The following is a 144,179-nucleotide window of genomic DNA, read 5'->3' as shown; positions in this document are numbered from 1 at the left end:
TGATCTCTGCATGGAGTGGGCTGGTTCTGAGTGGCAGGAACGACCAGTCCTGCAGACAGAGCCACGTGGGTGAAGGCTTAGAAGCAGCAGGAGAATCCTCTGTGCACAGAGGCTGCCTGACCCCCCGCACACCTCCCGGCCCTGAGCTGATAGAACAGTGCATCCGTCATTTCTCCTGCCCTGGGACGGGTGCTTTATGATTCCCTTTTCTTCCCCTTTGCTGGATTCAGGACAAACCCATTGCAATACTGGGTTCATCATTTCTCCCTCAGTCAGAGAGAAAATAACCACCAGGGAGGAGCATCCACCCTCTCCACGGGGGCAGCCGCCTCGTGAGGAAAAGCAGCCTTCACGAGTCAGAGCACCTGCTGCCATAGTCTTGAGGAGAATTCCAGTCCTTCCTCTCAGATGCAGAATCATATGTCATCATCATTGTTGAGACTGGGTCTTGCTGCGTTGCCCAGGCTGGAGGGCAGTGGTGTGATCTTGGCTCACTGCACTCTCCACCTCCTGGGTTCAAGCAGTTCTCCCATCTCAGCCCCCCAAATAGTTAGGACCACAAGTGTACACCACCTGATCTGGCTAATTTTTCTATTTTTTATTTTTTGAGACAGTGTCTCATATCACTCTGTCGCCCAGGCTGGAGTGCAGTGCCAGTGGTGCAATCTCAGCTCACTGCAGCCTCTGCCTCCCAGGTTCAAGTGATTCTCCTGCCTCAGCCTCCCGAGTAGCTGGGACTACAGGCATGTGCCACCACGCCCAGCTAATTTTTGTATTTTTAGTAGAGACGGGGTTTCACTATGTCGTCCAGGCTGGTCTCAAACTCCTGACCACAGCTGATCCACCTTAGCCTCCCAAAGTGCTGGGATTATAGGTGTGAGCCACCACACCCAGCCCATGTTTTAAAATTTTTAAAAACTTTACATTTTTTTAAATTTTAAAAGACTATAACTTTTTTAATTTTAAAAAGCTTATTTTTTTTTAAAAAAAGCTTAAGCATTTTTAAAATTTAAGGAACTTTTAAAAAAACAAAAATTAATTTTAAAAAACTTAAAAATTTTTAATTTTAAAAAAACTTTTAATTTTTTTAAGTTTTAAAAAAAAAAAGCTTTGTAGAGATGGGGTCTAGCTGTGTTACCCAGGCTGGTTTCAAGCTGCCAGCTTCAAGTGAAACTCCTGCCTCAGCCTCTTGAGTAGCTGGGACTACAGGTGTGTACCACAATGCTCAGTTAATTTTATTTATTTTATTTGTGTAGACATGGGAGTCTTGCTATGTCGCCCAGGCTGGTCTCGAACTCCTGGGTTCAAGTGAGCGTTAGCCTCCCAAAATGCTGGGATTACAGGCATGAGCCACCACACCCAGCCCAGAACCATATTTTCTACTGCCTCCTGAACAGTTCCATCAACCCTTCCAACTCAACCTGTCCCAAGCTCAATCTGTTATTTCTAACCCAAGCCTCCCCGCTCTTTCTGGGAATGGAGCTGGCCCAGTGACGAAATCAGAAAGATTCATTCCAGATTAATTCTCTTTCCTGCACCCTCTAATGCAACTGGGCACCACAGATGCACCTGCACCTTGGAAGTTCTGATCTCTTTCTCCCGAGTCCTGTTTTCTCTTTCCTTTCTGAGAAAGAGTCTTGTTCTGTCGCCCAGGCTGGAGTGCAGTGGCGCGATCTCGGCTCACTGCAACCTCCGCCTCCCTGGTTCAAGCAATTCTCCTGCCTTAGCTTTCCGAGTAGCTGGGATTACAGACATGTGCCACCACACCTGGCTAATTTTTGTATTTTCAGTAGAGAAAAGGTCTCACCCTGTTGGCCTGGCTGGTCTCGAACTCCTGACCTCAAGTGATCCTCCCGCCTTGACCTCCCAAAGTGAGCCACCAGGCCTGGCCCTGTTTTCTCTTTCCTAACAGATCCTCCCTGATCTTCCAGTCACAGCCAACTTCTGAATCACTTTTCCATGCCACCAATTAGAATGGCCCTTCTGATCCACAGGTATCAATTCTTTGCTAAACCATCCCTTTCGACCATCAGGGTCGAATCCACACTCCTTAGCATGGCACTCGTGTTTTTTTTTTTTTTTTTTTTTTTTTTTGGAGATGGAGTTTCGCTCTTGTGGCCCAGGCTGGAGTGCAATGGCATGATCTCAGCTCACTGCAACCTCCGCCTCCTGGGTTCAAGCGATTCTCCTGCCTCAGCCTCCCAAGTAGCTGGGATTACAGGTGCCCACCAGAATGCCTGGCCAATTTTTTGTGTTTTTAGTAGAGATACGGTTTCGCTATATTGGGCAGGCTGGTCTTGAACCCCTGACCTCAGGTGATCCACCCACCTCGGCTGCCCAAAGGCACTTGGGGTCTTTCACAAGGTCATGCCCCACATCATCTTTTGTTCCCTTCTCCTGTGCAACACGTACCCCGGTTGGAGTGAGGGACTCACGTTCTGAAGGCACCGTGACTTTGCTCAAGCTGTTCTCGTTTCCTGGATCTACCCACCTGGGAAAGTTCTAGTCATCCTCCAAGGCTGCATGCATACGCCACGTCCTGGGTGATGACTCTTGTTCCCCAGGCAGGCTCAGTGCCACCCTCTAATCCCACCATCATTTAGCCAACTCCACTAAACTCAGTTTCCTGCAATCAGAGATTTGAATTGTGTTTATCTGTGTTGTTTGCTGAATTATCAAAAGTGAAGGAATGGCCGGGCGTGCTGGCTTACACCTGTAATCCCAGCACTTTGAGAGGCCGAGGTGGGCAGACCACAAGGTCAGGAGTTGGAGACCAGCTTGGCCAACATGGTGAAACCCTGTCTGTACTAAAAATACAAAAATTAGCCAGGCGTGGTGGCGCATGCCTGTAATCCCAACTACTCGGGAGGCTGAGGCAGGAGAAACACTTGAACCCAGGAGGCGGAGATTTCAGTGAGCCGAGATCGCGCCACTGTGCTCCACCATGGGCGATAGAGTGAGACTCCGTCTCAAAATAAGTGAAGGAATTAGTTATGCTGTCCTTATTTCTCCCTAATGTGTGCCTCCTCTCAGTGTCCCCCTGACTTGGGGTTCTGGCCCTGGAACCTCAGAGAGCCAGAGGCTCCAGCCTTGTGCAGCAGTCAATTGCTTCAAATACTGTTGGATCCTCCCCTAAAAATGCCCCTTGGCATTTGCCATCAGTTACCATCAATCTCAGATGAGGTACCTTCAATAAATCAGCTTCAAATTACTAGAATCACATCCATCTGCACACCCAGCCAAAGGTCAGCCATCCAGCCTTCCTCTGGACTCATTCAACTGAGGCACATCCTTCTCCTCCTCCTCTTTTTCTTCCTATACCCCAATCCTTAAGACTTTGTACTCCTTTAAAGATGCCTTAAAGAACTAAAAGTAGATCTACCATTGGATCCAGCAACCCTACTCCTGAGTATCTACCCAGAGGAAAATACATCATTATATGAAAAAGACACGCATATTTATAGCAGCACAATTTGAAACTGCAAAACTGTGGAACCAGCCCAAATGCCCAACAATCAATGAATAAAGAAAATGTGGTATGTATATATATATCACAGACTACTACTTGGCCATAAAAAGGAATGAAATAATGACATTCGCAGCAACCTGGATGGAGTTGGAGACCATTCTTCTAAGTGAAGTAACTCAGGAATAGAAAACCGAACATCATATGTTCTCACTTATAAGTGGGAGCTAAGCTATGAAGATGCAAAGGCATAAGAATGATATAATGGGCTGGGCACGGTGGCTCATGCCTGTAATCCCAGCACTTTGGAAGGCTGAGGTGGGCGGATCACAAGGTCAAGAGATCGAGACCATCCTGGCCAACATGGTGAAACCCGGTCTCTACTAAAAATACAAAAATTAGCTGGGCATGGTGGCGCATGCCTGTAATCCTAACCACTCAGGAGGCTGAGGCAGGAGAATCACTTGAACCCTGGAGGTGGAGGTTGCACTGAGCTGAGGTCGCGCCAGTGCACTCCAGCCTGGCGACAGAGCGAGACTCTGTCTCAAAAAAAAAAAAAAAAAAAAAGATACAATGGACTTTGGGGACTCGGAGAGAAAGTTGGGATCGGGGTGGATAAAATACTACACATTGGGTACAGTGTACACTGCTTGGGTGACAGGTGCACGAAAATCTCAGAAATCGCCACTAAAGAGCTTATCCATGGAACCAACCACCACCTGTTCCCCAAATACCTATTGAAATAATTTTAAAAAGCTTTACTCCTTTGAAACTGAACACAAACTCGCCTTCCCTAAGAAGCCTTACCTGGCTAGGTTGACGCACTGCTTCAAGACACTTACACACCCACCAGGGCGGATGTCCACCAATGCCCATCAAACTACCGGATCAGGCTGATACTGACATTTCATCATCAGAGCCGTTCCTTGATATTTAACTAATGGTTCCTCTCCTCACAGGAGGCTGGTAGTATGCTGAGGTTGTTTTTGTAGAGCTTAGACCAACAGCCACTGCATTGAGAAGCATGAAATCCGTCTTTGAACATCTACCGTGTAAGGGTGAGCTGATCAGTGTATGAGCTCGTTTCCGCACGTGAAAATAAGAGTTGGACCAGACGATTTTTTTTTTTTTTTGAGACGGAGTCTTGCTCTGTCACCCAGGCTGGAGTGAAATGGCGCGATCTCGGCTCACTGCACGCTCCGCTTCCCGGGTTCAAGCGATTCTCCTGCCTCAGCCTCCCGAGTAGCTGGGACTAACAGGCGACCGCCACTACCCCTGGCTAATTTTTTGTAAATTTTTAAAAAATTTTGTATTTTTGTAGAGACAGGGTTTCACCATGTTGGCCAGGATGGTCTCGATCTTCTGACCTCGTGATCCGCCCACCTTAGCCTCCCAAAGTGCTGGGATTACAGGCGTGAGCCACCGCGCCTGGCTTATTTATTTATTTTTGCGATGGAGTTTCTCTCTTGTCAGCCAGGCTGGAGTGCAGTGGCATGATCTCGGCTTATTGCAACCTCTGCCTCCAGGTTCAAGCGATTCTCCTGCCTCAGCCTCCTGAGTAGCTGGGATTACAGGCGTGTACCACCACACCTGGCTAAATTTTTTAAATTTTTTTTGTATTTTTAGTAGAGACTAGGTGTCACCATGTTGGCCAGGCTGCTCTTGAACTCCTGACTTCAGGTGATCCACCTGCCTTGGCCTCCCAAAGTGCTGGGATTACAGGTGTGAGCCACTGTGCCCGGCCTGATTTAGTGCTTAATTTAAATGATGTATAGAAAACATCTCCTGCAGTGGTTCCTGTATTTAGGAAGTCTTATTTTTTGTAGGGACAAGGTCTCACTCTGTCACCCAGGCTGGAGTGTGGTGGCATGATCACAGCTCACTGCAGCCTCAACTTCCCAGGCTCAAGTGATTCTCCCACCTAAGCCTCCTGAGCAGCCAGGACCACAGGTGCACACCACCATGCCCAGCTAATTTTTTAAATTATCTGTAGAGACAGGGGTCTCGCTATGTTGCTCAGGCTGGCCTCGAACTCCTGGCCTCAAGGAATCCTCCCACCTCAGCCTTCCAATGTGCTGGGATTATAGGCATGAGCCACTATGCCCGGCCCAGGAAGTGTTAAAGAATAAAAATTACCCAAATCGCAAGATGTCCTTAGTCCTTTTACTTTGCTTCTGCTCATCACATGCTTGTTACAATCTACACTGGTTGAAAATCTCAGGATGGAAGACATATCTGGAGAGATTAAATAACCAGTGGGGGAGAGAAGAAAATGCAGGCATCTGGGTGGCAGAGGCATGCGATAGTCAAGCATCACCTCCTACTGCTCCGATTCCAAGACCCTGGATGCCTTTACGTTTCCAGCCCGTCTCTTTCCCCTTTCCCAGTCCCCAGATCTCCAACCCCAGCTCTTCCTCCATGCTTTCCTGGACAATGGCCCAGAGACGCTGACACTGTCTCCAACTTTCCCTTCCTCGGCAATATCCCCATATTCCCTCTAAATACTGATGGAAGTGAGAGAACAGAAGACAACGCCTACTGCTGTTATTATTACTGCTATTTGTTGAGAAGTTACAATGGGCAAGTGATGTGCTAAGTGCACCATAAGCACACTATATTTATTTATTTACTTATTTTTTGACATGGAGTCTTGATCTGTCACCCAGGCTGGAGTACAGTGGTGAGATCTCAGCTTACTGCAACCTCCACCTCCTGGGTTCAAGCGATTCTCCTGCCTCAGCCTCCTGAGTAGCTGGGATTACAGGCGCCCACCATCACGCCCAGCTAATTTTTTGTATTTTTAGTAGAGATGGGGTTTCACCATGTTGGCCAGGATGGTCTCTAACTCCTGATCTCAAGTGATCCACCCGCCTCAGCCTCCCAAAGTGCTTGGATTACAGGTGTGAGCCACTGCGCCCGGCCAAGCATGATATTATTTAATCTTTGCAAGACTACTGTGTGGTAGTAGGCATTATTATTATTAATTTGCAGAGGAGAGGCCGGATGTGGTGGTGCAGGCCTGTAGTCTCACCTGCTTGGGAGGCTGAGGCAGGAGGATCGCTTGAGCCTGAGAGTTTGAGGCTGCAGTGAGCTATGATTATACCACTGCACTCCAGCCTGGATGACAGAGCAATACTCTGGTCTCTTAAAAAATAAAGTAATTGATGATGGAGGAAGCTGAGCCTTAGAGAGACTGACTTGGTAAAGGAGTCACATAGCTTCTCTCTGAGCTGGGACCTGTCCCCAGGACTGACTGATTTCAAAGTCTGTTCTCGTATGTAGGGGGATCCTGCCGTTCTGTCTCTCTTATCAGTCTGTATCTTCCCACCCAAATGCGGAGAAAATGAAAAGGGACTGAAAGAAAGAGAAAGACTCAGAGGCACACAGAGAAAAAGAAGTGCAGAACCAGAATGAGGCACATGACCAGAGGTTGTATGTAGCAGGGAAATTAAAAGTGAAGACATTGGATGGAGTGCCCCCTGCTCAGGTAGCTCACCAGGCTCTGGGCTACAAAAGAGAAAGGAGGGATTAAGAGAGAGAGATTTGGAATCTTCCATGTCCCACCAGCCTTCTGTACCCAAGACTCCCTTTTTATAGGGTTTTCTCTTTACTTTAAACATGGGTTTCAGTTGGGTGAATTCTTTCATATATATATTTTTCCCCAAGAGTCTCACTCTGTTATCCAAGGCTGGGGTGCAATGGCACGATCTCAGCTCATTGCAACTTCCGCCTCCCAGGTTCAAGCGATTCTCCTGCCTCAGCCTCCCAAATAGCTGGGATTACAAGCATGTGCCACCATGCTTGGCTAATTTTTGTATTTTTAGTAGAGATGGGGTTTCACCATGTTGGCCAGGCTGGTCTCAAACTCCTGACCCCAAGTGATCCACCCACCTCAGCCTCCCAAAGTGCTGGGATTACAGGCATGAGCCACCATGCCCAGCCATTGGTGAATCTTTTTTTAATTTCTAAAGAACAGAAGTTTATTTAACTCATGGTTCTGGAGACTGGGATGTTGATGAATTCTTTTTTTATTTTGAGACTGAGTTTCACTCTTGTCACCCAGGCTGGAGTGCAACGGCACGACCTCAGCTCACTGCAACCTTTGCCTCCTGGGTTCAAGCGATTCTTGTGCTTCAGCCTCGTGAGTAAACTGGGATTACAGGTGCCTGCCACCGTGCCTGGCTAATTATTGTATGTTTAGTAGAGACGGGGTTTTACCATGTTGGCCAGGCTGGTCTTGAACTCCTGACCTCAGGCGATCCACCTGCCTCAGCTTCCCAAAGTGTTAGGATTACAGACGTGAGCCACCACGCCCAACCTCAGTTGGTGAATTCTATCAAGAGCTTTGAACTCAGTCCCCAGCACCCACACCCCAAAAGGAACCATCCCTGGAGGAAGAAGACTGGAGTATGTAACGTTCATTTAAAAGAGACATCTGGCCACTTTTTAATGAATGTCTGTAATCCCAGCACTTTGGGAAGCTGAGGCGGGCGGATCAGGAGGTCAGGAATTCAAGACCAGCCTGGCCAACATGGTGAAACTCTTGTCTATACTAAAAATACAAAAATTAGCTGGGGATGGTGGCAGGTGCCTGTAATCCCAGCTACTTGGGAGACTGAGGCAGGAGAATCACTTGAACCTGGGAGGCGGAGGTTGCAGTGAGCTGAGATCATGCCATTGCACTCCAGCCTGGGCATCATGGCGAGACTCTGTCTCAAAAAAAATAAATAAAATAAAATAAGACATCAGGCCAGGCGTGGTGGCTCACACCTGTAATCCCAACACTTTGAGAGGCCAAGCTGGGAAGAGAGCTTGAGGCCAGGAATTCGAGACCAGTCTGGGAAACATAGAAAGATCTCATCTTTATTAATTTTTTTTTTTTAATTAGCCTGGTGTGCTGGAGTGCACCTGTAGTCCTGGAGTCCCAGCTAGTTGGGAGGCTGAGGCGAGAGGATCACTTGAAACCAGGAATTCAAGGCTACACTGAGACGCGATCACACCATTGCACTCTAGTGTGGACGACGGAGCGAGACCCTGTCTCTAAAAATTTCATCTCACATACCAGCGTGAGACCCCCTAGCAGAGTGATTAGAGTGTGGGTTTAAGCCAGACTGCCTGGGTAAAAGCTCTCCCACTAACTAGAGACAAGTGACTTAACCCTCTGCCTCTGTTTCCTCAACTGCAAAATGAGGATCCCAGTGGAATTGATTTTTGTAGAAGGATGAAGACCGAATTAGTTAATGGATGTCAAGTGTTAGAACATAGGAAGTACTAGGTAAGCGTTGTTAAAGCATTGCTAATTGTGTTATTGACTCTACTTAGCTGGGAGGCTAAAAAACAAGCAAATAACAGACATGTCCAGACTCAAGACCGTCATACCTGAGTTCCAGCCCTCTCTAACTCTCCACTCTTTAGCTGGCCAGGCTCAACTGGTCACCTTCCTATCCTGGAAGGAATACAAGTTTAAGTATTAAGTTTAAGTTTGAGTTTAAGTTTAAGTTGAGGAGAAGATGACTTGGGTTCTGGATGAAAGAAGTCCAGGTTCCAACAGTCACAATATGGACCCAGCGTAGCTTTGTGGTCTCAGCCTCCACCATCTTGTACCTCACTCCTTACTAGCTACACAACCTGAATGTGCCCCAATCACTCATTTCTCCCAGATCTTTTTGTTTTTGTTTTTTGGATTTTTTTTTTTTTTTTTTTTTGGAGGTGGAGTTCCACTCTTGTTGCCCAGGCTGGAGTGCAATGGCACGCTCTCGGCACACTGCAACCTCCGCCTCCCGGGTTCAAGTGATTCTCTTGCCTCAGACTCCCAAGTATCTGTGATTACAGGCATGTGCCACTACGCCTGGCTAATTTTGTATTTTTAGTAGAGACGGGGTTTCACCATGGTTTTGAACTCCCTAACCTCAGGTGATCCACCTGCCTCGGCCTCCCAAAGTGCTGAGATTACAGGCATGAGCCACCATGCCGGATCATTTTCCCCGATCTTATACATACCTCTCCAATATCACAATGACCTTTTCCCACCTGGAAATTTACTCATTCTTCAGGCCCAGATGAAACATCAGCTCCTCTGTAAACAAAAGTAATACCGAGCAGAGTCAACTGTAGAAGGATTTTGTAGGAAATGGGAGGAGACAGACTCTACCACACCTTTCTCCCTCATCTCTGTCAATCTTTCAACTTCTATTCCCAGTAAGAAGGGAATACTTACACTCTTAATAAGAAAATAGTTACTTAATAGGTTTCCCAGGGCCCACTTAAGGGTCTGGCTTGATCAAAGCCCCAGGGCCTCATTACTGATCTTCTCCCCCAACACCTTGGTGCCTAAGGGGCAGGATGGTCTCTGAAGGATGAGGGCTGGAGGGATGAGAGGGAGTGGAAGACTTGGGAATTCAAAACTGCTGAATCCTGGGGGAATCTGAAACTTCTGGGCTGAGGGGTTAGGAGGCCACCTCCCTGCAGTGATGAAGAGACTGTAGTAAGTCTTTTTTTTTTTTTTTTTGGGACAGCGTCTCACTCTGTTGCCCTGGCTAGAGTACAGTGGTGCAATCTCGGCTCACTGCAACCTCCGCCTCCCAGGTTTAAGCGATTTTCCTGCTTCAGCCTCCTGAGTAGCTGGGACTACAGGCACGTGCCACCACGCCCGGCTAATTTTTGTATTTATAGTAGAGATGGGGTTTCACCATATTGGCCAGGCTGGTCTCGAACTCCCGACCTCGTGATCCGCCCACCTCAGCCTCCCAAAGGGCTGGGATTACAGGCGTGAGCCACTGCGCCCAGCTAGCAAGTCTTCGGATAAACTTGAACCTAGGGAAATGAATAGCCAAAATACCTATCTCCAGAGAGGTAGGCAGCTCTCTGGAGAGAGGAGAGGAAAGTTACAGCTCTGTCCACATTTTCTTAAAACGTAAACCAAAGGGGGGCCGGAAGACGGATGATCTCAGAGTGGACTGATTCTGGGTGTAATGTGAGCAAGATGGTGGACTAGGAGGTCCTAGCCGTTGTACTCTCACAAAAACAATGATTTAACAACTATCCACAGACTAAAATAGCTCTGGGAGAACTCCCAGAGTCCACTTAAGAAGACGCAGCCACTGAGTAGAGCACAAAAGCCAAGAACAACTGCATAGAAAAGAAACACGACACCACCAAAGGAACACAACACATTTCAAATGACCAAACCCAAAGAAAAGGAGATCTATGAATTAACTGAAAAAGAATTCAAAATAACTGTTTCAAAGAAGCTCAGCATGTTACAAGAGAACAGATACAACTCGTCAAAATCAGATAAACAATATATGAACAAAATGTAAAGTTCAACAGAGATACAGAAATCACAAAAAAAGAATCAAATTCTAGAGCTGAAATAAACAGGGACTAAAATGAAAAAATGCCATATAGAACTTCAACAGCAGTGGCTTATGCTTGTAATCTTAGAACTTTGGAAGGCTGAAGCAGGCAGACTGCTTGAGGGTAGGAGTTCAGGACCAGCATAAGCAACATGGGAAAACCATCTTTAAAAAAAATTTTTTTAAATTATGTTGGTATGGTGGTATACACCTGTAATCCCAGCTACCCAGGAGGCTGAGGTGGGAAGATCACCTGAGCCCAGGAAGTCAAGGCTGCATGCAGTGAGACATGATTACACCACTGCACTCTAGCCTGGGTGACAAAGTGAGATCCTGTCTCAAAACAAAACAAAACAAAATCAGTGAACATGAAGATGAAGATAGGTCATTTAAAATTATTTAGTTAGAGAAGAAAAAGAGGCTACAGTGAGCTGTGATCATGCTACTGCACTCCAGTGGGCAACAAAATGAAGGAGGGAGTGATGAGAAATTGGTTAACAAGTACACAAATACAGTTAGATAGAAGGAATAAATTCTAGTGTTTCATAGCACAGTTGGGTGACTATAGTTAGCAATAATTTATTGTATATTTCAAAATCGCTAGAAGAAAATATTTAAAATGTTTCCAACACAAAGAAATGACAAATAGTTGAGGTGATGGATATCCTAATTACCCTGATTTGATCAATACACATTGTATGCATGTATTATACCTTGAGGCCAGGGTTTTGAGACCAGCCTAGGCAACAAAGCAAGACCCTGTTCCTGTGGAAAAAAATTAAACAATTAACCAGGCATGATAGTATGCACCTGTGGTCTCAGCTACTTAGGAGGCTGAGGCAGAAGGATCACTTGAGCCCAGGAGTTCGCCACTGCAGTGAGGCACGATCACACCACTATACTCCAGCCTGGCTGACACAGCAAGACTTTGTCTAAAAAAAAAAAAGTCGGGCTAGGTGCGGTGGCTCACACCTGTAATCCCAGCACTTTGGGAGGCTGAGGTAGGCGAATCACAAGGTTAGGGGTTCGAGACCAGCCTGGCCAACGTGGTAAAACCCTGTCTCTACTAAAAATACAAACAATTAGCTGGGCATGGTAGCAAGTGCCTGTAATCCCACCTACTTGGGAGCCTGAGGGAGGAGAATCGCTTGAACCCAGGAGGTGGAGGTTGCAGTGAGCCGAGATCGCGCCCCTGCACTCCAGTCCGGGCAACAGTGGGAGACTCTGTCTAAAAAAAAAAAAAAAAAGTCAGCCGGGCCTGGTGGCTCACACCGGTAATCCCAGCACTTTGGGAGGCCGAAGCAGGCAGATCACCTGAGGTCAGTAGCTTGAGACCAGCCTGGCCAATGTGGTAAAACCCCGTCTTTACTAAAAATACAAAATTAGCTAGGCCTGGTGGCATGTGCCTGTAATCTGAGCTACTCGGGAGGCTGAGGCAAGAGAATCACTTGAACCTGGGAGGTGGAGGTTGCAGTAAGCCAAGATCGTGCCAATGCACTCCAGCCTGGGCAAAAAGAGCGAAACTCCATCTCAAAAAAAAGTCTCATCAAAGAAGAACCACAGATTCACTGCTGAATTCTACCAAACATTTAAAGTACCAATGCCAATTTTTCTCAAACTTTTCCAAAAATCGAGGGGAAGGAATTCTTCCAAAATCATTCTACAAGGCCAATATTACTCTAAGACGAAAACCAGACAAGAACACAACAAGAAAAGAAAACTACAGGCCAATATCCCTGATGAACACAGATGCAAAGATCCTTAACGAATTACTAGCAAACCAAATCCAGCAGCACATTATAAAGATCCTTCACAGCCAGGCACAGTGGCTCATGCCTGTAATCCCAGCACTTGGATTGGGAGGCCAAGGCAGGCAGATCACGAGGTCTGCAGTTCGAGACTAGCCTGGCCAACATGGTGAAACCCCATCTCTACTAAAAATACAAAAAATAGCTGGGCGTGGTGGCACGCACCTGTAATCCCAGCTACTGGGGAGGCTGAGGCAGGGGAATCACTTGAACTCAGGAGGTAGAGGTTGCAGTTAGCCAAAATCGCGCCATTGCATACCAGCCTGGACAACAAGAGTAAGACTCTGTCTCTCAAAAAAAAAAAAAAAAAGCCAGGTACAGTGGCTCATGACTCTAATCCCAGCACTTTGGGAGGCTGAGGCAGGAGGAACACCTGAGGTCAGGAGCTCGAGACCAGCCTGGCCAACATGATGAAACCCTGTCCCTACCAAAAATACAAAAATTAGGTGGGTGTGGTGGTGGGTGCCTGTAATCCTAGCTACTCGGGAGGCTGAGGCAGGAGAATTGCTTGAACCGGGGAGTCAGAGGTTGCAGTGAGTGGAGATCATGCCACTGCACTCCAGCCTGGGCGAAAAGAGTGAAACTCCATCTCAAAAAAAAAAAAAAAAAAAAAAAAAAAAAAAAAAAAAAGCTATTATCAAATGACAAAAATAACAAATGCTGGTGAGGAGATGGAGAAATGGGAACTCTTATACACTGTTGATAGACTGTAAATTAGTACCATCATTGTAGAAAAGAGTATGGAAGTTCCTCAAAAAACTAAAAAATAGAACAACCATACGATCCAGCAATCCCCATCTTGCATATATAGCCAAAGAAAAGGAAGTCTCTGTGTTGAAGAGACACCCACACTCCCATGTTGATTGCAGCACTCTTCACAATAGCCAAGATTTGCAATCAACCTGAGTGTTCATCAACAGATGAATGAATAAGTGTTATAGATACACAATGAAATACTATTCAGCCATAAAAAGAATAAAATCCTGTTATTTGGGGCCACATGGATGAGCCTAGAGGATATTAGATTAAGTGAAATAAGCCAGGCACAGGAAGATAAATACCACAAGTTCTCACTTGTATGTGAAAGCTAAAAGTGTTGATGTCGTGGAAGTGGAATAATGAGGTGGGAGGATCACCCGAGGTCGGGAGTTCGAGACCAGCCTTACCAACATGTAGAAACACATCTCTACTAAACACACACACACACACACACACACACACACACACACACAAATATCTGGGCATGCTGGCTCATGCCTGTAGTCCCAGCTACTGGGGAGGCTGAGGCAGGAGAATCGCGTGAACCCAGGAGGCAGAGGTTGTGGTGAACAGAGATCACGCCATTGCACTCCAGCCTGGGCAACAAAAGTGAAACTCCATCTCAAAAAACCAAAAAAACAAACAACAACAACAACAACAAAAAAAAAACAAAAGAAAGTAGAATAATGGTTACTAGAGGCTGAGAAGGATGGGAGAGGATAGAGAGTGGTTGGTTAACAGATACAAAATTACAGATCAGGTGCAGTGGCTCATACCTGTAATCCCAGCACTTTAGGAAGCAGAGGCAGGCAGTTCACCTTGGCTCAAGAGTTCAAGACCAGCCTGGCCAACACAGTGAAACCCCGTCTCTACTAAAAATACAAAAATTAGCTGAGCATGGTGGTGCATGCCTATAGTCCCAGCTACTCAGGAGGCTAAGGCACAAGAATCACTTCAACCTGGGAGGTGGAGGTTGCAGTGAGCCGAGATGGCACCACTGCACTCCAGACTGGGTGACAGAGCTAGATTCTGTCTCAAAAAAAAAAAAAAAAAAATTACAGCTAGATAAGCAGAATTTTAATGTTCTATAGCACCATAGGGTGACTATAATTGACAATAATTTATGGTATATTTTCAAATAGAGCAGATTTTGTGTGTTTTTCAGTACAAAGAAATGATAAATGTTTGAGGTGATGAATGTGACAATTTTAGTGATTTGATCACTACACATCGTCTACCTGTATTCAAGTATCACACCGTGCCCATAAATATGTACAATGATTATTTGTCAATAAAATAAAAAAACCCACTTCACCAATATAACTGCATTTTCTTCCCCTTTTTGTGCTATTGTCATATAAATTATACCTTCTGAGATTATCAACACAGTTTTTATCATTGTTTCTTTTTTCATTGTAGTTATTTTTAGAGACAGGGTCTTGCTGTGTTACCAAGGCTGGAGTGTGGTGGCTATACACAGATGCAGTCAGAACACACCACAGTCTCAAACTCTTGGGCTCAAATGATCCTCCTCCTGCCTCAGCCTCCCAAGTAGCTGGGTCTACAAGCACGTGCCACCATGCCTAGCTTATGCAGTTGTCTTACAAGAAAGAAATGAGTTACAAAAAAAAATACGTTTATACTATTTTTTTTTTTTAATTCTTTTTGAGATGGAGTCTCGCTCTGTCACCTAGGCTAGAGGGCAGTGGTGTGGTCCTGGCTCACTGCAAGCTCCGCCTCCTGGGTTCACGCCATTCTCCTGCCTCAGCCTCCTGAGTAGCTGGGACTACAGGCACCTGCCACCATGCCTGGCTAATTTTTTGTGTTTTTAGTAGAGATGGGGTTTCACCTTGTTAGCCGGGATGGTCTGGATCTTTTGACCTCGTGATCCACCCACCTCAGCCTCCCAAAGTGCTGGGATTACAGGCATGAGCCACCATGCCTGGCCTCATTTATACTATTTCTTACATTCACCTAAGTGGTTGCCTTTATTGATGGCTATATTTTTTCATGTGGATTTGAGTTACTGCCTAGTGTCCTTATATTTCAGTCTGAGACTCCCTTTAGTATTTTTTTTTTTTTTTTTGAGATGGAGTCTCACTCTGTCACCCAGGCTAGAGTGCAGTGGCACGATCTCGGCTTACTGCAACCTCTGCCTCCCAGGTTCAAGCAATTCTCCTGCCTCAACCTCCCTGAGTAGCTGGGACTACAGGTGCCTGTGCCACCACACCTGGCTAATTTTTGTATTTTTAGTAGAGACGGGGTTTCACCATGTTAGCCAGGATGGTCTCAAACTCCTGACCTCGTGATCCACCTGCCTCCGTCTCCCAAAGTGTTGGAATTACAGGCATGAGCCACTGCAAGTGGCCCCTTTAGTATTTCTCATAGGACAGGCATCCAAGTGATGAATTCTATCAGCTTTTCTTTATCTGGGAATGTCTTGATTTCTCCTTCATTTTTGAAGGATAATTTCACTGGTATAGAGTTCTTGGTTGACAGTCTTTTTCCTTCAGCACTTGTAATATTCATTCCATTGCTTCTGGTCTCCATGGTTTCTGATGAGAAGTCAGCTATTAATCTTATAAAGGTGTCCTTGTATATTATTTTTTCTCTTACTGCTTTCAAGGTTTTTCTGTCTGTAGCTTTCCACAGTTTTTTGTTTTATTTTTTTAAGATGGAGCCTCACTCTGTCACCCAGGCTGGAGTGCAGTGGCACGATTTTGGCTCACTGCAACCTCCGCCTCCTGGGTTCAAGCAATTCTCCCTGCCTTAGCCTCTTGAGTAGCTAGGATTACAGGCACCCACCACCATTCCATAAGGAGGGAACCTGGGAGGTGGAGGTTACAGTGAGCCAAGATCGTGCCGCTGCACTCCAGCCTGGCGACAGAGAGACACTTTGTCTCAGAAAAAAAAAAATTAGCCCGGCTAATTTTTGTGTATTTAGTAGAGATGGGATTTTGCCATGTTGGCTAGGAGGTCTCCAACTCCTGACCTCAGGTGATCCTCCAGCCTTGGCCTGCCAAAGTGCTGGGATTATAGGCGTGAGCCGCACCTGGCTGTTTTCCACAGTTTGACTATGATATAGTTAGGTGTGGATCTCTGAGTTTATCCTACTTGGAGTATATCAATCTTCTTGGCTATGTAGATGAATATTTTTCATCAAATTTATGGAGTTCTGGCCACTATTTCTTCAAATACTTTTTGTTCCCCTTTCTCTCTCCCCACTCCTTATGGAATTCCAATTATGCATATGTTGCTATGCTTGATGGTATAACACAGGTCTCATAAGCCTTTCTCCCCTCTTTCTGCTCCTCATACTGGTTAATTTCAATTTACCTATCCTCAAGTTTGATGATTCTTTCTGCTGCCAGTTCACATCTGCTGCTGAGCCCCTAAAGTTCTGACTCAAAATTTCTATTTAGTGTTTTTTGCTGTTACTGGATTTCTGTTTTTGATTTTTTGAGACAGGGTCTTACTCTGTCACCCAGCCTACAGTGCAGTGACATGATCATAGCTCACTGTAGCTTCAGTCTCCTGGGCTCAAGTGCTTCCTGAGTAGTTGGGACTACAGGAATGTGCCACCATGCCCAACTAATTTTTAAAACTTTTGTAGACATGGGGGTCTATGTTGCTGAGGCTAGTCCCGAAGTCCTGAGCTTAAGAAATCCTCCCACCTCAGCCTCCCAAAGTGTTGGGATTATAGGTGTGAGCCACTGCACCCAGCCTCTAATAGAGATACCTAATTTTGATATCTATTGATATTCTCTATTTGGTGGAACATTATTCTTCTGCTTTAACTGTTTAGACAACATTTCCTTTAGTTATTTGTACATATTTATAACAGCTTCAAGTCTTCATCTAGCAAGCCCAACCCTGGAACTCCTCAGGGCCAGTTTGTATTGACTACATTTTATACATTTTGTGTATGAGCCACACATTTCTGTTTCTTTGCACGTATCACTTTTTCCACATAAAAAGACTGGGCATGGTGGCTCACGCCTGTAATCCCAGCACTCTGGGAGACCGAGGTGGGTGGATCACGAGGTCAGGAGTTCGAGGCCAGCCAGGCCAAGATGGTGAAACCCCGTCTCTACTAAAAATACAAAAATTAGCCGGGCACAGTGGCGGGTGCCTGTAATCCCAGCTACTCAGGATGCTGAGGCAGCAGAATCACTTGAACCAGGGAGACGGAGGTTGCAGTGAGCTGAGAATGTGCCACTGCACTCCAGCCTGGGCGACAGAGCAAGTATCCGTCTCAAAAAAAAAAAAGAAAGAAAAAAGAAAAAACTGGAGATTTAAAATACTGTATTATGGTAACTCTGGTAATCAGATTTCCTTTCCCCTTTTCAGATTTTCTTGCTCTTGGTTCTCATCTCTGCTCAGTTTAGTGTTTAGCTACCAACTGTACAGCTTTCCTTAAATGCTTTAAGCGAATAAGTCTTCCAGTTTTTGCCAAGGGTCCTCTGTGTGTTGGGGCCCATCTTCAACACCCCAGCAGCTGACAACTGTGCGCTTAGCTTTCACTTCTTGCTAGTTCAGTGTCTCAAGGACAGCAGATGTGAGACACTGGAGGTGTCCATGGTACTTCACAGGCATCTGCATGACCTTATACATTGTATGTCCTTCTAGATCACTGGAATATGTTAGACCTTTTCAAAACCCTGTATAGACCTCTCATGCTCGAAATGATCATTTTATGCTTTTTGGCCAGCCTCTTGTGTGTCTTAGCTGGTACTGTCACTCCAGGGAGCTGCAATGTTATCCAATTGCTACTGATTGTTTTTGAAAAATGTCCTGGGAATGGGGCTTTAACCTTCTAAGGGAGTTGTTACTGCAATTGAATAAAAGTCCTCTGAGGCCGGGTGTGGTGGCTCGCACCTATAATCGCTGCACTTTGGGAGGCCAAGGAGGGTGGATCATGAGGTCAAGAGATCCAGACCATCCTGGCCAACATGGTGAAACCCTGTTTCTACTAAAAATACAAAAATTAGCTGGACATGGTGGCACGTGCCTGTAGTCCCAGCTACTTGAGAGGCTGGGGCAGGAGAATCGCTTGAACCCAGGAGGTGGAGGTTGCAGTGAACCGAGATCGTGCCACTGCACTCCAGCCTGGCAACAGAGCAAGACTTTGTCTCAAAGGAAAAAAAATAAAGTCATTTGAGTCGGGCTTTTCTAGGCAGTTGCCTTATAGGTGAAGTACTGACAATTCTCTGAAGATAGGGCTTTTTGGCGAGTTTCAAACCCATTTTCTCTCAAATAGTTGCTCAATTTTTTTTTTTTTTGAGACAGAGTCTCACATTGTCACCCAGGCTGGAGTACAGTGGTGCGATCTCGGCTCACTGCAAGCTCTGCCTCCTGGGTTCACGCCATTCTCCTGCCTCAGCCTCCCAAGTAGCTGGCACTACAGGCGCCCACCACCACGCCCAGCAAATTTTTTGTATTTTTAGTAGAGATGGGGTTTCACCATGTTAGCCAGGATGGTCTCAATCTCCTGACCTCAAGATCTGCATGCCTCGGCTTCTCAAAGTGCTGGGATTACAGGTGTGAGCCACCGCGCCTGGCCCAAATTGCTGGTTTTTACAGCTACTGTGAGCAAAGGTTGTTGGGTTTTTTTTTCCGAGATGGAAGGGTCTCACCCCCATTGCTCAGATTGGAGTACAGTGGCATGGTCGTGGCTCACTGCAGCCTCGACTTCCTGGGTTCAGGCGATCCTCCCACCTCAGCCTCCCAAGTACCTGAGACTACAGGCTTGTGCCACCACGCCTACCTAATTTTTGTATTTTTTATAGACATGGGGTCTTGCCATCTTGCCCAGGCTTGTCTTAAACTCCTGGGCTCAAGCAATTTGCCCACCTTAGCCTCCCAAAGTCCTGGGATTACAAGTGTGCACCTGGCCAAGCCTATTGGATTTTAAGGCTGTCAGAGTTGGGAAGAAGGAAATGGGAAGGTCACATGCCACAAAGCTCATTGGTCTTGTGAAAAGAAATTAAATCTTGGGACCCCAGGCTGGGCGTGGTGGTTTACGCCTGTAATTCCAACACTTTGGGAGGCCGAGGCGGGCAGATAACCTGAGGTCAGGAGTTTGTGACCAGCCTGGCCAACATGGTGAAACCCTGTCTCTGCTAAAAATACAAAAATGAGCTGGGTGTGGTGGTGCACACCTGTAATCCCAGCTACTCAGGAGGCTGAGGTGGGAGAACTGCTTGAACCCAGGAGGCAGAGGTTGCAGTGAGCCAAGATTGTGCCACTGCACTCCAGCCTGGGCAAAAGAGCAAGACTCCATCTCAAAAAAAAAAAAAAAAAAATCTTGGGACCTCAAACTCGTTAAGCCAAAGGGAAAAGTCAAGCTGGGAACTGGGTTGTGCAAACTTGCCTCCCCATTTTTGGGTTTCTAAATAAGATGGCTACAAGATGAAAAGCTACAAGCCTCCCTCACATTTTGCCCACAAGGAAATTCCTAGTGAGCTGCAAGATCTTTAAGGTGTTTCTGTTAAAATTTCACCGGGCAATGTAAACTGATAGCTTACCTTTTACAGGTGCAGTCAACCCCCTGCCCACCAGACACAAATGCATATCTGATTGCTCCCCTGCCCCATTTTGTCTATGTTATCTTATGTAAAAAAAAAAAATACAGGCCAGGCACGGTGGCTCATGCCTGTAATCCCAGCACTTTGGGAGGCTGAGGTGGGCGGATCACCTGAGGTCAGGAGTTCGAGACCAACCCCGGGCATCATGGTGAAACCCCGTCTCTACTAAAAATACATATATTAGCCAGGCGTGGTGGCAGGCACTTGTAATCCCAGCTACTTGTGAGGCTGAGGCAGGAGAATCGCTCGAACCCGGGAGGCGGAGGTTGCAGTGAGCCGAGTTTGTGCCACTGCACTCCAGCCTGGGCAACAGAATGAGACCCTCTTTGGGGGCAGGGAGAAGCAGATTCACTGAACCAGACAACAGGCATCAATGACTATGTTTCCTACCTCCTTCTTACATGAAAATTGTGTACTTCTCAATATCTTGCCCTTTCCCCTTTAAAGGTGGAGCCTCAAAATTATTTTTGGAGAAAGACATAGACCTGTCTCCCAGGTGTGCATCGTTAACTTTGGCGACTAAACCTCCTAAAATGATTGATGGTTGTCTCATCATTTTTCTCGACTGACAATCTTAGAGATATTCAGCTATTTTTCTTAAACTCCCCGAATTGTTATAAGCTTTTGGGTTAATTTCTAAAGTTAAGAAAAAATTTGGTTTTGACCATTTTTGCCAGGATTTGTGTGGCTTTTATGGAGGAGGAGATTTTCAGTTATTTTGGGGTTTTTTGTTTGTTTGGAGACGGAGTCTCGCTCTGTCGCCCAGGCTGCAGTGCAGTGGTGCAATCTCAGCTCACTTCAACCTCCGCCTCCCGGGTTCAAGCAATTCTCCTGCCTCAGCCTCCCAAATAGCTGGGACTATAGGCGTGCACCACCATGCCTGGCTAATTTTTGTATTTTTAGTAGAGATGGGGTTTCACCGTATTGGCCAGACTGGTCTCGAACTCCTGACGTCATGATCTGCCTGCCTCGGCCTCCCAAAGTGCTGGGATTACAAGCATGAGCCACTGCGCCTGGCCGATTATCAGAGGTGTTTATTCTGCTGTTCTGGAAATGATCCTGCCTCCCAACTTAACTTTGATTCAGTAAATGAAAAAATTGTAAATGCAATATTGTGTTTTTACAAAAATATTGGCAAAAAATTTGTTAGTTTCTAACCAGCCCGGCAGAGGTGAAAGGTTTTCCTGCATGCAGTTGGTGGAGGGTAATTTGTCAAGCTTTCTGGAAGGAAATTTGGCACTTGTCCCTACAAATTGGAATCCTGAATTTCCTGTTTGGTGGATCCCCTTGGGGCAGAGACTCCATGGAGTTAGAGAGGGAGCATTTTCCTCCCAGGCCTGAGGGCAGAAGGAGGGCGTTTGCGGAACAAAAATTAAGATTCAGGCCGGCGTGGTAGCTCACGCCTGTAATCTCAGCACTTTGGAGGGCCAAGGCGGGTGGATCACGAGGTCAGGAGATCAAAACCATCCCGGCCACCATGGTGAAACCTCGTCTCCACTAAAAATACAAAAATTAGCTGGGCGTGGTGGTGCATGCCTATAATCTCAACTACTCAGGAGGCTGAGGCAGGAGAATTGCTTGAACCCAGGAGTCGGAGGTTGCGGTGAGCCGAGTTCACGCCACTGCACTCCAACCTGGTGACAAAGCAAGACTCTGTCTCGGTGGGGGAAAAAAAAAAAAAAAAAAAAAAAAAAAATTAAAGCTCAGTGCTCCTGGGAAAAGCAACTGCAATTTGTCGTCAGAGGTCAGTGTTTTGCCCTGTTCCCCTGGAGAGAGGAGGGACTTCCTCCAGGTGTGTTCAGGAGTCCCCACAAATAGCTTCAGGAAATTAGAGGCCTGGAAGGGTCCCCCTGTCTTCACAAGCCCAGGCCGTATACTCTGGAGCCAAACACAGCAGCCCAAGAGGGCGGGAATCACATTCCCATGGGCGGTGCTATTTCTTCCTTCCTTCCTTTCTTTTTTTTTTCTTTGGAGACAGTTTCACTCTTGTTGCCCAGGCTGTAGTGCAATGGTGCGATCTCGGCTCACTGCAACCTCTGCCTCATGTGTCCTAGTGATTCTCCTGCCTCAGCCTCCTGAGTAATTGGGATTACAGGCATAAGCCACCATGCCCTACTAATTTTTGTAGTATTTGTAGAGATGGGGTTTTACCATATTGGCCAGGCCTGTCTCAAACTCCTGACCTCGTAATCCACTCACCTGGGCCTCCCAAAGTGCTGGGATTACAGGCGTGAGCCACCGCGCCTGGCCAAAGTGCTATTTCTGTTCCCATTTTGTGGAAGAAGAAATGAGATATTAATGGGGTATTTGGGGTACGGGCTGGAGGGGTTGCTTCTCAGCCAGTGTCTTTGCCTGTAATATTGTCCCCAATTTCATGCATACCCCAACACTGAAACTTACCCCATTGCTCTTGCAATAGACCGAACATGTTCCCCCCAACATTTATATGTTGAAACCTACCCTCCAAGGTAATGGTATTATGAGACACGGGCCTTTGGGAGGTGATTAGGTCATGAGGGTGTTACCCTCACGAATGGCATAGTGCCCTTATATTAATAAAAGGGATGGCTGGGCGTGGTGGCTCACACCTGTAATGCCTGCACTTAAGGAGGCTGAGGCGGGCAGATCACAAGGTCAGAAGTTCAAGACCAGCCTGCCCAACATGGTGAAACCCCGTCTCTACTAAAAATATAAAAAATTAGCTGGGTGTGGTGACGGATGACTGTAATCCCAGCTACTTGGGAGGCTGAAGCAGGAGAATGGCATGAACCCGGGAGGTGGAGGTTGCTGTGAGCCGAGATCACGCCACTGCACTCCAGCCTGGGTGACAAGAGTGAAACTCCATCTCAGTCAGTCAATCGATCAATCAATGGGACCCCAGAGAGCTCCTTCCCTCTTTTTCCACCACATGAAGACACAACTAGAAGTCTGTGATCTGGAATCCAGAAGACAACCCTCACCAGAAGCTGACCATGTACCCTGATCTCAGATCTTCAGTCTCCAGAGTTGTGAGAAATAGATGTCTATTGTTGATAAGGCAGACAGTCTACGGGACTTTGTTATGGCAGCCCAGACTGTCAAAGACAGCTCTAGAGGGGCTATGTGTCCAGGAGGGGATGAATCAGTCTTTTACTTCTTAAGACAGGGTCTCGCTCGGTCACCCAGGCTGGAATGCAGTGGTGTGATCTCAGCACACTGCTACCTCTGCCTCCTGGGCTCAAGCGATCCTCCCACCTCAGCCTCCCAAGTAGCTGGGACTACAGGCACGTACCACCATGCCCAGCTAATTTTTGTAATTTTTGGTAGAGACGGGGTTTTGCCATGTTGCCCAGGCTGGCCTTGAACCCCTGAGCTCAAGTGATCTGCCCACCTCGGCCTCCCAAAGTGCTGGGATTACAGGCATGAGCCACCGCACCTGCCCTCTCCTTTACTTCTCAGCTATGAATGTTCTCCCACATCCTGGGACTCCCAGCCTGCTCCCAGGCTTCACAGAGTCCTATCTGATGAAGTAGGGGAGCACCAGCCACCCCCTTATCTCTCTAGCTCAGCCTATCCCCTCCAGAGGCTCTGGACTTCTCTCTAGGGCAGCCTGACCTAGGGGCGACACAGGAGTTTCCTTGACACAGGTACTATCTCTGAACATCTCTGCCTCCATCTCTGTTTTGAGGCTGGTCCATGGAGTCAACGAAGGGGTCCCCTCCTCTCCCCCCAAACCCTCATCTTAGCTCCTGCTTTTCCCAGGCCCTAAGATCCTGGGGGCAGGTCTTATGGAGGGGGAGCCCTTGTGGGGCTTCAGGGACCTGCACTCTTTAGGAACAGGCACAGGTCTGGATGTTGCAGGCACAGGTCTGGATATTGACGGGAAATTGCGGTCAGGGCGGACATACCACTGCCATGAGCGCCTCCCACCCAGAGCTGCTGCCAGGCAGACGCTGCACCACCCATTCCCGGCATCTCCCACGATTTGGTCTTCAAGCCTTCACCTCATTCTCTGCCCACCTGGGTCTTGTCAGCCCCAGAGAGAACCTGAGTCCAGAGGAGAAGCAGAACCCAGGCCACTGGGCAGTGGCAACCGCAGACGCACCGACATCCCTGGGAGAGCCTGAGTCCACCCCGAAGAGCTCAGAGCCTGGAATAAGCAGCCCAGCTGAGAGCCCCGCTCCACCGCCCAGAGGAGCACCAGAGTGAGCTCGGCCTGGAACCCAGAGACCATCTTCAAAATCTCATCCCCAACCTCTCACAGATGCCACCCTGTCCCTGGCCCCTCTGTAATTACTTTCTTCAGCCCCTTGTTCCCTTCACAGAATTTTTTTTTTCTTTTTGAGACAGAGTCTGCCTCTGTCGCCCAGGCTGGAGTGCAGTGGTGCAATCTCGGCTCACTGCAACCTCCGCCTCCCGGGTTCAAGCAATGCTCCTTCCTCAGCCTCCCAAGTAGCTGGGATTATAGGCCCACACGCCAGGCTAATTTTTTTTTTTTTTTTTTTTTTTGAGACGGAGTCTCACTCTGTCACCCAGGCTGGAGGGCAGCGGCGTGATCTCGGCTCACTGCAAGCTCCGCCTCCCGGGTTCACACATTCTCCTGCCTCAGCCTCCAGAGTAGCTGGGACTACAGGTGCCCGCCACCAGACCCGGCTAATTTTTGTATTTTTAGTAGAGACGGGGTTTCACCGTGTTAGCCAGGATGGTCTCAATCTCCTGACCTCGTGATGTGCCCGCCTTGGCCGCCCAAAGTGCTAGGATTACAGGCGTGAGCCACCGCGCCCGGCCGATTATTTTAATAAGATGATTGACCATCTTCCTTATTAGATTGTAACCCACAAGGACATTTATGTTGCCTGCGGTGTCCCCGGGTCCTAAGACAGCCCACCTGCTGATGCAGTTCTGAGTGCTGCCACCAGGGGGCAGGGCTGCCTCACACTTGTCCTGGGGACAGAGCAGCCCTCACACCTTGAGGACTTTTCCCTTGGTTGGGCTCGTATCTGCACCCGGGAATACTCTACTCTCTCCCTGAGGTGTGAGTGGGGATGCTCCCAGCTCCAGGAGACACAGCTGTGGTGTCACTGGCCAGGGTGCAGCTTTCTAGAGAGGTTCTATTTTCACACCTCCAAGTTCAGACCTTTTCTTTCCCTCTTGCAGACTGGGGCAAGCGACCACCCAGCCCAGTGTAGAGGGGGTCTCCTGTCTTACCACTCTTCATTTAAACTTTTTCTTTCTTTTTTTTTTTTTTTTTTTAAGACATAGGGTTAGATCAGCCCTGTCATCCCAGCACTTTGGGAGCCCCAGGTAGGCAGATCACGAGGTCAGGAGATGGAGACCATCCTGGCCAACATGGTGAAACCCCATCTCTACTAAAAATACAAAAATTAGCCGGGCATGGTGGCGGGCTCCTGTAGTCCCAGCTACTCATGATGCTGAGGCGGGAGAATTGCTTGAACCCAGGAGGCGGAGGTTGCAGTAAGCTGAGGTCATGCCATTGCATTCCAGCCTGGGCAACAGAGTAAGACTCCATCTCCTTAAAAAAAAAAAAAAAAGGACACAGGGTCTGACTCTGTCCCCCAGGCTGGAGTGCAGTAGTGCAATCATAGCTCACTGCAGCCTCCAGCTCCTGGGCTCGAGCAATCCTCCCACCCCAGCCTTCCGAGTAGCTGGAACTACAGGTGTGCACTACCACACCCGGCTAATTTTTCTATTTTTATTTTTTGTAGAGATGGGGGTCTCACTATATGGCCCAGGCTGGTCTCGAACTGCTGGGCTCAAGAGAGTCTCCTGCCTTGGCTTCCCAAAGTGCTGGGGTTACAGGCATGAGCCACTGTGCCCAGCCTTCACTCTGACTTTGAACAGGTCTCCTGTTTGCAGCCCACTGCACATCTCCACCCTCTGGCGTATATGTTTCCTCCAATCCCAGAGCGTTTTCCTCTTTGGCTCCCCTCCCGAGGAGTGTTTGCCTCTGAAGAACTTGGGCTTCAGGGTTGAGACAGTCTTGCTCTGTTGCCCAGGCTGGAGTGCAGTGGCGCGATCTCGGCCCACTGCAACCTCCGCCTCCTGGGTTTAAGCGATTCTCCTGCCTCAGTGTCCTAAGTAGCTGGGATTACAGGCACCCGCCACCACACCCAGCTAATTTTTGTATTTTTAGTAGAGACGAGGTTTCACCATCTTGGCCAGGCTGGTCTTGAACTCCAGACTTCGTGATCTACCTGCCTCAACCTCCCAAAGTGCTGGGATTACAGGCATGAGCCACTGCACCCGGCCTGGGCTTCAGCTTTGCTCTGCCAGGCGTTGCCATTAGTAATGTTTCTCCTAACACTGTGTGGATGTCTCTCTTCTACCTTCAACTGTATTCATATTCCCTTTACGTTTGTGGGGTTAAGCCAGAAAAGGGGGGTGGGGGCTGGATGCAGTGACTCATGCCTGTAATCTCAGCCAAGGCAGGAGGATCACTTGAGCCTGGGAGCTCTAGACCAGCCTGAGAAATATAGCAAGACTCCGTCTCTACAAAATAAAATTAAGAAATTCGCTTGGTGTGGAGTGCAGGCCTGTAGTCCCCACTACTCAGGAGGCTGAGGCAGGAGAATCACTGCAGCCCAGGAGTTTAAGCCCAGTCTGGGCGACAGAGCGAGACTCTGTCTCAAAAAAAAAAAAAAAGTCCTCATTTTGGATTGAGTGAGTTACAGTGGGGATTGTTTGTGCCAAATCAGTTTCTTACAAGCTCCTCAGTAGGTTTCAGGGGAAGCTTCCATGTCATGTCCTTCATATTTTGGGGGACAGTTGCTGCTTTGGCATGGTGGTTATCATGAGACAGTGGGATGGAGAGAAGCAAAGGCGATGCAGCTGGTCCATATCCCCAGCAAGTGCAAGCACACATAACGGAAGCGTCGCAAACACACATAACCATGCTAGACACATTGCAAGCGCACATAACAGACGCATTGCAAGCACTGATAACCATGCCAGACGCAATGCAATCACACATAACCGTGCCGGACACATTGCAAGCGCAGATAAGCATGCTGGATGCAGGCAAGCACACAAAACCTTGCCGTATGCGTTGCAAGCACAGATAATCATGCCGGAGCCATTGCAAGCGCTCATAACCCTGCTGGACACATTGCAAGCGCAAATAACCATGCCAGATGCAGCCAAGCGCACATAACCATGCCGGACCCATTGCAAGTGCAGGTAGCCATGCCAGACACATTGCGAGTGCAGATAACCACGCTGGACGAAGGCAAGCGCACATAACGGACGCATTGCGAGATTGCAGGCGCACATCAGCATGCCAGACTCCTTGCAATCCACGTAACCATGCTAGTTTGGGGGTTGATACCAACCCCTCTTCCTTTCCTAACTTTGTAATCCCCCAAGCCACAAACACCAGTGTCAGATGCATAGCAGTCAAAATCTGTTTTATTATGAACTACACTGAACTGGAGGAAGCAGATGGACCGGGGCGCGCGGGGGGGTGGGGGATGTTGGGGGGCGGGGCCGGGGCAGAGGGACCGCGTGGGTTTCCCAGCACTTTGCACCTGCCAGTCACAGGTGAAGTTAGAAAACCACAAAGGTCTTCTGTTAGGAAAAGCAGAAGGAACTGTGGACCAGGCTGTCCCAGAGAGACCAGCTAGGGAGGGGACAAGGTGTGCTTGGCTCACTCGGCACTTTTGCAGCACTCACCATCATGGCAAATCCAGGTGACAAGAGGGTTGTGGGACTGGAGACACACCCCTGCTTCCTGGAAGGCGTGAAAATACCCCCCACCCCCACCCCCGCAAGAGGAGACAGGAGCCCAATATCTGAGGCATTTCTATATCTCGGTTTCTTTCGCCCAGGCTGGCTGGAGTGCAGTTGTGCAATCTTGGCTCACTGCAACCTCCACCTCAAGCCATTCTCCTGCCTCAGCCTCTCGAGTAGATGGGATTACAGGCACCCACCACCATGCCCAGCTAATTTTCTCTCTTCTTTTTCAAAAATATATTTTAAGTAGAGATGGGGTTTTGCCATGTTGGCCAGGCTGGTCTTATACTCCTGGCCTCAAGTGATCTGCCTGCCTCGGCCTCCCGAAGTTCTGGGATTACAGGCATGAGCCACTGCGCCTGACCCAAATCCCAAATTTCTCAATGGCAAAACCTGGAAACCCAGTTTTTGGAAATAATTGAATCCCTGGCACTTCCTTCTCAGATGACTGGGCAGGATATACCCCAAACACATGGTAAATGGAAACTGGGGTACAGCAAATAGTGACTTTTTTTTTTTTTAAACAAAGAGGCCCAGCATGGTGACTCATGCCTATAATCCCAGCTCTTTGGGATGCCAAGTTGGGAGGATCACTTGAGCCCAGGAGTTTGAGACCAGCCTGAGCAATAGAGTAAGACCTTGTCTGTACAAAAAATAAACTAGCCAACATGGTGGCATGTGCCTGTAGTCCTAGCTACGTGGGAGGTTGAGGCAGGAGGATCGCTTGAGCCCAGGAGGTGGAGGCTGCAGTGAGGTATGATTGTGCCACTGCACTCCAGCCTAGGCAACACAGCGAGACTCCATCAAAAATAATAATAATAAAATTTAAAAATTAAAAAAAAACCACTTCACCAGAGAAATATCAACAGCCTAGAAGTCATCAACTGTGTGCTCCAGTGGACTCAGGCTGTGGGGAGGGATGTCTTTTCTGAAGAGTGGAAGGGAGCTGAAGAGCTCCATACCTTTCAGGTAACCCCAGAGAGAGTCCCAGCAGAAATACCCACGGGGAGAGGGAACCTGCCATTCTGCGGGTCTGAAGTGTGAAGAGGTCCCCCCATTCATTCAAGGCAAGAGCCAGGTCCTCAGAAGGCCATTTTCTAAAGTCTTAAAAGAAAAAAAAATAAAGAGACAGAGTCTCACTCCGTCACCCAGGCTAGAGTGCAGAGATGCAATCACAGCTCACTGCAGCCTCCACCTCCCGTGTCCAAACAATTCTTCCTCCTCACTTCCCAAGCAACTGGGACTACAGGCATGCACCACCATGCCCGGCTAATTTGGAAATTTTTTGTAGAGACAGGGGCGGGGTCTTGCTATGTTGCCCAGGGTGGTCTTGAACTTCTGGCCTCACGAGTTCTTCCCACCTTGTCCTCCCAAACTGCTGGGATTACAGGCATGTGCCACCATGCTGGGCCATGGCGGGGGGATTTTAAGTTACAGATTCAATTTCTTGTGTCAGTTTCAGTAATTTTCTAGAAAGTTGTTGGTTTTATCCACATATTTAAATTCATTGGCATGGCCAGGCACGGTGACTCACACTTGTAATCCCAGCACTTTGGGAGGCTGAGGTGGGTACATCACTTGAGGTCAGGGGTTGAAGACCAGTCTGGCCAACATGGTGAAACCCCGTCTCTACTAAAAATACAAAAATTAGCCAGGCGCGGTGGCACACGCCTGTAGTCCCAGATACTCAGGAGGCTGAGGTGGGAGGATTGGTTGAACCCAGGAGGTAGAGGTTGCAGTGAGCCGAGACCATGCCACCGCACTCCAGCCTGGGCGACAGAGCTAGACTCTATCTCAAAAAAAAAAATAAATAAATAAATAAAATAAAAGCAAATTAACAAATAAAAAATAAATTGACATAGAATGTTGATAATGTCTTATAGGCTCTGCAATAATGTCTCACTTTTCCCCTTCCTAATGGACCGGAGGTGAGGACAGAGGCTGGCATTCCAGGCAGTGGAACAGTGTGAGCCAAGCTCTAGCACAAATGCTGGAACGGCATCTGGCCCTGCTCGTCTGGGGGTTTAGGCAAACACTGGGGATGCAGAGGAGGGTCCCAGTGCCAGGTCCTGCGGATACCTGATGGGCATTCACCTGGTGGTAGAAGTAGCTGCCATGTGATTGGGTGGTTTTATCAGCCTGGGGTCACAGAGACAACCAAAGTGCCACCTAAGCCACACTGTTGCGCAGCTGTCACATCTGCAGCCTCTCCTTGCACCATTCAGGGTCCCCCCTCGCTCCTGATGTCTGCACTACGCACATTCACCCAGGCCCAGTGCAGGCTGCTGCTCCACCAGCCACACCCGCCCCGCCTGAGCTCAGCTGATTGTCCCAGCCCTGCCTACCCATCACTCCCAGCCCTGCCATCCGCACAGTTCTGCCCTCTCTGAGGCCTCCAACTCAGGCCTCCCCATTTTTTTTTTTGAGATGGAGTCTCGTGCTGTCGCCCAGGCTGGAGTGCAGTGGTGCTATCTCGGCTCACTGCAAGCTCTGCCTCCCGGGTTCACACCATTCTCTGGCCTTAGCCTCCCGAGAAGCTGGGACTACAGGTGCCCGCCAACACGCCCGGCTAATTTTTTGTATTTTTAGTAGAGACGGGGTTTCCCTGTGTCAGCCAGGATTGTCTCAATCTCCTGACCTCGTGATCTGCCCGCCTTGGCCTCCCAAAGTGCTGGGATTACAGGAGTGAGCCACTGCGCCTGGCCCGCATTTTTTTTTGTTTTGTTTTGTTTAAAGAGATAGAGTCTTGCTCTGTTACCCAGGCTGGAGTGCAGTGGCATGATCATAGCTCACTCTAGCCTCAAACTCCTGGGCTCAAGCAATCCTCCTGCCTCAGCCTCCTGAGTAGCTGGGATTATAGACACAGGTAACAATGCCTAGCTAATTCTTAAATTTTTATGTAGAGATGGGGTCTTGCTTTGTTGCCCAGGCTGGAGTACAGTGGCATAATCATAGCTCACTGCAGCCTCCAACTCCTGGGCTCGAGCAATCCTCCCACCTCAGCCTCCTGAGTAGCTGGGACTGCAGGCCCCTGCCACCACACCAGGCTTAGTATTATTTTTTATAAAGATGGGGTCTTGCTATGTTGCCCAGGCTGGTCTCAAAATGCCTGGACTTAAGCAATCATCCCACCTCAGCCTCCCAAAGTGCTGGGATTACAGGTGTGACCACCATACTTACCCCTTTTCTTTTCTATTTTGAGACTGAGTCTCGCTCTATCACCCAGGCTGGAGTGTAGTGGCACGATCTTGGCTCACTGCAACCTCTGCCTCCCAAGTTCAAGCAATTCTCCTGTCTCAGCCTCCGAGTAGCTGGGATTACAGGCACCCACCACTATGCCCAGCTAATTTTTGTATTTTTGGTAGAGATGGGTTTTCACCATGTTGGCCAGGCTGGTCTTGAACTCTTGACCTCAAATGATCCACCTGCCTTGGCCTCCCAAAGTGCTGGGATTACAGGCGTGAGCCACCACGCCCAGCCTAACCCCTTTTCTAGATCCTCCCACATCTCCCCTGCTCGGCCACTGAGCCTGCTGAAGGCCAGTGTCACCCTGGGCCCGCTCCTCTGGCTTGGCTCAAGTGAAGACCTACCAGACAATGAGCCTGTGGCAGTGTAGAAATGCCCAGCTATGCCCCCAGCTATGCCCAGGACACAGCAGGAGGAGAAGGTGTCATCACTTTAACCACAAAGCTTTAAGAAATAGTGGTTTTAGGCCGGGCATGGTGGCTCACAGCTGTAATCCCAGCACTTTGGGAGGCCAAGGCAGGCAAATCACTTGAAGTCAGGAGTTCGAGACCAGCCTGGCCAACATGGTGAGACTCCGTCTCTACTAAAAATAGAAAAATTAGCTGGGCATGGTGGCTCACACCTGTAATCCCAGCTACTCGGGAGGCTAAGTCAGGAGAGTCACTTGAACCTGGGAGACGGAGGTTGCAGTGAGCTGAGATTATGCCACTGTACTCCAGCCTGGGTGATAGAGTGAGACCCTGTCAAAAGAAAGAAAGGAAAGAAAGGAAGAAAGGAATGAAAGAAAGAAAAGAAAGAAAAAGAAAGGAAAGAAAGGAAAGGAGGAAAGGAAAAAAAGGAAAGAAAGAAAGGAAAGAAAGGAAGAAAGGAAAGAGAAAGGAAAGAAAGGAAGGAAAGAAAATAAAGAAAGAAAGGTTGTAAGCTGGGTGCGCCTGTAATCCCAACACTCTGGCAAGCCGAGGCAGGTGGATTGCTTGAACCCAGGAGCTCCAGGCCAGCCTGGGCAATGTGACAAAACCCTGACTCTATTGAAAAGAATTGTAAAGAAATAGTGGTTCTTTACCTCCCAACAGAGAACAATGTGCTCCTGTGAGTAGTCAATTTATTTTTATTTACTTATTTTTTTTGAGACAGTCTTGCTCTGTCAGCCAGGATGGAGTGCAGTGGTGCGATCTCGGCTGACTGCAACCTCCGTCTCCCGGGTTCAAGCGATTCTCCTGCCTCAGCCTCCCGAGTAGCTAGGATGACAGGCGTCTGCCACCACGCCTGGCTAATTTTTGTATTTTTAGTAGAGATAGGGTTTCACCATGTTGGCCAGGCTGGTCTCGAACTCCTGACTTCAGATGGTCCGCACGCCTCGGCCTCCCAAAGTGTTGGGATTACAGGCATGAGCCACCATTCCCAGCCCCACTTATTTTCAATCATTGCCAACTTACCCATCTATCCATGAGTGTAAATTTCACTTTCCAGCCTTTGAACAACAGGACTCTAGCATTTTACGCAGTCCCACATGATCACCATTGGAGGCAATAGTAAAGTGGAAACGGGCTGGAGTGTCTGGCAACAGCCTCTCTGCATAGCGTCTGACAGACACAGCCACCTGCGTGCTTGTCCTCGGTGGGAGAAAAAGCCTTCGAGAACTGAACGCCTGCCAAGCTGAGCGTCGTGTGACACAGCAGGAACTACGGCCCATTTCTGCCGACAGGAGCTTGTGAAAGTGTTTATGGAAAAGAAAAGCAATCATTTTCGTGCACACACACACTTGTATGCAGAAGACAGCCCATCCTGGGTTTGCGGCTACAATAGTCAAATGCTGTTTCCGGAAACTATTGGTCAGGACTTTTCAGTTAAAACGGAAAACAGGGCTGGGTGTAGTGCCTCACGCCTGCAATCCCAGCATTTTGGGAGGCCAAGGTGGGCAGATCACTTGAGGCCAGGAGTTTGAGCCAGTCTGGGGCAACATACGAGACCCCCGCCTCAAAAAAAAAAAAAAAAAAGAAAAAAAAATTTTTTTTTAAAAGATTAGCCAAGGGTGGTGGCGCATGCCTGTAGTCTCAGCTACTTGGGAGACTGACGCAAGAGGATCACTTGAGCCCAGGAGTTTAAGGCTGCAGTGAGCCATGATTGTACCACTGCACTCCAGCCTGGGCGACAGAGCCAGACTCTGTTGAGAGAAACAGGGAAAGGAAAAGGGAGGAGGAGAAGGAGAAAAGAAAACACTTTGGGAGGCTGAGGCGGGTGGATCACTTGAGGTCAGGAGTTCGAGACAAGCCTGGCCAACATGATGAAACCCCATCTCTACTGAAAATACAAAAATTAGCCTGTAATCCCAGCTACTCAGGAGGCTGAGACAGGATAATTGCTTGAACCTGGAAGGTGGAGGTTGCAGTGAGCTAGGATCACGCCACTGCACTCCAGCCTGGCGATAGAGCAAGACTTCGTCTCAAAAAAAGAAAAGAAAAAAGAGAAAAGAAAAGGAGAGAAGAGAAAGAGGAGAAAGGAGAAAAAGAGAGGGAGAGAGAGAAAGAAAGAGAGTGAGAAAGAAAAAGAAACAAAGATAGAAAAAGAGAAGAGAAAGAGAAAGAAAAAGAGAAAGAGAAGTAAAAAGAAGAGAAAGAAAAAGAAAAAGAGAAAGTAAAAAAAGAGAGGCCGGGCGCCCGGTGGCTCACGCCTGTAATCCCAGCACTTTGGGAGGCCAAGGCGGGCAGATCATGAGGTCAGGAGATCAAGACCATCCTGACCAACATGGGGAAACCCCTCTCTACTAAAAATACAAAAAATTAGCTGGGCGTGGTGGTGGGTGCCTGTGGTCCCAGCTGCTCCGGAGGCTGAGGCAGGAGAATGGCGTGAATCCGGGAAGCAGAGCTTGCAGTGAGTGGAGATCGCGCCACCACACTCCAGCCTGGGCGACAGAGTGAGATTCCATCTCCAAAAAAAAAAAGAAAATGGGAAGGGAAGAAAAGGAAGGAGGAAGGGAGGAAGGAAGAAAAGGAAGGAAGAAGGGAGGAAAGGAAGGAGGAAGGGAGGGAGGGAGGGAGGGAAGGAAAGGCAGAGAAAGAAAGGAGGCCAGGTGCGGTGGCTCACGCCTGTAATCTCAGCATTTTGGGAGGCTGAGGTGGGTGGATTACCTGAGATTGGGAGTTCGAGACCAGCCTGGCCAACATGGAGAAACCCCGTCTCTACTAAAACTACAAAATTAGCTGGGCATGGTTGCATATGCCTGTAATCCTAGCTACTCAGGAAGCTGAGGCAGGAAAATCGCTTGAACCTGGGAGGTGGAGGTTGCAGTGAGCTGAGATTGCACCATTGCACTCCAGCCTGGGCAACAAGAGCGAAACTCTGTCTCAAAAAAGAAAAAGAAGAGAAAGAAAGAAAAGGAAAGGAAACTCCTGTGAACTGATTTTCATGACGCAGGTGTTGGCCCGAAGGTTTCAGTGTGGTCAGCAGCTGTGGGTGTGTTGGGTTTGGGGGCGGGGGGTTGACGGGATAAGGAACAGGTGGGCTACATCACAATCAACCACTTGGGAGAGGAAGCTTTACCTGAGCTAAAGACGATGGGATACAACCGGGTCTCAATTTATATCAGGCCTAAAAACAGAATGCCAATTAGCAACCATACGAAGCAAATAGACAACACCAGGAGATGCCAGACCTCAAGGCAGCTCCCCTAAATTGCATCCCTCTTTGGGCACTGTGCCGTGGCAGAGCGGCCAGGCAGGAGGCCAGGGCAGACCTGCAGGGTGAGGCATGCCACACAGAGAGAGCAAAGGCTACGCCACTCTCAGTGTAGCTCTGGGGGTGCAGGGGCAGCGGCAGTGACAACCTCCCAGGCGTGATGATGGGCAGGGACGATCGGGGGGGCGCCTCCACCCACTCTCCATTCTCCATAGTGCAGAGGGAACCTGGCCCAGTTTCTCACGGAGACTGAGGGGACCGGGAGGAACAGACAAGGATCTGAAAAGGCTGCAGGGTCCCTTCCGGGCGGGGCTCCGAGCACAGAGCTGGCTTTGCTAGTTGACTGAGGTCTGATGGATATAGTAAACTGCATCCATTTAACTGTGTGGTTTCAATGAGTTTTGACATAGATATGTACACCTGTGAAACCGTCGCCACAAAGAAGATGGGCCAATCACCCCCTGTATTAGTCTGTTTTCATGTTGCTATAAAGAAATACCCAAGACTGGGTAATTTATAAATGAAAGAGGCTTAATTGACTCACGGTTCACATGGCTGGGAGGTCTCAGGAAATTTACAGTCATAGCAGAAGGCGGAGCGAACACCTTCTTCACCAGAGCGGGTGGGAGGAACTGGCACTTATAAAACCATCAGATCTCGTGAGGACTCCCTATCACGAGAACCGCGTGGAGGAAGCCACACTGATGACTCAATCACCTCCCACCAGGTCCCTCCCCTGACACCTGGGGATTACGATTCAGATTACAATTTGAGATGAGATTTGGGTGTGGACACAGCCCAACCATATCACCCCCAGAAGCTTCCCTGTGCCCCTGTCACCCCATCCTTTCCCACCCTCATCCCCAGGCAATCTCGGATCTGCTGTCAGTGTAGATTCCAGTTTTTTTTTGAGACAGGGTCTCACTCTATTGCCCAGGCTGGAGCACAGAGGTGCAATCACAGCTCACTGCAGCCTCAACCTCCTGGGCTCAAGCGATCCTCCCACCTCAGCCCCCTGAATAGGGACTACAGGAGCACACCATCACACCCCGTTAATTAATTAATTATTATTATTTTTGAGACAGAGTCTCACTCTGTTGCCCAGTCTGGATCTTGGCTCACTGCAACCTCCCCCTCCCAGGTTCAAGCGATTCTCCTGCCTCAGTCTCCCGAGTAGCTGGGATTACAGGTGCGCACCACAATGCCTGGCTAATTTTTTTGTATTTTTAGAAGAGACAGGGTTTCACCGTGTTGGTCAGGCTGGTCTTGAACCCCTGACCTCAATCCACCCACCTTAGCCTCCCAAAGTGCTGGGAGTACAGGTGTGAGCCATTGTGCCTGGCCTGCGATTTTGCCTTTTCTAGGATTTCATCAAGGATAGAATTATATGCAGTATTTGGCAGGGCGCGGTGGCTCACGCTTGTAATCCCAGCACTTTGGGAGGCCGAGGAGGGCGGATCACGAGGTCGGGAGATCGAGACCATCCTGGCTAACACGGTGAAACCCCGTCTCTACTAAAAATACAAAAAAAATTAGCCGGGCGCGGTGGCAGGCGCCTGTAGTGCCAGCTACTCGGGAGGCTGAGGCAGGAGAATGGCCAGGAGGCGGAACTCTCAGTGAGCCGAGATCGCGCCACTGCACTCCAGCCTGGGGCGACAGAGCGAGACTCCGTCTCAAAAAAAAAAAAAAAAAGAATTATATGCAGTATTTTTTAGTGGCTTTTTTTTTTTCAGAATATGTTTCTGAGACCCATTCATGTTGCATGTATCAGTAATTCTTTTTATTGCTGATGAACATTCCCTCATGAGGCTATATCATGGTGTTTATCCATTCTACCTGTTGCTATTTGGGTTGTTTCTAAAATTCGGCAATTATAAATCAAGCTGCCATGAGCATTTGTGTACAAGTGTTTGTGAGGCGCGTGCTTTCATGCCTCTTGGGTAAGTGCCCAGGCCATGGAATGGCTGGGTCATAGGCAGGTATGGGTTTAACATTTTAAGAAACCACCTGCTGGGTGGGGTGGCTCACGCTTGTAATCCCAGCACTTTGAGAGGCCGAGGTGGGCGGATCACCTGAGGTCAGGAGCTCGAGACCAGCCTAACCAATATGATGAAACCCCTGTTTCTACTAAAAATACAAAAATTAGCTGGGCATGGTGGCACACGCCTACAATCTCAGCTACTCAGGAGGCTGAGGCAGGAGAATCACTTGAACCTGGGAGGCAGAGGTTGCAGTGAGCCGAGATTGTGCCATTGCACTCCAGCCTGGGCAACAAGAGCAAAACTCTGTCTCAAAAAAAAAGAAAAAAAAAAAAGCCCACCAGGGCTGGTATTTTTGAAGTCATTAAAACAGAAAGTAACAAGGGTGGCTCCAGCATGTGCTGTTACTGAGGCTGAGGCCAGGAGGCTCAGTGTGGTGAGCAGTGCTCCGTGGGAGAGTAGGACTAGACACGCTTGCTGTGCCCAAGTCCGTCAGCATGCTCCTCTGAGATCTCAGGGGGCCTTGAGTAAGAGCCGAGTGCCCCACCATTGGAGAGGTTAGGGACCAGCAAATGGGACACCCACAGGCTGCAGCATCTAGAGGTGACAGAGTCAGGGGCAGAGTGTTCAGACAGGGCTACAAGTGACAGTTAAGGACAGAGCACAGAGTGGCTGCAGATGACAGGTCAGGGACCAGGTGCACAGATGGAGCTGCAGGGACGGGAAGCACAGGCAAGGCTGCAGGTGACAGGTCAGGGACGGAGTGCACAGACAGGGCTGCAGGTGACAGGGACCTAGTGTACAAACCCAGTGCAGGTGATGGACTGGGTGCACAGCTGGGGCTGCAGGTGACAGTCAGGGACCCGGTGGACAAATAGGACTGCAGGTGACATTGAGGGATCGAGTACACATGTGGGGCTTCAGGTGACATGGGCAGACTGAGTGCAGAGAAGGGTCTGGGGACGTCAGCATCAGGGACTGGAGGACACAGCTGCTTCGTCAGAAGACAGAGACAGTGCCTGAATAGGAACACGGGGCCCAGAGAACTCAACCAGTGCAGGTGCCTCCTGGAGACAGGGCCAGGCCTGGAGCTGGGAGGAACCCAGAACAGCCTGGCCTACCAGGCACGGGCCCATCCCAAAAGGAAACAGCACTGCTAGCTAAGAAAGAAGTTTATTATTTCTAATAAATGGATGTAGGGGTGGGGTCTGGAGAGGGCACACGGCCGTCCCCTGCCAATGCGTTGAGGCCCACACTCCTTGGGAGTGGACAGGGAAAGCCCCATGTTCCCCGGAGCCTGTCGCCATGGCCTGCTGCCCTGGACGCCTCTCACGGAGCCGCAGGTCTTCCTCCCCGGCTTTCTGGTCGCATGGCCACCACAGCCCCATCAATACAGCCAGAGTCCGGGGCCAGGTGTGAGTCTGCCTGCAGCTCTCCGTCTCCGCCAGCCTCGACTCCTGGGGAAGGGGATAAAGGGGGGCTTCCTGGTGCTGGCTAGAAAGGGTGATGCTCTCCAGCCAGGCAGCCCCCTGGTCCTCTGTGCTGTCGCTGTTCCTGGGGGGGGGGGGGGGGGTGGGGGAATCGGGGACGCTGTCCTTGTCCCGCAGCAGGTGCCCTGGGGGTTCCAGGTGTGTGGTCGGCCTCGAAGCCAAGGGGCCCAGCAGCCCACCCCATGTTCTCCACCCTCTGACCCTCGGGGCCCCACCAGTCATCCTCCCACCCCTGTCTGGTCCCCTGTCCTCATCTTTCTGTCTCCTCTATGCCTTTCTCTGGGTCCCTGACTTCCTCTCTTCCCGTCCATCCCCCCGCCCCCAGTCCCCTTCCCCCCCCTCCCCTCCAGCATGGGGCGGTTGAAACCTTGGAGCAGGTTCTGAAGGCCTTCCTGGGTGTTAGCATCCGGGAGGGGAGCGGCCTTGGCGGTGGGGACCGGGGCGACCGGGAGCAGCAGCAGCAGCAGCAACAGCAGGGGCCACATGGCCTGCGGGCAGGGCGGCTGTCGGGGGACAAGGTGGGCGTTAGAGGCCCCGCCCCCTCTTCACGCCCTTTCCTCTCTGCCCTCTCGCTTCTGCGTGCCAGGCTTGCACGTCCAGCACCCTTCACCTGCCCCCACGGCCCGCCTATGTCTCCCGAGCAGCCCTGAGTTAGCCCACAGACCAGTCACCGGTCTCCGGCTCCCCAGGGATTGTTAGATCCGGACAGTTGTGCCCCAGAGCTGCCCTGGAGCTCGGACGCCTCCACAAGCCTGAGCCGCGCCCCCGCGTGCTGGCCACGCCCTCGAGCCCGAGCCACGCCCACCCACTGTTAACGCTTCACCCAAGCACCTACGCAATGACCACGCCCTAGTACATAGCCACACCCATTCTCGGCCACGCCCCCAGAGTCACCAAAGTCTCCACTCACCAGCCACGCCCCCACTGCAGAAGACCACGCCCCTGAGCACGGCCCTGGAGACCCACGCGGGCCTGGCCCTCTTCAGTGATCCCCAGTCCAGCCCCAGTGCAACAGCCCAGGTCCCCGAGTTGAGCCTGGGCTCAGCATCCGGGCCAGCCTCTGCCAACCTCAGCATGGAACACAGTCGTTTCCGGTCCCTCACGCTGGTTCATTCTCCATTCTTCTTGAACATACGGGGAATATTCATAGTAGCTGTTTTAATGTCCTGATCACTAATTCCATCATCTATGCCATTTCTGGGTCTTTGTTACTTTTCTACTCATTATGGGTTCTGTTTTTCCGCTTCTTTGCATGCCTATTTTTTTGTTTTTGTGTTTTTGAGATAGGGTCTCACTGTTGCCTGAGCTGGAATGCAGTGGCATGATCATAGCTCACTGTCGCCTCAAATTCCTGGGCTCAAGCGATCCTCCCATCTCGGCCTCCTGAGTAGCTGGAACCACAGGTACACGCAGCCATGCCCAGCTAATTTTTAAAATTATCTTTTGTAGAGACGGAGTCTCACTATGTTGCCCAGGCAGGTCTTGAACCGCGGCCTCAAGAGATCCTCCTACCTCAGTCTCCCAAACATTACCAAAATATTCTTATTTCTTTGAGAATCTTTAGCATAGGTGGTGCAGTTTGTTCTTTGGTGACTGAGTTCCTCAAATGTCTGGTTATTTTTGCCACAACTCATTTTCTCCAGGGAAGTGCTGCAATCTTGCCTGGAAAGAAAAAATAATCACATAGCTACTTCCTGGTACGGGAGGTTAACCCCATTTCTGCTTTTTAGAAGCAGTTTATACAGGATGTTGGCCGGGCTCAGTGGCTCACACCTGTAATCCCAGCACTTTGGGAGGCCAAGGCGGGTGGATCACCTGAGGTCAGCAGTTTGAGACCAGCCTGGTCAACATGGTGAAACCCCGTCTCTACTAAAAATACAAAAATTAGGGCCGGGAACAGTGGCTCACGCCTGTAATCCCAGCACTTTGGGAGGCCGAGGCGGGAAGATCACGAGGTCAAGAGATCGAGACCATCCTGGCTAACATGGTGGAACCCCGTCTCTACTAAAAATACAAAAAATAAGCCGGGCGTGGTGGCAGGCGCCTGTAGTCCCAGCTACTTGGGAGGCTGAGGCGGGAGAATGGCATGAACCTGGGAGGCGCAGCTTGCGGTGAGCCGAGATTGAGCCACTGCACTCCAGCCTGGGTGACAGAGCAAAACTCCATCTCAAAAAACAAAAACAAACAACACACACACACACACACACACACACACAATAAATAGAGATAGGGCCTGGCTGTGTTGCCCAGGCTGGTCTTGAACTCCTCAGCTCAAGATCCTCCCACCTCAGCCTCCCAAAGTGCTGGGATTACAGGTGTGCCTGGCCTGCTTCCCTTCTTTGAAGAGCCTAGCATCTTCATATCTGGACATAATTTGGGATGGAATAAGGAACAGCGGGTGAATTTTTGGCCTCAGGTATAAAGAAGTAGTCTTGCATTTATGTCTTTTGCCATAATTTAGAGACAACTGAAAAGTTCACCAACCTCAAGCCAAGCACCAGCAAATATGGGCGTGGGTGGAGAAAATCTCCTGTGAAATGGGCACTTCCGGTGGGGGTGAAGGGCGAGCCCCTGCCTTGCTTGAATACTGACTGGTGGTTCTGGCCAAAGGAGTGTGACAGCAAAGGGAGCCATTGTGGGGGAATCACACCCCCAAGTCCCAACCAACTCCCAGATTCCCCCTCCTTCAGCAAAGCATTAGTCACCTGTTCACACTTCAGCTTAACCCTCAATGAGTAAGGTGGAATGAAAAGCACATGGCCGGGCAAGGTGGCTCACTCCTGGAATCAATCCCAGGACTTTGGGCGGCCGAGTTGGATGGACCACTTGAGCCCAGGAGTTTGAGTCCAGCAACACAGCAAGACCCCGTCTCTACGAAAAAAACAACAAAAAAAATAAATTAGCCAGGTGTGGTGGCATGCACCTGTAGTCCCAGCTACTCAGGAGCCTGAGATGGGAGGATTATTTGAGCCTAGAAAGTCGGGGCTGCAGTGAGCTGTGATTGCACCACTGCACTGCAGGCTGTGGTGAGAACCAGACTCTAAAAATAAAAGAAAGAAAAACAAAAAACAAATGCCTTCCCACCAAAAAAAAAAAAAAAAAATGAGGCATGCAGTCTATGCCATCCAATGTCACGTCCTTCTTGCTGTGCTTTTACAAGCTCAGCCAGCCCTCACCCAGCCCTCACCCAGAGTGCTTTTTTATCCCAATGGTGCAAAGTCTTGGTGCCCCATTTCTTTCACTCACTTACATCTGTGCTGTTAACTGTGTATCTGACATTTGCTCAAAGGTTTAGCTGAATACTTTTTAAATAATTTTCCATCAAATCAAACTCAGCATTATATTCATTCACTGCCAAGAAAGGTCACCCCTATGGTAAAAGTTAAGATGAATCCCGAATTCAGAAATGCAAAAAACAATTTGTTTAGGGAAATATGAAATGTTACACATTAGCTTCTTTATTGAAGAGGCAGCTCAGACCTATTTATATATGCAAAAGTATAGGATGACAAAGTATGTAATGACTCTTTAACCTTCCCAAATATTTCACTTAAAATATACATTATGCTAAGCCTTAAGGACAGCGTAGGAAATCTTAGTAGTTGCCATCAAAATTACTATAAACATGTATTTCCTGCACAGAATTATGCAAAATCTGCCATTTAATTCCTGTTATGCAGCATATTCATACACATCTAGAAAAATATGATTAGAGTGATGAGCGACACAAATGTTAGCCATTTGTGATTTTAGAAAAAACTTTTATGGAAAGTGTAACACACATGCAGAAAAATACACATATCTTAAGTGCACAGCTCAGAACACACTCAAATATTTAGCACCTAGGTTTAGAAACAGATTATTCCCAGCACCAGATAAATGCCCCTTCAGCCTTGGCCAAGGGTAACCGCTATCCTGATTTTGAACCACGTATACAAGTTTTGCCCATCTTTATAATTTATATAGAAGGAATCATACAGCATGTTGGCTTTTGTGTCTGGAGTCTTTCATTCAGCAAGGTTTGTTAAATTCAACTGTTATTGCACGGACTTCTAGTTCATTCATGCTCACTGTTTTACAGTATTCCATGGAAATATGCCACTTCTTTATTCACTCCATTGCACATGTGCCTTAAGATAGTTCTGTTTTGTGCAGTTTTATGCTATAAATATTCTAGTACATGTCCTTTGGTGGACAGACACATGCATTTTTGCTGGGTTTGGATAAAACAGTATACATATGCTTGGCTTTAAGTGCCAGCTTTCAAAAATGGTTTTATCGATGAGCAATTCCACCAGTAGAGTACAGTTCCTCTTGCTTACATCCTTGCCAAAACGTGATGCTTTTTCATGCTTTTCATCTTAACCATTTCCATGGATGGGTAGCAGTGCTACATGTTTTAAATTTCCATTTCCCTGATTACTAATAAAGCTAACATATCTTTTCATGCTTATTGGCCATCTGGATATCCTCTAAAGTGAGTGGATATCCTCTAAAGTCTTTTGCCTTTTCCAGTTTCCCCCTTGTTGATTTGTAGGTGCTCTTTACATATTCGAGATCAGGGACCAGAAAACTATGAGTGCAGACCAAATCCAGACTGCCACCTGGGATTGTGAATGGTTTTACTGGGAAGCAGCCATGCTCATTTTTTTTTAATGCATGGTGTACGGATGCTTTCACACAATAGCAAAGATGAGCAGTTGTGACAAAGCCAAAAATTTTCACCATCTGTTGCCTTGCTAAAAAGTTTGCCAACACTTTTGCTATACTCAGTGCTGTTGTCACATACATGAACTGCAAATATCTTCTCCTCCCCATGGTTTCCTATTCATTTTCTTACTGGTGGTCTTTCTGATAAATAGAAGTTCTCAAATTTAATATTAAGTTCTAATTTTATGGGTTAATACTTTTTGGGTCTCAATAAACCTTTGCTTACTCCAAGATTACAAACTGTCCTAAGATTTCTTTGTAAAGCTTTCATATTTCATATTCAGATCTGCAATCCACCTCCAAATAACTTTTTTTTAAATTAAAAAATTTAATTGGCAAAGTACATTTACTGGAAAGAACACCCTTTCCCCCACTACACTTCAATGTCACCTTTCTCAAAAGTCAGGTATTGGTACACATGTGGGTCTACTTTTGAATCTGTATGCTGTTCCACTAGTCAGTTTTTTCATCCTTGTGCCAAAATAACACCTTCATTATTTCTATGGCTTTATAACAGGTCTTGATATTTAGAAATTTCAATCCTCTCTGTCCATTCTACAGGGTAGCCTTGACAATTATTGGCCTTTTGAATATGCATATGAATGAATTCTAGAATTAGCTTGTTAATTTACATTAAAGAACTTGCTAGGATTTTAAGGTTGCAATGAATTTAGGAAAAAGCAATAGTTTTGAGATTGTCCTGGAATCCTATCCCTCTCCTCCTTTGTAATTTTCTTTTCTGGATACAGTTCTTCAAAGCATATTAACTCATTTTCTCCCCCTAGGCACTTGAGGGATCTTTTAAGTGGCACTGCTTTTCAAAATTTCATTTTCCATGTTTTTTGCTGGTATATCATAAAATGCTTTTTGCATAAATTTTATGCAGGGAACTTACCAAATTTACTCACGGCATCTGCAAATAGAGATTTATATTCTTTTTCGTTTTTAAAGTTTTACTTCTTTTCTAATCTCTATGCCTTTTGTTTGTTTCTTGCATTAGTTTTCTGGTTAGGTCCTTCTGAACAATGCTGAATAAAATCATTGACAGCAGATATCCTTGTCTTATTTTTATAATCTTAGGAGAAATGTTCACTATTTCATCATTAAGCATACTGTTTGTTGTAGTTTAAGTCTCCTTATGCAATTAAGGAAGTCCCTTTCAATCCATCATTTGCTAAGATCATAAACGAACATTAATTTTACCACAAGAATGTTCTGCATGCCAGATTACTTTTCTACAGGTGGTGTATAATAGCAACTGACTTGTGAATATTAAGCCACCTTTGCATTCCTGGAACACAATCTATTTGATTACCATTTTACCTTTTCCCAGAACAAATCCATCTTTGTTTTGTTTACCCAGTATCAGGTCATATGACCACTATAAAACAAGTTACTGGCAAAGAGAATGAAATCATTATTATTTTGACTAATCAGGATTCCCCTGTGTCATGTGAAGAAGCAGTAGGTACCTAAACTGTTCCAGCAAGAAATGGAGCGAGGACATTAAGTTAATTGATCAAAAAATATCTGCTAGAAACTTGAATCAATTTGTTCTGAAATACTGGGAAAAAGGAGAATGCACAAAACAATGACACTGTATTTGTATCAAACAGAAGTTTGTGAATAAAATTTATAAATTATAAAATATTGGCACTAGGCACACTCAAACCTATGGGTTAAAACAAGGGTGGTGTGAGAACTGGGGATATTTTAGAGTATGGGCAGTATGCTGTTCTCTTTCACTGAAATAGACTTAAACAATTCCAAATTATGTATGTATAGTTTATCAAAATAGTCTTTAGAAAATCTTATCTTACTCAGATGCAGTTGAAAACTTTACAAAACCACTGCCTCCTCTACTAATGAGGCATTTGTTAAAAACCCATTTGTAAATTCCTCTAAATAGAAAACTAGGTATTTTACCATTTTATACCTATTAAATATTATCTCGCCAACAATATGTCCTGTCTTAATACATTTTGCCATCCTAATACTCAAATAAGAAAACTGCCTCTTCACAAGTCGTCCAATTCCAAACTTGCATAGAATTACCATTAGATTGCATTTTTAAGACATGATAAAAAACGGCCATATACTTATGTAATGCTACTGTCCTCATGATCAACTCCTGACAATTTAAAAACTTCATTTTATACAATGAAGATTTATTCAGAGCTTATAGCCTCTGAGATCTTTCCTATAAACACCTGATTTTACATTAAAAATATGGCTTTTAGAACAAATTTCCAAGACAATATATTTTCCACATTCACCATATTGACAGATTTTGCCTTTGTATGATTCCCTGATATGTAAATACAATTTGAATCCAAAATAAATATTAAATATTTATAAAACTTCACTCCTGCATAAATTAGTGTCCGATGAGTTGTATGATCTTACTGAAGGCTTTGCTTCTTGTTACATTCTTCGGGATTCTTCTCTGTGAAAATTTGGATTAAAATGACTCTAACGCCTAAATGCTTCTCACCATTCAGGAACACGAACTCTCAGATAAATGCTTTGACTTCCTATTGGATTTCCCATATTCATTATATTCAGAGTTTTCTAAAAATTGAGATCTGACTTCAGAGATTTTCCACATCAAGTACGTTCATATTTCCTCTTCTATGAATTCTCTGATGGCTATTGAAGGCTGATCTGTGGTGGAATTTTTTCCCACATTCATTACATTCATAGGGTTTCTCTCCTGAATGAGTTCTATAGTGTACAGTGAGGTATGACTTCTGAGAAAAGACTTTCCCACATTCATTACATTCATAGGGTTTCTCTCCTGAATGGCTTCTGTAGTGGACAGTGAGGTTTGACATCCGAGAGAAGACTTTTCCACATTTACTACATTCATAGGGTTTCTCTCCTGAATGAATTCGATGATGTATGGTGAGATATGATTTCTGAGAGAAGAATTTTCCACATTCATAACATTCATAGGGTTTCTCACCTGTGTGTACTCTTTGATGTCTGAAGAGGGATGAATTATGGGAAAAGGTTTTCCCACATTCACTACATCCGTAAGGTTTCTCTTCTGAATGACTTCTATAATGTTCAGTAAAGTATGACAACTCAGTGAATAACTTTCCACATACATTACATTCATAGGATTTCTCCCCTTTTGGAAGTGGCTGGTGCCCATTGAAGGCTGAATTTACAAGGAAGGTTTTCCCACATTCATTACATTCATAGGGTTTCTCTCCTAAATGAGCTGTATGATGGTCAGTGAGATATGACAACTGAGAGAACTTTCCACATTCACTACATTCATGGGATTTCTCTTCTGTGTGTACTTTCCGATGTCTAATGAAGGCTGAATTTAAATTGAAGGTTTTGCCACATTCATTACATTCATAGGGTTTCTCTTCTAAATGACTTCTATAATGTATAGTGAGGTATGACACCCGAGAAAAGAATTTCCCACACTCGCTACACTGATAGGGCTTCTCTCCTGTGTGTGTTCTCTGATGTGTAATCAGAGTAGACTTTCGGTAGTAGGATTTCCCACATTCATTACATTTATAAAGCTTCTCCCCTGTGTGAGTTCTCTGATGGTCACTGAGAGCGGACTTGCGGGAGAAGGATTTCCCACATTCGTTACATGGATAGGGCCTCTCTCCTGAATGATTCCTCTGGTGTAGGGTGAGATGTGTCTTTTGGCAGAAGGTTTTCCCACATTCGCTACATTCGTAGGGTTTCTCTCCTGAATGAGTTCTTAGGTGTTGAGTGAGGTGTAACTTCTGACAAAAGGTTTTCCCACATTCATTACATTTATAGGGCTTTTCCTCTAAGTGTGATCTCCGATGTACAGTGAGGGTTCCCTTTTGGCTGAAGGATTTCCCACACACATTACATTCATAAGGTTTCTCTCCTGTGTGAGCCCTCTGGTGGATGATGAATTTTGACTTTTTACAAAAGGATTTTCCACATTCACTGCATTCAAAGGGCTTCATTTCCATTTGTGATCTCTGATATGCATTAAAATTTGACATCTGTATGAAGTCTGGTCCAGAATCATTCCACTCATAGGGCTTCTCCCCTATGTAAGCTCTCTTATGAGCAATAAAAACAGCCTCATTGTTTAAGGCTTCCATGCATTCGTTATATTCAAAGGGTTTCTCCAAAATATTAATTTTCTGAAGAATATTTTCTTCATTTTGAGAATAGGTGTCCTCATTTTGATTAAATTCATACATTTTCTCTCCATGATATGTTTTCCCACATTCATTACACTCATCAGGTTTTGTCCTGGCATAGCTTCCATCACTACTAATTAATTCTGAAATAGATTCTAAATTCTTTCCACATGAGACACAATTATGAGCTATTATGCTTGAAGGAACAAGGCTTGTTTCCATGTAAATTTGACTAAATGTATTCTCTTTCTCTTCAGTCAGGGTTTTGCTGTTGATACAAGCAGCTTGCCTTGAATGTTTGTCTTCGTTTTCTTGGATTCTCTCTATCAGGTCATCAACTTTCCAGACTTCTAAAAAGGAAAAATAGTAAACAAACTTTGTAAATCTGAACATACTAGCTATGGAAAGGTACTGGTATTCAAGAGCCCCCACTGTGGGGTTGACTCTGGCTTTAGAGCCAATTTCCATAAATAAAAATAATTACAAATGCATAGTTCTCTTTTTCCTTTGATTTGTAATACAAAACATAAACACACACACACACACACACACACACACACACACACGGTGAAAAAATTAAGGTGAGATAGTGGTAGAAAATAGAAGAGTAAATTCATATTGAATACAGGTAACTTTGTTGCTTTACAAATATTATGTTTCGAACTTTGGTAGAAAAGGTGAAATACAACCAAATGATGAGCAGAGAAGTGGTTGAAAGTGCACCAGATCCATGCAAAGATGGGAGGACTTAGATCAAATGGGATCAGGAGGAACAAAAACAGGTGCTAGGTCTCCATGCAAAGGAAACACTCCATTATGGATTACATTTGGGAGACATCTATTACAATTTATATTAAACTGCAAGATATTGCTTCATATCAAGACTACGATGGTGGCATCCCCACTAGCCTAGACCCTTCCAAAATCCATGCCTTACTAGTCTGCATATAAATGCAAATAAACATTCTGAATGCTCTGATTTCTTTATGTTTACAGAGAGGATTCACATTCATCTGGAGGAGAGATCCAGGCATGTGAACGTCCAAAAGAAACATAAGATAGACCAGAAGACAAAGTATCTTTTTTTTTTTAGATGGAGTCTTGCTCTGTCACCCAGGCTGGAGTACAATGGCATAATCTTGGTTCACTGCAACCTCCACTTCCCAGGCTCAAGCGATTCTTCTGCCTCAGCCTCCCAAGTAGCTGGGATTACAGGCACACGCCACCGTACCCGGCTAATTTTTGTATTTTTAGTAGAGACAAGGTTTCACCATGTTGCCCAGGCTGGTCTTGAACTCCTGACCTCAGGTGATCCACCCGCCTCAGCCTCCCAAAGTGCTGGGATTACAAGCATGAGCCACTTTGGCTGGCCAGGGAATATCTTAAAAATAAGATCATGCTGGGCATGGTGGCTCACGCCTGTAATCCTAGCACTTTGGGAGGCCAAGGTGGGTGGATTGCCTGAGCTCTGGAGCTTGAGACAAGCCTGGGCAACATGCAAAACCCTGTCCCTACTAAAAAAAAAAAAAAAAAAGAAGAAGAAGAAAAAGAAAAACTAAACAAAACAAAAAACCCAAGATCAGATCGTTGAAGTGTTTTGAAAGTCATATTTAATACTAGCTAACCTTCTTAGCCGTTAAATTCTGCTTTCCCTGCTTGCACAATATAGCACAGTGGTTAAGAGCATGACCACCAGAGCAGGACAAGTCAGTTCAAACCCCCAACAATTTACTAACTAGGGCACTTGGTCAAGTTACGTAACTGTGATGCAGTTTCACTCATCTGAAATATGAATATGAGTGCCTAAATCATAGGGTTGTCAAAGGACTGAATTAGTACATGTAAACTGCTTAGAACAGTTTATAACATAAAACAAATGCTCATTAAGTTGAGCCATTAATTTTCTTTCAATTTGCTGACTTAAATTTCCTAAAACCAGTCATGTCTCTGTATAATTATTTTACTTAATTCTGAATACAAACAAGAGTTCCCAAACTCCTGGGTTTCATTTGGTGTAAAATCTTATATCTCAGATTCCTAAAGCTGCCCCTATGATGTACTTTTATTTTTATGTATCTTAAAAACTTTTGGATCCACTAAACTATTGTTAGCTGCTATCACCCACATTCAATGCAACCCTGATGGTACTCTGCTCAGAAATCTACATCTCTGAGCTCCAGCATCCCAAACACCAACAGAAGAAACAGGTTATTAACGATATTTTTCACTACTTGGATTCACAATATATATCCAAGCTAGCATTCCATTAATCTGCCAACATCTTCTGCTCCTGGAAGCCCAGGCTATGCCTTGCTTATTCTCAGCCACAAGTCTGTGCTCGTGATCTTCCCCACTCAATTTGACTTCTGGTGTTGGCTATACTCAAAATCTATCTATACTTTGGGGGAAACTTGAAGACATTTATCAAATCTCTTTCCAGTTCATTGAATCTCTTCCCCTTACATTTTAAAATAGCTTCTTAAAGTTGCACAATGTGCATTGGAGTATAAATTTTCCATGTGAAAGCTGAATTTTAAAATAGTTCATGCAGCTATGATCTTATTTCCTAACCAAAACCTATGCCCCTGGAAAGTATTCATATTTTCTTTGAATCTCTCTGAATAGAAATTAAAGTAGTTCCTAATCTGATGGGTGCTTACAGGTTCTAATCTAACCCCTATCTGTTTTATCAGAATCCATGGTTCAGAATAAATGATCTCTCAATGGATTAATGATAAAGATCTTTCTTTTACCTAGCTCCTTGGTAAGTCAATAAAAACCTACTGAATGCCTACTGTATGTTGCATTATCAAAGCAAGAAAATTAAAAAGGTCTTTCCTATTTGGAGGATTATAATTCAGGTAGAAGAAGCTCAAGCAACAAATATATGCACCTACCTATCAGAGCATATAATCATTTAGAGCATATATTCCTATCAAAGCATAGAATCACAGAGCATATACTCCTATCAGAACTTATATTCAGAGCATATAATCCTATCAGAGCATATACTCATAGAGCATACATTCCTATCACAGTATATAATCCTATCAGAACATATAATCTTTGAATATATAATCCTATCAGAGCTTATAGAGCATACACTCCTATCAGAGCATATAATCTTAGAATATAGAATCCTATCAGAGCATATACTCACAGAGCACATAATCCTATTAGAGCTTATACTCATAGAGCATACACTCCTATCAGAGCATATAATCTTAGAATATATAATCCTATCGAGCATATAATCACAGAGCATATAATCCTATCAGAGCTTATACTCATAGAGTATACACTCCTATCAGAGCACATACTCCTATCAGAGCATATAATCTTAGAGCATATAATCCTATCAGAGTGTATAATCATATCAGAGTATATAATCATATCTAACTTTTTGTGGTAACAATCGCTGAGTGGAATAGATAGTAAGAGAAGGAAAAGACTGGTGGTCAATGAATCATGAAGGAAACTTCAAGGAGTCAACCTTTTAAGCTCAAATGTAAAGGATAAAGTTCTAAAGTTTATTGCTCAACAATGCAAATACAGTTAACATTACTGTATACTTAAAAATGGGTATGATGGTAAATTGTATGTTATGTGTTTTTTTTTGTTTTTTGTTTTTTGTTTTTTTTTGAGATGGAGTCTTGCTCTGTCACCCAGGCTGGAGTGCAGTGGCGTGATCTCGGCTCACTGCAAGCTCTGTCCCCTGGGTTCATGCCATTCTCCTGCCTCAGCCTCCTAAGTAGCTGGGACTACAGGTGCCAGCCACCACGCCTGGCTAATTTTTTTGTATTTTTAGTAGAGACGGGGTTTCACCGTGTTCACCAGGATGGTCTCGATCTCCTGACCTCATGACCTGTCCGCCTCGGCCTCCCAAAGTGCTGGGGTTACAGACGTGAGCCACCGCGCCCGGCCAAGTTACGTGTTTTTTTAACCACAATTTAAAATTAAATGAAGGGGGCCGGGTACAGTGGCTCACGCCTGTAATCCCAGCACTTTGGGAAGCTGAGGCAGGTAGATCACAAGGGTCTAGGCTAGTGGGGCAGTTCACTCTGTTGAACTCCTGGCCAACAGACTGAAACCCCGTCTGTACTAAAAATACACAAATAGGCCAGGTGTGATGGTGCATGCCTGTAATCCCAGCTACTCAGGAGGCTGCAGCACAAGAATCACTTGAACCTGGGAGGCAGAGTGTATCATGAGCCAAGATTGCGCCACTGCACTCCAGCCTCAGTGACACAGTGAGACTCTGTCTTAATAAATAAATAGGCTGGGCACAGTGGCTCAGGCCTGTAATCCCAGCACTATGAGAGGCCGAGGAAGGTGGATCACAAGGTCAGGAGTCAGAGACCAGCCTGACCAATATGGGGAAACCCTGTCTCTACTAAAAATATAAAAATTAGCCAGACATGGTGGCATGTGCCTGTAATCCCAGCTACTTTGGGAGGCTGAGGCAGGAGAATCACTTGAACTTGGGAGGCAGAGGCTGCAGTGAGCCGAGATTGTGCCATTGCACTCTAGCCTGGGCGACAAGAGTGAGACTCCATCTCAAAATGGAAGGAAGGAAGGAATGAAGGAAGGGAGGGAGGGAGGAGAGAAGAAAGGGAGGGAAACTATGTATTATCTGGGCAAGTAAAATGCAGATGAAGGAAAAGGACAATGATCATTTGAATGGAAGATGGATCCACTGTAATCCAGGTATGGGAGAATACTGAACACTAACGTCAAAAGAAACAGAATGTGCTGACGATCTGCAAGGCATTTCACAAAAGACAAAGAACACAAACCATCGAGAGAAGACTAGCACAGTCAAATACTGGGAGGTGAGGAAGGTAGACAGAATTCATGATTTTGGAATGTGCACAGTTTATCATCAGACATTCTGAGAAAGAAGGAAGTGAACTATCTCCCTGGTACTGCTATGTTGTCAAGTAAAATATTCAACTAGACTCCAGGTTAAAAGTGTCAGATATATGAATTTGGACGCAACTTGCAAAAATACACAGGAAAAAAGGTCTTAGAAGTTGAGATTAGATAAACTCTTTTAAGGGATACAAAGAAAACCAAAAAAGTGGAAAACAGGTTCTAGGGGGACACTCCTGAAAAGGCAAGAAAAGGAACCGACATTCACTTATGAAACTCACACTTCCTGAATGTCTACTATGGACATAGCATGATTCCAGTTATGGGGAAGGGGAAATGAACACACAGACGGGTCATAAATGAGCACTGGGGAAAGAGATGAAGGCTGAGGGAGTGCTATAGTGTCACATCAACTGAGCATGGACTTTGGGAAATAATGTACACCACAAGCTGTGACTCAATTCACAAGCATAGGTGGAGGACGAGGTTTTGGTATCTGAATGCCTGAAGAAGTAAATAAAATTGAGGGCAGAAAATAAGTCCAAGGTATTTTTAAAGCAAGGAAGGAAAGAAAATGGAAGATAGAATGAATATAAAAGTCTCAAGTTACTTTTTATGTCAGACTTCTGAATGCCCCAAAACAAAACAATTCTGTAAGGCCGGGTGCCTCAGGACTGTAATCTTAGCACTTTGGGAGGCTGAGGTGGGCGGATAACTTGAGGCCAGGAGTTCAAGACCAGTGTGGTCAACATGGTGAAACCCTGTGTCTACTAAAAATACAAAAATTAGCCAGGTTTGGTGGCAAGCGCCTGTAATCCCAGCTACTCGGGAGGCTGAGGAAGGAGAATCGCTTGAACTTGAGAGGTGGTGGTTGCAGTGAGCTGAGATCATACCACTGCACACCAGCCTGGGTGATGAACAAGACTCTGTCTCCAAAACAAACAAACAAACAAACAACCCACAAAAATTCTGTAATGGCAAGGGAGTAAATAAGTTACCGACAGTGCTGGAGAAAGAGGAAGTAAATGGGTCCCCAGTACAGGTTAGAATGAAAAAATCCCTACCAATGTAAATCAAATGTAAAATCAACAAAAGAGTTTAGGGAAGGAAAGTGATATTTGGGGGTTGGGAGGTGTTACTGAGGGTACCGAATACATATAAACAACTCTTTAGTCACTCCCAAAGGTTTGGGATGAGCATTTTTTAACATTTGATACTCTACTAACTTACCTGGACTATGCTGACATGGAAATTCACCTTCCATTATCCACGGCTCCTCTCCCTGCTCCAACTTAATGATGACGTTTGGCTTGGTGATATCATACCCTGTTAATGGGAAAAGAAGAAGGACTTGGGCAAGCTGCTTGGCTTCAGAATCTCCGAAGTACAAGATGTTGCCACCTCACAGGCTGCATAACAGAAGTGCTCCATTTTTTACCTTATCAAAGTTAGAACCTTTCAATGAAGAATAATATAAACACTCCAGCTAGTGCCCACAAGGAATTAAATGGTGTCATCACTTATTTCTTCAAACTCAAGGATAAAACCCCATTCAACTGAGAGCATTCAGAAAGCAAGCCATCCTCACCCACAGAAACTAGATGGCTGTAGTTCTCCAACATCACATCCCTGTATGTTATCTTCTCATCAGGGTCCAGCTGCTGCCACTCCTCCTGGGTGAAATCCACAGCCACATCTTTGAATGACACGGGCCCCTGTAACAGCAACATGATCAGAATTGGGAGATATGGAAAAGGGATAGGGGGATAACATTTTACAAAGCTCACTGGTAAAGTTAACCATGAACATTGTATACCTTATTTTATGTTACAGATTATGGAAGGGAAATAATATTGGAAATCATATTGGAAACACATATCCTTTGGGGTCATATATATATATAAAATATATATATATATATTACCCCCACAAAAATAAAAACCCAAAACACAACTGAGCTCCTATTTTGCAACTGAACTGAGTTTTGGGGATATAAGATGAGTAAAACACCATGCCTGCTCTCAAAAAGTGGACAACCTATTAAGGAGATAAACACATAAACAAACACAAGCATTTCACTCCTTGTCACTTCTTTTAGTCTTCCTTGCTGCCAGACCCTCCCCTTCTCCTGGACCTCTTCATGTTGGAGTGCCCACCACTCAGTTCCTGGTCTTCTTCGTCCTAACTCACTGCTCTGGGGCTCTCACCTAGTTTCAGCTCCTTGTTCTTTTGGCTCTTTTATTCTCATAGTCAGTGGCCTCTGGCTATCTGCATGGCTGAGTTTTATCTCAAACATCTCAATCTTGCAGCAATAAATATTGGTTAAATGAATGAATGCCCAAAGCTGTTATTAGGGTAATGCAGACAAGGTGCAGAATGATTTAACAAAAGAGGATCAAATTATTTTAATTTTATGCCATCAGATTAGGCTTCACAGACTCAGTTAACTCGGAGTCTTTAAAGATGAACTGTGTATTCTATGGGATGAAGGGGAAGAAGAATATGATGAGGTGTAAAAAGTACCAATGGCAAACAGGAAGCAGCTTCAATTTTTAAGAGGTTGGGGCTGGGCATGGTGACTCATGCCTATAATCCAAGCACTTTGGGAGGCCGAGATGGGAAGATCGTTTGGGCTCAGGAGTTCGAGACCAGCTTGGGCAACACAGTAAGACCTCATCTCTGCTAAAAATAGATTAAAAAAAAAAATTGGCTGGGCATCATGGCACATGCCTGTAGTTCTAGCTACTTGGGAGGCTAAGGCAGGAGGATTGCTTGAGCCTGAGAGGTCAAGGCTGCAGTAAGCTGTGAATGCAACACTGCACTCCAGCCTAGGCAACAGAGTGAGACCTTGTCTCAAGAAAGAAAAGAAAAAGAAAAACTCCTGGGCTCCAACAATCCACCTGCCTTGGCCTCCCAAAGTGTTGGGATTACAGGCTTGAGTCAGCATGCCCCGCCCAAACTTGTAATTTAGAAAAAGGAAGTGCCCAGTAAGCATGTTGCATTATCCTATTATTTATAAAGAATATTTCAACAAGGGGTTCAAATCCAGTGATACAGCTAGGACCATGTAGATCCCAAGAGATAGCAGAGGCAGAGCCGCTAGGCTGTGGGATGAGAAACTAAAGCAGAACATCCAAACTTATCCACAGGCAAGCCACAGGAGCTGATAAAATCACCAAAAGAGAGTAATAACCTTCTGGGTTAAGTTAGTCCAGAAGGCAAGGAGGTGGAGAGGTTAGAACACTGATCAACCAATCAATAACATAAAATTACATGCCAATACCACTTACATCAATACAAATACCCAAAATGAAACATAACCAAACAAAATCCAGTACCAGATTAAAAATATAATATACAATAGCCATATGAGACTCATTCCAATAATATAGACTAGTTTAATATTTGGAAATCTATTAATATGATAAGCCACTATAACACAGCAAAGAAGAAAAATCTCGTATCCATGAAGATACTTGAAAAATCTTGACAGAAAAAGCTGATTTAAAAAAACTAAAGAAAATAGAAACTGATGGATACTTCATTAACATCAATATTATGTATATACACAAATATAAATATTGCACCCTAATACGCAACAGTACGTATGATATATATGTGACATATGTATTTCAATTACACACAAGCACATATATGCAGTTTGCGTGTATACACACACACACACACACACACACACACACACACACTTATGCCTCAGTCTTCTCAGTCCAAAAGTCAGGATTTTACTTGACAGGAAAAAACTACATACCTTCCCACTAAGATCAAGAACAAGGTATTAATAAAACGCTCATTATCTACAATTAGAGAAGAGAAAACAATTAGAGGAATATAACTAAGAAAAAGTAAAAGTGTTCGGGCATGGTGGCTCACGCCTGTAATCTCAACACTTTGGGAGGCCGAGGCGGGCAGATCACCTGAGGTCAGGAGTTCGAGACCAGCCTGGTCATCATGGTGAAACCCCATCTCTATTAAAAATCCAAAAAAAAAAAAAATTAGTTGTATTATTAAGGTCAACTTAATAATACAAAGATATCAGTTACTCTAAATTACTTTATAAATATGCAATCCTAATAAAAATACCAAAAAGCTTTTTCCTGGAACTAGATAAGCTGACACTACAGTTCATATGCGGTGGAAGAAAATCAAAAACAGGTCAGGGAAAAACACCATTTGGACATGGACAAAACTGGATCCAGGCCAGGTGCGGTGGCTCATGCCTGTAATCCCAGCACTCTGGAAAGCTGAGGCAGAAGGACTGCTTGAGGCCAGGAGTTTAAGACCAGCCTTGGCAACATAGCAGGACCCTGTCTCTACAAAGAAAAAAATATATATATTAGAAAAAATATATAGAGAGAGACATGAGGACTTCTGCCCTCAGTTGTGATAAACTAACAGGTAACAGGTACTGGATATACCCTCCAACCTGAAACAGCACATACCAAAGAACAACAACAAAAAAAATCAAAACCAGACAGAAAAATAAAATGGAAAACATATATGAAGGAATGGTTTTTTTTCTTTTTTTTTTGAGGCGAAGTCTCGCTCTTGTCTTCTAGGCTGGAGTACAATGGCTCAATCTCGGCTCACTGCAACCTCCGTCTCCCAGGTTCCAGTGATTCTCCTGCCTCAGCCTCCCAAGTAGCTGGGATTACAGGCATGCACCAGCACGCCTGGCTAATTTTTGCATTTTTAGTACAGATGGGGTTTCACCATGTTGGCCAGGTTGGTCTTGAACTCCTGACCTTGTGATCTGCCTGCCTTGGCCTCCCAAAGTGCTGTGATTACAGGTATGAGCCACCACGCCCGGGCTGAAGCAATGGTTTTCAAGGCACTGATTATCAGGCAGTAGAGTTATCTATGAGTGACGGGAAATAAACAAGGTGAACCAATCAACTTCTGCCTTGAGCGTTTCCAGGCCATGGAGCAGGGAAGAAGAACAGAGGCAGATGTGAGGAGAAACAGTTGTGAGACGGGAAAATGGGCAGGAAATTACAACCCGTAAGGAAGAAAAGAATCAGTCCATCAAAACTGGCCCAGAATTGACACAGAGATTACAACCCGCACAGAGCACTGAGTTCATCATTCTATTCCACATGTTCAAAAAAATTCAGACAGGCAAAATGTAAAAAAGACCCACGCTAACCTTCTACAGATAGAAACTACAATATCTGAGATGAAAATTATACTGGACAAGATTAACAGCATCGTGGAAAAAACAGATTAGTGAATATAAAGACAGCAACAGAAGTTACATAAAATGAAACAGAGAAAAAAGAATTAAAAGCAAATAAAAGAGCAACAGTGTGTTGTGGGAAAATTTCAAGTGGCCTAATATACAGGCAACAAGAATCAATGGAGGGGAGGTGGTGGGTATTTGAAGAAATAATGATAAAAATGTTCCCAAAGTGATGACACCATAAACCCAAGATCCAAGTTCAGTGATCCCCAAAACGGAAACGTGAAAAAAATGATACCATGACATATTGCAATCAAATTGCCAAAAACTAGTGATAAAAAGTTTAAAACAGTAAGGGGAGAAAGATGAAAAGATATGTTATATATAGGGGAACAAAGATGAGTATGAGATTAGATTTCTCTTAGAAAAAAATGTAAGCAGGAAGACGATAGAGAAACATATTTGAAGCACTGTGAAGAAATATCCAGCAGAAACACCTTTAAAAGCTAAGACACAATGAGGACATTTGCAGACATACAAGAATTCGTCAACTAGAAGAAATGTTAAAGAAAGTCCTTGAGGCAGAAGTAAAATGACAGCAAATAAGAATTTAGATTTACACAAAGGAATGAAGAGTACCAGAAATGGTAACTGTGTATTTTCTCTCATTACTTAAATCTTTTTAAAAGATAACTGGGCTGGGTGTGGTGGCTCACACCTGTAATCCCAGCACTTTGGGAGGCTGAGGCAGATGGGTCACCTGAGGTCAGGAGTCTGAGACCAGCCTGGCCAACGTGGAGAAACCTCATCTCTACTAAAAATACCAAAATTAGCCGGGCGTGGTGGTGGGTGTCTGTAATCCCAGTTACCCGGGAGGCTGAGGCAGGAGAATCACTTGAACTTGGGAGGTAGAGGTTGCAGTGAGCCGAGATCGCACCCCTGTACTCCAGCCTGGGGGACAGAGTAAGACTCCATCTCAAAATAAATAAATAAATAAATAAATAAATAAATAATAACTGTTTAATTAACAACAACGTAATAGATTCTGTGTGGCACTGATACCACCTGTAAAAATAAAATGAACAACAGTGTAAAGACCAAGAGGAGAGAAATGGAAGTATCCTATTGTAAGCTTCTCTTACTCTAAGAAAAATGGTATATTACTTAAGAATAAACTATGATAATTAAAGTTGCATACTATAAATTCTAACTCACTAAAATAACAAAACAGTGTGATAGCTAAAAACCCAACAAAAGATATAAAATAGAATCATAAAAAATTATCAATTAATCAAAAGGAAGGAAGACAAACAAAGACATTTTAAAAAGAAACAAAGAAGATGAGACTAAAAGAAAACAAAGACAATGGACTATAACCTAACTAGTTTTATCAATAATCACATTACATGTAAACAGTCTACACATTCCCAATTATGAGACAGAAATAGACTGATAAAAACAAGCAAGATCCAAATCTTGCTGCCTACAAGAAATAATACTTTAGATATAAAGATGCAAATACATTAAAAGTAAAAGGATGGAATAAGATATACCATGCATGCATTACTCAAAAGAATGCTACATAAATAACAAAGTACATTTCAGCCTGGAATATTAGCAGGGATAAGGAAGGCCATTTTACAAAGTGGTTAATTAATCAACAGGACATAATAACCTTGAACATTTATGTATCTAATATAATACATAAAGCAAAAAGTGGTAAAATTACAAAGAGAAACAGAACCACAAATGCAGCAGATTTCAATCCCCTCTCCCCTACAATTGATACAAGTAGGCACACAATCAACAAGGATATAATACACCTGAACAACGCAACCAACCAACTTGATCTCATTAACATTTATCAAACACTCCGCCCAACCAGAGCAGAGCAAGCCATTTTCTCAAGCATGCGCAGAATTTTCCCAAGACAGATCCTATTCTGAGCCATAAATTTAAGAGGTTCCATGTAGTGTTCCAGACAAAAATTCACAATCCAAATCTAATCATGAAGAAAGATCAGGGAAACCTAAATTTAAAGACGTCTATAAAATCATTGGCCTGTATTCTTCAAATATTATAATGGCACTGAGGAACAAATCCGTATTAAAAGCCTTAAAAAGCATGAAAACTAAAGGCAATTGACCGTCCTAGACTGAATCTTCTACCAAAAATTAAAAATTGCTCTAAAGGAAATTACTGGGAAATTGGCAAAACTGGAAAATGAACTATAGTTTAGATAAAAGTATTAAATCAATGATAAATTTCCTGAATTCAATTACTGTGCTATGGATATTTAATAGAATGTTCTTGATTTTATGAGATATAATCTAAAACTTTATACGGTAAAGAGACATGACAAATCATACCCACTATCAAATAGTTCAGAAAAAAATATATAAATATATATACATACATATATGTATATATGCATATAAATGATTAATGTGGGAAAATGTTAAGAATGAAGTATCTGAACAAAAGGAAATATCTGGGATTTCTTTGTAAAATCCTTGCAATTTTTCTGAAAATCTGAAATGATTTCAAAATAAAATGCTGAACAGAAAATAATGCTATCAAATATATATTATATGTATAGATTTGCTATCAAATATATAAAATATATTTCAAAAGGACTCAGAAACCAACTTAAAGGGATTCCATCTGGCCAAAGATGGAGCCACTTAATTTTCAAAAAGAATCACAACTTCGATGTACTGAAATATTTACTATCTGTTTAAACCCACGAGCTCATAATGGTAACAAAACAAAAAAACCTTCCTGCTTAGAAGCCTCCTCAATATTTTAGAAACTGTCTTTCCTGCATGAATTACATAACCAAATAGAGAATAGAAATTTATCTTTAGAAAAGTATTCTAGGCCAGCTATGGTGGCTCATGTCTATAATCCCAACACTGGCAGGTCAAAGAAGAGGATCACTTGAGCCCAGGAGTTCAAGACCAGCCTGGGCAACACAGCGAAACCTGTCTCTACTAAAAATTAAAAAATTCGCTGGGCATTGTGGCACATGACTGTACTCCCAGCTACTTGGGTGGCTGAAGTGGGAGGATCACTTGAGCACAGGAGTTTGAGGCTGCAGTGAGCCATAAACGCGCCAGCCTGGGCGACAGAGTGAGACTCTGTCTCCAAAAAAAGAAAAGAAAAGAAAGGTATTTTCACTAGTAAATAAAGAAGAAATGGTAGAATTAGCAGATCGCCATTTTGCCTCCCCTAATGAACTAGTAAATCACAGCAATAATCAACAGTCAATAGTTCTTAACTTCACAGAAACAAAGAAGGTAACACATGCCTCCAGAAGTAGACAAATGCCACGTATGGTACAGCTGTGTGAAAAGAACTGAACATAAACCTTATTAGACTTCCAGATCAAACTACCAATTTTACAAGGCATACAAGATATTTTTTAAAAATGTGCTAAAGGTGAAACAAGGGTAACACAATCCAAACTGAGGATAACCAACCCAGTTTCTTCAAAACAATGAGTACGCAAGAGACATACTATGGGAACTATTAAAAGATTTAACCCAACTGCCACATGGATTAAGAAAGAGAGTATTATGGGTTATTCCTAGCCCCTTTTAAAAGATTCCTTATTAGTCAGGTGTGGTGGCTTACACCTGTAATCCTAGCACTTTGGGAGGCCAAAGTGAAAGGATTGCTTGAGGTCAGGAGTTTGAGACCAGCCTGAGAAATACAGTGAGAATACATCTCTAGGCTGGGAGCAGTGGCTCACGCCTGTAATCCCAGCATTTTGGGAGGCTGAGGCAGGCAGATTGCCTGAGCTCAGGAGTTCGAGACCAGCCTGGGTGACCTGGTGAAACCCAGTCTCTACTAAAATACAAAAAAATTAGTCGGGTGTGGCAGCTTGCACCTGTAGTCCCAGCTATGTGGGAGGCTGAGGCAGGAGGATCTTGTGAGCCCAGGAGATTGAGGCTGCAGTGAGTTGTGATCACGTCTCTACACTCCAGCCTGGGTGACAGAGCAAGACTCTATCTCAAAAAAAGAAAAAAAGAAACAGAACAAAACAAAACAAAACAGACTTCATCATTTAAAGACAAACAGAAATACTTACAGATGAATGTTTTTAAAAGCCAAGAAAAGAGAGACTCCATGGAGAAAATATCAGTTTGGAAGTAACAGATGTCAAAGGCAGACAAATGGTCCTGGGAGGCAGGGGCTAGGAAATGCCCGCTGGATTTGACTGCAATTAAATCACTGGTAATCTTTACTGACTGACTCAGCAACGTGAAAAGGACAAAACTAAAACACTGAGAACTGAAATGAGAAACAGAAATGAGGAAATCTTCACAAGAGAGTAACTGTTTGTATTGTTTGCTGTGCAACCCAAACAGAAAGATGAACAAATATTTGAAGGATGATCACGTCATTCATTCCCCCCATGATCTAGGACTCAACAGTAAAACAGAATTCTGTCCACTTGGATCACAATATTTCCGTCCCTGGAAAAATTACATGCACCAAGTTCTCCTTGGGCAGCAGGCCCTCTGCTTACATAAGCACCAACAATAAGCCATAAGTTACAGTAATTTGATGGTTGTTATTAGGAAAGCTATCCGCAATTATATCAACCGGAAAGAAGAAATTTTTCCAAGTCCTAGAAAATCTTTCAAATCCACAAGTAACAAAATTGGTTTCTCCTTATAATCAATGCAAACGATGCCATGGATGGTGATATGGTTTCGATTTGTGTCGCCGCCCAAATCTCATGTTCAATTGTAATCCCCAATGTTGGAGGTGGCGCCTGGTGGGAGGTGATTGCATCATGGGGGCAATTTCCCTTTTGGTGCTGTTCTCCTGACACTCAGTGATTTATCACAAGATGTGGTTGTTTAAAAGTGTGTAGCGCCTCCCCCTCCCTCTTCCTCCTGCTCTGGTGATGGAAGATGTACCCGCTTTCTCTTCACCTTCCACTATGACTGTAAGTTTCCTGAGGCCTCCCCAGCCATGCTTCCTATGATAGAGCCTGCAGGCATGAGCCAATTAAACCTCTTTTCTGGATAAATTACCCAGTCTTGGTTATTTCTCTCTAGCAGTGTGAGAATGCACTAATACAGATGGCATTTTCCTTTTGTGATGACTGCCAAGAATATCAGTCCTGGGTGCGGCTCAATTTCAACAGCCTTAAAATATACTACCCACACATACAACCTTCACAAATTTTTTTTGGTGCTGATCTGCCACACTAACTACATTTTACAGGACAATGTCTATTTCCACATTCCCATTTTAAAATATGAATCCTGGCTGGGCGTGGTGGCTCATGCCTGTAATCCCAGCACTTTGGGAGGCTGAGGCGGGAGGATCACCTGAGGTCAGGAGTTTGAGACCAGCCTGGCCAACATGGTGAAACTCTGTCTCTTCTAAAAATACAAAAAATTAGTTGGGCATGGTGGTGCACGCCTGTAATCCCAGCTACTCGGGAGGCTGAGGCAGGAGAATCGCTTGAACCCAGGAGGTGGAGGTTGCAGTGAAGCGAGATCATGCCACCGCACTGCAGCCTGGCAACAGAGCAAGACTCCATCTCAAAAAAAAAAAGAAAAAAAAAGTATGAATCCTTACAAACCTCTTAAAATGCATCATAAAATAAAGTTGAGGAACATATATACAAGCATGAAAACTCACCTGCAATGTGTTCATTTTCTGCTGCTCTTGGAAACGTGCAGAGACTGTGGCTGGTAGACCTAGAGGGGGAAAAGCAGGTCATTGAAGTCATGAGTGCTCTGGCCTGCAAAGGCAGGAATCTCCTGCAAAAGAACCACAAAAGAAAGCCCAATAGGCTAACACCCTGTGAACGCGCGGCCTACAAACACTTAGAAGGGCCTAAAAGAGTGATACAAGGTTTCCCCATGTTGGCCAGGCTGGTCTCGAATTCTGGCCTGAAGTGATCCGCCTGCCTTGGCCAACATGGTGAAACCGCGTCTCTATTTAAAAATAACAAAAAAATTAGCCAGGCGTAGTGTCACATGCCTGTAGTCCCAGCTACTCAGGAGGCTGAGGCACCAGACTCCTTTGAACCTGGGAGGTGGAGGTTGCAGTGAGCCGAGACCACGCTGCTATACTCCAGACTGGGTGAGACACTGTCTCAAAAAAAAAAAAAAAAAAAAAAAAAAAAAAAAGTGATAGGGGAAGCGTGCACTTGTAACTTTGTAACTCTAAGATAATCAGGTACTAATTAGATGAGTTAGACTCTCATGGGTAACACGACTCCTTTTACAAATAGTCTGCCATCATCAAATACAACCTGCAAAAAGAAAAAAAAAATTCCCATTATACGGCTCATGCTTTTTGTGGTTTGTTTGTTTGTTGAGACATGGTCTCAACCTGCCACCCAGGCTGGAGTGCACTGGTGCATTCACGGCTCCACTGCAGCCTCAACCTCCTGGGCTCCATTGATTCTCCCACCTCAGCCTCCTGAGTAGTTGGGACCACAGGTGCATCCCAGCATGCTTGGCTACTTTTGTATTTTTTGTAGAGTCAGGGTCTCCCTATGTTGCCTAGGCTGGTCTCTAACTCCTGGTCTCAAGGGATACTTTTGCCCTAGCCCCCGCAAAGTGCTGGGATTACAGGCGTGACCCACTGCATCCGGCCTGCATTCTCTTATTGTCTCTTTAAACTGGTTAAAATCAAAGAAGCCATAGGAATTGAGTATGTGAGCTCTCAGAAATGAAATGAATGTGTACAAAATATGGTTTTCTTTCTAAATTATCTAACTGAACTTGGTTATTGCTGCACCTAATAATCTTCTATTAAGAACACTAGGATATGGGAGAAAGAACACTGGCCTGGGAGATAAGACTCCTGAGTTCTACTATGAGCAACTCTACCCACAAAGCCGGTGACCCGGTCAAGTCACCCACCTGCTAAGGCCCAGTCTCTTCCCCTAGCAACTGAGGCAGCAGGACAGAATCCCTGCAGACTGTTTCTGCATTACTACGAGTCTCCAGGGCAGATCTAACGGGGGAATCAGCAGACACTCAAATGAGAGAACAGAGGTGCTGAAGGACGTTTAGAGGCGGTCGAAACCTGGAGCACGGAAAGGAGGAGGAAGGGCTGTTAGGGGTTAGGGGGGAGTGGAGACGACGTCCGCAGCTGAGGCTGGTGACACCCTCCACGCCCCGGTAAGGCTCCTCCTCCCAGATCTTCCCATGCAGCGCCTGTTCGGTGCAGCAGGACCCTGCCCTCAAACCCAAACACACGTCTCTCTCGAAAGCGATCGGGACCCTCCCCCTGCCCCACACTCTAAGGTCCCCAACACACGGTGACTTCACCCAGGCCCTTCTCGTTCCGGGCCCGAAAACCCAAGACCTACCCTCCTGGGGCTCCGCAGCCTCTGCCCCACGGCTCCCGAGAGGCCGGGGCGGGGCTGCTGTCGCTGGCGCGCGTCTGCTCTCGAAGTCCCCTCTTGTCCACCTCCCCAAGGCTGTTCTGCTCCCGAGGGGCCCGGGCCGGGCCTAAGGGGCAAATCCAGGCGGGTGTCCTTCCCGGGACCCAGGTCCGCCTCCCTGGGGCTCACCGTACAGCAGCGGCCTGGGCCAGGGGCCTCCAGGACACACACGGGCCAGGCCCGGGTCCCGCCCCTCTTCGCCTCCGCCGCCACCTCCACCACCTCCCGCCCGGCCCCTCTGGCCCCAGCGCCGCCGGCTCCGGGGCTCACTCTCGGGGATCCCCGCTCGAGCCTCCACCCGGCCCGCGCGAACCCTGGCCCGCACAGCCCCGCGCCCGCCTAGTTGCTGGCCGGGCGGTCAGCGTCCAGCCCCGCAGACTCCGCGATTCTCGTCCACTGGAGGCCAAAGCCTGGGAACCAGAGCAAGCGGTGACCTGAGGACGCACAGGAAGCGAGGGCAGTGCGGCGGCAGCGCGCGTGCGCGAACACGCACACAGGGAGAGGTGCACACGCGCAAGAGTGCACCGGAAGTCCGCCTCCAAGGCCCACCGCTGGTCCCAGGACCAGTACCGTACTCGGTATTTCCCATGAGCCTACGCGCCCTCCAAGTTTAGGGGCCGTTTTAAATGTCTCTACCCTGCCTAAAGGTTAAGAAGCTCCAGGCTATATGAGCTTTGGCAGCCCTGATCCCCGGACTGAACTTCGCATTTGTCTTTACTCCCTTTTAGGGTCAAGTCCAGGGCTGCGGGATTGGGTCCTGGAGCCCAAGGCCTCTGGGTTAGAACCGAGTTTCCCACAATGAGAAGGAAAGGAAAGAGTGTATCGTGGTCACTGCGCTGAAATGCTAAGAGAAGTTTCACTCAAATACTAGGACAGGATAAACGCCCAGCGATGCTTTCCAACGAAGAGAAAGAAAATAGAATTTGTGGCTGGGTGCGGTGGCTCACGCCTGTAATCCCAGGACTTTGGGAGGCCAAGGAGGGCAGATCGCGAGGTCAAGAGATAGAGATCATCCTGGCCAACATGGTGAAACCCCGTCTCTACTAAAAATACGAAAATCAGCTGGTCGTGGTGGCTGCGTGCCCGTAATCCCAGCTACTCGGGAGGCTGAGGCAAGAGAATCGCTTGAACCCGGGAGGCGGAGGTTGCAGTGAGCCGAGATCGCGCCACTGCACTCCAGCCTGGCGACGGAGCGAGACTCCCTAGCTTTTCTAGATCACACAGCGAATGCCTAAAAACTGTAGAGAAATCAGGAAATACACAGATCGAACAAAGAAAAGAGATACCTGTGATCTTACCTTCCCCAGGAGGATTATGTTTAGGGTTAGGTTATGTTGACCAAAACGAGTCAAAGTCTGTAAAGAGTTTTGTTCTGGGCCTCCTATTTGAGTGACCATGGCTGGTGACACAGCCTCAGGGCGTCCTGAGAACGTGAGCCCAAAGTGGTTGGGTTATAGCTTGGTTTTATACATCTTTGGCAGTTACAGGCAAAGACATAAATCAATACATGGGAGGTATACATTGGGTGAGTCAGGAAAGGCTTTCAGGTCACTAGTAGATTCAAAGATTGGCAGTTGGTTCAGAGTTAAGCGTTGGCTGAACAGTTGGAAGACGACATAAAGAAATGGGCCATTGCGGTGGCTCATGCCTGTAATCCCAGCATTTTGGGAGGGTGAGCTGGGAGGATCCCTTGAGGCCAGGAGTTCAAGGACAGCCTGGGCAACACAGCGAGACCCCCCACCTCTACAAAAAAAAAATTATCCAGGTGTGGTGGTGCATGCCTGTAGTCCCAGCTACTCAGGAGGCTGAGATGGGAGGATCACTTGAGCCTGGGAAGTTGAGGCTACAGTGAGCCATGATGGTGCCACTGCACCCCAGCTTAGGCAACAAAGAAGAAAAGAAAGAAAGAGACAGAAAAAGAGAGAGAGGAAGGAAGGAAAAGAAAGAGGGAGGGAAAGAAAAGAAAAAAAAAGAAAAGAAAAGCTTGAGTTAAGATAAGGGGGATTGTGGAAACCAAGGTTCTTGTTATGTAGGTGAAGCCTCAGAACAGGCTTTAGAGAGAATAGATGATAAATATCTCTTGTTGGATCTTAAAAAGTGTCAGACTCTCCAGAAAAGATCTGGAGTCTTTTCTGTAAGGGAAGGAGATTCTCTACAGCATGCAAATTTCCCCCAAAGAGATGGCTTTGCAGGACTATTTTAAAGTGTGTCAAAGAAAATATATTATGGGGTAAAATACTATGATTTCCTTCAGGGACTGCTATCTGTCATGTGATGCTATATCAGAGTCTGGATGGAGTTGGGTATCTTACTGATACAAAGAGCCTGTTTTGTCAGTCTTATGATCTCTATTCTAGTGTTAATAATGTTGGTCAGCTGTGCCTAAACTCTGAAGGGAGGAGAGTATGACAAGGCATGTCCGACCCCCTCCTTCCCGTCATGACCTGAATTAGTTTTTCATGTTTATTTTGGATCCTGCTGGCCAACAGGGGAGTCCATTCAGTTGTCGGGGCTTAGAATTTTATTTTTGCTTTACAATTAAAATGTCAATTTTCAAAAATGGGATCATAAGGACAATGATTCATCACAATTTTTTGGTGAAATCTAACAGTGTTCTTGCCCAGTTGTTTCATAAAAACTGGTAAGGAAAAGACTAAAAATAAATTCTTCTGAGGCCAGGCACAGTGGCTCACACCTGTAATCCCAGCACTTTGGGAGGCCGAGGTGGGCAGATCATGAGGTCAGGAGATCAAGACCATCCTGGCCAACATGGTGAAACCCCGTCTCGACTAAAACACAAAAAATCAGCTGGTGTGGTGGTGCACGCCTGTAGTCCCAGCTACTTGGGAGGCTGAGGCAGGGGAATCACTTGAACCCAGGAGGTGGAGAATGCAGTGAGCTGAGATCATGCCACTGCACTCCAGCCTGGTGACAGAGCAAGACTCCATCTCAAAATAAATAAATAAATAAATTCTTCTGTTAACCTAGAATATTCTTTCCACAAGCTCAGAAAATAAAACAATTTTATTATGGAATAAACATTAAACCAGACTGTGATGCCCATCACAGGTGATCAATTAATGAGATGCAAAGAGAAATGAAGCCTCCTTTTTTTTTTTTTTTTTTTTTTTTTGAGACACAGTCTCGCTCTGTCGCCCAGACTGGAGTGCAGTGGTGCGATCTCGGCTCACTGCAACCTCTGCCTCCCCAATTTAAGTGATTCTGCTGCCTCAGCCTCCCAAGTAACTGGGACTACAGGCACGTGCCACCACGCCTGGCTAATTTTTTGTATTTTTAGTAGAGACGGGGTTTCGTCATGTTAGCTAGGATGGTCTCGAAATCCTGACCTTGTAATGTGCCCACCTAGGCCTCCCAAAGTGCTGGGATTATAGGTGTGAGCCATGGCGCCCAGCCAAAACCTCCTTTTTATATAGCCTGGCAGATATGATCCATTGCATACATGCTCTCAAGATAAACAGTAACTCATCCTCATGTAAAACGACTTGCTATGCATTTTTTTTTTTTTTTTGAGACAGGGTCTCATTCTGTCATCCATGCTGGAGTGCAGTGGTGTGATCTTGGCTCACTGTAAACTCCACCTCCTGGGTTCAAGTGATCCTCGTGCCTAAGCCTCCCGAGTAGCTGGAATTACAGACATGTGCCATCATGCCCAGCTAATATTTGTATTTTAGTAGAGACAGAGTTTTGCCATATTGGCCAGGCTGGACTCAAACTCCTTTCGATTTCTGTGTGGCTTCAAGTGATCTGCCCGTCTTGGCCTCCTCCAGAGTGCTGGGATTACAGGTGTGAGCCACCGCGCCTGGCCTGCTATGCATTCTTAAACACTCATCCTAAATTCACCTGGAAATCAAGGTGGCCACCTATGCTAGTTAATTACCTGTATCCGATGAAAAAACAAAACTTCTCATATCTCCTTGACAAGCAGGTAGTAACTGCTCAAGGTGCCTAGGCTAAACTCCCCAGGTAACAGGAAGATAGGGACACTATCTTCCTCGAGGTTTACATTTCAAAGACAAGACTCTCAGGCTCTTAAGAAAAAAATTCCTGAGTTGTGGCCAGGCGTCGTGGGTCATGCCGGTATCCCAGCACTTTGGGAGCCCGAGGCGGGTGGATCACCTGAGGTCAGGAGTTCAAGACCAGCCAGACCAACAAGGTGAAACCCCGTCTCTACTAAAAATACAAAAATTAGCCAGGCGTGGTGGCAGGTGCTGTAGTCTCAGCTACTCAGGAGGTTGAGACCAGAGAATTGCTTGAACCTGGGAAGTGGAGGGTGCAGTGAGCCGAGATCGCACCACTGCACTCCAGCCTGGGCGACAGAGTGAGACTCTGTCTCCAAAAAAAAAAAAAAAAAAAAAAAAAAAAAAATATATATATATATATATATATATATATATTCCTGGGTTGTAATGTTGGCAAGAAGTTCATTTACCTTTTTAAAAGATTTAGATACATATCAAAGGCACAAAAGTTATTCATATTACAAGGCTTATCAAGGAAATACTCTTTAAAAAGGAGAGGAGAAAAGGTTAATTTACCTTTTGGCAAATAAGACAAATTTAATTTTAATTTTAATTTTTTATTTTTATTTATTTATTTATTTATTAGAAAATCCATACAGTGAGGGCTGGGAACAGTGGCTCACATCTGCAGTCCCAGCACTTTGGGAGGCCAAGGCAGGCGGATTGCTTGAGGCCGGGAGTTCGAGACCAGCCTGGGCAACATGGGGAAACCCCATCTCTACTACAAATACAAAAATTAGCTGGGCGTGGTGGTGCGCGCCTATTGTCCCAGCTACTCTGGAGGCTGAGGCACGAGAACCGTTTGAACATGGGAGGCAGAGGTTGCAGTGAGCCGAGATTGAGCCATTACAATCCAGTCTGGGCGACAAGAGCAAAACTCTGTCTCAAAAAACAAAAAATAAAAACAAAGAGCCTCTTTTCCATCTCCCCGCCACAGAGTTGTCTGCAGTAATTTCATTCACTTTTCTCCTCAGGGTTTACTGGGTTTCTGGGTCCCAGAAGGGGGAGTTCTCTTCAAGGTACAGAAACCACAACTCCGCAGAGAACTGCGGAGATGGCAGCGTGACCAGACCCTGGTCAGGTGTGGCGAGGCTGCTAGGCTGAGACTTGGGCTGAACTTCCTCTGCAGGACTTATTCCCATCAGCACCAAAGCCGCTGGAGGGGGTCATCCAACAGCAAAGGAAGCGGGGGCACAGCTTGGAGGCTGTTTCAGAAGGTCCCACTGAGCCAAGGACTCAAGGCCTGGCCACAGCCCTCCCAAATGAGGCCCAGATCATATTTCACCATGCTCAGAAAACCTTGTCTGCGGCCAGGCGCGGTGGCTCACGCCTGTAATCCCAGCACTTTGGGAGGCTGAGGCTGGCGGATCACGAGATCAGGAGATCAAGACCATCCTGGCTAACATGGTGAAACCCTGTCTCTACTAAAAATACAAAAAAATTAGCTGGGCGAGGTGGCGGGCGCCTGTAGTCCCAGCTACTCGGGAGGCTGAGGCAGGAGAATGGCGTGAACCTGGGAGGCAAAGCTTGCAGTAAGCCGAGATCACGCCACTGCACTCCAGCCTGGGCGACACAGCGAGACTCCATCTCCAAAAAAAAAAAAAAAAAAAAGAAAGAAAACCTTGTCTACTCATTTCAGTCAGTCCATAGTGACTTTGCTTTCTTTAGGATCTCTCTTACGCTGTCCACCCCAGAGAGTTCCAAATCTGAATGGAGTCCAATGATGGAGTTAAATCAGGCCCCACCTCAGTTTTTGAATTATAATCAATAGGGCTGGGTCCCAGCATCTATATCTTAATGTTCTTCCATGTGATCCTCATGCTGAAAGGCTGGTATTTGCAAATCCCTTTTTTTGGGGAGTGAAGGGTTTTTTAGAGATGGGCCTCACTCTGAGGCCTAGCCTGGAATGCAGTGGTGGGATCACAGCTCACTGCAGCCTCGAACTCCTGGCCGCAAGAAATCCTGCCACCTTGGCCAACCAAAGTGTTGGGATTACAGGAGTGACCACTGTGTCCAGCCAGGAAAGCCCTTCTGTTTCACTTGAATGGTGTTTCTGCAGCACACCTACAGCCATTGCTGTATTAAAATGCATCATTGCGGGAAAAGAAAAGGCAAGAGGTGACTGTTTTGCTTTTTTCTGAACATATCAGACCAAACCTGGGCTGTTCAGCCTTTTTTTTTTTTTTTTTTTTTATGAGATGGTGTCTCGCTCTGTCACCCAGGCTGGAGTGCAGTGGCGTAATCTCGGCTCTCTGCAACCTCTGCCTGCCAGGTTCTAGTGATTCTCCTGCCTCAGCCTCCCAAGTAGCTGGGATTACAAATGTGCACCCCCACACCCAGCTAATTTTTTCTATATTTTTAGTAGAGATGGATTTCAACATGTTGGCCAGGCTGGTCTCGAACTTCTGACCTCTGGTGATCTGTCTGCCTCGGCTTCTTAAAGTGGTAGGATTACAGGCATGAGCCACCGCACCTGGTTTGCCCATTTTTTGACAATGTATCAACATCATTTAAGATGGGCACTGCCTCAGTGTAGTGTGTCTAGACAAGGTGGCCAGAAGAGGGGAATATGCAAACCAGACTTGAAGACGGGTTAAATCAGAGCTTTTCATTTCACAAAAGAGAAATTATAACAGGGTCAGAACATTGATCTTCTAATATTTGAAAGCCTGTTAACTAGGAGAGAGATAGCAAACTGTTTTGTTGTAGGAGGACCCACCCAGCTCTGATGGCTTAAAGCATCATGAATGCAAATTTAAACTCCAGAAAAGCAGAGTTTCCTAACAATGGGACTTCCACAGCAATGGGATCTGCTTCCTCGTTCAGTCTGTGCCTTCCCCATGAGCAAGAGAATCCTAGGAGAGCCACAGCCCATTAGGAAGCTGTGTGGGAACTCACAGGTTCTTTGTTTATTTTTTTTTGAGACGGAGTTTTGCTTTTGTTGCCCAGGTTGAAGTGTAATGTTGCGATCTTGGCTCACTGCAACCTCTGCAACCCGAGTTCAAGTGATTCTCCAGCACCCCCTCACCCAAGTAGCTGGGATTACAGGCACCGCCACCATGCCTGGCTAATTTTTTGTATTTTTAGTAGAGATGGAGTTTCACCATGTTGGCTAAGCTGGTCTCAAACTCCTGACCTCAAGTGATCCACCCCCTTTGGCCTCCCAAAGTGCTGAGATTACAGACGTGAGCCACTGAGCCTGGCCGGGAACCCACAGGTTTTTTGGATGGTCTCTGAATGTCATGCAACTCTTTTATTTTTTATCAAAAAAAATTTTTTTGACACAACGTCTTGCTGTATTGCCCAGACTGGAGTGCGGTGGCCAGATCATAGCTCACTGCAGCTTCTAACTCCTGGGCTCAAGCGATCTTCCTGTCACACGAGTCTCCCAAGTAGCTGGAACACAGGTGCCAGCCACCACACCTGGCTAATTTGGTTTGGATTTGTTTTTTAAGAGATGGGGTCTCGCTATGTTGCCTATACTGGTCTTGAACTGCTGGCCTCAGGCAATCTTCTTTCCTTGGCCACCCAAAGTGCTGGGATTACAAGCATGAGCCACTGTGCACAGCTGAGATTTTTTGACTTAGTCTTTTTGTACATGCGATATTTTATTCATAGAATCCATAAATGGTAGGGAAATTTCTGAGTTCAGAGCAATACATATGATACAAACTTGATATATAGACTAGAGTTTCTTAGCCGAATTGGAGGGGCTGGCTTTAGGTAATCCATGGACTTCCTGAAATTGGGGACACCATTGGAAATATGTGTGAGCTCATGTGCAGTTGCCTATGATTTTCAGTCCTTAAAATGTCTCTTGAACTTAAAGATGCCTTAAGGCAGAGGGCGCGTGTACCCCTAGTGTAGAATCTTGGACAGTGAATGTCAGTAAACATTCGGCAAAAAAGCTCTGCCAAATTGAGTGCCCTGATGTGACTTTTTCATCAAGTCAGTGTTCCTGGGATCTCTTGTACATGATCACCTCACTCTTGTAAGGTTTCATCGTTTCTGCTTACCCTAGTTTTCTTTCCCACCTTGTTCTCTCTCCCACCAGACTGGACTCTGAAATGGGCATGTACAGAGAAGAGGAAACCCCACCATGCTTCAGGCTTTGAGTGGAGAGGAGACAGCCTCTGCTGGGACAGGGAACAGAGGGATGCGGAGACCCTGAAGATGCTTTTGGACAGTGGTCTGAGGTTGGGACAGTGGCAGGAGATACCATTAACCCAGGATCTCCAGGACAAGAGATCAGCTTGGCAGTTACATGTGTTTTTCTTCCAAATGGTTGCCAGGTTGGAATGGCCAATGACATCAGAGATTCCAACCTTCCTAGGAAGGACCGGACTCTGTGGGCGCCTGGGAGCTCAGGTGGACAACAGCATCTTCTCAGAGGTGTTCTCCACTCCTGACTTCTCCCAGCCTCGAGAATTTATAACACCTTCTTCTGGGTCCTAGCAGAGTCCAAAAGAAGGCCATGGACAGAACAGAGACTAGGTTCTGTGGGATGGGACAGATTTTGGGAAAGATCATGACCATCCTGCTCCCCGAGGATGAGGAGCAGAGCCCCCAGCCGAGCACCTCAGGGTACCCCCTCCAGGAGGTGGTGGATGATGAAGTGTCGGGACCATCAGGTGAGGGGACTGGAGGAAGAAGAGGTGGGATAGGATTGACTAAGACGAAGGAAGGGGGCCGGGCACAGTGGCTCACGCCTGTAACCCCAACACTTTGGGAGGCCGAGGCGGGCAGATCACCTAAGGTCAGGAGTTCAAGACTAGCCTGGCCAATATGGTGAAACTCCATCTCTACTAAAAGTACAAAAATTAGCCAGGTGGTAGTGGTGTGCGCCTGTAATCCCAGCTACTCGGGAGGCTGAGACAGGAGCATCGCTTGAGCCTGGGAGGAAGAGGTTGCAGTGAGCCAAGATCACACTACTGCACTCCAGTCTGGATGAGAGAGAGACATTGTCTCAAAAAAAAAAAAAAAAAAAAAAAGGTCAGAGATCAGGAAGGAGAACCTGAGGAGGGTGTGTGGGAAGAATGGAGAAATTCAGGCCAGGTGCAGTGGCTCACACCGGTAATCCCAGCACTTTGGGAGGCCAAGGCAGGAGGTTCACTTGGCCTGCCAGGAGCTTGAGACCAGACTGGCCAACATGGTGAAACCCAGTCTCTACTAAAAGTACAAAACTGAGCTGGGCATTATAGCAGACACCTGTAATCCCAGCTACCTGAGAGCTGAGAGAATAAGTGGAATCCGGGAGATGGATGTTGCAGTGAGCTGAGATTGCACCACTACACTCCAGCCTGGGAGACAAGGCAAGATTCTGTCTCAAAACAAAACAACCAAACAAATAAACAGAAAAAGAGGGACTCAGAGAGCCAGGGACCAGGGAAGGACATGAGGAGGGGTTCTGAGGACAGAGAGATGGAAGAATGGGGAGGGAAAGGAGTGGCACATGGGGCTCAGCAGAGGAGAAATTCAGAAAGATGGCTTGGAGAAGCCAACAGTCTGTGAGGCTGGGGAGGATGGAGAGTAGTTTGGGGTTTTGGGTCGAGGTCTAAGGTGATCAGTTGCAGAAGCATTACACTGTGGCCTGCTTTCTTTACTCAGCCCCTGGGGTAGATCCCAGCCCCTGGCGTAGGTCCCTTTGCTGGAAAAGGAAGAAGGAGTGGTCGGACGAATCTGAGGAGGAGTCAGAGAAGGAGCTCGCCTCTGAGCCTGAGGAGACCTGGGTGGCAGAGACACTGTGTGGGCTCAAGATGAAGCTGAAGTGACGGTGAGTGTCACTCGTGCTCCCTGAGCATCATGAGGCCTTCAACAGGCTGCTTGGTAGGAGGACACCCCAGAGAGCACCTCCAATCCTGTTCTTTCTAAAAAGAGGAAACTTCCAATAACCACACTTTTCCAATGGGAAAAATAAGCCCCCAGTGGGTGAGCTCTCCATGCAGGAGGACTCAGAAGTGATCACTCATGAGGGATGTTTAGGAAGTTATCACTCATGAGGGACGTTTAGGAGACGATAGAGGATTAGGATTAGGTCAGCGCTTGGGATGAGAAAGCTTGGTTTTGGGCTAAGTGCAGGGGCTCACGCCTGAGATCCCAGCACGTTGGGAGGCTGAGGCAAGAGGATTGCTTCAACTCTGGACTTTGAGGCTGCAATGAGCTATGATGGCACCACTGCACTCCAGCTTGGGTGATAGAGCAAAACTCTGTCTCAAAAGAAAAAGCAAGGCCGGGCGCGGTAGCTCATACCTGTAATCCCAGCACTTTGGGAGGCCGAGGCAGGTGGATCACCTAAGGTCAGGAGCTAGAGACCAGTCTGACTGACATAGTAAAACCTGATCTCTACTAAAAATACAAAAATTAGCCGGGCGTGGTGGCGCACGCCTGTAATCCCAGCTACTCAGGGGACTGAGACAGGAGAATTGCTTGAACTCGGGAGGCCGAGGTTGCAGTGAGCTGAGATTGTGCCACTGCATTCCAGCCTGGCCCACAGAGCGAGACTCCATCTCAATAAGTAAGTAAATAAATAAATAAATAAAACAAAATAAAAAATCAAAGAAAGTGGCTTCAGCTGTGCCCTCTGAAACTTAATGTCTCTTACTGACTTTTCTAAACCTAAGTGTCTCCATCCATAGAGGGGGATACCAAGGCCATGGTCACATCCTGATGTGACTGTCTCATGGGGAAATGATGGGAATTCCTTTATGACTCTGCAGTGGTCCCTCCGTGTCTGCTGGGAGGACATCCTGGCTTATTCCCAGCTCTACATCCCGTAGATTCTCACACCCAGGGCCTCCTTCAGCCTCTTCTCAGGGGAGTCTCAGAGCAGGAGCCTCTCTCCCTTGCCCAGTGAAAGTCATTCTCCCCTCTCCCATCCACCTCACCCGTGGCAGCAATCCTGAGACTTCTCCCTGGGAGGCATACTTCTCCTCGCTGCCCTGCTGCTCCCACAGAAACCCTGTCCTGCTTCTCATGCTGACATCTGCTGTCTAATCACAGAGGATCCTGTCGTTAAAAGATTCCTGGCCTGGGACAAAGATCTGAGGGTGTCGGACAAGGTAAGGTTGTTCTCTACGGAACTGTGTTCCTGCTTCAACACACTGCCCGGGGGTGGGCACAGCTTCCAAACCCACAGTTCCTCTCCTCTCTCCCTCCAGCACCTCCCACCAGATGCTCCCACAGTCTTTTTTTCTTTTTGTGAGACAGAGTCTCGCTCTGTTGCCCAGGCTGGAGGGCAGTGTCTCAACCTTGCCTCACTGCAGCCAATGCCTCCCGAGTTCAAGGCATTCTCCTGCCTCAGCCTCTCAGGCAGGTGGAATTACAGGCATGTACCACCATGGCTGGCTCATTTTTGTGGTTTTAGTAGAGACGGGGTTTTGCCATGTTGACCTGGCTGGTCTTGAACACCTGACCTCAGGTGTTCCGCTCACCATGGCCTCCCAAAATGCTGGGATTACAGACATCAGCCACTGTGCCCCTGCAGCTCCCACAGTCTTGAGTCTTGGTGCCCACCTTTTTTTTTTTTTTTTTTCCGACAGAATCTAGCTGTGCTCCCCAGGATGGAGTGCAGTGGCATGATCACAGCTCACTGCAGCCTCTAATTCCTGGGCTCAAGCAATCCTCCTGCCTCAGCCTTCTGAGTAGCTGGGAGTACAGGCACATGCCATCATGCTTGAATAATTTTTATACAAACAGGGTCTTGCTATGTTGCCCAGGTTGTTCTCGAACTGCTGGGCTCACATGATCCTCCTATCTCAGCCTCTCAAACTACTGGGATCACAGGCTTGAGCCACCACTCCCGGCTATTCTTGGTTTTTTTATGATTTGTCAGCATCTCCCTCAGGACTCTGCTGGTCTGTTGCCGAGTGAATGAGTGGCCCTTGCCTCTCCTACAGGTCGTTTGGGATCTGAGCCCTGGGCCACAGTCTGGCCGCAGCCCTGAAGCTCCTGGCCCCTCTACTCTCAGCTCTTTGGGACAGTTCTCTGCCTGGCACACAAAAGACCCTCCTGACACCAGCTGACCTAGACACGCCCCCTCCAAAGATCCCATCAGAGCCCACCATCCTGGGAGCACCACCGAAAACCCTTCCTCCGGCTTCTCGGATTTGCCTCCAACCATCAAATACCCCTCCACCCCGCAATTTGCACATGAGCACAGTCACCCCAACACTGAGGTCCCTTCTTTGATGGGCACCCCCTCCCCAGACCCCCATTCCACCATCTCCACGATCTTCCTCTCCCAAGATGTGACCTCTCCCGCTTTGTGTTCCCGTCTCTCCATCGGTATCTCCTGGCTATGGTCATAGCATATTTTAGCTGGGCCAGCCTCTTCTCCTGGCAATACCAATGCATCCATTTCTTCCTGGCTGTGTGAGTGGTTTGCTGCCTCCTATCGGTCAATACCCAACACCCTGGGACAGCGGGAGAAGTGGGATTCCAGCTTTTCATTTATTCTTTCACCTATTTGTCCTCTTTACTCTGTGTACAAAAAAGACAAGATTATACTATCTTGTTCTTAGACTGTTGTTTCTAAAAGGAAACTCAGGCTGGGCGCGGTGGCTCATGCCTGTAATCCCAGCACTTTGGGAGGCCGAGGCAAGCAGATCACCTGAGGTCAGGAGTTCGAGACCAGCCTGGCCAAAATGGCCAAACCCTGTCTCTACTAAAAATAGAAAAATTAGCCGGGCATGGTGGTATGCACTTGTAATCCAAGCTGGGGCAAGAGAACCCCTTGAACCCAGGAGGTGGAGGTTGCAGTAAGCTAAGGTTGAGTCACTGCACTCCAGCCTGGGCAACAGAGTGAGACTTTTTCTCAAAAAAAAGGCAAAAAAAAAAAAAAAAAAAAAAGCCAAAAAACCAAATTCCAACACCAGTGTACAAATAAAAGAATAAAACAAAAGGAACCATAAACCGCTCCTAAGGGGAGAAGAAAAGGAGCGGAGGAGCGGACACGACACTTCCCCCAGCAAGCAGACGTTTCCAGTTCTTCTCTCTCTCCTTCCCACATCAACCGCAAACGCCATCGACCTCCTCCAGGTTCCCACGACAGAGGCCACAGTTCAGGTCCCCCTCGCATCACTCGAATCCGCTGTCAAATGCTCCCTGCTGGCGTCTCCTGGAGTCTCTCCCCAAGCCAGGGGGCTCCCTAGTGCAGCCTGAGCATCTTTCCAAAGCACAACGCCCTCACTGCCCACCTGAACAACTTCCTTAGCTGATGTCTTGCTAAATCGAGGCAAGGATCCTCAGTGCCAATTCCACCCTCTCTACAATCTCTACAAGCACACTGGCTCGCCTTCTTGGTGTTTCCTGGCTTGGCTTCACCGCTCCTTCCAAATGCCCTCCACTCAACTTTGCGTTTGTGTTTTCTGTTTGGGTGTCCCGCACACATGTGGTTCTGAAGGGAGGGACCCATTCCTTGAAGTCAGTTCACTCCACAGCCTCTGTGATGCCTTCCCTCATCTTCCAACTTCTGCATGCCCGTAGCTCTCCAGTTACATCCTATTATAATGTGACACTGGGATTAGGTCATCTCCCCTGATTCCTACCAGTCCCATTAGACTAGATGCCTGTAGAAGGCAGGGTCCTGGCAAAATATCAATGTATTCAATTTCTTTTATTTTTTTGAGACAGATTTGCCCTGTCCCCCAAGCTGGAGTGCAGTGGTGAGATCATAGCTCACTGCAGCCTCCATATCCTGGGCTCAAGCGATCCTCCCACCTCAGCCCCTTGATTAGCTCCGACTACAGGGCTGTGCCACCACACCGGGACAGTTATTTATTTATTTATTTATTTATTGAGACAGAGTGTTGCTGTGGCCTCTCAGGCTGGAATGGAGTGGCCCAATCTTGGCTCACTGCAACCTCCGCCTCCTGGGTTCACATAATTCTTATGCTTCAGCCTCTTGAGTAGCTAGGACTAATGGGTGTGCCACCGTACCAGGCTGATTTTTGTATTTTTAGTAGAGATGGGGTTTCTCCATGTTGACCAGGCTTGTCTCGAACTCCTGGTATCAAGCGATCCACCTGCTTCAGCCTTCTAAAGTGCTGAGATTACAGGCATGAGCCACCACGTCTGGCTTGTTTTTCACATTTTTTATAGAGACCAGGGTCTTGCTATGTTGCCCAGGCCTGTCTCAAACTCCTGGCCTCAAGTGATCCTCCTGCTTCGGCCTCCCAATGTGCTGGGATTCCTCGCATAAGCCACCACTCTTGGTCACCAGTTGGGTTTTTGTCTCCATCCTGAAGGAATGGGAGATGCCCTTCAGCAGGTCTCTGTCCAGCAGAGCCCTCCTGAGGAAGGCGTGGCTCTCTGCAGGGTGGGTGCCCGTCCTGAGCTGAGGACGGTCCCCTGCCCTCCTCTCCAGGAAGCTGGCCTCAGCCGGAGGTCTCTCCTGGTGGTGCCCCTAAGCAGTAACCTGATAGCTGTCCCCAGCTACTTGGCCAATGACATGGAGGAGGACAGTGAGACCTCCAAACAAAACATCTACTTCCTGTACGGGAAGAACCGCTCTCAGATTCCTTGTTCCAGAAGATTCGGTTCCGGTTCTTCCGTTCCGTGCACTGCAGGGCTTGGGTTTTCCTGGAGGAGTTGGAGGAGGTGGGTGGGGCCTGGGGAGGTGGAGGAGGTGGGGAGGAATCGGGTGGGCTGGAGGCTGGATGAGGGGAGGGAGGAGTATCCTGGGGAGTCCCCATCTTCTTAAGGGGTGTTTGTTTTTCCAGATCCAGGCTTATGACCCAGGGCACTGGGTGTGGGCATGAGATCGTGCCCACCTTTCCTAGAGCTCCAGGGACCGTGGAGGCCTGAGGTCATCGGCCTGAGGGAAGGTACACCTGCGTCCTCTGGGGTAAAGGCAGAATATTGGGGTCTATTTCAGAAATCTGAGGAACCCAACTGCTTGATCTGGCTTCAAGCCTGGGCAATGTGGCGAGATCCCCTCTCCACAAAAATACAAAAAGTAGCCAGGTGATGTGGGAGGCATCTCTACTCCCAACTACTCAGGAAGCTGAGGCGGGAGGATCGCTGGAGCCTGGGAGGTTGGGGCTGCAGGGAGCCCTGATCCTGCCACTGCACTCCAGCCCGGACAACAGAGTGAGACCCTGCCTCAAAAATAATCATAAATACTGAGTTCGGGAAGGTTCATTATGATGGACGCACTTGAGTGACCGATTTGGGTCGAGGGTCCAGTGAAGCTTTGGTTTACATCTTGTGCAGCTAACCACGTTGAGCACAAAGCATGAGACTTCATCATGAGGAGGTAGGATTATGGATTAGGCTTCTGGACTCGGGGTTCGTGATGTTGTCACATTAGAAACAGATCTAGCATGGTTACAAGTTTAGCTCTTAAGCGACACTAAAGGCCCCAGCTGTGATGAAGTCCAAAGCCACATTCTCTGAGGGTGCCCTACTCCCTGGGCAGACCCACCCAAAGTCCTTGCTATGAAGCAGATCACTGGGGCTGACCTTGGGTGTATTGAGTTTCGGAGTCAGGGTCATCAAAGTGTGAGTTTCACAGTTGAACACGATGGTTCAGAAGCAGGCTATGGAATGAAGGACAGGAGATAAAATTGGATTTCTCAATTGCTCTGAACTCTAGTTAGACTTGACGTGGGATGTGAATAACCTTCCTGTCTAGACAGCTGCCTCCTTGAAGTGTGACGTCCTCTCTCTCACTTCCAGAACACCGGGCCCAGGGGAGATGCGGATTTTCAGCAAGAACTTTATTCCAATGCTAATGGCAGGCACCAGGAAGGAGGACAGGAGCCGTTTGTGCAGGTCATCTAGAAGAACCCGGACTGTTCTAGACTGAGCTGAATAGAGTGATCACATTGTCCTCCTAGGACTGGAGTGGGGGTACTTCTAGGAATCCATAGAGAACAGTGAGAAACCAGGGGTGTTTCCGGTTCCACCCCTTCCTGCAGCGCCATCTCCCTTTTTATATTGCTGAATTCCAACCTCCCTGGGGCAGAACCTGGAGATCCTGTTTCCTATGGACTTGCTTGCCGCAGCCCAGGAGCATTGAAGGCACACAGCAGACCCTCTGATTGGCACGGAATTCTTTGTAAAATATGAGGGCCACAGACTGTAACAGACAGCTTCATGCACACTATGCATTTATTGGTTTGTTTGGAAAATGTTGGCCATTGAATTATTAATAGGTTTATTTCAAATAGTTTGGAAATTGTTGTACTTTTGAAAACATGCTGTTCCTGTAGATTTTTTGATGAGAGTTATAGCTGTTATATATACATAAAGATAATTTTATTTTCATTTTAAGAGAGAATCCTTTTTATCCTAAATCTTTCATTATCTTTAAATTGTTTTCTGTATTATTATATGTGCCTCTGAAGCAAGTACACTTTTTATCTATGATACTTCCATAATAATCTCTTCTATTTATAGCTATTGGTAGTTCCCCTAAATTCCTGTCATACAAATTTTTATTTGCTGTTTAGATTTGTGACTGAATTGTGAGAATTCAGTTGTGATTTTTAACATGTCTTAGATATATACTAACATGTCTAATATATACTATATATTTTATTGGTTTATTTTGAAAAAGATGGGCATAGAATCATTACTATATTTATTTAAAATATTTTGAAAATACTGGTATTTTTGAATAGACACCGTTCCTACAAAGTTGTGAGATGGGTGTTATAGCTGCTATATACACATAAATATAATTTTGTTTTCCTTTTTAAGAGAAGATTCTTTTTATCCTAAATCTTTTACCTTTAAATCTTTGTACCTATTATTACATGTGCTGCTGAAGGGAGCACTCTTTTTATCTATGATACTTAATATGTGTATTACACTTACAGCTACATGATAGTTCCCCTAAATTCTTATAAAAATAAATTTTTATTTGATGTTTACTGTATGTTTTTGAAATGTGAGAATTCAGATGTAATTTTTTACCTTGTATTGGCATGTTTGTACGTTACTTTAAAGAGGATGTGTGTTCTAAGGGAGGACATGAGCTATGTGTTTTCAAGAGAACAATGCAGTGCGTCTCTTGGGGAGACGTAATAAAGATGAAGTTTTCTCACCTTCACAGCGAGTGTGATCATATTGGTCTGGATTGGTTATTTGCTGTCATGACATTTTTCCTCAATGGGGTTTTGGTTATTTGAACATATTAATTAGCTCTAGAAGATAATCCTGCATTATTTTTTATGTAGAGAAAACACAAGGCTGGGTGCAGTGCTCACACCTACATTCCCAGCACTTCTGGAGGTCATGGTGGGAGGATCACTTGAGGACAGGAGTTTGAAGCCAGCCTGGGCAACATAGCATCAACATTTATCTATTTTTTTTAAATTTTTTTAAAAAGAAAAATAATAGAAGAGAAGGCTGATCCCAAGCTAGAGGTTTTGTTTGTTTGTTTGTTTGTTTTGGAGACAGAGTCTCACTCTGTCTCCCAGGCTGGAGTGCAATGGCATGACCTCGGCTCACTGCAACTTTCACCTCGATTCAAGTCAATTCTCCTACCTCAGCCTCCTAAGTAGCTGCGACTACAGGCACCCAACCGTACATCCAACTAACTTTTGTAAAAATAGTAGAAATGGGTTTTCACCATGTTGGCCAGGCTGGTCTCCAACTCCTGACCTCAAGTGATTCGCCCGTCTCGGCCTTCCAAAGTGCTGGGATTAAGGGAGGAGACCACCCCTCATATTGTCTTATGCCCAATTTCTGCCTCCAAAGAAAGAAAAAGTAACAACTAAAAGGCAGAAAGGAAATCCACAAGCAGACAGCCCGGTGCCACACCCTGGACCTGGTAGTTAAAGATCGACCCCTGATCTAATCGGTTATGTTATTTATAGATTACAGACATTGTATAGAAAAGCGCTGTGAAAATCCCTATCTTGTTTTGTTCTGATCTAATTACCAGTGCATGCAGCCCCCAGTCACATACCCACTGCTTGCTCAATCGATCACAACCCTCTCACGCGCACCCCCTTAGAGTTGTGAGCCCTTAAAAGGGACAGGAATTGCTCACTCGGGGAGCTCGGCTCTTGAGACTGGAGTCTTGCCGATGCCCCCAGCCGAATAAACCCCTTCCTTCTTTAACTCGGTGTCTGAGGAGTTTTGTCTGAGGCTCGTCCTGCTACAGGATTACAGGCATGAGCTACTGCACCCAGACCCCAAGCTAGAGTTTTAAAGCAGGAAATGAGGGAAAGATATTGAGAGAGGAAAACCAGGTGGTAAGAAACTCTAAAGGTGGCAGGGCGCGGTGGCTCACTCCATTGATGCCAGCAGGAGTTCGAGACCAGCCTGGCCAACATGGTGAAACCCTGTCTCTAGCAAAAATACAAAAATTAGCCAGGCATGGTGGTGCATACCTCTAATCCCAGCTATTTGGGAGGCTGAGGCAGGAGAATCACTTGAACCTGGAAAGTGGAGGTTGTAGAGATTGCACCACTGCACTCCAGCCTAGGCAACAGAGCGAGACTCTGTCTCCCCCTGCAAAAAAACAAACAAAAAAAACCAGTTCCTGCAACAGTTAAAGCTGTTAAAGACAGGCACTCTGCCATGCAATTCTTTGTGATTTTTCTTTTTTATTTCTGGAGTCGGGGTCTTGTCCTGTCACCCAGACTGGGGTGCAGTGGTGCGGTCATAGCTCACTGCGGCCTCAGACTCAAGCTCAAGCGATTCTCTTACCTTGCCTCCCAAAGTGCTGGGATTACAAGCATGAGCCACCGCACCTGGCCTGTGTGACACAATTCTGATGTCAACTCCCTGATGTTACGTCAAATGCCACAGGTCAAATGCCACCAGCCCCCACCAGGCTGTCCTCGCTTCAGATGCAGCTGCAAGCTTGGGTGTCCTCAGACCACATGTACTTCTCACCAACTGGCTGCAAATTTGGAGATTCCCACCGTGCCCTCAGGTTTGATAATTATAACAACTCGCAGAACTCAGAAGAACATGACGCTTTTTCTTTTTCTTTTTTTTTTTTTTTGAGATGGAGTCTCTCTCTGTCGCCCAGGCTAGAGTGCAGTTGCGCAATCTCAGCTCACTGCAAACTCCGCCTCCCGTTCAAGCGATTCTCTTGCCTCAGCCTCCCGAGTAGCTGGGATTACAAGTGATCACCCCCAGCTAATTTTTGTATTTTTAGTAGAGACGGGGGGTTTCACCATGTTGGCCAGTTTGGCCTCGAACTCTTGACCTCAGGTGATCTGCCCGCCTCGGTCTTCCAAAGTGCTGGGATTACCAGCGTGAGCCAGTGTTCTCGACCAAGCATGATACTTTCATTACAGTTTTATATAAGAAAAACACTGACAAAAGTTAAGACCGGACAAAAGCAGAGACACATAGTGGAAACTCTGAGAGAGTCCCACAGATGACATTTCTGTGTCCTCAGGACGCATCATCCTCTCAGCACATTGATGTGTATCACCGACCAGGGAAGTTCACCTGGGCCTCCACATCCGGGGCTTTGATTACATTGGCTTGGTTGACTCAATCATTGGCCAGGCAGTGGAGTCATCCTCCAGCCCCCCAGTTCCTTTCTGGATGTCAGCCTGATACCATGTGGCTCAAAGTTGCAACCTTCAAATCACATGGTTGGTCTTTCTGGTGTGGTTGACCAGAGTCAATCACAAGTCACCTGGTTGGCATAAACTCAGGTGTGACCCTGGGGGGGTCACCATGAGTAACAGACACATCTATCACCCAGGAAATTCCAAGGATTTAGAGGCTGTCTCCAAGAATCAGAGACAAAGGCCAGAAACAACTGGGAAAAGAAGGGCAGGGAAGTGTCAGAACAGCAAAGAAACATAAAAATTCCTTTCTATATGTCCATATAGATAATGTATATAAAACAGATATTTAATGTATTAATGTATTAAATATATAGATTGCTTTATAAATATAAACATATGACATATTTATATATAACTTATATTTATATATATAAATATTGTAAATACAGGGAGAAATATATAAATATCCCTCTTTATCTATTTATTTTTGAGTTGGAGTCTTGCTCTGATGCCCAGGCTGTAGTGCCGTGGCTCGATCTTGGCTAACTGCAACCTCCACCTCCCAGGTTCAAGTGATTCTCCTGCCTCAGCCTCCCGAGTAGGTGGAAATACAGGCACCCACCACCACGACCAGCGAATTGTTGTATATTTAGTAGAGATGGGTTTTACTATTATGGCCAGGCTGGTCTTGAACTGCTGACCTCATGTGATCCACCTGCCTCGGCCTCCCAAAGTGCTGGGATTACAAGTGTGAGCCACTGCACCTGGTCAAATTTCTCTCTATATTTATATTTATAAAGGAAACATATGTGTTTGTGGTGGTGGTGGGGAGGGAGGTCTTGGGCTACCATAACAAAATACCATAACTAGGCGGCTTAAATAGCAGAAATTCATTTTCTCACTGTTCTGGAGGCCGGAAGTCCAAGACCCAGACGCCATCAGGATTGGTATCTGTTGAGGCCTCTCTTCCTGGATTGCAGGTGGCTGGGCAAACAGCAATGTCTGTCTCCAGCTCTGGGAGGTTGAGAGACATCCTGAGTCTGGTGAAAAGCAGTGCAATCCATCTTGAGTGTGGACCCAATGTCAGAACAGCGAGGGAACCTTTAGAACACTCCCAGAATATGTTGTTGAGAGAAATCAAAGAAATTAGCAAACCCCCTTTTAATGGGAGTAAGCTAAGGGGGAGGTTCAACTGATGACAACATGTCAGCATTTCTAGAATGACTGACAAAGTGCCTCCAGGACTTGATGTCCTGGGACCCCAAGGCAAAAAGTGTCAGGTGGTCCTCAGCACCGACTTCATATCTCAGAATGCCCCAGATAGCTCCAGAAAGCTCCACAAATGGCCGTAGGCCCTGACATTAACCCCTCCCAGTTAGTAGAGGCAGACATCTTTTTTTTTTTTGATATGGAGTTTGCTGTTGCCCAGGTTGGAGTGCAGTGGGCTCAATCTCAGCTCACTGCAACCTCTGCCTTCTGGGTTCAAGTAATTCTTCTGCCTCAGCTTCCCTAGAAACTGGGATTACAGGTGTCCACCACCACGCCTGGCTAATTTTTGTATTTTTAGTAGAGACGGGGTTTTGCCACGTTGGCCAGGCTGGTCTTCAATTCCTGACCTCAGGTGATCCGCCCACCTCGGCCTCCCAAAGTGCTGGGATTACAGACATGACCCACCACACCCAGCCGACTTCTAGAGATTCAATAACAGAGATGTGGTTCAAGAAGAAAGGGAGACATCGTTTGTGGAAGGCAGGAGCTTCATGAAAAGAGGCCAATGAAAGGCAGAACGTGTAGCTGTCAACGTACGGGAAACCAGCCAGGAGCCTCCCCGCAGGGACTTCAGCACAGATGGCCGGGAAAATCTGCATTAACCTGAGCCCTGGGCCTAAGAGAGTACAAGGCCTTGACTGTTTCTACAGACTCACAAGACGCAATCTCTGTGGTCCACGCCCACGGTGTGATCTGGAAAACAGGGGGACTTCAAAATGCCAACAACAAGGAAATCAAATGTGCAACAAGCAGAAATACTGGCATTGATGTGGGCCATGGAAAGGCCTAAACAGATGACTGCAGTCCATTGCCAAGGTCATCAAAGGGGTGACTCTGAAATAATAAATTTCAAACGCCATGGCCCAAACAACTGCACAGGGTGGGGAAGTCCTCCACATGCCTCTGCTTCCTTCAGTACCTCTTTACGAAATAAGCCGAGGTACTTCCCTGAGGACTTTCCTTTTTCTTTCTTTCTTTAGAGACGGAGTCTTGCTCTGTCGCCCAGGCTAGAGTGCAGTGGCACGATCTCGGCTCACTGCAACCTCTCCCTCCTGGGTTTTAGCAATTGTCCTGCATCAGACTTCTGAGTAGCTGAGAATACAGGTGCGTGCCACCATGCCCAGCTAATATTTGTATTTTTAGTAGAGACACGGTTTCACCATCTAGGCCAGGCTGGTCTTGAACTCCTGAACTCATGATCCAGCTGCCTTGGTGCTGGGATCCACCTACCAAAGTGCTGGGATTACAGGCATAAGCCACCGCACCCGGACTTCTTTTTTTATTTTTTGAGATGAAGTTTCGTCTTGTTGCCCAAGCTGGAGTGCAATGGTGCGACCTCGGCTCACTGCCACCTCCTCCTCCCAGGTTTAAGCGATTATCCTGCCTCAGCTTCCTGAGTAGCTGGGATTACAGGCACCCACCACCAAACCCCACTAACTTTTTGTATTTTTAGTAGAGATGGGATGTCACCATGTTGGCCAGGATGGTCTTGAACCCCTGACCTCTAATGATCCACCTGAATTGGTCTCCCAAAATGCTGGGATTACAGGCGTGAGCCACTGCGCCCAGCCCCTCCCATACCCCTTTTGGCCAGGGCAGTACAATTCAGAAGAATCTTGCCAGGGAAGACTGGTAAATGGACGTCAACGTGATGCCTATGGCTCCTGGAGGATTTAGATACCTCCTGGTGCTCATTGATACCTTTACCAGTCACACGGGGCTTTTCCATGCCAAACTGAAAATGCAGGAGATCACTGATCAACCTTCAACTATTCACTAGCAGAACACTGAGGGGACTGTGCGGTCACCAATACCTCCTATTGCACTTGGATAAACACCTCCTGGGAAATAGAGCTGAATAGAAAGGAAATAGTCAAACAAGCAGAATGGCTGCATTCCTTCAACCAGAAGGGTCCATTAGTCTGTTTTCATACTGCTATAAAGAACTAGCTGAAACTGGTTAATTTATGAAGAAAAGAGGTTTAATTGACTCACAGTTCTGCAGGCTGTACAGGAAGCATGGCTGGGGGGGCCTCAGGAAACTGACAATCATGCAGAAGGTGAAGGGGAAGCAGGCACGTCTGGCCATGGTGGAGCAGGAGAGACAGAGAGAGTGAAGCGGGAGGTGATGCACGCTTTTAAACAAACAGATCCCGTGAGCGCTCACTCACTATCACGAGAACAGCAAGGGGGAAGTCGGCCCCCATGAGCCAATCACCTCCCACCAGGTCCCTCCCTCAACACTGGGAATTACAATTTGACATGAGATTTGGGTGGGGACACAGAGCTGAACCATGTCAAGGGTAGTTCAACCACTGAGAGAGAGAGATTGATTGAGATGGAGTCCTGCTCTGTTACCTAGGCTGGAGTGCAGTGGCACAATCTCGGCTCACTGCAACCTCCGCCTCCCGGGTTCAAGCGATTCTCCTGCCTCAGCCTCCCGAGTAGCTGGGACTACAGCACACACCACCACACCTGGCTAATTTTTGTATTTTTAGTAGAGATAGGGCTTCACCATGTTTGCCAGGCTGGTCTTGAACTCCTGACCTCATGATCACCCTGCTTTGGCTTTTCTTTTGCTGGAATTACAGGCACAAGCCACCGCACCCGGCCAACCACTGAGATTTAGAAGGCAGTCGAGTCCACTATACCACACCTCACCTGGTTTCTTCCTCTGTTGGGGCCCCTCGTGGCCACTGTTCTGTTACTTTTCGGTCCTATTTAAATAGATGGTGAGCTGTCTGTCCTCCAGGCTCCAACACTTCCACCTTCAGCCTGTATTACAATACCAGCCCTTCAAGCTACTCCAGGTGACCCCAGAACTCATTTGAACTCAGAAGCCCAAGAGTTTCATTCCTCTCACTTTAGGGGACTCAGTGCCCCTGGTCAGCATGAAGTCGATACAGAAGCATGACCTCCATCCCTAATCCCTCAAGAATGAGGAGTGGAAGGTGTCGGCAGGAAGGCAGGGGCACGGTTTGTAAATCTGCAACTGCATCAGACCCAATCTAGTTCAACTTTTTTTTTCTTTCTTTCTTTTGACGGAGTTTCGCTCTTGTCACCCAGGCTGGAGTGCAATGGCACGATCTCAGCTCACTGCAACCTCCACCTCCTAGGTTCAAGCGACTCTGCTGCCTCAGCCTCCGGAGTAGCTGGGATTACAAGGGTGCGCCACAGCGCCTGGCTAATATTTGTATTTTTAGTAGAGATGGGGTTTCACCATTTTGGCCAGGCTGGTCTTGAACTCCTGACCTCAGGTGATCCACCTGCCTTGGCCTCCCAAAGTGCTGGGATTACACATCTCAGCTCAAGTCATCCTGAGCTGCTTGTACTTCCTCAAGTGTAGCTGCTGTTACATTCACCCTCTGCCTCTCTTCTTATCTTTCTGGTGAATCCCTTTTTTCCTGGTTCACCTGTTCTATGAAGACTTTTTTTGACCAATATTGTATTTCTCAGGACTCTTGACTTTAAGGGACAGAAACCCAACACAAACTAGCTTCAGTTAAAAGGGGATGTATTAACTCATATAAGTAAGGACTAGACAAAGCCACCACCGGAACGGCTAGATCCAGACACTCAAACAATGCTGCCAGCTCTCTCTCTTTCTCTCACACACACTCATATGTACATGTATTTTGGCTTCTTATTATGAGTTGGTCTCATCCCTTCTTGCTAGGGGAGACTACTCACAGGGAACTCTAGACTTACATACAGTTTGATCACCCCAGGAGAGAGTGAGGCTTCTTTCTCGCAGTCTCAGGTTATTAAAATTATGGGAAAGGCTAAGAGTAGCCTGGCTGGTGACGTGTGCCCAGCACTTGGCCCGTGACTGGAGGGACAGCGTTGTGATTGACCATGCCTTGGACCCTCTTTCTTGATCTAGGAAGAAAGAATGGGTATTCCTCTTGTCAGGGAGCAGCTGTCAGATAAAAGAGGGAGTCTGTTATTACATAAAGAGGGTAGACCACTGTTGTCTCCTTCTTACCCCTCCCTCCACCTCCATTCATGTTCCCACTGCCCTTTGTGCATAGGCACAGAAGGGGACAAAACAGATTTTGGAGTCACATAGACATAGAGCCAGTTACTGGCTTTATAGTAACTGTGTAACTTTGGGGATGTTTTAAGTCTCTTTGTGCCTCTGCTTTTTCATCTGTACAATGTTTTAGGGATGTGTTGTAAGGGTTAAAAACCTAGACAAAGTATCTGGCACATAGTAGGTACTATGGCAGTCATAACAATTATATTTGACCATCTCCCCTTTCTAAACCATGACTTGGCCGGGCGTGATGGCTCACGCCTGTAATCCCAGCACTTTGGGAGGCCGAGGTGGGAGGATCACTTGAGGCCAGGAGTTCAAGACCAGCCTGGCCAACATGGTGAAACCCCGTCTCTACTAAAAATACAAAAATTAGCCAGGCATGGTGGTGCATGCCTGTAATCCCAGCTACTTGGGAGGCTGAGGTGAGACTCACTTGAACCCAGGAGGTGGAGGTTGTGGTGAGAGGAGATTGCACCACTGCACTCCAGCCTGGGTGACAGAGTGAGACTCCATCTCAAAAAAAATAAAATAAAATAAAATAAACCCATGATCTCCTTGAGGCAGGGCCTTATTTTAGGCAAAATTTAACTTGGTTATAAGACCAGGACTCAAATATATGATGGATTGATTTCTGTCCACTGAAACAGGATGATACTGAAAGATAAGGCAAGATTGGCAGATGAGGGAAGCATTCAGTTCTGTCTTCTTCAATCTTGGCTTTATGATACTGGCCCATTGCCATTATGTAGTCTTCTGTTTCAAGCTCTCCAAAGCGTCTCCACATCTGTTACTTGACTTCACTGTGTCACCCTGGAGGGAGGACCTTGCGTTAGGCTTCATGAACAGATCTGATGAGGGACCCACAAGACACAAAGTCAACCAAGAATGGGCAGCAGGGGGCGCTGTGGACAAGCCCCGGGAAAGCCAAGGGAAAAACTGCGGAGGTTCTGAACCTAGACGTGCCCAGCGTCCTGCCGACTGACTCAGACACCTCCGGACCTGGGTGTCTGGCTATTGATCAGGTACATGCCAAAGCACGCTTGCCTTCCAGGGCATCTCATCACAAATTAGGCCCCAGCTCTGGAATCTGGCCCAACGCACGCCCTCTCCCATGTATAGGAGCTGTGGGGACAACACAGGTTAATGGGAGCCCGACCAGGATCCCAGGAAATAAAGCGCGGAGGTTTGATACATTGGTGGGCACACTGTGGACAGCAGGCTGGCTGGACTGGGGCAGGTGGAGTGTTATGTGAGGTTTCAGTCACATGCCGTCGCCGAAGCCCCCGTCTCTTATATTCTTATGCTTCCTCTGGCTTCGCTTGCCAGGAGTAGGTGCTTGTATTCTACAGAGTCGTTTATATTTGAAATCCTGCATGGATGCGTTTGGTTCTCACCGCATCCTTCCTCCCTTCCGGAAACTGTACGCTCCCCTCCTTTGGAGAAGGTCACTTCTCCACTCCATGGGGTTCTAGTGGGGCTGCCAATCACAATGCGCTCACATCTCCACCCTGACCCCACCCCCCCAGCCCACCCAGCCACTGGAGGTGGGAAAGACCTAGGGCTTGTCAGAAGGCAGACCTTGAAGGAGAAGACCCTCCCAGTAGGGAGATCAGGAATATGCTCAAAATCCAGGCTCAGATGTCTTCAAAAGCCTGGAGAGATGTCACCCACCAGGCACTGTGGTCTTTGGCAACTCACGTGCGACAGATATAGACTAAAGAATGTTCTGCCCCATTCTCTTGTGGAAGACAGAGCAGGGGAGAGTAGAGCTCCTTCCAAATTCGAATTTCCCTTTCTCTTCTTCACGGCACGGGGTCTGACCATTGTGTTCCTCCATCAAGTGGAATTTGTGCTGCGGGGTAGACAGCGAAAGCTGCTGAGACAACCCTTTTTCCCCTTCTTTCTTTTTGTGAAAGGCAAAACTCCTCAAAGTCCTAAACTGTTAAGAGAGTTAGGTGCCCCAGGAGGAGAGGGGAGAAACGTGATGCCTTCAGGGCAGCAGCAGAAGCAATGGAAGGATGGATGAGGAACCCCGCAAACAGGAGAGAGCTCTGGAGTCTGTGAAGAGCAGGGAGCTGAGACCCAGCTCACCATGTTACAGGTTGTGTGTTGCTGGATCCAGCAGGTAACAGCTTGCTGGACTGAATGTTAAAGTCCCAAAAGTTTTACAAACTGGTTGACTTTACTTTTTAAATTGGCTTTATTGAGGTACAATTTACATACTTGGAAGCAGCTATGGTGGAAGTGTTTTTACACCATGGAAATCGGCACATGCTACAATCCAGGGCTTTCTCGCTGCCCCAAAGCCAGCTGCTAAACATTTACCAGCACACCACCGAACGAAAGAGTGACTTCTTCCAGTCATATCATCCACATATCGCTTCTTCCTTGGGGAGAATGAGTGACAGAAATGGGAGAGAGAGAGCCAGAAAGTGTGTTACAACAACACACCCCTGAAAATGGACTGGAGGTTCTTCATGGAAACAAAGAATGGAGATAGAGGGGCTCCCTCTACGTACCTACCTACCTACCTTCCTTTCTTCCTTCCTCTTTTTTTTCTTCATAATAATGACTATACTGAAGATTTCAGGAAATAATAGGAGGCATCAGAGTGGTGGTTGAGAGTAAGGCTTTGGAGTCAGACAGCATTCGGATTCCCAGGGCAGCTCTGCCACTCTCGAGCTGTGTGGTGTTGTATAAAGTAGAGCAAGGTCAGAGTGAGAAATATCGTGATGTGTATTTAGGGTAGAAGCCAGTCCACTCTGGTCATCTGAGCTCTGTTGAGGATCTTCATTGGCCACCAAGAGTCCTCTTTTCATCTTCTCTGAGCCACTGCAATGAATGAATGGTGGTAGGCGTCCACAAACTTGGTGCACAAAATGTGGATAGGATTTAGGTGATATCTTGACAGCTCAAGCAGAACCAGGTTTCAACAGTCCAAGAAGCTGTTGTCTCCCTCTTCTAGGCACATCTGAAAACGAAATGCCAAACGGGAGGTCCTGTCGCGAATGTTGGTCCTTCGGTTCTTTATGAGGGAGTGGGTAGATCCCATGGCCTGTCTGAATGTCAGTTTCCTCATCCATAGGGTAGAAATGAGAGGATAGCCTCATTATCTTTTGTGAATCCATATTAAAAGGCCCAGAACCGTTGCAAATTTGTTACTGAAACTTTCTGGAGTTCCCCAGTTGGATCCAATTAGGATCATTACTGAGGTGGTTGCCTCGGCTGAAAGAAAAATGCCACCGTTAACCTTTAATCATTCACAACAAACCCAAAGGAAAAGTCCTTGGCCTAGGTCCTAACAGGGCTATTAAAGCTCTTTTCCTATTCAGCTGCTTAGACTCGGGGTGAATAACCCGGTAATTTTCTACTGCTTCTCCCCACGGAATGTAAAGGACCAAGAGTGAACTTGTTTTCCTCTGGGGAGATACCTAGTAGTGGGATTGCTGGATCAAACGGTAGATCTATTTTTAGTTCTTTAAGGAATCTACATACCGTTTTCCACAGTGGTTGTACTAGTTTACATTCCCACCAACAGTGTGAAAGTGTTCCCTTTTCACCACATCCACACCAACATCTATTATTTTTTTATTTCTGATTATGGCCATTCTTGCAGGAGTAAGGTGGTATCGCATTGTGGTTTTGATTTGCATTTCCCTGATTATTAGTGATGTTGAGCATTTTTCCATATGCTTGTTGGCCATTTGTATATCTTCTTTTGAGAATTGTCTATTCATGTACTTATCCCACTTTTTGATGGAATTGCTTGTTTTGTTCTTGCTAATTTGTTTGAGTTCTGGATTCTGGATATTAGTCCTTTGTTGGATGTATAGATTGTGAAGATTTTTCTCCCACTCTGTGGGTTGTCTGTTAACTCTGCTGATTATTTATTTATTTTTTTTTGCTGTGCAGAAGCTTTTTAGTTTAATTAACTCTCATCTATTTATCTTCGTTTTTGTTGCATTTGCTTTTGAGTTCTTGGTCATGAAGTCTTTGCCTAGGCCAAAGTTTAGAAGGGTTTCTCCGATGTTATCTTCTAGAATTTTTATGCTTTCAGGTCTTAGATTTAAGTGTCTGATCCATCTTGAGTTGATTTTTGTGTAAGGTGAGAGATGAGGATCCAGTTTCATTCTTCTACATGTGGCTTGCCAATTATCCCAGCACCATTTGTTGAATAGGGTGTCCTTTCCCCACTTTAAGTTTTTGTTTACTTTGTCGATGATCTGTTGGCTGTATTATTTGGCTTTATTTCTGGGCTCTTTATTCTGTTCCATTGGTCTATTTTTATACCAGTGGTATACTTTGGAAAAAATTTTTATCATAATTACCAAAGTTGAAGTTACATATAACTTACAATTCAACAACCCCATTCATAGGAATATACCCAACAGAAATAGGTACACATGTTCTCTAAGAGACATATACATGAATGTTCATAGCAGCTCTATTTTTAATTATCTCAAACTAGAAACTGGCTTAAAGTCTGTCAACTTAAGAATGAATAAACAAAGAGTGGTATGCTCAAAAAATAAAAAAAAATATTGAACAAAGAGTAACAACAGCGACACATAACACTCTTTTTTTTTTTTTTTTTTTGAGATGGAGTCTTGCTTATCACCCAGGCTGGAATGTAGTGGTGCTATCTCAGCTCACTGCAACCTCCATCTGGGGTTCAAGTGATTCTCCTGCCTCAACCTCCTGAGTAGCTGGGATTATAGGCACGTGTGGCCATTCCCGGCTGATTTTTGTATTTTTAGTAGAGACAGGGTTTCACCATGTTGACCAGGCTGGTTTCGAACTCCTGGCCTCAGATGATCTGCCTGCCTAGGTGGATGGGATGCAGATGCAGTCCAGGCACAAAGAGGCTGACCTCGAGTACACAGGCACCCTCGATTGTTGGAGGACCATCTTCAGAGAGGAAAGGGGCAAAGCTTTCTTCAAGGGCGTGTGGTCCTCAGAAACAGGGACCTGCTGGTCCTGTAGGATGAGCTGAAGAAAATCACCTAAATGCATCTGTCTCCCCAGTAAAAGAAAAGAGTCTCATGAAGAATACTTTTCTCTCTCTCTCGACCCCCGCCTCTCTTTCTCTCTCTCTCCCCGCCTCCCGCCCACTCTCTCTCTCTCTTTCTTCTCCCAGGCTCAAGTGATCCTCTCACCTCAGCCTCCCGAGCAGCTGGGATTAGAGGCAGGTGCCACCAGCCTGGCTAATTTTTGTATTTCTTGTAGAGACGGGGTTTAGCCATGGACAGGCTTAAAATACTTAACTGGTACACATCACTGACCGAAAAATTCTAATCGTCTTTATCCTGGCCAGTTCGTGTCTGTAGAGGGTTGCGGAAGGCTCTAGAAAAGGAGCTTATTGTGATCACGTTTGACCATTGGCACTTGATGCCACGTATTGATCACTGAGAGGAAGGGGGAAATCATGACATCATTGTGGGCCCAAGCAGGAGTCAGCTCCACTACTCAGACCTAGAGTCCAGATACTTGTAGGACCTGAGTTGTGTTTAAGTATTTACTTAAAGCAAAAGAATCATGTCTCCTGTTTGTGCTTAAGTGCTAGCACCTCTTTTGCACAGTGGAATATTTGCAATTATGTTCTGTTGGGCACTCTGCTGCAAAATACTGAAAACAGGACATGGGGGGAGAAAACCATGTTGCTGAGTGGAACAAGCCAGTCTATAAGAATAAATATTGTGTAACTTCATTTATATAAAATTTAAATATAGCGATAGAGAGTAGGAGGATGGTTACCAGAGGCTGGCAAGGGTAGTGGAGGTGGTTGTGGGTGGTGGGCATGGTTAATGGGTACAAAAAAATAGAAAGAATAAGACCTAGTATTTGATAGCATGACAGAGTGATTATAGTCAATAATAATTTAATTGTACATTAAAAATAACTAAAATTATAAATGGGTTGTTTGTAACACAAAGGATAAATGCTTGAGGGGATGGATACCCCATTTTATATGATGTGATTGTTATGTGTAGCATGCCTGTATCAAAACATCTCATGTACCCCATAAATATATACACCTACTATGTACCTACAAAAACTAAAATTAAATTTTTTTACATTTAAATACAGGCGAAGAACAACTATTGTGTTTGGGGTTCCATGGTTATGAGATGAAACTATAAAGAAAAGCAAGGAAATAATTATCACTGAAATTAAGGTAATAATTACTTTGGAAAGAAAATAAGCAGTGATTGGGAGCCATCACCAGTGCGATTCCTGGAATATTGGCAATTTTGTATTTCTTGACCTGGGTGTTTTTTGTTTTGTTTTGTTTTGTTTTGAGACGGAGTCTCGCTCTGTCGCCCAGGCTGGAGTGCAGTGGAGCGATCTCGACTCACTGCAACCTCCACCTCCCGGGTTCAAGCAATTCTTCTGCCTCAGCCTCCCGAGTAGCTGGGACTACAGGTGCCCGCCACCACACCCGGCTAATTTTTTGTACTTTTAGTAGAGACGGGGTTTCACCATGTTAGTCAGGATGGTCTCGATCTCCTGACCTCGTGATCCACCCGCCTCGGCCTCCCAAAGTGCTGGGATTACAGGTGTGAGCCACTGCACCCGGCCAGACCTGCGTATTGTTTTGTGATATCTCATCAGACTGTTTTGTACACATTACTGCTTGCACATTAGACTGACCCAGGAAGAAGCAGAAAGATTGGATAAACCAATAACTAGAGAGGAAACTGAAATACTAGGTGAGACCTACTTTCCAAAAGGGAACAGATCCTATGACTTCTATGGCTAGGGTCTATCAGACTTTTAAGGAAGAAATATTTCCTACCTTATACAAATGTTACTGTGCTAGCATAACCCTATACCAGAGCTAAATGAGGAAAGCAAAAGAAATATAAAACATAGGCTAAGCTCATTTATTGAAAGATACCAGTGTTCTACATAGAATACTAGCAAATCGAATCTAGCAATTTATTAAATGAATAATAATCACCACCAAGTCAAGTGTATCTCAGGAACAAAAGGGTTTTCTAACACCAGAATATCTATAATGTAATCCACTAGAGATGTGAAATAAAGGAGGAAGACGATACAAACATTAACTTGGTTGATGCCGTAAAAGCATTTCTATGTGGTCTATCCATACAATGAGAAATTATTCGGTCATAACAAGGAATGATGTACTGACACATGATACAGCATAGAGGAAACTTGAAAACACGCTAAGTGAAATAAGCTAGACACAAAAGGTCATGTATAGTATGATTCCATTTCTATGAAATGTCCAGAATAGGCAGATGTATGGAGACATAATTGTTCTACACCAGCAATAACAAAAAAACTCCTCAACTCAGTGAGCTTCCAGAAATGCAGGCATGGTCCATTATTAGGAATGGTACCAGCTGGGCATGGTGGCTCATGCCTGTAATCCCAGCACTTTGGGAGGCCGAGGCGGGTGGATCACCTGAGGTCAGGAGTTCGAGACCAGCCTGGCCAACCTGGTGAAACCCTGTCTCTACTAAAAATGCAAAAATTAGCCAGGCACCTATGATCCCAGCTACTCGGGAGGCTGAGGCAGGAGAATCGCTTGAACCCGGGAGGCAGAGTTTGCAGTGAGCCAAGATCGAACTACTGCACCCCAGCCTGGGTGACAGAGTGAGACTCCTCAAAAAAAAAAAAAAAAAAAAAAGGAATTGTACCAATGTGCTACTATATTAACAGATCAAAGGAAAAAGTATAATCATCACGCTAGATACTGAAATGCCATTTAGCAAAATTGAACATTCATTCCTGATTTAACAAACAAACCAAAATCAAAACAAAAACGAGTCTTAGTATCTTAGAAATAGCTAGATTATTTTTGCCATTATAAAAATTCAGCATCGGTCAGGTGCGGTGGCTCAGGCCTGTAATCCCAGCACTTTGGGAGGCTGAGGTGGGCAGATCACGAGGTCAGGAGATCGAGACCATCCTGGTTATCATGGCGAAACCCTGTCTCTACTAAAAATACAAAAAATTAGCCGGGTGTGGTGGTGGCGGGCACCTGTAGTCCCAGCTACATGGGAGGCTGAGGCAGGAGAATGGCATGAACCCGGGAGGCGGAGCTTGCAGAGAGCCCAGATCGCGCCACTGCACTCCAGCCTGGGTGACAGAGCAAGACTGCATCTCAAAAACGAAAAAAAAAAAAAATCAGCATCATACTTTAATCTCCATTAAAGTAAGAAAGACGATATTATGCTTTTTCTTTTTTTGTTCTCACACTACACAGATGTATTTTTTTTAATAAAAATTTTAATAAAAAAATTAACGTGTACCATATGGCACTTTGAGGAAGTATGTGTTTTGTTTTGCTTTTTTGAGACAAAGTCTTGCTCTGTTACCCAGGCTGGAGTCCAATGGCATGATCTCGGCTCACTGCAACCTCCACCTCCTGGGTTCAAGCGATTGTCCTGCCTCAGCCTCCCAAGTAGCTGGGACTACAGGTGCCTGGCACCAGGCCTGGCTAATTTTTGTATTTTTAATAGAGACAGGGTCTCATCATGTTGGCCAGGCTGGTCTCGAACCTCTGACCTCAAGTGATCCACCCACCTTGGCCTCCCAAATTGCTGGGATTACAGGAATGAGCCACTGCTCCCAGCCAGAAGTATGTGCTTAAAAGACATGTAAGAAAATATTATGAAATCAAAAATGTTAATACGTTAACAACTACAAAATCTTTAGATTATAAGGAGACTCCAATTCCAAATTGTAGAATAAAGATTCTGGTTACAACCAGGATGGTTACTGTGGCTTACACTTTGGGGTGAACTGGGACGCTCTGAGCCATCCCAAAGTGATGGTGTGCCAACAAACGAACGATTTTATTATATAAGTAACACATATTCACTGTAGAAAAAGTAGAGACTAGCAAGAAGCAAAACAATAAAAAGGAAGCCCTGTAATCCCATGACCCCATTAGATAACCATTAGTAACTTTTTTCTTTCTTTTTTTGAGACAGTGTCTCACTCTGTCACCCAGGCTGGAGTGCAGTGGCACGATCTTGGCTCACTGAAGCCTAGACCTCTCAGGCTCAAGTGATCCTCCCACCTCAGCCTCTCAAGTAGCTGGGACCACAGTCGCACACCACCACGCTCGGCTAATTTTTTAATTTTTTTGTAGAAATAGTGGGCAGTCTCTCTATGTCACCCAGGCTGGTCTCAAATTCCTGGCCTCCAGTGATCCTCCTCCCTCAGCCTCCAAAAGCCCTAGAATTACAGGCCCATCAGTAACCTTTTAAAGTAAGATATTATACTTTAATAATGTTTTGGAAATCCTAACCAGTACGATTAAGTAAGAAAATAAAGAGTTAAAATTACCTCTTAAGGGAGGATTTATTAATTTAAATGGTATCAAATAATAACTAGAAACCTGACAAAAATAGGCCAAAAAGAAATGTTAGGAATCTGGGGGAGATTGCAAAAACAGCTACAATCTTTTGCAGTTCTCAGAAATGAAGTATATTTCTTCACACTAGGAGCTCAACCATGTGACTTTCTTTAGAACAATGGGACATTAGCAAACATGATGCAAGCAGAAACTTGAAAAGTGTTTGTGTGTTGGGACTTGCCCTTTTTTTACCATTTTAAGAGACTGAGCCCACTGCTCTGTGAATGAGCCTAGGTTAGCCCCGGCATGATGAGAAACACAGAGCCTCTTCATCCCTGTTGCTCCAGCTGACACAGAACCAACTACCGGACATCTGAAGGAAGCCACTCTCATCTATCAAGGCCAATTAAAGTGCCAGGTTTCTGCAGAAATAAACCGAGTTGGCCCAGACCAGAAGAACTGCCAGTTGACCCACAGAGTTGAGAAATAACGTTTCTTATTTTAAGACACTAAGTATTGGGTGGTTTGTTTTGCCAGAAAAGCTAACAGAAATTATAACACAATTTTAGTAGTTAGTTACTTTTTGTATAATTACTGTACAAAATGGCTAGTTAGAAAATACAATGAAAGAAAAGATCCCATTTAAATAGCAATACTATCATCGATTTATCTGAAAATAAACTTAACTAGAAATAGGCAGGACCATATAAAGAAAATATAAAATCTCTGTTAAGGGGTATTAATTCTTGCTAAATTTAATCTATCAACTCAATGTGATCCCAATAAAAATATTTAAAAATTTCTTTTCAACATTTTACAAGATAATATTGGGTTCATCTGTAGAAATAAACAAGAAAGAATAGCCAGGAAGAAAATCTCAACAGAAAGATATTAGGCGAGAGGAGGCAGTTAGATTAAATATTTAAATACATTTTGAAGTTACAAGAATTAAAACATTTAAGCTGGGTGGGGTGGCACGCACCTGTAGTCCCAGCTACTTGGAAGGCTGAGGCAGGAGGATGGGTTGAAGCCAGCCTGAGCAACATAGGAAGACTCCATCACTAAAATAAGTAAATAAGTGAAAAAAAACCTAGTTTGATTCTAGCAAAGATTTAGATAGATAATGGAATAAAATAGGAAATCCAGAAATAAACTAAAATGAGAATTTAGTAGATGATAATGGTGACATTTCTAATCCATGAGAGGAAAGATGAATTATTCAGAAAACAGTGTTGAGACTATGGCAGGACTATCTGGGAGAAAAAAAGAGTCAAGCTGTATAACTCCACTTCTTTCATCAAAGTAAATTCCATAAAGAGTATGATGTAAAATGTTAAAATGAAACTCTAAAAGTACTAGCAATAAAGAAGTCAGACACAAAAGGCCACATACTTTGATTCTATTTCTATGAAATGTCTTGGGAATCCATAGAGACAAAGATTAGTGGTTGCCAGGGACTCGGGGGACATGAAAATGGGAAGTGATCACTTAATGGGTGGAAGATTTCTTTTGGGGGTGATGAAAAAAATGTAAAATTAGATAATGGCAAGGATTGCACAACTGTGAATATACTGAAATCACTGAATTGCACACTTTAAAAGGGTACTTTTATATGTGAATTATGTTTTAATAACACTCTCACTAAAAAAAAAAAAAAAAAAAAAAAAAAAGGAAGCCAGAGGCGAAGGAGTCCATAGGAGGCTCTGACCCACATAGTGAGGTCGGGAAGGTTGTCTACAGAAGGAACAGGAGGACAGGGTCTGCCATGAAACGTCTACTGTTTCATGGCAGTAGATGTTCTACAGGTGAGAAAGGGGGCAGGGAAATTCACTCTCTTGGCTCTGATGACCCTGTGACTCTGTCTCTTTCCAGGACTTAAGAACTTTGCATGCACTGGACAATAATTTTGAATTTAAAGAATGGTTTCTGAGTAAAATAAATGCTAGAAGAAAACAAGGGTGAATTTATTTATAATATTGTTATGAAGACTTTGTAAGCAAGGCACAAAACTCAGACACCATATAGAAAATGATTGATGTTTGCTTAGAAATGAACAGTTTTATATTTAAAAACTACATACATATGATTATAGTTTTATAGTTACATTTTAAAAAAATTTTGTCTTTAGAGATATACACTGAAAATACTTGTGGATGAAATGATGTCTGGGATCTGCTTCAAAATAATTTTTTATTAAGAGACAGGGTGTCACTCTGTCACCCAGACTGGAGTACAGTGGTTCAATCATACCTCACTTAACCTCCAACTCTTGGGCTCAAGTGATCATCCCTCCTCAGCCTCCAGAGAAGCCAAGACTACAGGTGCACACCACCACATTCAGCTAATTTTTTTAGAGATGGGGTCTCACTATATTGCCCAGGCTGGTTCCAGCTCCTGGCTTCAAGTGACCCACCTACCTCTGCCTCCCAAGTGCTGGGATTACAAGTGTGAGTCACCATGCCTGGCCCTCAAAATAATTTGAGGTGTGGTAGAGATTAAACTTGGTAATGGGTACATAGAGTACTCTTTTCTCTACTTTTTTAATATATTTGATTTATATATTTTTATATTTTGGATTTTTCCATAATAAAATGTAAAAAATAGGTCAGGCACGGTGGCTCACACCTGTATCCCAGCAGTTTGGGAGGCCGAGGCAGGCAGATCATTTGAGGTCAGGAGTTCAATACCAGCCTGGCCAACATGGCAAAACCCTGTCTCTACTAAAAACACAAAAAAATGAGCCGTGGGTGGTGGCGCACACCTGTAATCCCAGCTACTCAGGAGGCTGAGGCAGGAGAACTGCTTGAACCCAGGAGGTGTAGGCTGTAGTGAGCTGAGATCGCACCACTGCACTCCAGCCTGGGTGACAGAGTGAGACCCCGTCTCAAAAAAATATATAAATAAAATAAAAAGTAAACAGCAAGAAGATCTATGTACGAAGTAAAAAGATAAACTGGGAACAGATATTTGCAACATAAGATATTCAAAGGGCTAATTTCTTAATATATTAAGAACACATACAAATTAATAAGAAAAAGACAGCCCAAGAGAAAACAGGGGGTAAACATAACAGGAGGAACAATAAAAAAAAAAAGTTGCCAATAAATCTGTAAAAGAGTGACCAGCCTTACTCATACATGCAGAGGAAAACAATAACCAGATTCCTCTTCCATGGAGTAAACTGGCAACATGAAGAGGCTAGATAGTAAGCAGGATTGGTGAGGGTGGGGGAAGTGCGGTTGGACCTACTTGCTGTGGTGGGAGTAAAGGTATCACCTTTTAGAAGGACAATTTCAGAATATCTGTCTGCAAATTTAAAATATATACCTCCATACAGTGAATATATTATTATTCAGCCTTAAAAGGAAGGAATTTCTGATACATGCTGTAACATGAATATTGAGGACATTATGCTAAGTGAAATCAGCCAGTCAGAAAAAGACAAATGATTCTGCTTTTACAAGGTAGCCAAAGTAGTCAAAATCATACAGATAGAAAACAGAATGGTGTTTGCTAGCAGGAGGGACACGGAGGGCAGTGGGGAGAATGGGGAGTTCATGTTGAATGAGCACAGAGTTTCAGTCCGAGATGAGGAAAAGAGTTCTGGACATGGCTGGTGGTGAGGGTTGCACAACAATATGAATGTACTTAAAACCACTCACCTGTACACTGAACAAATGATTCAGATAGTAATTTTTAGGTGTGTTTTGCCACAATTAAAAAAAAAAATTAAGCCAGGCACAGTGGCTCACTCCTGTAACCCCAGCACTTTTGGGAGGCTGAGGCGGGCAGATAACTTGAGGTCAGGAGTTCGAGAGCAGCCTGGCCAACATGGTGAAACCCTGTCTCTACTAAAAATACAAAAAAATTAGCCGGGTGTGGTGGCAGGCACCTGTAATCCCCGCTACTTGGGAGGCTGAGGCAGGAGAATTGCTTGAATCTGGGAGGCGGAGGTTGCAGTGAGCCAAGATCACACCACTGCACTCCAGCCTGGGTGACAGAGCAGGACTCTGTCTCAAAAAAAGAAAGAAAGAATGAGAGAGAGAGAGAGAGAGAAAGAGAAAGAAAACAAAGAAAGAAAAGAAAAGAAAACAAAAGAGAAGAAAGAAAGAAAGAAAGAAAGAAAAAGAAAGAAAGAGAAAGGACATACCCCTTGACCAAGTGATTCCACTGCCAAACATTTACCTTAGGTTACACAAGAAAAAAAAAGCCAAGTATGTTCATTTCTATAGCTCTAACATCAAAATCTTCAAACAACTTAAATGCCCATCAATGGTAAATTCACTAAATAATGATGTAATACCATATAGCACACTACTCCATAGAGATTTTGAAAAGGTGGTTTGAGCTCTGAGATATATTACTATGCAATCATGCTACAGAATGTGTACTGTACGACCCGTGTGTACACATTTCTAAAAGTGTGTGTGTTGTGTATGAATGTGATAAATTATGAGTAATTTCCATATAATCGTAACATACTTTTCTGCAGTCACAAATAAATTGTTAATAGTGGGAAGAGTATGGATGGTGGTAGTGATAGTAAGACTTTTTAAACCTTTTTGTAGTGCTTGGACTTTTTACTTTATTTGAATGTAATTATTTTTATTTATTTATTTAGAGACAGCCTTGCTCTGTCACCCAAGCTGGAGTGCAGTGGCTCCATAGCTCACTGTAGCCTCCAACTCCTGGGCTCAAGAGATCCTCCCGCCTCAGCCTCCTGGGCAGCTGGGACTATAGGCATGCTTCACCACATCTGGCATTTTTAATATTTTAAGTTTAAAAAAAAAAGTGACATTCTGTACTCATAGGCTGTGAGCTTTGTCATGGTTTACAAGACATATTTCTATTTGGATATTTTATCTAACTACTTTCTTTAAAAAAATTTACATTTCCTCATGCTGCCTTGTCTAAAATCATAATGTTAAACCTTATTTTTGTCTTTCTACACATTTCTTCAGTTTTCCCTCTCTCCTTCCATTCTCTCTGGGAGCTCACTTTCCTGACTAGCTTAACTGCCTGTGGCTGTTATACAGTGTTGGGATGTCTTTGGAATGGTTGCCTTCCTGCTGGGGTGACTAAATTCCCTGGAGGTCGCCATCTTCAGCCTTTTTGTAGCACTCCTTGCATCTGGTACATGCACAGCATGTGCTGAAAATTTTTTCTTGGTCATGATGGACCCTCTTCCCTTGAAAGCCTCAAAGCTGCAGTCTTGGATTCTTTGTTCCTGGCACCTCAACCTGCACCTCTTTTTTACCCCTCAGTTTTTAGGAGTATCAAGTCCAACTCAAGTGGTAAGCCTAAATTCGATTTTTTTTTTTTTTTTGAGACAGGGTCTCACTCTGTCATCTAGGCTGGAACACAGTGGCATGATCACAGCTCACTACAGCCTGGGTTCAAGCAATCCTCCCTTCTCAGTCTCCTGAGTAGCTGAGACTACAGGTTCACACCACCACGCCTGGCTTATTTCTTATTTTTTGTAGAATAAGGTCTCACTATGTTGCCAGGGCTGGTCTTGAACTCCTGGGCTCAAGTGATCCTCCCACCTCGGTCTCCAAAGTGCTGGGATTACAGGTGTGAGCCACCGCACCTGGCCCTAAGTTTCTTACTATGTGGGTGTCCTCTTAACTTTTCATATGTGCTTTCCACATCTTTGATCTTTTAACTACCTTCTCCAAGTGCACAAAATAGAGAAAAGAGCCCTGGAAGGTGGGGCCAGGAGACCAAAGTTTAACCCGGCTCTGCCACCAGTTTACTGAGTGGCTCTAGGCCCAGGTCCTCCTTTATGTCGTGAACATGAGCGCTAGACCCCGCCCCACACACTCCCACTGCCAGTGCTGGCGCTTGGCAAAGACCATCACACCCTCCTCTTTACCCATGATTCATACCTTCAGTTGTCCCCCCACTCACCGGAATCTTTCCTTCAATCCATCAGCCTTTTAAGATATTAGTCTATTTTCCAGGCTTTGTTGTTTAGCTCTTGTTCCACCTTTCCTGCCTTATCCTCTTATTTCCTTTTGATTCTTTCAATCAATATTCCAAAACATAAAAATAAACCTAGTTTCTTTCTACTTCTTCTTCCCCCTCTTCATTGAAATTACAACTCAAAACCACCACCCTCTTGAAGAGCTTTATGAATGAGTAGTTTTATCATCACCTTGAGAAGCAGAGACAAAGCTTGGTTAGCGCAGAAAGGACACCCACCTCAGAGTGACAAGGATCAGAATTGAATCCCCCTCATGACCGAGTCTCAGTTCCTTCATTTGCATAATGCATACAGTAATAGTTTACACCACCCCGCCCCACCTAGTCAGAGCCGACAATGCAGCTTGTCCCCAGCATCCCTTCCCTTCATAGGTGACACTCCTGCCCCCAGGCCCTCTGGTCATCCTTCTCTGCCGCCCTAGGCTCCCACTAGCTGCACCTCATGGCTCTCCCCACTCTGTTTCGGCTTCTCAATGAATCAAAGCTCCCTGTGGAGAAACAACAGGGAGATGTGGGGGAAGAGGCCAGCCAAGGAAAGGGAGGGAGTTGAAGGGCAGTTTTTTAGCTCCATTCTATACAAACCTGTAATTCCCACCCCCAACACACAAATACCTACTCTCTCTCCACATCCGTTTCCCTTTTTCTTTTAGCACTTAACACCGTCTGATATACTCAATGTTTTACTCATCCTGGTTTTTGTGTCTCCACCAGAATAGTAACAGAGCTGAGACTATCCTGGATCTCATCACAGCGGTGACTGGAACCTTTTCTTCTCCATCTCAAGTGACTTTTCTGTCCCTTGTTTCTCCAAACCACAGACCTCCTAGAACAGCAAAAGGTTCCACTTCCCCAGCACCATCACCCACCACATCCGCATCTCCTAAGGCACCTCATCACTTAACCTCTCAGAGCTCCCAGCAAAAAGACGTTTCTTCGCCAGGCTCCTATATTGACTTCCTGGCCCTAAATGTGTTTGTGGCCACTCCCGCTGGGCCCAGCAGCAGAGCTGGTGGTGAAGAGGATGCACTAAGTCAGCCCAGATCTGGATTCTGATCTCCAGCTGAGCTGTTAACCCCAGGCTGGCTCACCAGCTCCTGAAACTTTACGAGTTTGAGAAGCCCCACCTAAGCCAGTCCTCTCTGTTCCGTGGACCTTGACTGATTTTGAGAGGTAGATTTTATGTCCCTGGACCTCTTCCAGTTCAGGCTCTGAACTCCATAGGAGATTTCGTTTGATGACAGACTACGTTGGAAGATTTCATGAGGCTTTAATCATAACCTAATAATACTTTAATCATAACCTAATAATACCTTTAATCATAACCTAATAAAACAACACATCTGTCACTTGCGGAGACCCACAGGGACACACATTCTCTCCCTCTCACGTAGACTCTGAGGTAGGAGGTACACTGGCTAAGGAATAAAAAATACTCAGTGGCTGTGCAAGGCTCAGACCAGGCTCACAAGCCTCTTGGTTGAAAAGCAGCCCCGAGAGGAGGAGCAGAGGCCAGGCCAGCTTCACTGAGATCCTAGAGATTCTGACTGGGGCTGCCCAGAGTTGGGCATCCCTGGCTTTTGGCATTTGAGATCTAACCGGGACTGGTTGGTGCAAGTAGGGGATGAAGCTAAGGTGGTAGCTTGTCCTGTTCCAGGTTGCAAGGACAGAATGATGTTCCTGGCACATAAACTGTTCTCGGCAAAGATTTGTTTCATGAATTGAATGAATGGTGTGGGAGAGGGGAGGAAGAATTCTAGAGGACAGCCCCTGTGGCCTTCTAGCCCAGGATAGGGTAGCTAAGGGGGGCAGCCCCTGTAGCAATCATTTTACAGGTGGCCAGGGAGTGAGGTGGAAGTTTTGGGGCACCAGCTATACCAATGGCAGGGGGAAAAGAAAAGGTAGTCTTCTTTCCTCCCAAAGTGTCTTGTATGTAATTGGGGCTCTTGACCCTGCAGGACCCAGCCCTTCTCACCTTGTTCACTGTGAACTCCTTGGAGGCAGGCCTCTGCCCCACTCAGCACCATCCCTGGTGCCCGGCCCAGCACAGGCGTCCCACTCTTGCTGAGTGCATGGAGGCCACAGCAGCATCCTTAGCTTATCCTCGCCTGCCTTCTGCCAGCAGTCACTCTCCATCTCTGCCGGCTGGGTCTGATCCTGCTTCAAAGGACGCCGTTCACCTCTCCCTTCACTGGCGAAGCAGCCTCAGCCTTAGCCTTGGGGAAAAAGTTCTGTGCTAACTGTGTCGTGCGCCTGTTCTGAGGCAGCTGATACCCCTCTGAGAAAAGTAGACTCCGGGCCCTGTCCACCTGGTCAGGGTCGGGCTCACAGCAGCAGCTAGGGTGCAGCCATCAATAGCACACAAGCCGCAGAGCCAGGCCCAGAAAGAAGCAGCCGCCTCCCACAGGCAGCCACAGCTGCAGTGGAATCCCGCTGGGCAGCCAGGAGCTATGAGTCACCCAGGTGGCCACCAGGAGAATGCTGTCACTCAGGAGGAAGGCCAAGTGGATGGTGGCCCGGCCTCAGGTGTGGCCCTCAGCCACACTGAACCAGGAGAAATAGAGGATGGTGGCCACTGTCACCCGGTACAGCCACTCGGAGCTGGGGTCCGGCATGAAGTCTGTGCCCTGAAGCCAGACCCAGAGCAGCAGTACCAGCCACAGGCCCAGGCAGTGCAGGGCTACATAGCTGGGGAAGAGGGCTGAGAACACGGCCACAGCCAGGACTCAGGGCCACAGCAGCAGCAGGGCCACGGCTAGGACTCAGGGCCACAGCAGCAGCAGGTTCCACAGGAAGTAGATCATGGAGGAGCCCAGGCCCAGGAGGGGCTTGGAGGGGAGGCAGGTGTGCAAGGCCTGGTGGTAGTCGAGCAGTGCCCACGAGATGCCCAGGAAGGACGTGCAGATGCCAACCCCTGCAAGGAGTAGGAGGGAACAGTGACTCCTGGAGCCAGCCTGCTTGGCACTCCCCAGAGGTCACGGGTACCGTGGGGGCCCTCCCAGCAACCCTGGGGTAGGTATTAGAATCCTCGTCTGTTGAAGGAAAATCTGAAGCTGGAGAAGACCCAATGAGTTCCCATAACCAAAAACAAAGCTACGACTCCTAATATGGAACCTGCCCCTCACCAAAGTGCTTTGCTGCATAGGTGCTATATCCAGGTGGTATTTGTCAAAGATGAGAGGGTGTGACTTGTGGCCCACCCAGCACTCAGCACCCCCTGGGCCTTGGCTGTACCCTGGGCGTCTTCCAGGGCCCCATAACCCTTTCTTTCTGGGAAGAACACAAGCCTTTCTTGTGTCTGAAAATCAACAGTCTCAGTTCCGTCTTTCTTAGTCTCAAAAAGGGAGTAGAAAATCCTATGGGGTGGCAACAGGCTCTCGCTAAAGCTGCCCTCAGGGCCAGGAGAGATGTCCCTGCTGTGTGGACAGAAGGTCTCCCCACTCCCCTCCCCTCCCCTCCAAGACCAAAGGCCATTGGACTGACCCCTAGTCTTGATTTTCCAAGATCCAGAAGTTTACAACAGGGGTCGGTCCTAGGGTCCTATCCCACCTCCTGGTTGTCCATCCTGGAGCAGAAGCACAAGGGCCTCCAGAGAGGGATGCAAGTGGCACCGGCACATCTCCTGACTGCTTCCTCCTGTCCCCGTCCACCGCAGTCATTCAACAGATGTTTACTGGGAACCTATTAGGCACCCAGAACCCACTCCTAGCCTGGAAACAGATCTGTGCCTGTTACCCTCACCCAGGTCTCAGCAGGGCTGATGTTCCTCCAGTTTCCCCAGCATGCCACCTTCCATGACCTTGACAAGCTCTGCCCAGGCTGTTAGGTCGCCAGAAGCACATGCCCCACTTCCCCGGCCTACTCCTCCATTACCCCGCAGGCCCCAGCCTGAAGAGCCCCTGGTGTCACCCACCCCGACCCTATGCCACCCACTCAGCTGTGTCAGGTATCCCTGTAACATGCCACCCACCTCTGTCTGGAGTCTCATCACACAGTAATTATCTATTTCCTTATCTCTGAGCTCCTCAAGGGTAGAAAACAGATTCTGCTCACTTGGGATCCCCCAGCAGCCCAGTACCTGGCACATAACAGCAGCGAAAGAGATGTTTGCTAAGTAAAAAGTAGGGAAAATCTGTTTCGCCACCCTCCCCCTGCCACACATGCAGTGCAGACTGTCTGCACTTCGCCCTGGTTCTAGATATCCCCCACCCTCAACAGACAAAAACATGTGCCTAGTGAGTGCCCAGTGACCCAGAGCAAGTCTCTCACCTTTCTGCACCTCTTTAAAAATGGAGATCAATATAGCACAAACCTACAGGGCTGCTGTGAACATGAGCAATGATGACTATAAGCGCTTCCCACCGGCCCTGGCTAATAGCTGGCACCTGGCTAATAGTGGCAGCCGCTATTATTGTTTTTTCAATCAATATATAGACTCAGACTAGCAAGATGAAAGGGCCCTTGGAGATCAAGTCCAACCTCCATCTTCCACAGGAAGGCTCTCCGGGTCACACAGCAAGTGACGGCAGAATGAGGACTGGTTCCTTGAGAGGCTATGGCATTTATGGCAGCGGTGAAGGAAGGCAAAGGGGAAGGCTTGGACCCTGAATCGGATGTGAGTGGGGGCCCTGTTTAGCTTGGCCACTGTCTGGGTCTGTGAAAATGGGCAAGTCACCTTCCTTTTATGGGCAAAAACCCTCCCAAAGCTCCTCACTATAAACTTCACCCATGCTTAGGGGGCCCTGTGAGCCTCTGCCACCTGCCTCTCCCTTTTCCAGTCACTCAACATGCTGTACAGTAGCTACTTGTTTTAGTTTATCATCCTGGCAGGGCAGGGGCTGGGTTCATCTTGTTCACTGCTGTGTCCTCGGCACAGTAACAGGCACAAAAGAGATGTACAATGAAAACCTGACTGGATGAAGGCATTCAATATATTGTTTGTTTCTTTTTTAAAAATTTGAAGAGATGAGGTCTCACTATGTTACCCAAGATGGTCTCCAACTCTGACCTCACGCAACCTGTGCACCTCCCAATGTATTAAATTGTTTCTTAACAAAAAAGTTACCTACTCTGTATCAGGCACCTTACACACTTTATTATCTTCAAAATTATAAAAGTCACAATTAAGACTTGTGGGCCAGGCACAGTGGCCGACACCTATAATCCCAGCACCTTAGGAGGCTGAGATAGGTGGTTACTTGAGCTCAGGAGTTCAAGACCAGCCTGGGTAACAAAGTGGGACCTCGTCTCTACCAAAAAAAAAGAAAAGAAAAGAAAAGAAAAATTAGCCAGCATGGTGACACACGCCTGTAGTCCCAGCTACTCAGGAGGCTGAGACAGGAGGATCACTTCAGCCTGGGAGGTCAAGGCTGCAGTGAGCAATGATCAGGCCACTGTACTCCACTATGGGCAATGACAGAGTGAGACTGTACCAGGAAGTTATGTACCAGGAAATGGGCTTTCTTTGCATCACCTCACTTAATCCTTTCATCAACCTTATGAGGCAGGAGGATTTATGTCCATTTTTCAGATGAGAACAAACATACTCAGAGAGGTCAAGGCATTTGTCCAAACTCAAACAGCTGCAGAGTGACTTTAGGTTTCAAGCCAGATCTGCCTGACTAAAGCCTGTTCTCCTGTTTTCTAAGCAGCCTTTATAAAAGAATAAAAACAGTTCTGACATTTGAGAGAGACTCCCCAAGCCACGACAGGGGGGCCAGCCACTGGCCTTCACTCACACTGGTAGTACTCAGCCTGGCCGCTCTGCAGCATGATGGCCAGCACCAGCGTGAGCTGTGGTGCCGTCTCCAAGAAGGTCTCAAAGAGCCGCAGCATGCTGATGTCCAGGGGGAGGAAGTCGGCGTAGGCCAAGTCAAACTCAGAGGGCTCCTCCTGCTGCCACACCAGCAGCCCCTGCCGCAGCTCCTGCATGCACCTAGGCAGCACACACAGATGCCCAGGAGGCCAGGTTAGTGTCCTGTGAATTCCTCAGCCTCCCACCCATCTAATGAATGCACACAGGCTCCAACCTGGCTCCTCACATCCATGCTATGGGGCCTTCGGCGATGTCCTAACCTCACTGAACTTGTTTGATCTGTAAAACAGGGATCGAGGCCAGGCGCGGTGGCTCACACCTATAATCCCAGCACTTTGGCAGGCCGAGGTGGGTCGATCACAATGTCAGGAGATCAAGACCATCCTGGCTAACACGGTGAAGCCCCGCCTCTACTAAAAATACAAAAAATTGGCTGGCTGTGGTGGTGCATGCCTGTAGTCCCAGCTACTCAGGAGGCTGAGTCAGGAGGATCTCTTGAACCTGCAAGGCGGAGGTTACAGTGAGCCGAGATCTTGCCACTGCACTCCAGCCTGGCGACAGAACGAGACTCCATCTCAAAAAAATAAAAGGTGGGGGGATTGATACACCTTCTACTCCTGCTGGCTAAGCACTGTCCCAAGCTCATCACAAACCTTGTCCTGTTTACTACTCACAAGAGCCTATTTTACAGATGCAGAAACAGGATCAAGAAGCTAATAAGGTCTGGGTGCAGTGGCTCATGCCTGTAATCCCAACACTTTGACAGGGCAAGGCAACAAGATCACTGGAGGCCAGGAGTTTGAGACCACCCTGGACAACACAGCAACCCCATCTCTACAAAGAATTTTTTAAAATTAGTTGGGCCTGGTGGTACGAGCTTGTAGTCCAAGCTACTCCGGAGGCTGATGCAGGAGGACTGCCTGAGCCCAGTCAGTTCAAGGCCACTGTGAGCCATGATTGTGCCACTGTACTCCAGCCCAGGCAACAGAGACCCTGCCTTTTTTTTTTTTTCTGAGACAGAGTCTGCTTCTGTCACCTGTTGCCCAGGCTAGAGTACAGTGGCACAAACTCGGCTCACTGCAACTTCCACCTCCCAGGTTCAAGCGATTCTCCTGCCTCAGCCTCCGGAGTAGCTGGGATCACAGACATGCGCCACCACACCTAGCTAATTTTTGTATTTTTAGTAGAGATGAGCTTTTGCCATTTTCAGCAGGCTGGTCTCGAACTCCCGACCTCAAGTGATCCGCCCACCTCAGCCTCCCAGACTGCTATGATTACAGGCATGAGCCACCAAGCCTGACCAGACCCTGCCTCTTTAAAACAAACAAAAAATTATAACCAGCTAATAAGTACTGGAATGAGGATTTGGATCCAAACCTGAATTGGAAAGGCATGTTATAAAGTTGCCTGAGGCAGTAGTTCTCAAACTTCAGTGTGCCCATGATCTCCTGGGGTCCTGTGGGCAAGAGGACACTTGCCTCTTGGGCACTTCTGGTCACAGGCCAGATGGGATCAGACTCTGCCTTACCCCGGCCACACAGGGGAGGGGCTGGAGGAGGGTTAGATTGGAAGGAGGAATCCCATGTAAGAGGCTGGCCCTGAGTGGTTAAGGATGGAGATTGGGGCAGAGTTAAGAAAGTCCAGAGGTTGGACAGGCAGGCCTGGGGTACCCACTGGCATGAAGAGTAAGTGGAGGATGCACCAAGGACCCTCCACCCAGAACTTTGCTCTCAGTTGCCTATTGGGAGGGAATCCCATTCACTCATCACAAGCTCATTGACCAGACATGTACTGTCACTTCCCCTGGAAGGACCCAATAACATACTGAAGAGCAGGCAGGCAGGGTGGGCTTGTCTGTTCTTGGTAATCTCTTGATTTTAACATTTATTATCTGGTTCCTAATACATTTTATTTTGATTCTCCTTTTCTCTTGCTCATTCTCACATATTTTTAAAACCAAACTTTTTCTTCAGAAAACAAGTTTTTGGGGCCAGGCGCAGTGGCTCATGCCTGTAATCCCAGCACTTTAGGAGGCCGAGGAGGGCGCATCATCTGAGGTCAGGAGTTCGAGACCAACCTGTGGAACATGGTGAAACCCCCCCAGGCGTGATGGCACACACCTGTAATTAATCCCAGCTACTTGAGAGGCTGAGGCAGGAGAATCGCTTGAGCTTGGGAAGCGGACTCCGTCTCAAAATTTGAAAAAAAAAAATACAAAAAAACAAAACCAGTTTTTGGTATTATGGGAACAGAAAAGCACATGGTTAGAGAGTAAGCTTTGAAGCCAGATTCCCAGCTCGGCTACTCGCTAGCTGTGTAACATCTGCCAAGTTACTTAACCTCTCTGTGCTTCAGTTTTTTCTATAAAATGATAACAATGACACATATATCTCATAAGGCTATCTGAAACATAAATGAAATAATCCATTAAAGCACTTAGAAAAGTGACTGGTACATATTAAGTGCTCAATAAATGTTAATTACTATAATTATCAATGCTACAAATTAAAAAAAATTTTCACCCTCTATTATTTCTTTCATCTTTACTCAGTTCTTTTTGTAGTTTATCATGTTAAAGTAGTAAGATTTATTTTCAGTCCTTTCTTTCTATTTATTTACTTTTTTTGAAACGGAGCCTCGCTCTGTTGCCCAGGCTGGAGTACAGTGGCGCGATCTCGGCTCACTGCAAGCACCGCCTCCTGGGTTCACGCCATTCTCTTGCCTAAGCCTCCCGAGTAGCTGGACTACAGGCGCCCGCCACCACGCCCGGCTAATTTTTTGTATTTTTAGTAGAGACGGGGTTTCACAGTGTTAGCCAGGATGGTATCAATCTCCTGACCTCGTGATCTGCCCACCTCGGCCTCCCAAAGTGCTGGGATTACAGGCGTGAGCCACCATGCCCAGCCTCAGTCCTTTATTTTTAAAAATAAATGCAATTAAGTCTACAAACTTCCCTCTAATGTATTTTCCTGCATGACCATAAAAAGGACAGAGGAGGGAGAACCCCGTCTCACTGTTTGAGTCAAGCAATTATAGCTCAAAGAGCAGTGCTTAGATGGAAAACAAACTGAAAAGGAGAAAAATGGGATGCCTGGAACACATGAGGGATTCTTAGCCTGTGTCCTTATAAAAAGCTGTTAAAAAAGGCTAAATGTGAGTCATAAACATTAAACTACTAACGTAAATCAAGTGTATTTTCTATCTTATACTTCCAGGGTCCTTAAAGATTATCTGATAAGTAAAATTAAAGAATCAGCATCTAAATTAAAGTGCTATACCTAAAACAAGGGACTGAATCAAATAAAATGAAGTTAACGGCAAAATGTGAGATGCAGCAAAACTGAGAGACGTTTATGACCTGACAGCAATGTGGGCGAAAAGAGCAAGGCTGAATGTGAGCAGACCTCATGTGGAGTATGATGTGCAGTCTTCTATACCCCAACTTTCAAAAAGACCCTGACAAGCTAGAGAAGGGCACACAGGGAAGAGGAGAAGGGCAGTCAGGTTGACGAAGGGGCAACAGCCAGAATCTCTCTCCACAGGCAAGAACTACAACCATGGCAGGACATTTCAGGAAGTACATGCTGACAAATATAAAGGAAGAACTGTCTAAAACACAGAGCTGACCAACAAGGGAGTCAACTATCTTGCAAAGTAGCACTTTCTCCACCACTGAAGTCAGAAACAAACGCTGTATGGCTATGTACAAGGATGCCTGTTCTGAACTCTGGGTAAATTTGGCTGAATGAAAAACCACCTGCACATTGTCCCTAGTTCTACATTCTGCCACAGGCCAGGGCGAATGTCATGTCAGCAGAGCACTGCTCCACAGACTGGCTTAGGAATCTCAGGAGTCAGAGCCTAAGGGATTTTCCTTTAGATCCTGAAAAGTTCATAGTAAATACAAATACTTTCCAGCTTTATAGTTACCTGAGTTTCCACTTAGTCATACCTGAAATCAAGTGTGGTAATTAAGTACACATGTAACAGAAAGGATGACCTCTAGAAAAGTTGTAGTAAACTCCTTTACTGGGTGGAAGCAACTCAGACAAAATCTGAGTTGTTATAAAACTCAAGTTTACATTTTTGGGGATCAGACCTGAAGTAACCTCTTTAAAAGGGTTTTCAGCAGTTATTTCATCAATAAGAATGACAGAATTTTGGAGAAACGTGGCTATTAGCCATTCTCTCAGTTGCATAAGTGACCCTCTGCAGTGAGCTCTTATTCACAAGTGTGGGTAGTTTTTACCTAATAACACAGCCAATTCTCATCAAATCTTCAAGACCAGTTTTTTCCCCCAAGCTTAACAGCACACTCAAATACCTTCTCACACATGAATTTTCTAACACCACACAAAATTTTCCTATCATGGTTTATCTTAAGTAGGAAGAAGGAAGCCAACAAGTGCAGCCACTTTCTAAAAATTTTTCTGTGCTGAGAAAATACTTCTTGTCAGTCACTCCTTGGACTGGTCTGGCCAGATGCTCAGCAGACACCTGTAGCACGGCTTCCTTCACTGACTGTGAAGAAGAAAAGGTACAGTGTTGCAGCTACACACTGCCAGCAACACAGTTTGCATTACCTTGTTCAAACTTGAAATCAATTTAAGAATACTGATTCATTTCTTTTCTCTTCTTCCTTTTTCCACTGGTTTCTGGTGATAGCTCCTGCCATTTTTTAATGGCATCAGAAAAGGCCTAAAAATTGAGAAAGGGAAAGGTTACTTCTGTAAATGGAAAATAAGAATACACGAGACAGGCAACCCCCAAACGCCATTTTAACACAGTTTCAGCTTTCTTCCCAGCATGGCTAACAATTGGTAGTGGCAGCTGGGTGCGGTGGCTCAAGCCTGTAATCCCAACACTTTGGGAGGCCAAGGCGGATGGATCCTTTGAGATCAGGAGTTCGAGACCAGCCTGGCCAACATGGTGAAACCCTGCCTATACTAAAAATACAAAAATTAGCCAGGCATGGTGGTGCACGCCTGTAATCCCAGCTACTCAGGAGGCTGAGGCAGGAGAATGGCTTGAACCTGGGAGGCGGAGGTTGCAGTGAGCCAAGATTGCACCACTGCACTCCAGCCTGGGCAAGAGTGAGACTATGTCTCAAAAAAAAAAAAAAAAAAAAGGAATAGGCAGTGGTAAAATAAATAGGCAGCATTTCTTTATTTTCATTTTCTCTGACTTTCATAAACTGGTATAGTGGTGGAAGCAAAACACTTACTGATAAAGAGTAGCTAAGGAAAAGAAAAACTGCTGGCTGGGTGCAGCGGCTCACACCTGTAATCCTAGCACTGTAGGAGGCTGAGGGGGGTGGATCGCTTGAGCTTAGGTGTTCAAGGCTTGCCTGGGCAACATGGGGACATCCCACCTCTACTAAAAATACAAAAAAATAGCTGGGCGTTGTGGTCCACAGCTGTGGTCCCAGGTACTCGGAGGCTAAGATAGGACAATCACTTGAGCCTGAGAGGCAGGGTTGCAGTGAGCCATGATTGCGCCACTGCACTCCATCCTGGGTAACACATCCTGTCTCAAACAAAACAAAACTGTCCAAGCTGTCCTTGAATAAATACAGGTTAAATTACATGACAATGGGCTGGTGAGTCCCATTCTGTAGGCAAATCTTCCATGTTGTTTGTCTGGTCAATGCTCCTCTTTACTCTCCCCTAACCTGCTTCCCCCACGCTCTTCTCTGCGTGCACCTATATCCACCCCACCCTTCGACAGGATGCTGGAGTTCAAAATCCTTCCACTGGTGAGGATCCCTTTTCTTTCCTACCTTCAGCTTCTCCCTGTTAGATTTTCCTTATCAGGATTTAAATGTGTTCAAGTCAGGGCGGGGGCGGCGGCTCATGCCTGTAATCCCAGCACTTTGGGAGGCCGAGGCAGGTGGACCACCTGAGGTCAGGAGTTCGAGACCAGCCTGGACAACATGGCAAAACCCCGTCTCTACTAAAAATACAAAAAATTAGCTGGACGTGGTGGCATGCGCCTGTAATCCCAGCTACTTGGGAGGCTGAGGCAGGAGAAATCGGTGAACCTGGAAACCGGAGGTTGCAGTGAGCTGAGATCGCGCCACTGCACTCCAGCCTAGGTGACGGAGCGTGACTCTGTCTAAAAAAAAAACCAAAAGTGCTCAAGTCTTTGCCATCCTAAAAACAGGACGGAGAAGGGGTACCTGATATGAACAGGAAGGAACGGTGTGTGAGGTAGGGCCATTCTGCCTGGAAGAGAAGAAGGAAGAGTGGGAGCCTTTCAGGGAGACCGGGTGGGACTCCTGACTGTGGTAGGGGATAGGAGGCCTTGGGGCTCATGTCCTGTGGCTACGCTGTTAGGGTGCAGGGCAGGCTGGGGTCCCAGTCTGGGTGGCAATGAGAAAGGGGGTGGCTATGATGCAGTGTTTGTCTGAAACTCCTGCTGAAACTTAATCCCCAGTGTGGCGGTGTTGAGAAAGGGATCTCATCTCTCTTTCAATGCCTGCACCTCTTTCTTCTTACCCTCTTTGTAGAGAAACTTACCAAAGGACCTGTTTATCTGCTGTTTCACCACCTCACCCTTATGACCACAAGCTTTCCAGCTGTCTCTAATTTGGCATCTACCCTGCCTTTGCACTTACTAATCTATGCTTATTACTGAGTAGCCAAGGTCTACAAGCCTACCATCTACATTTTAGTCCTCATCTTGCACAAACTCTTAGCAGCATTTAATAACATAGGCTGGGCATGGTGGCAACCCAGTGCTTTAGGAGGTTGAAGTGGGAGGATAGCCTGAGGCCAGGAGTTCAAGACCAGCCTGCACAATCTAGCAAGACCCCATTTCTACAAAAAATAAAAAGATCATCCAGGTGTGGTGGCGCACACCTGTGGTCCGAGCTACATGGGAAGCTGAGGCAGGAGGATGGCTTGAGCCCAGAAGGCCAAGGTTGCAATAAGCCATGATGGGGCCACTGTACTCCAGCCTGGGTGACAGAGAGAGACCCTGTTTCTAAACAAGAAGAACCATGATGATGAGATTAATAATACAGACTGCTCCAGTCTCTCAACTTCCTCCTTCCTGTCTGCCCGCTTCCTCCGCTTGGTCTTTGCATGTCAGGAGTCCTCTCTTCTCACCTGGTATCTCTGGGTACCTCATCCTGGCTGGTGAGATTTTCCATATGCTGATGACTCTCAAAGTCCTATCACCATAAAACCCAAGGAGATAAAAAAATCCTATCTACAGTCTGTATTTTCCAAACTTTCTAGTCCATTCAACCTCCCAATGAATTATTTTTACTCAGATGTCTCACAGGCCCTTCTCAGCATATTGGCAACCAACGTTTCCCAGACTGAATTCGTGATTATTTCTCTCCAAAGCAGGTTTTTATACTAGTTCTCATCCCAATAAATGACACTAACATCTCCCACGACCCCTTTCACCAAACTCCTACTTGGGTCTGTGATTAAATGTCCCTTGCACAGGGAGGCCCTTCTGGAGACCCTTGGTCTACCTTAGGTTGCCTCTTGTTTTACCCTTTCAAAGCCCCTCTATTTTTCTTTCAGTCTTTTTTTGGCCGGGCGCAGTGGCTCATGAGGTTATCCCAGCACTTTGGGAGGCTGAGGCAGGCAGATCATCTGAGGTCAGGAGTTGCCGACCAGCCTGGCCAACGTGGTGAAACCCCATCTTTACTAAAAATACGAAAATCAGCCAGGCGTGGTGGTGAGCATCTGTAGTCCCAGCTACTCAGGAGGCTGAGGCAGGAGAATCGCTTGAACTGGGGAGGCAGAGGCTGCAGTGAGCTGAGATCACGCCATTGCACTCCAGCCTGGGCAACAGAGCAAGACTCCATCTCAAAAAAAAAAAAAAAAAAAAAAAAAGGTGGAAGGGTCTTGGCCCAGACCTCAGCATGAGCCACAGTCCTTGGCTTGGTTCTTCCCTTCCTACAGTTAAGACCCAATGAGTATTTTAACCACTACAATAACTCCACATTTGTCCTTTGGACAAAAGAAACATCACTGTGTTTGCTGAGAATCAGAAGAATTTCAGTAGAATAAAATTTAATGGCAGTAAGAGTGACCAAGAGGATTAAGTCAAGGTCTCTGCTGGTGCATGCGCTCCTGTTCTGGCCACAGCTACAAAGCAGGCACCGTGTGCTGTCCTTCAAGGAAGACGTCTGTATTACCGACCACAAACCAGAACCCTTCTCACCCTTAACCAAGGCCTTTAAGTGCTATCTATTTTAGGATCCTGGGGGGAGAACGCTGGGAGCTGTCAGTAGCTGCCCATTCTCTTCTGAGGGGGCGCTGCTGTGTTCCCAGACTCTTTACAGACCTTACGTCCTATCACTGATAACTGAGCCACCTGGGGGATGGATGGTCGTGTGACCTGTCCCAAGTCGGAAAGCAAATCAGGAAGGAGCAGGATTAGAACGCATCTTTCATACTCCTGCATTCCACAGTAGAATGTATTACCCTCCGTGTTTTTACGGTCAAAGCAGAACTTCTCTACTTCTCATCTATCATTTCTTTTCATTTAGCCCTTCACGATCAGCAAATACCCATCTATTTATCTTCACCCTAATAAATTCCTTAGCAATCACAAACCATCCCAATTTCCACAAGCTGAACTGTTCATTCTGTTATCATAGGAAGATGTAGTCAAGAGGTGTGACCCCAACAGGAAGACCAAGTAGAGTACCTTTCAGGTGACTGCATAGTATCCTTTGAGCTCGTGCAGGGCCCACTTATGTCCTGACTACTGAGCACTTTGAAGTCAGCCATGAGGAGGTCAGCAGCTTGGATGAAGCAGCGCTGGTCAAGAGGAGTCAATTTAGAATAGTCAAAAAAGTCTATTTTAGGCAACTGAAACGAGAGAGAAGCATAAAATCAGAGGCCAGGCAGTACATTTCCCATGTAGGGGAAATCATTTTAAGAATTACATGTGTAGAAAAGAATAACATTTGTTCTAATTACTCTATAAGGAAGTTACCAACCCTATAAGAGAGATGAGAAAATGGTGGCTCAGAGAGGTTAAACAAACCTGTCTGGAGCCGACAGACTACTTTTACTAGTTATAACTAGTAAAGAAGTATAGTTCGGGATTTAAACCAATCTTACAGCCATCTTCTTTCCATACCATATTTACAAACCACTATTTTTTTTCTATTATAGAATACATAAGACAGATAATCAAAGAATCTATGGGGAGTTGGAAGATCAAGCAACAGATCTTAATAAAGTTAGTTCTCAACCATACTTTACCATATAACACACTAAATGCCAGTTTGGATCACAAATAATGACAATGATTATAGTTTTTAAAAACCAAACTGTTTACACCTTGATATGAGATCTGGTTAAACAGACGTATAGTATACACTGTATACAAATCTCATGTCAAAAGAAAAAAGATATTCCACTCTGGGTAATGATCTGCAGGCTAAAGTACTTACAGGGAAGTGTACTGATGTTTTTGCAATTTACTTTGAAATGCATTATCATGAAATGAAACATAACAAAAATGTGCTGATGGACAGACAGAGGACACATGTATGATAAAGAGGATACAGTAAACTGTTAACTTTTTAGTAGCACCAGTGGTAGGTATATAGGTGATCAACATAAAATATTTCCATTTTTCTGTAGGTTTGAAAATTTTCATAATAAAATGTTAAGAGTTTTGGCCAATTCTTGTTTTGCTTTAGGAATCTGCTTTGTAGGATTAAAGATATGGAGGATTCATTTAATTCTTTGTGGGAAAAGGAGATAAGAATTACAAGGAAAGATAGAAGTTAAAGACAGAATTCAAAGTGGCTCAGACTGGGAGATTGCACTGAAGTATAGATATATTCTGAAATCCTATGTCCCTCGGCTACTCTTTAAAAACTTGTCCCAACAAAGCACTTTATTCCCATAGAGATAACAATAACAACAACAAAAGAGAGCATTTCCAGGCAGCGACTGCAAAACAAGAACATGACACTTGCCTTTGTCTCATCTTGGCTGGCAGCAGACTGCTACTGGGATTTATAATGATTCTATCTTCTCTCTTTGGATAATCTGGGTTTTCCAGAAGAAAATTACAAAGTCTGCAAAAACAAATGATGTTACTTTCATACTGCTTCCAAATCCCACACCTGCCCATTGCTCCAAATGCAATGTGTGAAGAATATAGTCCTTAGTCACACATTACAACTGGCCTATCAAGAAATTAAGATGTTTGTAGCCCAGAAAAACTAAACAAATAAACAAACAACTGCACTGAATTCCTATCTTTGTGAAAGATAAAAAATTTAAAAAGCAATGAACATACTGATTAAGGGAAACTCCTCCAAAGTTTATGTATCAGTTGGGTGTTAATGTAATGAAGTCACTGAAACTATTATTGTTTAAACTACAAAATTGGAAAATTTGTAAGAAAAGTAGCAACTCTTTGTCAAGAAAACTATGAACAAGTAAGAAGTGGAAAACTGTATTCACATTTACAATAAAAAACAGTCTGCTAAGAGATGTAATAAATAAATGAAATATAAAAGACCTTCTGTTAATTCATTAATACTTTTTATACCTCTCTGGTAACATAAATCTCTGTGGTAATATAAAGCTCTATGAGCCATAGAGTTACACTTGGTTTATTTAGCTAGCTGCTAAGCCAGACTGATGAAAAGATCATGTTTTCCTATGAACAGACTCTCTTCACACCAAACCCATTAGCTTTGTCTATTACCAGCATGAAATACTTCCAAAGTAAGGATACATAGAGTGAGATAACACACACTGATGTATCACCACCCAGACCCAACAGACGTTAACTATCCAGGCTCTTCACAGTCAAATCAGAAAACCACCTTGGAACGACTGCACAGTAGTGAAAAGAGTGGGTGGGGTACAGCTCCAGCCACATTCAGTAGCAAGGAAGCTTCTTTGCTCGGAGGGTAATGGGGACTTCCCCTTTTCTCTGTTCTTTCTCTTGCTCCAGTAGATTCCTAAGATGACCTCCTAGGTGCTATACCTGCAGTTCTCACACACTTCCCTTTCTACTGGTTCTCTTTTGCCAGATGTCAGTAGTAAGGCCTGTAATAGTAGAACAGGGACTGGCAGAAAGAGGGCAGAGAAAAAGTGCCCAGCTCTGGCTCCTTTTCTCATCCAGGTGCCAGTGTTTGGGGACTGGTTTGGAGAGGTTCGTTTATTCTGCAACCCCCACCGGGGACCCATGTCAAAGCTTTCTCCCTCATCCTGACATCTCAATGCATTTCCCTTTGCTGTTACTTCCAGGAGTCCCATATACTTTTCATCTCTAAGCTCCACCCTTCCCTACCACCACAGCCTGCCCAGTCCAGGGAACACAACACCAGAGGCCCAAAGAGAGGAAAAAAAGCAGGAAACTCCTCCTATTACAGAGGGCGACAAGAATTCAGAGTACATTTTCCTTTAAAACCATTGTCATCAGTGGTAATTCTCTGTCCTAGAACTCACTGGTGTGCACTGAGGTTATGCAAACCTTTGAAGGCTGACCTGAGACTTAGCCACCAGCAAAAATCCCGTCTGTAGGGAAAGGCCTGAGTTCCAGACAACTCATTACATGTGCATATTTGACGTGGCGACAAACCAGACACGGACTAGCTTTAAAATGGTCTGTTTTTACATGTTTTCTCAAGTACATGATACATAAGTACACCTCTACATGAAATACAGGTGGAACAGTAGATATGATTTCTTGAAAAAACAAACAAGTTTGAGAGGTTCATCTCTCCCCAATTCATTTTTTATTTTCAGCAATATTAAGAACTTCAAATACTGAAATGCTACAGATATGAAGTTCCACATGGCAGAAATCAGAAGCTCTCACTATAAACTGTCAAAATTCATTTCTAGTTTAATCCCTTCATTATGCTTACCAACAGAACTCTTCTGGAGGTTAAGTGACATTTGGAGGCACAGAAAATGAAGGACAAAGTTTTTCTTCTACAGAAACAAGTGGTAGCCTCTGTTCTAATATCTGCACCCTGGAGCAAAAGCAGTGGGGGAAGCCTGTCGGACTTCAATCTGCCCACCTCTTCATATGACCTCATGCTTGAGCTGATCTGACATGCTAGCGGTTCTAGAGAAGTCACTCCTGCAAAGTAAGCCAGGCTAGTACTCCAATTTTTTTTTTTTTGAGACTGAGTCTCGCTCTGTTGCCCAGGCTGGAGTGCAGTGGTGCAAGCTCCGCCTCCTGCAAGCTACAAGCTCCACTTCCTGGGTTCATGCCATTCTCCCGCCTCAGCCTCCTGAGTAGCTGGCACTACAGGTACCCGCCACCACGCCTGGCTAATTTTTTAGTATTTTTAGTAGAGACGGGGTTTCACCGTGTCAACCAGGATGGTCTTGATCTCCTGACCTTGTCATCGCCCGTCTCGGCCTCCCAAAGTGCGGGGATTACTGGCGTGAGCCACCGTGCCCAGCCGTACTCCAACCTTTCAACCCTTAGATAGTTGCTGCTGCCTTCATCCAACTGAAGTTGACCACGTGTGAGTGAAAGGTCTAAGTTAACCAGCCAGAGTAGATTACCTGCCATGCGGTTCTCTAATGAATAGGCCCTTCCTGCTTAAAATGGCCAGACGGTTCCATCTGAAGGCCATTTAAAGACACACATAAAGCAACTGAGACTGAGCTACAACAAAATCCCAGCCTGCTCAACTCAGCTTTGGGCCTTATTTCCAGTTTCCATTAACATTTTAGTCTAGTTGTGGAATTAACATTGTCCTAGGAGCCCAGAGACTAATGGAAAGGAAAGCAGTGTCAGGAAAACAAGATTGGCTTGAAAAGATGCAACACAATAACTGTACATTCCCTTGCTTCTTGGATTTCACGAGAATTTTAATGTGTTTAAGGATCAATGTTTGTTTCTGAGTGACACAAAAAGCACAGAGGGTCAGCAAGTCCCTAAAAATAAGTACACGTGTGAGACTCAGGAAGCAGAACAGAACTGTTAAGGTGTCAATTTGATTACAATTTAGTGATTTTTATAGACAATCTTGAAGATATATTTAAACATGACATTCATTTGCAGCAGGAGACAAAAACATTGAAGTATACTCAATTTCTATGAGGTTAAATTGTTAAAAAATACTAAAACATGGTATCTGGTATTCAAACCATTGTTCTATAAATGAGCTAAGTTTATACTTTTCTCTATCATTTACATTTTCTGTAATGAACAAACCTGTATTACATTTCATAACCAGGAAAACATTAACCAAAAAAAAAAAAAAAACAGGAATTCAAAGAGAAGACAGAAGTAAACAATTTACATACAAGGGAAATACAATTACTAAACAAATATATGAAAAACACAGCCAATTAGCAAAGAAATGTCACTTATGCTACTTCATGCCTACCCTAGTTAACTAGAAAAATAACATCATAACTCAGTATTGTCGAAGAGTTGTTAAAGCAATTCACACATATGAATTTCTTTTTAGATGAGTAGAAGCCTACAAGAAAGTTTTCATTGTAAAAATGTAGTCATTGCTGCTCAATTTTCCTGTAAACCTAAAACTGCTCTAAAAAATAAAGCTTAGTAATTAAAAAAAAATGTAGTTATTATCATGCCACTTAGAAACCCAAAAACAAAGTATGTTAAAAGCTTAGGAGGGGAAAAAAGTCTCCAACAAACAATTCTGCTGGAAGACACAAACACAGCCAACAGGAAGGTGGATGCCAGGGTGTGGCGCAAGTAGAGTTCAGGAGACAAGCAGGAGAATGTTCACAGCTACATTATTTGTGACAGTCAGAACTCAAATGCCTACCAAAAGTACATGGAAAATTTCATTGCTAAGTGGTATAAATGGAATACCACTTAACAATGAAAAATATATAAACTGTGGTTCTACCCCACATGAATAAACCTAACATAATGCTGAGTGAAAAGAAATCAGACTCAAAAACTACAGACTATACAAAATCTTTATGTAGTGTTTAAAGAGGATGGCAGCGTTCTATTTCTTGAAGATTTCTGGGTTGTGGTTCCATAAATGTTTGGTTTGTGATAAATTATTGAGCTGTGCATCTTTATTTTGTTCATTTTTCTTTATGTATACTATATTCTACAATAACCAAGTTTAAAAACTATACACAATAAAGAATATGTGGAAAGGCTTGAGAAGAGTGAGTAACTGGCATGTAAATAACCAAATGGCTTTCTTTCCTCACTGTACCGAAGATTAAATACCCAGGTAGAGTCTCTCGTTGAAAAATAAAAAAATGCTTTAAGAGTTTGGGTAATCGAAGCCAGGTGAGGTAACACATGCCTGTAATCCCAGCTATTCGGGAGGCTGAGGCAGGAGAATCACCTGAACCTGGGAGGCGAAGGTTGCAGTGAGCTGAGATCATGCCATTGCACTCCAGCTCGGGCGACAAGGGCAAAACTCTCTCAAAAAAAAAAATAAATAAATAAATAAATAAAATAAAAGGTTTGCTGGGCACAGTGGCTCACATCTCCCAGCACTTTGGGAGGCTGAGGCAGGGGGATAACTTGAGGTCAGGAGTTCGAGACCAGCCTGGCCAACATGGTGAAATCCCATCTCTACTAAAAATACAAAAATTAGCTGGGCATGGTGGTAGCTTACTGAGAAGCATGTTAAGTAAAATTGATAAAGATTAAGGGAAGGCCAGGTGCAGTGGCTCACATCTGTAATCCCAGCACTTTGGGAGGCCGAGGTAGGTGTATCACTTGAGGTCAGGAGTTCAAGACCAGCCTGGCCAACATGGGAAACTCTGTCTCTACTAAAAATACAAAAATTAGCCAGACATGATGGTGCATGCCTGTAATCCCAGCTACCTGGGAGACTGAGGCAGGAGAATCACTTGAACCTGGGAGGCAGAGACTGCAGTGAGCTGAGATCACACCATTGCACTCTAGCCTAGGTGACAAGAGTGAGACTCCGTCTCAAAAATAAATAAATAAATATAAAAAAAAAAATCTGATGACAGTAGTTGCCTCTGTACAGAAGTGGGATCAGACAAGGCCACTACTGGCTCCAACAGTGTCATTGTACAAATTAGAAAAAAGTATCCACATTGGGCTAAGCACCTGGAAAGGGGCCCTTCCTTCTCAGCCTTGGCAGGGAAGAAACCCACCTGCACCCCTGACTGAGAACTACAGTATAAGATAGGAACTTTGAGGACAGGTGTTCAGTGAACTGTCTATTTTGTTTAAATTTACCACCAGGCTGGGCATGGTGGCTCATGGCTGTAATCCCAGCACTCTGGGAGGCCAAGGCGAGCAGATCACGAGGTCAGGGATTCAAGACCAGCCTGACCAACATGGTGAAACCCTGTCTCTACTAAAAATACAAAAATTAGCCAGGCGTGGTGGAGTACGCCTGTAATGCCAGTTACTCAGGAGACTGAGGCAGGAGAATTGCTTGAACCTGGGAGGCAGAGATTGCTGTAAGCCAAGATCACACCACTGCACTCCAGCCTGGGCAACAGAACGAGACTCCGTCTTCAAAAAAAAAAAAAAAAAATTTTACAACTATTTCACCTCTGCAGATCAGAAGGAGGGGAAAGAGTATATTTTTCATTTTATATTCTTCAGGAGAACTTATTTTTTAAAACAGCATATTTATCACTTATAACAAATTTTTTTTAAATAGAGACAAGGTCTCACTCTGTCTCCCAGGCTTGAGTGCAGTAGCATAACACAGCTCACTGCAGCCTTGAATTCCTGGATTCAGGCAAATCCTCTTGCCTCAGCCTCCCAAAATGCCAGGATTAAAGGTGTGAGCCATGTGTCTGGCCCATATTTATCCCTTTTATAATGAAAATTAAGAAATGTGGCCAGGCAGGTGGCTCACGCCAGCACTTTGGGAGGCCGAGGCAGGCGGATCACCTCAGGTCGGGAGATCAAGACCAGCCTGAACAACATGGAGAAACGCCATCTCTACTAAAAATACAAAATTAGCAGGGCACAGTGGCACATGCCTATAACCCAGCTACTCGGGAGGCTGAGGCAGGAGAATCGCTTGAACCCGGGACGTGCAGGGTGCGGTGAGCCGAGATTACACCATTGCACTCCAGCCTGAGCAATGAGCGAAATTCCGTCTCAAAAAAAGAAAGAAAAAACAAAACTGTAGAACAAAAAAATACATGTTCCAAAATTCCCCTCAAGGCTAAGCCAGAATCTTCTGGCAAAAAAGAAATTAAGCATCATGGGAGGACAAGACTGGTTCAGCATCACCTGTAGTATTTCAGATCATAAAGGCCTAGTGGAGCACTCCTTTATAATCACCACGCCTTCAAAAACTGATGCTGACACTGTCTCTTAAGATTCAATGACTGCATATTAACAGCGTCTTGCCAGCAAATTAATAGCTTATTAATTTAGTTGTAATGAATGAGTCTTACACTTCATTCATGCCAGCAATATCATTATCTGACATAATTCTAGTCTAACTAGTCTTTTTATGTCAAAAATGAAATGTCCCTGGATTCTAAATGGTCCAAAATAGGTTCATTTCAAAAGATATAGCTGTGACACTGAAAGAAAAAGCCACAGGGAAAGGGATGAAGTGAGAGCAAACAACTCACCTTGTCCCCGATGGCAGTGAAAGTTGTTCAAGTGAATTACCTCTTCATTGTTGTTTCCCTCTTCCATTTTCAAATGCAGACATGCACATACGGGACTGCTAATATCTAAACATGGTGACCATCTGTTTCAAAAGGGCTGAAAAGGAAGCAAAGAGGAACAGTAAGAATGAGGGAGTATCAAAACTCTTGCCATGTATCTGGTCAGGGGAACATCTGAAGCTTACGCTGAAAACATTCCTTAAGAAGACATATCCAAGGAGGTGGGTCAAAAAAAACCCACACAAACTCAAAACGTATGACATTAAAACATATTTTTAAAATACACGCATTAAAGAGACAAAGTACTGACAGACAATTCACATCTTGATACAAATATGCTAACAAAGAAACGGGCTAAGGTTATTAATAGGCAATTCACAAAAAAGAAAACACAGAAGATGCTCAACCTCACTAATAATCAGGGAAAGGCAAATTAGAAAATGAATTATGTTTCAGCCAGACGCAGTGGCTCACGCCTATAATCCCAGCACTTTGGGAGGCCGAGGCGGGCAGGTCACAAGATCAGGAGTTCGACACCAGCCTGACCAACACGGTGAAACCCCAGCTCTACTAAAAATAGAAAAATTAGCCGGGCGTGGTGGCATGCGCCTGTAATCCCAGCTACTCTGGACACTGCCGCAAGAGAATCGCTTGAACCCGGGAGGCTGAAGTTGCAGTGAGCCAAGACCGCGGCACTGCACTCCAGCCTGGGCAACAGAGTGGGACTCCGTCTCAAAAAAAAAAAAAAAAAAAAAAAAAGAATTCTGTTTCAAACCACTGGGGTGGCAAAAAAGGCAAGTATGTAAGACATGGGAAATCTTATACGTTGCTGGTTTGGAGAGTAACTTGGAAAAGATATTCTGAATAGCAATTGGCGATACGCCCTAAATTACAAATGTACATTCCCTGTAACTTAGCAATTCCACTTCCAGGTATATCAGCTAAAGAAACCTCTGTGTGTTCTCCAAGAAATATGCATAATAGAATATACGGACAGGGATGGTCATTACAGCAAATATGTAATAAAAGCAATTGGAAATGACCTTATTGGACATCAGTAAAGGAATAAATAAAATTCATGAGGATACAACACAGTTAAATTAACTAATGTTAAATGAAAGTATGATACCATTTATGTAAATTCATACACAAATTTTAAATACATATTTAAATATTAAATTAAAAAATACAGCCAGGCGCGGTGGCTCACACCTGTAATCCCAGCTCTTAGGAAGGCCGAGGCGGATGGATCACCTAAGGTGAGGAGTTCGAGACCAGCCTGGCCAACACGGTGAAACCCCATCTCTATCAAAAACACACAGGTCCGGCGCGGTGGCTCACGCCTGTAATCCCAGCACTTTGGGAGGCCGAGGCGGGCGGATCACGAGGTCAGGAGATTGAAACCACCCTGGTTAACACGGTGAAACCCCGTCTCTACTAAAAAATACAAAAAATTAGCCGGGCGTGGTGGCAGGCGCCTGTAGTCCCAGCTACTCGGGAGGCTGAGGCAGGAGAAGGGCGTGAAGCCGGGAGGCAGAGCTTGCAGTGAGCCGGGATCGCGCCACTGTACTCCAGCCTGGGCGACAGAGCGGGATTCCGTCTCAAAACAAGGAAAAGAAAAAAAAAAAAAAAAAAGAACGTTCTCTTTGCACGATCAAAGTACCTAGGACAACTGCTACCCAGGCCCTTAGGGATTCACAGAGCCCTGGCGGATTTGTCAGAAATTTCTGTAACCCGCACGCCGCGCACGCTCCACGTTGGCTGCAAGTGGCCCAGAGTCTTGGATCCCTGGTCCCGTTCCACCGGGAGCAGAGCCACCTCGACGCGGGGACAGCGGCCTCGCTCCCTGCCCAGCGCCCGGGCACCCGAGCCGGGCCAGCCCCCAGCGCCCCGCAGAAGGGTTTGACGCACTTGCTGCGCCCTCGCCGAGTGCCGGGTGACAGTCGCCAACTTTCGCGGAACAACAAGCGCTCCAGATGTGAGGGGAGAGGAGGGAAAACGCCGCCCGCCTGGGCTGCGGTTCACAGGCACGGGCCACCTCCCGCCGCTCCTCCAGGCCGCGCTCGGGTGCACGGACGCCGCCTCCGCGGCGGCCTCGGGCCCGGGGGAGGGAAGCGGCCCGAGGGGCCGGCTCGCGAAACTTCGCGAAGTGGCGGGAGGGGGTCGCTCCCGCCTCGCCACCGCACGGGGCTTGGAGACGCCCAGCCCAGCTCCCCGGCCCGATCCCGCCCGGGCCTCGGCCCGCGCCCCCGCCCCCGCCCCCGCCCCCGCCCCCGCCCCCACCCCCACCCCCGAAGCTCAACGGAGGCGCCCCACAGAGAGGCCGCCTCGCCTCAGAGACCCGCCCAGGAGCTCGAGCGCGCCCCGCAGCCGACACTCACTCGCCACTCTATTCGCCGACTAGCCAGGCGGGTTCGGCGGCCTTCGCTACCGCGCCGCTTACTCCTCGGCAGCCGCAGCACTCCTTCCGGCCCTGTCGCGGCGTCACCTCGCGCTTGAGCACAGCGCCCCCTCCCGACTAAGGACAGGAAGAACCATAGAGGCACTCGGGGTGTTGCGGAGGAGGGACCCAGGGGCTCACCATAGAGAGGGCCGCCTAGCCGCGCCTGCATCCGGGCTCTCTGCCTGCGGAGACTTGACTCCCCCACGAGGCGGGAGGATGAAAGGAACGGAGACCCCCAATCCCCGACCCCACAGGAGCCACCATCTCCTCAGAGCAGAAAAGGGTATGGGGCAGGTGGTTGTGGATGTTTACTCGATATCTACTTATTTGCCCTAATTCCTTTGGCAAGTCATTCATTCATTCTGCAAATATATTCTGCGGATGTCCTGTGGGCCACGCACTGTTCTAGGAATTGGGGAAATTAAGAGTAAAGTGGGTCCCATGGCTGGGCACAGTGGCTCACGCCTGTAATCCCAGCACTTTCGGAGGCCGAGGCAGAGGGATCACTTGAGGTCAGGAGTTCCAGACCAGCCTGGCCAATATGGTGAAACCCCGTCTCTACTAAAAATAAAAAAATTAGCTGGGCATGGTGGCGGATGCCTATAGTCCCAGCTACTCTGGAGGCTGAGGCAGGAGAATGACGTGAACCCAGGAGGCGGAGCTTGCAATGAGCAGAGATCGCGCCACTGCACTCCAGCCTGGGCGACAGAGCAAGGCCCTGTCACACACACAAAAAAAGAAAAAAAAAAAAGAAACAGAATCTCGCTTTGTTGCCCAGGCTGGTCTTGAACTCTTGGCTCCAAGTTATCCTTCCGTCTTGCCCTCCTAAAGTGGTGGGATGGCAGGTGTGAACTGCCATGTCTTGCTGGGATTTTTTAATTAGTAAAATGGGAATTTTAAGATATTATCTGTTGCTTGGTATTCTTGCAAGGATGAAATGGGATCATGTGTGAATTGAGAAGCTCTCATTGGAGTTATTTGTTGACATGTTCTTGTCTTAAGCATTTTTGGAGTCATAAAGACAATTATCCTATCTCTGCATTTCTCCCAGTGAGGGCGAGAGGAAGCTACTCCTTCCTTCTAGGTAGTCTGGAATCATTCAGGTTGTTTTTGAAGCCTCTGGCTTTTTTTTTTTTTTTTTTTTTTGAGATGGAGTTTCACTCTTGTGCCCATGCTGGAGTGCAATGGCATGATCTTGGCTCACTGCAACCTCTGCCTCCCAGATTCAAGTGATTCTCGTGCCTCAGCCTCCCATGTAGCTGAGATTATAGGCGCCCGCCACCACATCTGCCTAATTTTTGTATTTTTAGTAGAGGCAGGGTTTCACCATGTTGGCCAAGCTAGTCTCGAACTCCTGACCTCAGGTGATCTGCCTGATTCGGCCTCCCAAAGTGTTGGCATTACAGGTGTGAGCCACTGTGCCTGGCCCTGTTTTTTTTGGGGGGGGCGGGGTGTTGGGGTCTCACTCTTTCAGCGAGGCTAGAGTGCAGTGACTCAGTCAATCACAGTTCACTGCAGCCTTGACCTCCCAGGCTCAAGTGACCCTCCCATCCCAGCCTCCTGAGTAGCTGGGACTACAGGTGTGTGCCACCACATCCGGCTAATTTTTTAATTTTTTTATATAGATGGGGTCTTTCTATGTTGCTCAGGTTGGTCTCAAACTGCTGGCCTCAAGTGATCCTCCTGCCTCGGCCTCTCAAAGTGCTGAGATTATAGGCTTGAGCCACCGCACCTGGCCTGTTTTTGTTTGTTTTTTTGAGGCGGAGTTTCACTCTTGTTACCCAGGCTGGAGTGCAATGGCACGATCTTGGCTCACCGCAACCCCTGCCTCCCAGGTTCAAGTGATTCTCCTGCTTCAGCCTCCTGAGTAACTGGGATTACAGGCATGTGCCACCACACCCAGCTAATTTTGTATTTTTAGTAGAGACAGGGTTTCTCCATGTTGGTCAGGCTGGTCTCAAACTCCTGACCTTGTGATCCGTCCACCTCGGCCTCCCGAAGTGCTGGGATTACAGACGTGAGCCACCGCGCCCGGCCTGTTTTCTTTGTCTTAATGTTAACCAGCACCAAGAATCAGAAAGGGCAAGACAGTTACCTGCAGACTAAACTATTGTCAACAAGTAATGTTTTGCTGTTTTCCTGGGAAGAAGCATGGAAGTTCTGTCTATGAAAATCCATATCATCTGTGCTGGCTGTAATTCCATGTAGTTACGGCCAAAGGCGTGCAACATGCACTCACCCCGTGAGCCTGCCAGAGAGCTGAGGCTGTAACCCCCCCGCCCCGTGAGTCATCACGGCACGGCTTCATTGCATTTTCCGGTTACAGTTAGTTTAATGTGCATCTGACCTGTGAAATCATTGACAGTAGTGGGGGACCGCCATTATTCACAATTTGCCCATCATCATTTTGTTCCCAAGAAGTGTCATCAGCCGTATCTACATGAAGGTGTGCTGGTGTTGTCATAGAGGACATTATTCCAGAACTCAGTCTGCTTTCAGAAGCAGTAATTTCCTGCCATTTTGGCCCATTATTTGCAAAAAAAAAAAAAAAAAAAAAAATCACTGTTATTGAGGTGTACTTTATACATGGTACAAGGCACCCCATTTAAGTGTACCTTTCTATCAGTTTTGACAAATGTATACACCCTTGTAACCCCCCACAATCAAGATAGAGATCATTTCCATCACTCCAAACTATTCCCTCCTGTTCCTTCCAGTCCATCCATAACCGTTATCCCTGGCGCTAGGCAACCACCTGCTTTTGGGCACCTGCTTTTTGTCACTTTATATTATTTATTTCTTTTGAGATGGGAGTCTTGCTCTGTCACCCAGGCTGGAGTGCAGTGGTGCGATCTTGGCTCACTGCAACCTCCACCTCCCGGGTTCAAGCGATTCTTCTGCCTCAGCCTCCTGAGTAGCTGGGATTACAGGCACCCCCCACCACACCTAGCTAATTTTTAGTATTTTTATTTTATTTTATTTTTGTTATGGAGTCTCACTCTGTCACCCAGGCTGGAGTGCAGTGGCGTGATTTTGGCTCACTGTAACCTCCACCTCCCAGGTTCAAGCAATTCTCTTGCCTCATCCTCGAGTAGCTGGGATTACAGACATCCACCACCATGTCCAGCTAATTTTTGTATTTTTAGTGGAGATGAAGTTTTGCCATCTCTACTAAAAAGATGGCCAACTTAGTTGGCCAGGCTGGTCTCGAACTCCTGACCTCAGGTGATCCGCCTGCCTTGGCCTCCCAAAGTGCTGGGATTACAGGCGTGAGCCACCCACCGCGCCCGGCCCTTTTTCTCATTTTAGACTAGAATTTCTCTTTCTGTAGTTTCACATACATGGGATCATATGACATGCACTCTTGTGTCTGGTTTCTTTTGCTCAGCATGCTTTTTGTTTTTTGAGACAGGGTCTCACTCTGTTGCCCAGGCTGGAGTGCAGTGGTATGATCTTAGCTCACTGCAGCCTTGATCTCCCAGACTCAAGCCATCTTCCTGCCTCAGCCTCCTGAGGAGCTGGGACTACAGACATGCATCACCATGCCTGGCTAATTTTTTTTATTTTTAATAGGGACGAGAACTTACTATGTAGCCCAGTCTGATCTCGAACTCCTGAGCTCAAGTGATCCTCCCACTTCAGCCTCCCAAAGTGCTGGGATTACAGGCGTGAGCCCCCGTGCCTGGCCTCCACATGTTTCAGAGATTCTTCTATGTTACATGTATCAGTAGTTCATTCCTTTTTACTGCTGAGTAGTATTCGACCGCAAGGATATGACACAATTCATTCATCCGTTCACCGGCCGATGCACACTGAGTTTCTTTTATTTTGGGGCAGTTATGAATAAAACTGCTATCTATGCACATTCATGTAAAAATTGTTGGGTGAATACATGTTCATTCTCTAAGTGTGGAATTGCTAAATCATATAGTAAGAACCAAACTGTTTCCCAAACTGGTACATCATTTTACTTTCCCACTGGCCCTGAAGGAGAGGTCCAGTTGCCATTCTTGGTATCGCTAGTCTTTAATTTCAGCTGTTGTAATGGGTATGTAATGGTATATCATTGTGGTTTTGATTTGCATTTCCCTAGTGGCTAATATGTTGAGCATCTTTTCCTGTGCTAATTGGCCTTTTAAATATCTTCCTTTTTTTTTTTTTTTTTAGACACAGCATTGTCTAAGCTGGACTGCAGTGGCATGATCATAGCTCACTGCAGCCTTGAATTCGTGGGCTCAAGCGATCCTCCCACCTCAGCCTCCTTAGTAGCTGGGACTACAGGCACATGCCACCACTCCTGGCTGATTTATGTGATTTTTTTTTTTTTTTTTTTTAGAGATGGGGTCTCGCTATGTTGCCCAGGCTGGTCTTGAACTTCTGGCCTCAAGTGATGCTCCTACCTTGACCTCCTAGAGCGCTGGGATTACAAGTGTGAGCCTCTGTGCCCAGCCCTGGCCTTCTGTAGGTTTTCTTTCGTGAAATTTCTGTTCAAATTTTTTAAATCTCATTTTAAAAATGGGATTTGTTTTTGTCTTCTCATAGTTGACTTGTAAGCGTTCTTTTTATAGTTTGGATATAAGGTTTTAGTATTGCATACATTTCCTCTGGCTTACTTTTCATTTCCTTCTTTAATTTTGTTTTTCATTTTTTATTTTCCAAGGCTGTCCCTTCCCTTCCCCTCCCCTCCCCTCCTCTGCCTTTCCCTCCCTTCCCCTCCTTTCCCCTCCCTTCTCCTCCCCTCCCTTCCCCTTTCAGACATGGTCTCATTCTGTTGTCCAGGCTGGAGTGCAGTGGTGCAATCTCGGCTCACCACAGCCTCAACCTCCCAGGCTCAAGTAATCCTTCCACCTAGGCCTCTCAAGTAGCTGGGACCACAGGCATGCATCACCACACCTAGTTAATTTTTGTACTTTTAGTAGAAATGGAGTCTCTTGATCTTGATGACAGCAACATAGTGAGTACTGGGATTACAGGCGTGAGTCACCGCATCTGGCCGAATTGTACATTTAAAAATAACTAAAAGAGCCCAGCCGCGGTGGTTCATGCCTGTAATCCCAGCACTTCGGGAAGCCGAGGCAGGCGGATCACAAGGCCAGGAATTCGAGACCAGCCTGGCCAACATGGTGAAACCTTGTCTCTACTAAAGATACAAAAAATTAGCAAGGCGTGGTGGTGGGTGGAGGACGCCTGTAATCCGACCTACTCGGGAGGCTGGGGCAGGAGAATCGCTTGAACCTGGGAGGTGGAGGTTGCAGTGAGCCAAGATTGCACCACTGCACTCCAGGCTGGCGACAGAGCGAGGCTCTGTCTAAAAATAAATAAATAAATAAAATGTCTTGCGAGAACAGGGAAAGGAGACTGGCTCAGGGTTTGTATGGTGGTTGGTGGTTGGTGGGTGTGGCTGGGTGAGGGTTTGTGCACTCAGGGGCTTGTGTGGTTTAAACCTCCCATTGGCGGCAAAGGAGGGAGCACTGAGGCTTCTTATCAACTTCCCCAGATGTCACTCACAGGGGAAGAGGGAAAATGATACTTAAAAGCCTTCAGCACTATATAAGATTTGGCTGGGTGTGGTGGCTCATGCCTGGAATTGCAGCACTTTGGGAGGCCAAGGTGGGTGGATCACTTGAGGTCAGGAGTTCAAGACCAGTCTGGTCAACATGGTGAAACCCTGTCTCTACTAAAAATACAAAAATTAGCTGGGCGTGGTGGAGCACGCCTGTGGTCCCAGCTACTCGGGAGGCTGAGGCAGGAGAATCTCTTGAACCCTGGAGGCGGAAGTTGCAGTGAGCCGAGATCGCGCCATTGCACTCCAGCCTGGCGACAGCGTGAGACTCTGTTAAAAAAAAAAAAAAAAAAAAAGATTTAAAAATAGAACAAGGCCAGGCACGGTGGCCTACACCTATGATCCCAGTGCTTTGAGAGGCTGAGATGGGAGGATTGCTTGAGACTAGGAATTTGAGACCAGCCTAGACAACATAGCAAGACCCTGTCTCTACAAAAAAATTAAAAATTAAAAATTAAAAATTAAAATAGGGCCGGGCACGGTGGCTCACGCCTGTAATCCCAGCACTTTGGGAGGCTGAGGCGGGCGGATCACGAGGTCAGGAGATCGAGACCAGGATGGCTAACATGGTGAAACCCCGTCTCTACTAAAAATACAAAAAATTAGCCGGGTGTGGTGGCAGGTGCCTGTAGTCCCAGCTACTCGGGAGGCTGAGGCAGGAGAATGGCGTGAACCCAGGAGGCGGAGCTTGCAGTGAGCCAAGATAGCGCCACTGCACTCCAGCCTGGGTGACAGAGCGAGACTCCGTCTCAATAAATAAATAAATAAATAAATAAATAAATAAAATAAAAATAGGCCGGGTACACTCATATGACTGTAATCCCAGTGGGAGGCTGAGGTGGGAGGACCACTTGACACCAGGAGCTTGAGACCAGCCTGGGCAACAAAGTGAGACCTCGTTCTCTACAAAAAATACATACATACATATGTGTGTGTATATACATATACATATATATATTTTTTTTTTTTTTTTTTTTTTTGAGACAGAGTCTGTGTTGCCCATGCTGGAGTGCAGCACCATGATTTCGGCTCACTGCAATCTCTGCCACCCAGTCTCAAGTGATTCTTATGCCTCAGCCTCCCGAGTAGCTGGGATTACAGGCATGTGCCGCCACACCCAGCTAATTTTTGTATTTTTAGTAGAGATGGGGTTTTGCCACGTTGGCCAGGCTGGTCTTGAACTCCTGGCCTCAAGTGATCCACCTGCCTTAGCCTCCCAAAGTGCTGGGATTATGGGTGCAAGCCACCATGCCTGGCCAAAAAAAAATCTTTTATAATAAATAAATATAGGCAGTGTGTGGTAGCTCATGGCTGTAATCCCAGTACTTTGGGAGGCTGAGGCAAGAGGATCACTTGAGGCCAGGAGTTTGAGACCAGCCTGGGCAACACAGTGAGACCCTCATTCTCTACAAAAAAAAAAAAAAAGTAGCCAGGCATGATGGTGTGCACTTGTAGTCCCAGCTACTAGGGAGGCTGAGGTGGGAGGATGGTTTGCACCCAGTAGTTCAGGGCTACAGTGAGCGATGATCATACCAGGTGACAGAGCCAGACCCTGTCTCTGAAATAAAAATAAAATAAGACCAAAGTGTGTTTCCTACTCTCACACCACTCTATACTTAACACAAAGCACTTTTTTTGTTTGTTTGTTTTTTGTTTTTTTTTTTTTGAGACGGAGTCTTGCTCTGTCACCCAGGCTGGAGTGCAGAGGTGTGATCTCGGTTCATTGCAACCAAGCTCCTCCTCCTGGGCTCAAGCGATTCTCCTGCCTCAGCCTCCCAAGTAGCTGGGATTACAGGCGCCCGCCACCATGCCCGGCTAATTTTTGTATTTTTAGTAGAGACAGGGTTTTGCTATGTTGGCCAGGTTTGTCTTGAACTCCTGGCCTCAAGTGGTCCGCCCGCCTCAGCCTCCCAACATGCTGGGATTATAGGCGTGAGCCACCATGGCCGGCCTGTTTACCAGTTTACTATAAAGGGCATTACGAAAAATGCAGAGGAATGGCCAGATGCCGAGGCCAAAGGGGCAAGTTTTGTGGGAAGAGGTGGAACGCCGGGAAGGGGGGCATGCCACCCTCCCGGCACCTCCACATGTTCAGCATCGAAGCTCTCTGAGTGCCGTCCTTTTTTGTTTTGTTTTGTTTTGTTTTTTTGAGACAGATTCTTGTTCTGTTGCTCAGGCTGGAGTGCAGTGGCACGACCTCAGCTCACTGCACCTTCGCCTCCTGAGTTCAAGCAATTCTCCTACCTCAGCCCTTCAACTAACTGGGACCACAGGTACGCCCCATGATGCCTGGCTAATTTTTTTTTATTTTTAGTAGAGTAGAGACGGGGTTTCACTATGTTGGCCAGGCTGGTCTCAAACTCCTGACCTCAGGTGATCTGCCCACCTCGGCCTCCCAAAGTGCTGGGATTACAGGCATGAGCCACCATACCTGGCCCTTTTTGGGTTTTTTGGAGGCTTCATTTCATAGGCATGATGTACTGAATCATTGGCCATTGGTGATGAACTCACCCTTCAGTCCCTCTCCCCTCTCCGGAAGTCAGGGGGAGGAGTAAACGTTCTAACCCTCTCATCATGTGGTTGGTTCGCCTGGCAACTAGCCCCCACATCCTGAGGCTACCCAGGAGCCCCCCAGGAGTCACCTCATTAGAACAAAAGATGCTCCTATCAGGACGTTACGAAGATCTTAGGAGCTCTGTGTCAGGAAACAGTCAAAGATCAAATATTACAACTAAAGATTCTCCTAGTGCCCCTGTCTACAAAGATTTTAGAAGCTCTGCCTCAGGAACCAAGGGCAGGAACCAAATAATATTTCTTATTATATCACAATGTCACAAGCAGTTAAACATCAAAAAGGGAGTCAAGGCCGGGCGGGGTGGCTCACGCCTGTAACCCCAGCACTTTGGGAGGCCGAGGTGGGAGGATCGCTTGAGCCCAGGAGTTTGGGACCAGCCTGGGCAACATAGTGAGACCTTGTCTCTACAAAAAATTAAAAGATTAGCAGTGTGTCATGGTGTGCATCTGTGATCCCAGCTACTTGGTAGGCTGAGGTAGGAGGATTGCTCGAGACCAGGAGTTCGAGGCTGCAGTAAGCCATGATTATGCCACTGCACTCTAGCCTGGACAACAGAGCGAGACCCTGTCTCAAAAAAACGGGTGGGGGGAGTTAGACTAATACATTTAGTATCAGTGTCAGTTCAGGTTCTGTATGCCATAACCTGACACAAATGTGGGTATTGTGTTTTCTTTCTTTCTTTCTTTCTTTTTTTTTGAGACAGTCTCTCTCTGTCACCCAGGCTGGAGTGCAGTGGCGTGATCTGCAACCTCTGCCTCCCAGGTTCAAGCATTCAAGCAATTCTCCTGCCTCAGCCTCCCAAGTAGCTGTGCGGACTACAGGCGCGTGCCACCGCACCCGGCTAATTTTTGTATTTTTAGTAGAGACAGGTTTTCTCTATGTTTGCCAGGCTGGTCTCAAACTCCTGGCCTCAAGTGATCCTCCTGCCTTGACCTCCCAAAGTGCTGGGATTACAGGCACCTGCCATCATGCCTGGCTAGTTTTTGTTTTTTTAGTAGAGATGGGGTTTCACCATGTTCACCAAGCTGATCTTAAACTCCTGACCTCAAGTGATCCGCCTGCCTTGGCCTCCCAAATGCTGGGATTACAGGCGTGAGCCACCATGACTGCCCACCGGTGCTGTTGATGCTGTTCCTTTCGCTTGGAACTCACTTCCCCACCTGGATGCCTTTTTCTCACCCGCTCCTTCTTGTCCTCCTACTCGTTTTCCAGCCGTCTTGCAAGACTCAGCTGAGAAGACTTCCCTGACTTCCTTCAGACCCTAATACCCCAAGCAACATTGTTTCCCCATCCTAGGGCCACCCCCAGACCCCCGGCAAAGATACTCTCCTTGGCCAAACTCCAGCCAGGCTCTTTTGAGCCCTTTCTCAGCTGGGCCTCAGCCTTGGCCCATAAAGATTTGAACAAACACTAACCTCGTTTCCAGCCGCTCAAGGTTGCATCCCTAGAATGGCCCCTGTCCCTCGAAAAGTGCCTGCCTGAGAAAGCTCAAGGCTGCCAGGAGTTACAGTTTGTTCCAGCAACATAGGAGGAGAGGGCCCCTGTGTCCCAGCCTCCGTGGGAGGGCAGGAACCTAACTTTGATAAGCACCGTTAGCAAACCCAGATGGTTTCACGTGGACCAATGCCTGCTTCATACTTTTTGTAATTTTTCACTCCCCGATCCTCCTGAGCCCCTATCCACCCTCTCCCTTTTCCATTATTCTCCTTTTTAAATTATTTATTTATTTATTTTTGCAACAGAGCCTTATTCTGTCACCCAGGCTGGAGTGGCGGTGGTGCAATCTCGGCTCACTGCAACCTCCGCCTCCCGGGTTCAAGCGATTCTCCTGCCTCAGCCTCCCAAGTAGCTGGGATTACAGATGCACACCACCACGCCTGGCTAATTTTTGTATTTTTAGTAAAGATGGGGTTTCACCATGTTGGCCAGACTGGTCTCAAACTCCTGACCTCAAGTGATCTGCCTGCCTCAGCCTCCCAAAGTTCTGGGATTACAGGTGTGAGCCACCGTGCCTGGCCTTTAAATTTATTTTTTTAGAGACAGGGTCTTGCTCTGCTGCCCAGAATGGAGTGCGGTGGCACGACTGTAGCTCACTGCAGCCTCAAACTCCTGGGCTCAAGTGATGCTACTTCAGCTTTCCAAGTAGCTGGGACTACAGGTGTGCACCACCACACCTAGATAATTTTTAATTTGTTGTAGAGATGGGGTCCCGCTTTGCTGCTGGTCTTGAACTCCTGGCCTCAAGTGATCCGCCCACCTTGGCCTCCCCACGTGCTAGGATTACTGGTGTGAGCCACCACGCCTGGCAAACCTGCAAAACTTTCAATTGCCATCAACCTGGCCCTGGTGGCTACCGGTGCTACCTTGAGACAGAGAGCAGGGACGGAGGGAGGGTTTTGGCCAGGTGAGGCTGATGGACTGATCTACTCAGTGTGAGTTGTCCCTGAGGCAGGAGCCTCGGTTTTCACCTGGAGATGAGGGCACAGCCACCCACTCCCAGAGGTAGTGGAGAGAGAGGCTTAGGTGACCAGGCTGGGCCAAGCTGGAGCCCTCAGAGGTGGCAGGAGGTGAGTGTGGCTAAAGGGAGACAGGGTCATTAGGAACACAGTCAGGTGAGCGCAATCAGGCGAGCAGACAGGGAGACTTCTGTCTGGAGGGGTAGACCTACCGCCCGCCCCAGGCTTGTCCCCCAGCTGGTGCCTGCCCCAAGCCCCATCCCTGCCTTCTCCCTCATCATACTCCAACCCTGCCTCCTCCTGAGCAGGAGTCAGGCCCTCAGTTGCCATAACAACTGGATCCCGGCAGTAAAAATAGTAACTAATTTTTTATTCAACTTCTTTTGCTCTTGGAGAAACAGAAAATCCATTTCTAGGCTTGAGTTTCACTTCGGGGGTCCTCTCTGTGGCCCTAAAGATTCCACTGCCAAGGTCGGCTTGAAGGTCAACAGCAGGCTGGGACCAGGAAGAGGGCGGCAGGCCATGGACCCTGGACAGGCCCAGCCCCAGCCTCCTGGGAGCTGTGGTTACCAGTGGCTGCCTGAGCCTGGCTGGGGCAGAGGTGTCGCTGGTACCTGGGGACAGGTGTGTCCCGGTGCAGTGGACAGTGAGGCCTGGACCTGTGGGGTCAGAGCAAGGGCTATAGAAGTCAAGGTCAGGGCAGATGCCATGGCAGGCAGGGCTTGGCTTTGCTTACTCCTTCTGTTTGACTTCCATCTTCTGGAGGTCCGAGAAATCACCAGAGCAGGAGTTCTGTGTCGGGAAATCAGCCCAGAGCCCAGTTGGGCTCCAGGGCAGTCCTGTCCCCATAGGCCCTGTGACCTAGGGAAGGTCCCCAGCCCATGAGCCTCAGTTTCCCTCACTGGCAGGAGGGGATAGGAGGCACACTCATCGCTCCTATCCAAGTTCTCACTTGTTTTGTGACTTGTGATGCACAGCATCCCAGCTGGGACACGCAAATGCAGATGCAAGACACACGGCAGAAACAAGGCTTCAAGAATGGGACTCCTCCTGACTATGCGCCAATGCCTAAAAAGTCATTTCTTCTGTTTCATTTCCCTCCTCCTCCTCCTCTTCTCTCCTCCTCCTCTTCTTCCTCTTCTTCTTCTTTCTTCTTTCTTCTTCTGTTTTTCTTTTTCAGACAGAGTCTTGCTCTGTCACCCAGGCTGGAGTATAGTAGCACAATCTCGGCTCACTGCAGCCTCCACCTCCCGGGTTCAAGCGATTCTCGTGCCTCAGCCTCCCGAGTAGCTGGGATTACAAGCGTGTACCACCACCCCCTGCTCATTTGTTTTATTTTTAATAGAGTTGGGGTTTCACCGTGTTGGCCAGGCTGGTCTGGAACTCCTGACCTCAGGTGATCCACTTGCTGTGGCCTCCCAAAGTGCTGGGATTACAGGCATGAGCCACCGTGCCTGGCCCTTGTCTTTTTTTTTTTTTTTTTAAGAGACAGGATCTCACTCTGTCGCCTAGGCTGGAGTGCAGTGGTGCCATCATAGCTCATTGTAGCCTCCAACTCCTGGGCTCAAGCGATTTCCCTGCTTCAGCCTCCTAAGGAGCTGGGACTGCAGGCGCATGCCACCATGCCTGGCTAATTTTAAAATTTTTTGTATAGATGGGGTTTCACCATGTTGCCAAGGTTGGTCTTGAATTCTTGGCCTCAAGCAATCTTTCTGCTTTGGCCTCCCAAAATGCTGAGATCGCAGGCATGAGCAGTGGCTCACCCCACCTGGCTTAAAAATATATAGATAGATATATATATATATAGATAGATAGATAGATAGACAGATAGACAGATGAGGCTGGGATGGAGGCTGAGATCCTGGAGGCAGAGGTTGGAAAACCTGGAGTTCTCATGTCCCAGGGCAGAAGAGTGTCTCAGCTCCAGGAGAGAGAGAGACCGTCTGCCACATTTTTTCTTTCTTTTTTTTTTTTTTTAGACGGAGTCTTGCTCTGTCACCCAGGCTGGAGTGCAGTGGTGCGATCTTGGCTCACTGCAACCTCCACCTCCCAGGTTCAAGCGATTCACCTGCCTCAGCCTCCCGAGTAGCTGGGACTTGTAGTCCCAGGATGGTCTCAATCTCCTGACCTTGTGATCCGCCTGCCTCGGCCTCCCAAAGTGCTGGGATTACAGGCACGAACCACCGCGCCCAGCTGCATCTGCCACTTCTAATCCATCATCAGGGTGGTCTGGTGGGCTTTGCCTCCTAAGCATTCCTGATCCCTCTTCTGGTCCCCACCTCAGCCATCCCCCACCCCACCCCCCAGCCCTCAGCCCTGCCGTGGCCTCTGAAGGCATCTACTTATAACCCTCTGGTCCTCCCCAATGGGAGCGCCGAAATAAACTAGATAGAGTCAGCAACACCTGTAATCTCCGCACTTTGGGAGGCTGAGGTGGGCAGATCACCTGAGGTCAAGGAGTTTGAGACCAGCCTGGCCAACATGGTGAAACCCCATCTCTACTAAAAATACAAAAATTAGCTGGGCATGGTGGTGCACGCCTGTAGTCCCAGCTACTTGGGAGGCTGAGGCACAAGAATCGTTTGAACCCAAGAGGCAGAGGTTGTAGTGAGCTGAGATGGCGCCACTGCACTCAAACCTGGGCGACAGAGTAAGACCCCGTCTCAAAAAAAAAGAAAAAAAGATGAAGTCCTTTGTCTTTTTCCCACTTCTGGTCCTAGCTCCCTGGGGGCAGAGGGAGTGGGTGGGGTTATCTTCTGAATGTTCAGCAGGATCTCAAATAAACCATTACTGTATTAATAAAAAGGAAGAGGGGCTGGGGCTTGGGAAGGAGGGTGAAGTGTGCGTGCAAAGGAAGGACCTTCTCTTCGATCCGGGGACCAATCCTTGGGTTCCCCAGGTGCCGCTGGCATGTCTTTCACATGGAAGCCTGTCTTCCCTCCATCAGCCCCCAGGGGTTCCAAGCCTCCCATAGGGTGATTGGTTTTCCAAAGCCCAGAACCTGGCCCAGGTCTCCTAAGGGAGAAAGCTGGATTTTGTACTCGGGAATCCAGCCACCAGATACAAATGACCCTGTCATGGGGGTCACGAGGGTCCTCAGAGTCATGAAGTCTTGGGGGAAGAGGGTTTTCCCGGAGGCCCTGACCCTTCCTGGGCAGGTCCCCTTAGGGGCCCTCGTGCCTCGCAGGGACGTGGCGGTAGGGAGCTGGGCAGTGGGGGGAGCAAGCAAGCCGCAGGTAGGCGGTAGGTGCTGGGCCCAGCTACACGGGGGATGACAGGCGCAGTGTCCCCTGTCCCTCCAGCCCAGTTGGGGCCAGCGGGGTCGGTGGCCCTGTCTAGCCCTGGAGGGCTTTTTTCTCCTCACTGGAAAAAGTACTGGTGGAAGACACCTGGGAAAAAGGGGCTGGATTGGGAAGTCCCCTATCCACTTCCCATTCCCTTCACCCCCCACCAACCCCACTTTCCAGTCCCCCTACCCTCAGGTCCCCCACTCCCCACCAACTCCTCCACTTCCCACTCCCTCCACCCCCAGGTCCCCTGCTCCCTCCAACCCCCCCACTTCTCACTCCCCCAACCTCCAAGTCCCTCTCTTCCCACCAACCCCCTCACTCCCTCCAACACCCCTACTTCCCACTCCACCTCCAGGTCCCCTTCTTCCCACCAACCCCCCACTTCCCACTCCCTCCGCCCGCAGGTCACCTTCTTCCCACCAACCCCCCACTCCTTCCACCCCCAGGTCCCCCACTCCCCTCAACTCCCCCACTTTCGACTCCCTCCAACCCCCACACTTCCCACTCCCCCAACCTCCAAGTCCTTCTCTTCCCACCAACCCCCTCACTCCCCCCCAACACCCCCACTTCCCACTCCTTCCACCCCCAGGTCCCCCACTCCTGTCAACTCCCCCACTTTCCACTCCCTCCCCCCCAACACCCCCACTTCCCACTCCCTCCACCTCCAGGTCCCCTTCTTCCCACCAATCCCCCACTTCCCCCACCCCCAGGTCCCACACTCCCCCCAACCCCCCACTTCCCACTCCCTCCACCCCCACGTTCCCCACTCCCCCCAACCCCCAACTTCCCACTCATCCCACGTCCATTCCCCCCTCCTTAACCCCCACTTCCCACTTCCCCCAACCCCTCCAGC

The 144,179-nt window shown here is 46.4% G+C and overlaps 1 protein-coding gene, 1 long non-coding RNA gene and 3 pseudogenes across 6 annotated transcripts; 1 reads left to right on the top strand and 4 right to left on the bottom strand.

Annotated features, from left to right (window-relative positions):
- Nucleotides 1-37,757: 37,757 nt before the first annotated feature.
- Nucleotides 37,758-64,656, bottom strand: LOC129041012 (uncharacterized). Of its 5 annotated transcripts, XR_010127022.1 has the most exons (9): nt 64,375-64,656; nt 63,923-64,088; nt 62,688-62,746; nt 53,415-53,541; nt 53,057-53,152; nt 40,799-47,304; nt 39,004-39,755; nt 38,461-38,596; nt 37,758-38,060 (listed from the first exon to the last, which is right to left on the bottom strand). XR_010127022.1 is itself a non-coding variant. In XM_063668080.1 (4 exons), the coding sequence occupies exons 2-4, from the start codon at nt 39,204-39,206 to the stop codon at nt 37,933-37,935; spliced, it is 309 nt and encodes a 102-aa protein (XP_063524150.1). In that variant the 5' UTR covers nt 39,207-39,755; nt 40,799-41,425; the 3' UTR covers nt 37,758-37,932. The 5 variants fall into 5 exon arrangements, 1 of the variants encoding a protein (XP_063524150.1); XR_010127021.1 differs by lacking the exon at nt 63,923-64,088; XR_010127020.1 differs by lacking the exons at nt 63,923-64,088; nt 64,375-64,656 and having other exon boundaries at nt 39,162-39,755.
- A 7,887-nt stretch (nt 64,657-72,543) lies between these two features.
- LOC129041011 (putative speedy protein E21) lies at nt 72,544-75,987 on the top strand (annotated as a pseudogene).
- An 87-nt stretch (nt 75,988-76,074) lies between these two features.
- On the bottom strand, nt 76,075-77,135 carry LOC134739913 (uncharacterized; annotated as a pseudogene).
- Nucleotides 77,136-91,463: 14,328 nt separating this feature from the next.
- Nucleotides 91,464-111,855, bottom strand: LOC129040823 (XK-related protein 8-like; annotated as a pseudogene).
- Nucleotides 111,856-123,225: 11,370 nt separating this feature from the next.
- LOC129041010 (uncharacterized) lies at nt 123,226-129,503 on the bottom strand. Its single transcript, XR_008503761.2, has 2 exons — nt 129,381-129,503; nt 123,226-127,096 (listed from the first exon to the last, which is right to left on the bottom strand). It is a non-coding gene; the product is annotated as an uncharacterized LOC129041010 (long non-coding RNA).
- Nucleotides 129,504-144,179: the final 14,676 nt, after the last annotated feature.

This window comes from Pongo pygmaeus, chromosome 6 (genome assembly GCF_028885625.2).
Source record: "Pongo pygmaeus isolate AG05252 chromosome 6, NHGRI_mPonPyg2-v2.0_pri, whole genome shotgun sequence".
Lineage (NCBI taxonomy): Eukaryota > Metazoa > Chordata > Mammalia > Primates > Hominidae > Pongo > Pongo pygmaeus.
Note: the sequence above shows the minus strand (reverse complement) of the source record. Positions and strands in the feature narration are given on the sequence as shown.

Bases quoted from the DNA above. Each gene is read 5' to 3' on its own strand.
- LOC129041012 (XM_063668080.1), bottom strand. From the start codon at position 39,206: ATGAACCAGCGTGAGGGACCGGAAACGACTGTGTTCCATGCTGAG. The intron at 38,597-39,161 runs GTTGGCAGAGGC...GTCCCCCGACAG, and splicing joins CGACTGTGTTCCATGCTGAG to CCGCCCTGCCCGCAGGCCAT. The intron at 38,061-38,460 runs GTTTCAACCGCC...CCCCTTCCCCAG, and splicing joins CCTTCAGAACCTGCTCCAAG to GAGTCGAGGCTGGCGGAGAC.